At 42.4% G+C, this 132,150-nt stretch overlaps 1 protein-coding gene across 1 annotated transcript; it reads right to left on the reverse strand.

Moving 5' to 3' along the window:
• Positions 1-27,577: 27,577 nt before the first annotated feature.
• Positions 27,578-121,561, reverse strand: RET (ret proto-oncogene). The gene is made up of 20 exons (XM_044300041.1): positions 120,855-121,561; positions 71,631-71,870; positions 70,324-70,608; positions 68,333-68,574; positions 67,199-67,400; positions 65,373-65,572; positions 63,176-63,431; positions 62,398-62,523; positions 61,249-61,359; positions 52,683-52,796; positions 52,196-52,452; positions 51,485-51,632; positions 49,925-50,032; positions 49,469-49,677; positions 47,975-48,097; positions 45,839-45,909; positions 44,372-44,509; positions 43,078-43,177; positions 36,154-36,301; positions 27,578-29,187 (listed from the first exon to the last, which is right to left on the reverse strand). Exons 1-20 carry the CDS (start codon positions 120,898-120,900, stop codon positions 29,030-29,032), a joined length of 3,282 nt encoding a protein of 1,093 aa, XP_044155976.1. The 5' UTR covers positions 120,901-121,561; the 3' UTR covers positions 27,578-29,029.
• Positions 121,562-132,150: the final 10,589 nt, after the last annotated feature.

Here is a 132,150-nt window from a genome sequence, read left to right on the forward strand (position 1 = left end):
CCAGGCGCCAAGCTGCCTAAATCTCGTTTATACAATCTTTCCCAACCTGAGAGGATCGCTATGCGTGCTTATATCTCTGAGAGTCTGAGAAAAGGACACATACGACCCTCGAAGTCACCTGTTGCCGCTGGTTTTTTCTTTGTTAAGAAAAAAGATGGTTCTTTAAGACCTTGTCTGGATTTCAGGGAGCTGAACAGTATCACTATTCGTGACCCTTATCCGCTTCCTCTGATCCCTGACCTGTTTAACCAGGTTGTTGGGGCTAAAGTCTTTTCCAAATTAGATCTAAGAGGGGCATACAACCTGGTCAGGGTCAGAGAAGGAGACGAATGGAAGACTGCCTTCAATACCCCTGAGGGCCATTTTGAGAATTTGGTTATGCCTTTTGGTTTGATGAATGCCCCAGCCGTTTTTCAGCATTTCGTGAACAGCATTTTTTATCATTTGATGGGAAAATTTGTATTAGTGTATTTGGATGACATTTTGATTTTTTCTCCTGATTTCAAGACTCATAAGGAACATTTACGTCAGGTCTTGCTCATCCTGCGGGAGAATAAATTATATGCGAAACTGGAAAAATGTGTGTTTGCGGTTCCAGAAATTCAATTTCTGGGGTTTCTTCTCTCCGCTTCTGGTTTTCGCATGGACCCCGAGAAGGTCCGCGCTGTGCTTGAGTGGGAGCTTCCTGAGAATCAGAAGGCGCTGATGCATTTTTTGGGCTTTGCCAATTATTACAGGAAGTTTATTTTGAATTATTCCTCTATTGTTAAACCATTCACTGATATGACCAGAAAGGGGGTAGATTTTTCTTCTTGGTCAGTAGAGGCGCGTAAGGCTTTTTCTAATATCAAGGAGAGTTTTGCTTCCGCTCCCATCTTGGTGCAACCTGATATTTCTTTACCCTTCATAGTTGAGGGTGATGCTTCTGAGGTGGGTGTGGGGGCGGCCTTGTCCCAGGGTTCCTCTCCTGCCAAATGGCGACCGTGTGCCTTTTTCTCGAAAAAACTCTCCTCCGCAGAGAGAAATTACGATGTGGGAGATAGGGAATTGTTGGCCATCAAGTTGGCTTTTGAGGAATGGCGCCATTGGCTAGAGGGAGCCAGACACCCTATTACCGTTTTTACTGACCATAAAAATCTGGCCTACTTGGAGTCAGCCAAGCGTCTGAACCCGAGACAGGCCAGATGGTCTTTGTCCTTTTCTAGGTTTAATTTTGTTGTCACGTTCCGCCCTGGAGTTAAAAATGTGAAGGCAGATGCCCTGTCACGTTGTTTTCCGGGAGGCGGGAATTTTGAAGACCCGGGTCCCATTTTGGCTGAAGGTGTGGTGGTCTCTGCTCTTTTTTCTGAATTGGAGGCAGAGGTGCAGGCAGCCCAGTCAGAGGCTCCTGATCTTTGTCCTCCTGGGAGGTTGTTTGTCTTGACTGTCACACCTTTGAAGACAGTCAAGTATGTGTTTTGGATAAGGAGGCCGATTGGTACAAACGAGGCGTGAAGGAGGCCATCTACGTAAAAATGGAGAAGCCAAGCTTGAATAGAGGTGGGGGGGGGGGGTTAGACATCTATTGTCTGCCACATACGATGCTGTCTTGACACCTTTTTCTGGGAAGTCTTTATCACCTACTGACTCCAATTAGGATAATGGAATCAACACCTTTGACCCAATGCTGGGTATAATTACCAGATGTGGATTCAGTTACATATTTATTCCCAGAATTTTTGTACAATCACTCAGAATTGAGAAAGCTCGTTGGAAGAACGAGTGAAACGTTTTCAAGAAATCTACAGTACGTCCAGTTGCCTTGATTTATTCTTTACAGATACTTCTATTATAAAGTGAGAGACAGCGCAGACCCTCTGTTATACAGAGACAGCGCAGACCCTCTGTTATACAGAGACAGCCCATACATTATACTGTACAGCTAGAGACAGCCCAGACCCTCTATTACACAGTTAGAGACAGCCCATACATTTTAATGTGTGGCTAGAGACAGCCCAGACCCTCTATTACACAGTCAGAAACAGCTCATACATTCTAATGTGCGGCTAGAGACAGCCCAGACCCTCTATTACACAGTCAGAGACAGCCCATACATACTAATGTGCTGCTAGAGACAGCCGAGACCCTCTATTATAGAGAGACAGCCCATACATACTAATGTGCTGCTAGAGACAGACCTGACCCTCTATTATAGATGGCCCTTACATTCTATTGTGCTGCTAGAGACAGCCCAGACCCTCTATTATACAGTCAGAGACAGCCCATACGTTCTACTGTACGGCTAGAGACAGCCCACACCCTCTATTATACAGTGAGAGACAGCTCAGCCCCTCTATTATAGTCAGAAACAGCCCAGACCCTCTATTATACAGTCAGAGACAGCCCAGACACTCTATTATACAGAGACAGCCCATACATTCTACTGTACGGCTGGAGACAGCCCAGACACTCTATTATACAGAGACAGCCCATACATTCTACTGTAAGGCTAGAGACAGCCCAGACCCTATATTATACAGTCAGAGACAGCCCAGACCCTCTATTATACAGTCAGAGACAGCCAATAAATTCTACTGTACTGCTAGAGACAGCCCAGACCCTCTATTATACAGAGACAGCCCATACATTCTATTATGCTACTAGAGTCAGCCCTGACCGTCTATTACACAGTCAGAGAGAGCCCATACATTCTACTGTACAGTTAGAGACAGCCCAGACCCTCTATTACACAGTCAGAGACAGCCCAGACCCTATATTATACAGTCAGAGACAGCCCAGACCCTCTATTATACAGTCAGAGACAGCCAATAAATTCTACTGTACTGCTAGAGACAGCCCAGACCCTCTATTATACAGAGACAGCCCATACATTCTATTATGCTACTAGAGTCAGCCCTGACTGTCTATTACACAGTCAGAGAGAGCCCATACATTCTACTGTACAGTTAGAGACAGCCCAGATCCTCTATTACACAGTCAGAGACAGCCCAGACCCTCTATTACACAGTCAGAGACCGCCCATACATAGGGTTGAGCGACCCTGAACTGTAAAGTTCAGGTTCGTACTGAACTTTAGGATTTTTGGACCCCAGATCCGCACTTTTCTGTAGAAGTTTGAGTTCGGTGTTTGGCGATTTCTCAGCGCTTTTTGAAAGGCTGTAGTGTAGGGAGAGGATGCTGCTGCTGTGAGGGAGAGAATAGGACAGAATCTGTTATCTTCAGGGCTGGGACAAGGTCCACCACCAACAGAGGCTGAGCTGCCCAAGTGCGCCCCCCCCCCCCAACTTGTGGAGTCTTTACTAAATACTTAAAGGGAACCTGTCACCGGGATTTTGTGTATAGAGCTGAGGACATCGGTTGCTAGATGGCCGCTAGCACATCCACAATATCCAGTCCCCAAAGCTCTGTGTGCTTTTATTGTGTCAAAAAAACGATTTGATACATATGCAAATTAACCTGAGATGAGTCCTGTGCGTGAGATGAGTCAGGGACAGGACTCATCTCGGGTTAATTTGCATATGTATCAAATTGTTTTTTTGACACAATAAAAGCACACAGAGCTATGGGGACTGGGTATTGCGGATGTGCTAGCGGCCATCTAGCAACCCATGTCCTCAGCTCTATACACAAAATCCCGGTGACAGGTTCCCTTTAAATGCACAACCTCTTTAGATCCATATAAAGATAGAAATAAAGTGAAAAAACAAGTCATATAAGACAATAACCACATCATCTTAATATACATGAACATAATCCTGTCAACAAGACAGAATAAAAACTAGCAAGTTTTGCAGGGGTACGGGTAGATGGGGTGGTAGGACAAGGGCTGATGGGGAAGGGGGGCTGGGTTAGATCATCTAACCCCCCCCTGCCCCCATCAGCCCTCGACCCCCCCGTTCTTCCCCACCAGACATTTAGATGTTATCTATTCCTGCAGCTCTAATGCTCTGATGATCACTGATCAGTAGATGACTCAAGGCAAGCCCCCCCCCGCCATTTAGATATGTATGTTTGTTATTAATCATCATCCACCCCAACACTGCGTAGAGCGCGTCAGGTCAAAGTGCGAACCGTACGCAGCCAGTCAGGCAAGCGACTGTAATGACCGGCAACACGTACAGGGAGGAAAAAAGGGAAAGTCCTGCCCAAGGGAGAGGGAAAGGTGGTGACCCCTAACTCTCCTTGCGGCTGGCACCTGACTGCCCTGACGTACCTAGACGGGTTCCTCACCCGTGCGGCGATCACGTGCCTAAACCCTGGCTTTCCCTGAAATGGACCCTAGATAATGAACGGGCCGGTGGGATCGCTAGTCCTCACCACTGCACTAAGAGGGAAAGACCAGGGAGAGGACAGACAAACACAAACACCCAGGTGGACGACAACAATTGTCCACAAAGGTCCAACAGGGATCCGGAGGGTAGCATTCTAAAGCAACAAGAAGAGAACGCAGCAACACAGCTCCAGTGGGTCAGAATAGATATCCAGGCAGGAAGCTCTATATCTGGCAACCAGAGAAGTGTGAGAGGGGAATATAAGAGATTGGGAGTGCTGGACAAGGAACAGCTGAGAGAAGGAGCTACGGATCCTTGAGTGAGCCAAAAGGGTTTGCAAAGCAAACCCAGAAAGCTACAATAAGGAAACATCCCTATCTTACATAGAGCGTGCAGCCAACCGCTGCGACCTCCTGACCCCGGGTACAACGGAGTCAGGCGTGGCTCTTGACACCCTCGTGACAGTACCCCCCTCTCTACGAGGGGCCTCTGGACACTCAGGACCAGGTCTCTCAGGATGAGAGGCATGAAAAATCCGAACTAGCCTGTCAGCGTTTACCTCAGACGCAGGAACCCACATTCTTTCCTCGGGACCGTAACCTCTCCAGCGCACCAGATATTGGAGAGAGCGGCGGACCCGACGAGAATTAATAATTTTGGATATCTGAAATTCTAAATTACCATCCACGACAACAGGAGGGGGTGGCAGCGGTGACGGTTCTAGAGGTGGAACATATTTTTTGAGTAACGACTTATGAAAGACATTATGAATTTTAAAAGTCTGAGGTAACTCCAGGCGAAAAGCCACGGGGTTGATGATGGCTACAATCTTGTAAGGACCAATAAACCTAGGACCCAGTTTCCAAGAGGGAACCTTCAATTTGATATTCCTAGTAGATAACCACACATAGTCATTCACTCCTAGGTCCGGACCTGGCGACCGTCTCTTATCAGCCATGCATTTGTATTTACCTCCCATATTTTTCAAGTTAGCTTGCACCTTCTGCCATACCGATGAAAGAGATGACGAAAACCGTTCCTCTTCGGGAACCCCAGAAGACCCCCCCCTCTTTGAAAGTACAGAATTGGGGATGAAAACCATATGCACCAAGAAATGGTGACTTGCCAGTGGATTCCTGACGGCGATTATTTATGGCAAACTCAGCTAAGGGTAAATATAACGACCACAACTCTTGGTTTTCAGACACAAAACATCTTAGATATGTCTCCAGGTTTTGGTTGGTACGCTCAGTCTGTCCATTCGACTGAGGATGGAAAGCTGAGGAAAAGGACAAGTGAACCCCCAAACGGGAACAAAAAGCTTTCCAAAATTTAGAAATAAACTGGGTTCCCCGATCCGAAACAACATCGGAGGGGACCCCGTGAAGCTTCACGATCTCACTGACGAATACCTGAGCAAGAGTTTTAGCATTAGGTAGTGCGGGTAACGCAATGAAGTGTGCCATTTTGCTAAACCTGTCCACTACTACCAAAATAACTGTTTTACCCGCAGACAAAGGTAAGTCAGTGATAAAATCCATAGACAGATGTGTCCATGGTCTATTGGGAATGACGAGTGGTAATAGAGACCCTGCAGGACGTGTATGTGAAACTTTTGCGCGCGCACAGGTAGAACAAGAAGACACAAAATCCAATACATCCTGACGCAACCTTAGCCACCAAAAACGACGAGACAATAGCTCCAAGGTTGCTTTACCACCCGGGTGCCCAGCAAGTGCCGAATTATGATGTTCCTTTAATAATTCGAGACGTAGGTTCAACGGTACAATTTCTCTGAGGGGCAAGAGACCGGGGCGTCCCCCTGGGCCTCTAACACCTTCCCCTCCAAAGCAGAGTGTACCGCAGAGACAACCACTCCTCTTTGAAGAATGGGCACCGGATCACTCACATTACCTCCTCCAGGGAAACTACGAGATAGTGCATCAGCCTTGGTATTTTTTGCCCCAGGACGATAGGTAATCACAAAGTTAAACCTGGTAAAAAATAGCGACCACCTAGCCTGTCTAGGGGTAAGACGCTTAGCTGATTCGAGGTACAGCAGATTTTTGTGGTCCGTAAACACAGTGACGGGGTGGACTGCCTCCTCTAAGAAGTGACGCCACTCCTCAAACGCAAGTTTAATAGCTAATAGTTCCCTATTGCCAATATCGTAGTTCTGTTCTGCTGCAGATAGTTTTTTAGAAAAGAAAGCACAAGGACGCCATTTGCCAGGAGACGGACCCTGAGACAGTACAGCCCCCACTCCCACCTCTGATGCATCGACTTCAACAATAAAAGGCTGGGAGACATCAGGTTGGACTAGTACAGGTGCTGAGGTAAACCTCTCTTTTAGAGAGGAAAAAGCAACTTTAGCGGCGTCAGACCATTTAGAAAAATCAGTCCCCTTCCTAGTCATGTCAGTAAGGGGTTTTACGATCACCGAATAATTTTTTATGAATTTCCTATAGAAATTCGCGAAGCCCAAGAACCGTTGCAGTGCTTTGAGGTTCTCAGGAAGATCCCAATCCAAAATTGCCTGGACCTTCCTAGGATCCATACGGAAACCTGACGCAGATAAATAATAACCTAGGAATTGTATCTCCTGAACGGCAAAAACACATTTTTCAATTTTAGCATATAATTCATTCGTCCGTAGGACCTGTAGTACTTGTCTGACATGCTCCTCATGTGTTCTCAGATCAGACTAATAAATTAAGATATCATCTAGGTATATTACCACAAACCTGCCGATTAGATGACTAAAAATGTCATTAACGAAATGTTGAAAGATGGCAGGAGCATTGGTCAGGCCGAAAGGCATAACTAGATTTTCATAATGCCCCTCAGGGGTGTTAAAAGCTGTTTTCCACTCATCCCCCTCTTTAATACGAATCAGATTGTAGGCCCCCCTAAGATCGAGTTTGGAGAACCACCTAGCACCCGCAATCTGGTTAAACAGGTCAGGAATGAGAGGAAGAGGGTATGGGTCTCGGATGGTTATCCGATTTAATTCACGAAAATCTAGGCAAGGACGCAGGCCCCCATCTTTCTTTTTAACGAAGAAAAACCCTGCAGCCACGGGTGAAGAAGAGGGTCTGATGTGTCCCTTAGCCAAACTCTCGGAGATTTAATCCTTCATGGCTTGTCTCTCTGGACCTGAAAGATTATATAACCTGGTCTTGGGTAATTTTGCGCCAGGAATAAGGTTAACCGGGCAATCATAAGGACAATGAGGTGGTAACTTCTGACAACCCTTTTCAGAAAAAACGTCCTCAAAGTCCGAAACAAATGTAGGTAGGGTAGCTATGGAGGCGACTAAGCAATTGCTATTTAAGCAATTTTCTCGGCACGGCTCACTCCACTCCAATATCTCCCTGGCCTGCCAATCCACCACTGGATTGTGCGCTACCAACCAGGGAAGACCCAGCACTACCGGAGCGGGAAGCCCCTCCAGAACAAAACATGAGAGCATCTCGTTATGGTGATCCCCTACCCGAAGGTGTAAATTATGAACAATGTGGGTGAGACAGAGGAGCAGAATCAATAGCAAATATGGGAATAGGTCTCTGTAGTGTACAGAGAGACAAACCCATAGTGCGGGCAAAATGGGCATCTATCAAATTTACCCCTGCTCCACTGTCTAGAAAGAAAGAAATAGTCTCTGTCTTATCACCAAAAACAATAACCGCTGGCAACACAAATTGTGATGTACGTATGGAGGAAACGTATACCCCCCGGCTGACATCCTCCACACAGCCTGGGGTTAGTAGTTTTCCGACGTTTTTTTGTTTCTGAGGAAAGAAGGACAGACATTAATGAAATGACCCCTCTCCCCACAAAAAAAACAAACCCCACGTCTACGGCGAACCACAGGAGGACGGACCTGACGAGTAGTTCCTCCTAGCTGCATAGGCTCGTCTAAGTCCGTACAGACTAACTGCTGCTTGGGAGGGGTTACCAATGGCTCCGGTTTTTTCAACCTGTCCCTAAGGCGTCTATCTATACGGATAGAAAGGGACATAACTGCATCAAGGGAAAAGGGGGTCTCATACAATGCAAGCGCATCCTTAACCCTTTCGGATAACCCAGAGCAGAACTGACTCCTGAGAGCCGGGTCGTTCCATTGGGTATCCGTAGCCCACCTACGGAAGTCAGAGCAATACTCCTCTACCGGCCACTCTCCTTGTAGGAGTCTCCGTAATTTTGATTCAGCCAGTGCGACTCGGTCAGGGTCGTCATATATGAGACCCAAGGCCCGAAAAACTCATCCACTGACCGAAGCGCCTGAGAATCAGTAGGTAAAGAGAACGCCCAGGACTGCGGGTCCCCCTGCAGCAGGGAAATAACCACACCCACCCGCTGTCTTTCATTACCAGAGGAGTAAGGGCGCAGTTTAAAGTATAATTTACAGGCCTCACGGAAAGTCAAAAACTTGTCCCTTCCCCCAGAAAATCTGTCAGGGAGAGGGACCTTGGGTTCCACAACAACCTGGTTACCAGTAGCAACCGCTGGGCTTGCGGTCTGTTGTAATTGCTGCTGTTGCTGGAGGACCGACGCCTTCAATCCTGCCACCTCCAAAGACAGGCCATGAAATTGTTCGGACAGAGCAGCAATTTGATCCATACTGGATCCTAAGTAGGTAAAAAAAATTTTTTTTTTTTTTTTTTACCTACACAAAAATAAGGGCCAGATATAATGTAATGACCGGCAACACGTACAGGGAGGAAAAAGGGAAAGTCCTGCCCAAGGGAGAGGGAAAGGTGGTGACCCCTAACTCTCCTTGCGGCTGGCACCTGACTGCCCTGACGTCCCTAGACGGGTTGCTCACCCGTGCGGCGATCACGTGCCTAAACCCTGGCTTTTCCCATTTTGTGCAAGTTTAGTGCACCAGCAATGCATATGTGCCAGGGACAATAATTTAACCTTGTTCTTTTAGTTCAGTGGGCAACATATACCCATTTTCTAAGTGCACAGGGGAAGGGTTTAATAATCTAGGTAATCCGTATGTGAGTTCAGAGACCCAGGAGGTGACATATTCCCCTTTTTTTCTGTAAAGTACAATACAAGTAAATCCATCTGTTAGATCCTGTGGGGACACATTATTTATTTATTTTTTGCTAAAAAGTATATTTGCGCCCTGCACTGCATTTGTGATAGTGAAAGAAAATCTGTTAATCATCTGTTTAATTGTGGGTGAAAAAAATCATATATTTTTTTTTTCCAAAAAGTACCTTTGCGGCCTACACTGCAAATCTTGTAGTGAAATGGAATCAGTAAATCCATCTCTTTCACTGTGGGGGAAAAAATCTTATTTTTTTCCATAAAGTACCTTTGCTGCATTTGTGACAGTCCAATACAAAATACTGCTGTTATATTCTGGTTTAAAAAAAAACACCCATTTTGTGCAAGATAATACATTTTTGCGGCCTTTTCTGCATTTGTGACAGTCCAATACAAGCGTTAGATACTGCTCTTATATTCTAGTTTAAAAAAAAAACACCCATTTTGTGCAAGACACTACATTTGTGGCCTTTGCTGCATTTGTAACAATCCAATGCAAGCTGTCACGATGCAGAGTTTCAGGAGGCGGGGACGGTCGGGGTGCGCTCGTGTCATCAGCACACCCGGCGTCGCCCGTTCCCGTGGCAACCGCAATAGGGCTCAGCCCCAAGCTGATCACTCGGCGCTGGACTGCATCGGAACTCAGGAGTCATGTGATGCTGGCCAAGTCACATGACTCCACCAGCGCCCTATTTAACCAGCTCAGCTCCCCTAGCTTAAACCCCCTTAATGACCAGACCACTTTTTACAATTCTGCACTACACTACTTTCACCGTTTATTGCTCGGTCATACAAATTACCACCCAAATGAATTTTACATCCTTTTCTTCTCACTAATAGAGCTTTCATTTGGTGGTATTTCATTGCTGCTGACATTTTAACTTTTTTTGATATTAATCAAAATTGACCAAAATTTTTGCAAAGAAACAACATTTTTCACTTTTTGTTGCAAAATTTTTCAATTAAAACTACATTTCTATATAATTTTTCCTCTAAATTTATTGTTCTACATGTCTTATGTATATTTATTGGTTTGGGTAAAAGTTATTGCGTTTACAAACTATGGTGCAAAAATGTTGAATTTACGCACTTTGACTTTCTGAGCACCTGTCATGTTTCCTGAGGTTCTACAATGCCCAGACAGTAGAAACACCCCAGAAATGACCCCATTTCAAAAAGTAGACACCCTAAGGTATTCGCTGATGGGCATAGTGAGTTCATAGAAGTTTTTATTTTTTGTCACAAGTTAGCGGAAAATGATATATTTTTTTCTTGCAAAGTCTCATATTCCACTAACTTGTGACCAAAAAAAAATTTGTACATGAATTTGTGGCCAAAAAAACAAAACGTACACAAACTCACCATACCCCTCACGGAATACCTTGGGGTGTCTTTTTTTTCCAAAATGGGGTCACTTGTGGGGTATTTATACTGCCCTGGCATTTTAGGGGACCTAAAGCGTGAGAAGAAAAAATGCCCTGTGAAATCGTAAAGGTACTCATTGGAATTTGGTCCCCTTTGCGCACCTAGGCTGCAAAAAAGTGTCACACATGTGGTATCGCTGTACTCAGAAGAAGTAGGGCAATGTGTTTTGGGGTGTATTTTTACATATACCCATGCTGGGTGAGATAAATATCTCTGTAAAAAACAACTTTTCCCATTTTTTCATACAAAGTTGTCATTTTACAGAGATATTTCTCTCACCCAGCATGGGTATATGTAAAAATACAACCCAAAACACATTGCTCTACTTCTCCTGAGTACGGCGATACCACATATGTGACACTTTTTTGCAGCCTAGGTGCGCAAAGGGGCCCAAATTCCAATGAGTATCTTTTAGGAGTGCATTTTTAGGCATTTGGATTCCAGACTTCTTCTCACGCTTTAGGGCCCCTAAAATGCCAGGGCAGTATAAATACCCCACAAGAAGACACCCCAAGGTATTCCGTGAGAGGCATGGCGAGTTCCTAGAATATTATTTTTTTTGCACAAGTTAGCGGAAAATGATTTTGTAAGAGAAAAAAATATAAAAAAATTCCGCTAACTTGTGCCCAAAAAAATATATTCTAGGAACTCGCCATGCTCCTCACGGAATACCTTGGGGTGTCTTCTTTCCAAAATGGGGTCACTTATGGGGTATTTATACTGCCCTGGCATTTTAGGGGCCCTAAAGCGTGAAAAGTCTGGTATATAAATGTCTAAAAATTTTTACAGTGAGTAAAATGGTGAGTTCATGTGAGATTTTATTTTTTGTCACAAGTTAGTGGAATATGAGACTTTGTAAGAAAAATAAAATAAAAAATTTCCGCTAACTTGTACCAAAAAAAAAAATCTATGAACTCGCCATGCCCCTCAAAAGTGATCTTTATAGCGCCGCAGCGATTTGACAGTGTTTTTGCAGTGATCAGAAAAAAACAAATTCTGTCACTGCGGTGGGGCGGACTGAACGCAAGTGTGCGCACAAGATCAGGCCTGATCGGGCGAACACTGCGTTTTTTGTAGAGCCTATAGAACATGTCCTATTCTTGTCCGCAATTGCGGACAAGAAAAGGCATTTTCTATATAGTTCTGGCAATGTGCGGATCCGCTAAATGCGGAAAGCACATTGCCGGTGTCCGTGTTTTGCAGATCCACAGTGTCCGTGTTTTGCGGATCCACAAAACACATACGGACGTCTGAATGGAGCCTTACAGGGGGGTGATCAATGACAGGGGGGTGATCAGGGGTTAATACGGGGTTAATAAGTGACAGGGGGGGTGTAGTGTAGTGTGGTGCTTGGTGCTACTTATTACAGAGCTGCCTGTGTCCTCTGGTGGTCGATCCAAGCAAAAGGGACCACCAGAGGACCAGGTAGCAGGTATATCAGACGCTGTTAACAAAACAGCGTCTGATATACCTTTCAAGGGTTAAAAAAAAATCGCATCTATAGCCTGCCAGTGAATGATCGCCGCTGGCAGGCTGTAGATCAACTAGTTTACCTTTCAATCCTGTGAACGGGCACGTCAACGAGGAATAACACGGCCGCCCGCAGGACGCAATCCTGCGTTAGGCGGTCGGGTAGCGGTTAAACAGGCAATCTGCTGGCCACAGATTGCCTGTTATTGACGTCCTTCCTGCGATATACTTACCTGGTTGTTGTTCCTGCTTGGCTTCTGTTTTCCCGTCCGTTAATGCTTTGGTCTTGGCGTGTCCCTCCTGGTTTTGACTTTGGCTTCTCCTGACGATCCTCTACTTGCTGCTCCGGTACCTTTCTGCCCTCTTAGTTATTGACGCGTCTTGTTTGACTTCCCTGTTGCATGTGTTGTTTGTCTTCCCTGCACTTTCCTAAATAAGGGTTTGTCGACCAGTTGCCCCCTGTCGCTAGGACTTGCGAGGCAAGTAGGCAGGGACAGGTGTGCGGGTGGAGTTCAGTGGTCACTTCCCCACCCCCTGTGTGTGTGACACAAGCGTTTTAAATACTGCTGTTATATTCTGGTTTTAAAAAAACACCCATTTTGTGCAAGACACTACATTTGCGGCTTTTGCTGCATTTGTGACAGTGCAATACAAGAGTTGGATACTGCTGTTATATTCTGGTTTTAAAAAAACACCCATTTTGTGCTTGATACATTTGCGGCCTTTGCTGCATTTCTGTCAGTCCAATACAGCCAGTCAATACTGCAGTCAATTGTTAGTTGACAAATTAACATTTTTTGTGACCGTGAAGTAATTGTATAAAGTTTGCCTGTCACACATTTGTGTGACCTCAAGAAATGTTACCTCTTTATGGCACCGGCACTGCCTTACTGTCAGTGAACTTAATTGTTGACTATTGGCAGTTACATTGTCCCATGGATCCCTGATTCACCATTACCCGTGATCACCATGGTAGGCGCATAAAAGAACATTGCAAGTTGATAGAGAAGATATTTAATTGGATCAGGATGTCACAGGAGTCTACAAAGCGGCAGCCTCTACTGTCTAACATTTCTAAATCCCAAATACCCCACCGACATTCCTTGTAATTTTTTATTAATCATTCCAATAACAGGGCATCGTAAGAGTCCTATATTGTTATTTATCGTCACTATCTCCCCGAGTCGGGAGTGCGTAATTGCTGCGCGCCCTCTCCTTTATTTGGATGCTTCTTCTTCAATAACTTGTCCCACATTTCCACCCGATCAGATTCCAGCCATTGACCTTCCTTGGATGTGGTATCCTTTTCTCATGCTCCCTCTTTGGCATGGAACCCTGATTCCCCGTTACCCGTGATCACCATTGTAGGCGCATAAAAGAACATCAAAAGTTGATAGGGAAGATATCCAGTTGGATCGTGGACATCACGGGGACATGCGACATGGTGGAGCAGTATGTGTGCACACGCCTACATGTGCTGACTGATGGGTCTGCCCCCTTCAACTTCTGGGTCTCCAAATTGGGCACATGGCCTGAGCTTGCCCTTTACGCCTTTGGGGTGCTGGCTTGCCCTGCAGCCAGTGTATTGTCTGAATGTTTGTTTAGCACGGCAGGAGGGGGTTATCAAAGAGAAGAGCAGTCGCCTGTCCACAGCCAATGTGGACAAGCTCATATTCATTAAAATGAACCAGGCAGGGATCCCACAGGACTTGTCCGTACCTTGTGCAGAATAGACATGTATACCGGCCTCACCCAGCGATTGTTGTACTCCAGCGCACTTTCTCTCTGCTTTATTTTTTATACTTCCAAATGTTTTGGGGTCTACCCAAATTTGAACAAAAAATAAAATAAAAAACAAAACCAGTGTTGGCTACCTCCTCCTCCACCGCCGCTTCCACCTTCACCGCCACATCCACCGCCTCCACAACCTCCTACTCTATATGGACCTCCTCCTCCTAGATCAAGATTATTATTTTTTATTTTTATGTATTTAATGTTATTTGAAGTCATTTCCCTATCCACATTTGTTTCCAGAGCACTTGCCATGCTCGTAACCACATTTTGCTGCCATTTGCAGCCCTCTAGCCCTTTCCATGACTTTTTTAGAGCTATTTTAGTGATCCAAAGTTCAGGTCCCCATTGACTTCAATGGGGTTCGGGGTCAAGTTCGTGTCCCGACCATGACATATTTTGTGAAGTTCGGCCGAACCCGTCGAACCCGAACATCCAGGTGTCCGCTCAACTCTAATTGTAAGCTCTTGCGAGCAGGGCCTTCATTCCTCTTGTAATTATTGACATGTTTGTTGCTATGTTATTTATAACTGTTTGTACATGAACCCCTGAACTGTAAAGCACTGCATAATATGTTGGCTCTATATAAATAAAGATTATTATTATTATTATTATTAACGGTCTGTTCTTCGATGCCTGTCCATAGTTCCTGCGCGCTGTGCAGTTTTTACCCCAAACAGAGGAGTTTCAGTACAGCCTGCTGTTGTTTCCCCTGGCTGTCCTGAAGTTGGTGGTGCAGGTGTTACTCTGACCGGATGAAGAGGTGGTAGAGGAGAAAGCGGAATAGGAGGAGGAGGCAACAGGAGGCACTCAACGTCCAGCAATTCTCAGTGGCGGTAAGACATCCGCCAAACTGCTTTCCACCGCCACTACATTTACCCAGTGGGCTTTTAGGAAGATATAACGTCCCTGCCCATGCTTACTGAGCCACACATTGGTGGTTATATGAACATTGCCACTGATGTTTTTCGTGCAGGGCAGGGATTGCCGCCTTGAAAAGTAGTGGTGGCATGTACCGTGGGACAGCCACCGTCAGTATGTTTTTCAAACTGTCCGTCTACACCAGATGGAATGGCAGCATTTCAAAAGGCATTCAGGGCTAGGGCTTGCAGGTGGTTAGGGGGGTACTTCATCTTTCTCTCTAGTGTTTGGGGGATGGACAGCTAAACGCTTCAATGAGACAGTGTTGAGATTCTCAGTGACACTGGGGGTGGTGGTGGTGTTGCTGTCACATCCTCACTTTGAGGGGTGCCAGGTGGCCCTGTCACTCCAGAGGGGGAGGAAGAGGCCGAGACCGCAGCAGAAGAAGGAGAAGGAGGAGCCTCAGATCTTTCATATTTTTTCACGTGTCTACTCCACTGCAGATCATGCTTTGCAATTAGATGCCTAGCCATGCAGGTGGAGCTCAGGTTTAGAACATTTATGCCTCACTTCAGCACATTGCCATGCCAGGTAACTCCTTTGAGCTGGCTTTGGTTGCTCTCCCCCTCAGCACGTTGAGCAGTAGCAGGCATACTGGCTGGGGGTCGGCCACTCTGATTTTGCACCCTGCTCCCTCTTTTGCTGTGCGGCTGGCGCTGCGTGACCCCCACCTCTTTCTCCGAACTGCACACATCACTTTGATGACCTGGATGCCATATGAGGTCTAGGACCTCATCATCCTCCACATCATCTTCCACCCACTCCTCACCCCTGCCCTCCTTGCCAGTCTGCACAGTGCAGAAAGCCACAGTAGTTGACACCTGTGTTTCATCATCAGCAGCAGCAGAGACATGCTGCGGCGCTCCTAACACATACTCATCCTCAATCATAAGTGGTTGGGCATCAATTCTCTCAATCACTTTCACTTCTGGGGCAGGGCTAGGTGGATGGCCCACAAACCCCCCCCCCAGCAGAGTAATAAAAAAGCATAAGTGACTGCTGAATGACTTGGGGCTCAGAATGCTTGGCTGATGTGCAAGGGGTTGAGGTGGAAGATGGATGCCTGTAGGCCACAGGTGCCACCTCTGCTCTTCTTGTTCTGGCCTCACCATTCTTAGAGCCTGCATGCACCAAAGGAAGGTGTTTCATTTGGGAGTGTAGCTGGTGCAGATCGACAATGTCCTCTCCCTACAGCAGGAGCCCCACCACCACCAACACCAGCAGCACCACGAGCAAGGCCATGCCTCTATTTGATTCTCTCCTCATTTTACTGTCACCCAACAAATTGGCTGAATGATGTCACAGTGCAAATGAAGTGTTTTGCACCCCAAAAAATAGCTATAGGTCATCGAGGTATTAAAAAGAATAAAATCCTAAAACTGTCCCTCAGTGCAGCAGCGTCCTGTCCCTATACTAGTCAGAGCAGAATGTGATTCGGCATTTATGCCATGACAATATTAGGCATGACTGTGATGGCTTCCGAGTGCCCACTGCTTAAAAGCTTGTTGATTGGCTGTGCTGCAGCCATTTAACAAGCTATATATAAAATCCGAACCACGAACACAGACTTTCTTGCCAATGTCCGTGTTCGGGCTCAGGTTCATGGACACTAATGTTTGGTATGAATCTGAATAGTACTGTCCAGGTTTTCTCATCCCTAGCTGTGGTGTGTTCCCAAACTTCAACCTGCAAAATATATTAAATTTCAACTATGTGGAGATGCACCTTAACATGACATAGCAAGCTAAAATTTGTGTGATCTCTCAAAAAAATGTTTGTCCACTACCATGTGTATTGTAAGACACGTATATTCTGTTTCCCAAACTTTAATCCCCCCCAAAAATTAAAATTTAACTGTGTGGAGAGGAAACTACATATTTTTGCCTACTATGACACGTTATCACTCACACACGTTATTATCCACTACCCTTGTGTATTGTAAGACACTCGTATGCTATTTTCTGAAAGCTGAACAAAAAAATACAAATGAACTATGTGGAGATGCCATGACATTGAGTCCAGACTAGTATTTCAGGTCTTTTCAATGAGATTACAAATGCTACAACTATCCTTTGGATGGTAAAACATGTGTTGCACAGTTTTGAGCTGTTTCCTGTCACAGCTCAGGATGGGAAAAACCCTCAGCCGTGCGATGCCAGAAGATGTTGGTCGCTGCAAGGCCAGGACAGGAATCAGGGAGCAGGTCACCTCCTATCACATCCCTAATTCTGACCCTGTCTCCTAGCCGTATGAGCCGGCCCTGATGGTAGGAGGGCTCATACTCCGGAACCTAAGATTCCTACTAGCCCTCAGGGTGGCCCTGGACTAGGAGCAGGGTAAGACTACCTGTTCCTCCTAGATACGGACGAACAGGAGTCTCACTGGCCAAGCTACAAAGAAAGGGGGACATAACTTATGGCAATGGCAGGTAAATGCAACAAGTACAACACCTACCTGCCAGAGACACAAAGCCTGGAACCCATGCAGAAGCGCTGCTGTCCACAAGAACACAAAGGGACACAGCACACATCACACAGGAACCCAGGACCATAAGCTGCAATAAACAAGCAGACCAAAGACACACCTTCATAACATCATGTATAAGATAAACTTATGACCACAAGGGTGGCCCTCACTGGCAGATGATATATAACCAGGAGGATGACTCCAGCTAACCATGGCTGAAGTACCCCTCAGCTTCAGACATTTAGAGGAAGCTAAATAGCCCAAGTGGCCACACCCACACAGACACACACAGGAAAGGGAATTAACCCTTCCAAGACCAGACAGGGTAGTGAAGCCACTTAAAGGAAAAGTGCACACATACAGAAACCCTGTGCAATACAAACAGGGAAAGTGCACACCATACAAACTAAAAGCACACCTACAAAGAGAGGTTGCCAGGTGCAACCGCATGCACTACACAGCAAGCTGCCTCGCAACAGCTCAGGCTGCTATACTGCGAATAACAACATGTTGCCAGCGGCAACCACAAGTGAGGCAACAAACTAGCAGCCCTCGCCTGTGGTAGAACAACCAAACCAGACTGCAGGCAACAGCATGCTGTTCAGGAGTGACGACCATGACCATGGTCGTGACATTTCCTCTCTTCATCCCCTCCCCAGAAAAAAATGAAAGAAATGTATTTGCAGGTAGCTGTTATTAAGGTTCTGCAGCAGCTGCTGCTGTGTTAGGCAGTGAATGCAGCTAGAACGCACTGCCAGGCACACCTAGCCTCAGCATCTCACTCCATGGCTTAAAGCTATTTTACACTATTATTTTCTTTACACAATAATTCTAGCCTTTCCCTTTAATGTCCCTGACAGTAGAATAGATTGTTTTTCTGTCAGACACTGCAGGACCCATCTACCCTCATTCACAGCCCAACACAGAATTGTGTTCTGCTCATTCTGCAAGGGTACCTTCCTGCCTGCTGCAGCATTGATTGGCTCATCCAGGCTGTCTGCCAACCTGGGAGCCAATCGGGGCATGCCACCCCCTACTTCCTCTTAGGGTCATGTGACAACCGTTCTTCTTACTCCCTAGTGCTTTTTCCTGCCGACATCTGCAGTAAAATGTCGATGAGAGCTGTTTTACTGGATTCATCCGAAACTAACCTGAAAAGGTTTTTGTTTGCCAGACCAAATTTTGCCCAGTTCGTTAAGAACTAGTACGCTTATCTCTAGTTTGTATTAGGTGCTTCACTGATGGACAATAAGGCCATGCATACAAGACCATACAGCTTATCTAGCACTTGAAAAAGGATATCCAGGCCTGTTGGCACCATATTCTTTTTTTCTATTAGGTAGTTACAACCTGTGCAAGTCTGTTGAATAATATATGTATATATATTCTATAATACTGGTATCTTCTTACGTGGAACAAAGGTCTTTGGGCCCCCTCAGGCTCCTGGGCCCGGTAGCGACGGCTGCTTCTCCTCCCCAATAGCTACGCCCCTGACTATGTTATCTACCATAATCCTAAACCAATGGCTCACGCTCAAGCTTTCAGAAACCATTGTAAATAAGCAATTTCTTCTAACAAGTTATGATCTTGGTGATCTGCTGTAAGATCATTAACACAGTGTCAGACTAGTATATAGTCAAATTTCATTAATCTACCATCTGAGATAAAGATAGTCCTGATTGGAATGCAGTATTTACCTGATAGTTTGGCATACCAAGTCCAAGCCTTAATTGTCAGCCATGGAGCCACTGGAGACATATTTGAAAATGCATAGTTGGTTAGACTACAGGAATTATATGATATCACCCTATCACTGATATTACTATAGTTTGTAATGTACAGATTTCCAATGTTAAACAGCAGTTATTAAATTATACAGCACATGGAAAAAAAATTGTGTAAGGTAGGAAGGCTCTACAAAAGAATTTCTGGTGGGAATTAGGGAAGTCTTGGTCAAGAAATAGGTTAGTCTCTTCTTTTCACAGAACATTCATTCCTCCTGCTTGCTTCAGGTAGATCATGATACTATTAGCACCTGGGCTAACTGATTTAATCTGGGATATTATACTGCAGGGTGGAGAGCATTCTATATATGGGGGTATTATGTTTCAGGGTTAAGAGTGTTATATATACTACCACTACAGGTGAGCCTTATACTATAGGCGACTATGCAGGAAGGAGCATTATATGTATGGAGCATTATACAACAGGGGGGAGAGCTTTATGTATATAGAGGCATTACACTACAGCGGGACTATGGGGGGGAGAGCATTTTATATATGGAACCAATATAGTACAGGAAGAGAGAATTAGATATATGGGGCATTATACTACAGGGGGGATACAGGGAGGGAGAGAATTATATATATACGGGGGCATTATACTACTAGGAGACTACAGGGGGGAGGGCGTTATATATATTATGGGGGCCAATACAGGGGGGGTATTATACTGTAATATGACGGAAGGCATTATGTATACTACCGCTGCAGAGGGGCATTATACTATGGGGCACTACAGGGGTGAGAACATTACATACTACCAATATAGGGGGCATTATACTACAGAGGTACTAAGGGGGAGAGCATTATACAGTGGGATGCGAAAGTTTGGGCAACCTTGTTAATCGTCATGATTTTCCAGTATAAATCGTTGGTTGTTGCGATAAAGAATGTCAGTTAAATATATCATATAGGAGACACACACAGTGATATTTGAGAAGTGAAATGAAGTTTATTGGATTTACAGAAAGTGTGCTATAATTGTTTAAACAAAATTAGGCAGGTGCATAAATTTGGGCACTGTTGTCATTTTATTGATTCCAAAACCTTTAGAACGAATTATTGGAACTCAAATTGGCTTGGTAAGCTCAGTGATCCCTGACCTACATACACTGGTGAATCCAAATATGAGAAAGAGTATTTAAGGGGGTCAATTGTAAGTTTCCCTCCTCTTAAATTTCTCTGAAGAGTAGCAACATGGGGGTCTCAAAACAACTCTCAAATGACCTGAAGACAAAGATTGTTCACCATCATGGTTTAGGGGAAGGATACAGAAAGCTGTCTCAGAGATTTCAGCTGTCTGTTTCCACAGTTAGGAACATATTGAGGAAATGGAAGACCACAGGCTCAGTTCAAGTTAAGGCTCGAAGTGGCAGACCAAGAAAAATCTCGGATAGACAGAAGCGACGAATGGTGAGAACAGTCAGAGTCAACCCACAGACCAGCACCAAAGACCTACAATATCATCTTGCTGCAGATGGAGTCACTGTGCATCGTTCAACCATTCGGCGCACTTTACACAAGGAGATGCTGTATGCGAGAGTGATGCAGAGGAAGCCTTTTCTCTGCCCACAGCACAAAAAGTGCCGCTTGAGGTGGGCTAAAGCACATTTGGACAAGCCAGCTTCATTTTGGAATAAGGTGCTGTGGACTGATGAAACTAAAATTTAGTTATTTGGCCATAACAAGGGGCGCTATGCATGGAGGAAAAAACACAGCATTCCAAGAAAAACACCCGCTACCTACAGTCAAATATGGTGGTGGTTCCATCACTCTGTGGGGCTGTGTGGCCAGTGCAGGGACTGGGAATTTTATCAAAGTTTAGGGACGCATGGATTCCCCTCAGTATCAGCAGATTCTGGAGACCAATAACCACGAATCAGTGACAAAGCTGAAGCTGCGCGGGGCTGGATCTTTCAACAAGACAACGACCCTAAACACTGCAAAAAATCCAGTAAGGCATTTATGCAGAGGAACAAGTACAACGTTCTGGAATGGCCATCTCAGTCCCTAGACCTGAATATAATTGAAAATCTGTGGTGTGACTTAAAGAGAGCTGTCCATGCTCAGAAGCCATCAAACCTGAATGAACTAAAGATGTTTTGTAAAGAGGAATGGTCCAAATACCTTCAACCAGAATCCAGACTCTCATTGGAACCTACAGGAAGCGTTTAGAGGCTGTAATTTCTACAAAAGGAGGATCTACTAAATATTGATTTCATTAATTTTTTGTGGTGCCCAAATTTATGCACCTGCCTAATTTTGTTTAAACAATTATAGCACACTTTCTGTAAACCCAATAAACTTCATTTCACTTCTCAAATATCACTGTGTGTGTCTCCTATATGATATACAGGTCCTTCCAAAAAAATTAGCATATTGTGATAAAGTTCATTATTTTCTGTAATGTACTGATAAACATTAGACTTTCATATATTTTAGATTCATTACACACAACTGAAGTAGTTCAAGCCTTTTATTGTTTTAATATTGATGATTTTGGCATACAGCTCATGAAAACCCAAAATTCCTATCTAAAAAAATTAGCATATTTCATCCGACCAATAAAAGTCAACCTTCAAATAATTATGTTCAGTTATGCACTCAATACTTGGTCGGGAATCCTTTTGCAGAAATGACTGCTTCAATGCGGCGTGGCATGGAGGCAATCAGCCTGTGGCACTGCTGAGGTGTTATGGAGGCCCAGGATGCTTCGATAGCGGCCTTAAGCTCATCCAGAGTGTTGGGTCTTGCGTCTCTCAACTTTCTCTTCCCAATATCCCACAGATTCTCTATGGGGTTCAGGTCAGGAGAGTTGGCAGGCCAATTGAGCACAGTAATACCATGGTCAGTAAACCATTTACCAGTGGTTTTGGCACTGTGAGCAGGTGCCAGGTCGTGCTGAAAAATGAAATCTTCATCTCCATAAAGCTTTTCAGCAGATGGAAGCATGAAGTGCTCCAAAATTTCCTGATAGCTAGCTGCATTGACCCTGCCCTTGATAAAACACAGTGGACCAACACCAGCAGCTGACATGGCACCACAGACCATCACTGACTGTGGGTACTTGACACTGGACTTCAGGCATTTTGGCATTTCCCTCTCCCCAGTCTTCCTCCAGACTCTGGCACCTTGATTTCCGAATGACATGCAAAATTTGCTTTCATCCGAAAAAAGTACTTTGGACCACTGAGCAACAGTCCAGTGCTGCTTCTCTGTAGCCCAGGTCAGGCGCTTCTGCCGCTGTTTCCTGTTCAAAAGTGGCTTGACCTGGGGAATGCGGCACCTGTAGCCCATTTCCTGCACACGCCTGTACACGGTGGCTCTAGATGTTTCTACTCCAGACTCAGTCCACTGCTTCCGCAGGTCCCCCAAGGTCTGGAATCAGTCCTTCTCCACAATCTTCCTCAGGGTCTGGTCACCTCTTCTCGTTGTGCAGCGTTTTCTGCCACACTTTTTCCTTCCCACAGACTTCCCACTGAGGTGCCTTGATACAGCACTCTGGGAACAGCCTATTCGTTCAGAAATTTCTTTCTGTGTCTTACCCTCTTGCTTGAGGGTGTCAATGATGGCCTTCTGGACAGCAGTCAGGTCGGCAGTCTTACCCATGATTGCGGTTTTGAGTAATGAACCAGGCTGGGAGTTTTTAAAAGCCTCAGGAATCTTTTGCAGGTGTTTAGAGTTAATTAGTTGATTCAGATGATTAGGTTAATAGCTCGTTTAGAGAACCTTTTCATGATATGCTAATTTTTTGAGATAGGAATGAGCTGTATGCCAAAATCATCAATATTAAAACAATAAAAGGGTTGAACTACTTCAGTTGTGTGTAATGAATCTAAAATATATGAAAGTCTAATGTTTATCAGTACATTACAGAAAATAATGAACTTTATCGCAATATGCTAATTTTTTTAGAAGGACCTGTATTTAACTGACATTTTTTTATCGTAATAACCAACGATTAATACAGGAAAATCATGACGATTAAGGCTACTTTCACACTTGCGTTCGTCGGTCCGCTCGTGAGCTCCGTTTGAAGGAGCTCACGAGCGGACCCGAACGCTTCCGTCCAGCCCTGATGCAGTCTGAATGGAGCGGATCCGCTCAGACTGCATCAGTCTGGCGGCGTTCAGCCTCCGCTCCGCTCGCCTCCGCACGGCCAGGCGGACAGCTGAACGCTGCTTGCAGCGTTCAGCTGTCCGCCTGGCCGTGCGGAGGCGAGCGGATCCGTTCAGACTTACCATGTAAGTCAATGGGAACGGATCCGCTTGAAGATGACACCATATGGCTCAATCTTCAAGCGGATCCGTCCCCCATTGACTTTACATTGAAAGTCTGAACGGATCCGCTCAGGCTACTTTCAGACTTAGAAATTTTTCTAAGTTATTAATGCAGACGGATCCGTACTGAACGGAGCCTCCGTCTGCATTAATATGATCGGATCCGTTCAGAACGGATCCGATCAAGCGCAAGTGTGAAAGTAGCCTTACAAGGTTGCCCAAACTTTCGCATCCCACTGTATATACTACCATTACAGACCATTATAGTACAAGGGGGGGGGGGGTGAGATTATACTACAGTGGGACTACGGGAAGTTGAGAGCATTATAAATATAATACAGTGGGACATTATGATACAGTGGCACTATGGGGGAGTCATTATAATACAGGTCAGACCACTACATGAAGCATTATAATACAGGATGAAATATAATACAGGAGGCACTACAGGTGGAGGGCATTATAATACAGGCCAGAGCAGTACAGGGGACATGGGGGCATTATAATGCAGGCCAGAGTACTTCAGGGGGCATTATACATGTGGGGCATTATACATGTGGGCACTACAGTGGCACCCGGAGGAGGAGGATGATGGAAAAGTTAGAAACCTAAAATGTCTGTGAGCCAAACTCTGCAGATGCAACACAGCTGAAAGTTGTCATCTTGGTTGTCTGGTCTGAATGGAGAAGATGAGGAAAGAGACCATCTACGGTACATCAGAGGAGACATGGTGCAGTATTCTCCCGTATGTGTGATAGCACTGTATCTAATGTCCATCCATATATGTCTTTAACAGTAGGGCTGGGGGGGGGGGGGGATGTGGGATTGGATTGAGAATTTAGCATGGAGGAGGGGACATCATTTACATTTTCATCTCAGGTAGCAGAAAGGCTAGAATCAGCCATAAATGGGGCACCTTCTTTTTTTTTTTTCTAAGAACAGTCAACAAAAAAACATATGCTATAGAAGACACCCAAGATAGTCTCCCTGTTGATGAGTTTGGACTGGCATGAAGGTAAGGTTCAGGCAGAGGCACAGGACCCCATACATAGCTGTGTTGGTGGTGGTTGTGGTAGTGATAGTAGTAGCATGCAGCCATGGTGATAGCGACAAGGTCAGTAATAGCTGTGGCTATAGTGGCACTTGGGGCAAATACAGAGGAGAGAATTGTTAGGGGGGCCAAGGAGCCCAAGATGACATATCACAGTCTGATAATAGTGGGGAGGGTGAGGAGTCTGAAGATGATCGTGTGTTGGACAGAACCTGGGAGATGGATGAGGATGATGAGGAGGAGCAGGTAACATCAAAGGAGGAGGGCAGTAGCAGCAGTGGCAAAAAAAGAGCTTCCAGAAACTTCCAGCGTGAGATCTATTTCTATTGTGGTCAGCTTGGGAACTGGTGATCCCACCAATACTGTGGGTGCAGATGCTCACGCTGATACAATAGATGGTGGAAGAAGAACAGCTTCTGCATCTTGCTGGAGGCCTTGTAGCTGTTGGGGACCCAGGAGGATGAGGTTGAGGAGCTGCCACTGAAGGAAGAGTCAGTAGTGGAGGAGCAGGAGGCCGATAATGATGACGACAACAACACCTGTCATAACAACTAATGATGAGCAAAGTTATGAAAAATTAGTTATGAAAGATTCGTCTGCTTTGCCGAATTTCACAAAGAAATCCGATTTGTGATGAATTACTTTGTCATGAAATGCATTTCTTTGTATGTAGTAGATGCAATGACTTGAAAAAGTGGTCATGCTGCCCCCGTCATTGAACTTCTCAGATGCTCTGTTCATCACTGATTGCGGCATCTGATGCTACAATTTCAGGGGTTAATCAGGTTTAAAAAAAATAATACATACTCACCTTATCCATTTGCACCACGTAAAATCTCACACAGTGGGCCCGGCCACCGTGCTGGCATTGTGACGTCACACATCACAAGATTTTGCATGGTATCTTTAATCAAGATGGCCGTGATGGTCTCTCCGCGGGCAAATGGATGAGGTATGTTTTTTTTTGTTTGTATTTTTTACCGCCATTTCAGGAAAAATTGACTAATTAGCACGAAGTGCAAGGAAATTCGGCTTTGTGGCGAATCAAATTTTTCCTGAAATTTGGATCAAAGTCAATTCGTTTGGCTTTGATTTGCTCAACATTAATAACAAACGACCAATCATCACAGTGGTGACAGAGCCAGAAAAAACTTGGTCCTTGGGTATGCTGGCAAATATGGCTAGCTGAAAGCTTGCTTGTTTACGTTCTCACAAGTGTATCGTTTACACCCTTGCTATGAAAGTAAAATGTGGGAATGTTTAATTGTTGCTGAAAGGGAGGCCAAATTGGTTTATTACCATGATACACTGTGTATTCAGCCTTTGGTGAGCTGATGCCTGCCGTCTGCAAGTCTAACACACTGTCTCTGCTACCACATAAAGCATATGCCGAAGCAGCCAGTTAATTACTATCAACATGATAGAGCAGTTTTTCCATGTGCCAATCCAGGTTAGTGCAAATCAGCAAATAGAGATGTACCACCTGAACAACCATGTTCAGTGTTTCTGGACTGTGATATTTTTCAGCCGCATACCGCTTTCCCTGACCATATGTACCAGTGTCCAGAACTGGCCCAGTTTGCTCTCTATGTATTGTCCATCCTCCAGTGTCATGTCAGAGAGGGTTTTCAATGCTGCAGGCGGCATTGGCACACCCAAATGGACAAACTTGTCCTCTGCGAGCATACAAAACATCACATTTGTCAAAATGAATGCAGCGAGGATCCATGAAGATTTTCACACACTTTCGGCTGAGGCCTGAACTACCATTCCTGATGGTAACGATTTATTGCCGACCCCATCACACCACTGCCTCTGTCTACCTGCCTACTATCATGCTCCGTACCATGTAGCTACTGCTGCTGCCACCGCAGATACTATTGGCAGCTGCCAATCCCCCTTTTGTCACTACCATTACCACTACACAGCTGCCACTAGTACTATTCTACTGCCCTAATGCAGCCGCACACACATCTACTGCCTTGTATGTTCCATATGGTGCTGCTACTGCTGCGGGTACTATTGCAGCCACATACCACTATGACTCCAATCTTTCCACATCCACACTGCACCGCTACAGCTGCCATTCAAAAGGGAGAATTTTTCCAGGCTCATTCAGAACACACTACTCTTCCTTCAGTTCTTGAGACACATTTACACATGTGTGTGTATATAAACAGGGGCAGGCATCTGCTCCCATTAAGGCATATTTTTTGGAACAGATGTTTAGAACAAGGCACTGTTTTTTCCAATATCCCTCTGTGCTTCCAGGGCAATTGGAACACTTTTGATTTCGGTACAAATTCGATTCGGACACAAATTAAATTCTCTAAATCTGATACAAATGTATCTCTAATACACTAAACGAATATATATATATATATATATATATATATATATATATACACACACAAAAACACAAACTAACATATCCCCCAACCTTCTGCATTTCTAGTTTCACTTTTGATAACAATTTTACTAGAGAGAGGGAGCCCGAGAAGATTCATTATGCCAGGGGAAACATATATCCTTCCAGATGAAACTCAGTGGCTTCCTGTATACAGTTTGTCCTTAAAGCGGCGGTCCACCACAAGAATTTATCCCTTATCTACAAGATAGCGGATAACTTTTTGATACTGTTATGAGACTGCCATCTCCATAAGTCTCACATAACTGATTGAAAGCCACAATTCCTTTGACCCGGGCACCATTTTCTTGTGATTGGTGGGGGTCCCAGTAGTTGGATCCCCATTGACCACATACTTATTCCCCCTTATGGTGAGACAACACCTTTAAGATGTGTCTGTGTAGGTATATACTAAAAGAAAAAGTCAATATAAGCACTCATGAATTAATATATTGTGCTGTACTGCATTTAGTTTGTTAATTTTGCACTAAATTAGTTGAGAAGGCACAATATGCTTACAAATTGATGATTTTCTCAGGAATCATACAAAACACATCTTTATGATGACAGTAAATTTAAGTTTTAGTGAAGAAAAAAATAAATATTAAATATAAAATCAAACCTAACATCTTTCTGTGGTAAATCTCTAACGACAGAATGATTTATTTCCATTATAATACAATTCGTCAATGGCATGGTTTGTGGTAGAGCAAATACATTGTAATATTTCCATACTGTGCAGCATTTAAAATCACAATTCAGTGTGACAGTCTGACATCCATGGTTAAGTGATGAGACAGAAGCACCCGAACCATTTGTAAAGGCTGTTCACGTACCGTATAAGACACAAAACCACATATATGGAAGGCTCAGACTTGGCAGAACATGTCAACTGTAGCAAAGCGAAACAATCAGTACAGCATGATGAGACTCAGAGTTATAAAATGATGTTGCTTCATCTTTCAACAGGCCATCCTGATAGGCAGTCAATCCTCAAACACGTCATGTAATAAATTGAAATAATATCTAAAATATACCATTTTCTGTACTTAAAAAAATACATATAAAAGGAATATAAAATTGGAAACTGAGAAGAAAACTGCTATTTGGCTTCTCCTAGCAAATTTATTTTTGTGTTTTCTGTCTCTATTATATTTCATTGTTTTGACTTGACGTAATGTGTGAAGACGCTGGAGCCAACATGGTCAGCAACATGGTCTTCTGCTGTAGTATGTCTGCACTTATAAGTGACTGAGATTGGGTTCATGAATCTGTGCTATAGTATGATGTAGAAACACCGAAGAAATCATAAAAAGGACATTTCAGAGAAATATATAAAATATTAGCAAATTTCCAGTAGGCTACATCATTTTACAAACCTTCCAGAAGTCATTCGCAAGCCCCAGTAGTCCCCCAGTCTACATGTCATTTGCATTAAGAGGCCCATAACATTCCACTTGTGGTACCAATAAGAATAAATCCAGTCTATTTCATGTAACACTGTATGAATGTATAATTTGTACCTACATATACAGCAGATGCAATATGTACACATATACATGGGATTTTGCCTCTATATGTAACCACCAGTAAATGAAACTGAAATAGCTCTCTTGCATCAAGATCCACACACATTAAATAAAATTGTCAACTTACACTTCAAAAATAATATTTTTCTTTAAATTAACATATGATTAAAAATAAAAAGTATACTTTCTTTTCACAGCGACACATACATGAGTGTACTGAATACAGACTATTTGTGCAACAGCAGCATACAAAAGTTTCTACTGAGCTTGGTGTACAGATCTGATATGTTGTAGGAAAGAATAACACAGAGCCCACTCCTGCTGCTGGGGAGTACATATATACACATACATTTGAAGTGACTTGTGCAGCCCTCTCCAGCAGCCTTAGAGGTAGGTCAAGCTAAAATTTTGGAGCAACTGACTCAAAACAGCAACATTGGTTTAACCACTTTTCACTGGCACAAAGAACCAGCCAATGGACTTTCCATTTATTCTTTGTGTGGTGTGTTTTTTAACTTTTTTCTTTCCCACTCACAATGTGTTACCTTCTAGGGAAAAAAAAAAAAAAAATGATATTTAGCTATCAAACTTGTCCATAAATTTTGCCGTTGCGGGTGGAATCATCCAATTAGAATAAACACAGTCATTGGCATATCTTGTAAAAACAGACTTATTGGCATCGAATCTCGGGATTGGAACGGGGCTCTCTTCAGGCCAGTTCGGATAAGACATGCCTAAAAATGAAAAGACATCATTTGTTCTGCACTGAAGAATGAAAAATATATAGAATAGCTTCACGTGCAGACAGTAAGGCCCTTGGCAAAACTCCCTTTAATAAGAAAAGAGCATAAGCCATTGATTTTAGACAATAGACAAAGGAGGCCAAAAACTCAGTCAATAACAAACTATTATTGTCACCATCAGTTTGGGAGAAATTAAAGGTACCCATACGCATTAGATTAACATTAGCCAAACCTGCCAATTTGGCAGGATATGCCAATCATCTATTTTGTACGGTGGTGTCCCTACTCTTACGAGATGGTAGAAGTTGGGAGAAGAATTGGCCTTGTTGGATTTCAACATGCCTGATCCTTTTTGTTCTCACGGGAGATAAGCTGCCATCAGAGTGGTCTGACAGCTGCTTATTCCCTTCTCCCCCTTAAGAACATATTCATGGTCTGCTGAGAACACATATGTTTAGGGGGCCTATGTAAGGTACTGTATATGGCCATCTTACAATAAAACACAAATAATACCAACTCTGGCGAGAACTTGAACTTCTGGTTAACATTACTAATATGTGTCTATTTTTGGAGGAATTCCAATTTAGGCTGGATTCATACTTTTATTTTTTGGGTGACAGGAGTGTATACAAAATAAAAGAATAAAGGTGTATTTATACGGGATGATTCTGCAGCCGATTGTCAGGAAGGAAGCGTTTCTTCCAGACAGTCGGCTGCTTGTTCATTGAAGGAAACCACTGCATTTACATTTAGCAATATCCTTCACTGTATGAGGATGAGGGGTCGCTATTGCGATCCCTCGTTCTCATACAGATTCATGATTTCTAACAAGCAGATCGCTGTTTAGACCCCACAATCTGCTGCCTAGAAACTATGATCGGTGGTGCCTGTATGAATGACAGGATCACCCAATGAACGAGCATTTTGCTTGTTGATCGGGTGATCTGCATACATTTACATTGGTAGATTGTCAAGAACGACTGTTTGTAGGAATGGTCGTTCCCAATAATCTGGACCATTATTGGCTTGTGTAAATGCAGCTTTAAGGGAAATACTGATGGGTCAGCTCTCTTCTGTATCCACTCTTTTGTTCGAATAAGCTGCATCGCACGCCTGAATCTTACCTAAGAACTAAACTTATACATGGAATTTCGTTTAGTGCACGGCTGGAGGGGAGCTCCAAATCTTTCTGGGAATCCTTGTTTATGCAGAGGCCTCTTTGGATTTTTATTAGACATAACCCAATGTATATGTTTTCTTCCTGATTGAGACAGTTGTCATCTTCCTTCAACTTTTTAGGTTAAAAGGTTTAATGTCAACTGCATTTTTGCCATTGGTGCAAAGGATTAGTTAAGCAGTTGACCAATGCAACTATTCTGATTATAAATCAAATTTTGCAGAAACCATTTGGAAAGCAAAGGGAGTAAAGACCTGATTTGTGGCCATTAGGAAACTACTCCACTCTCACCAGTTTTGAAAATTCTCCCCTGTTGAGCCACACACACATTGTGTAACTCTATTCCTAGTCAAAAGAAATCATGGGATCACAATAATTAATGGTAGGGAATGGCTTATAGTTATACTAATCAGATACATTGCATTAACCTTTTTGTGAATTCAAGGCAAAAACAATGGCTTATGTCTATGCAACAAGAAGCGGTTGTGAAACACGAGGGTAACCAGAATATACTAAGAGGAAGTCCACCACGTAAGGTTGCAAATTAAGACTGAGTTTTCATGAGGCCAATGTAAGTAGTTTTATAATCCAGGGTCAATCAATATTAATATTCTTACTTGCATTGGTAAGACTCTTCCCCTTATTGTGTATGGCTATCGAACACAGAATAATGGAAAATCCCAAGTCTGATTCTTGCATTATTTGAAATCAGAAGCAGAAAAATTAAGGAGTTTTGGCAAGAACTATGCTTACTGTCTCAGGTCACCAACACAACAAGACACTTATACCAGAGACATCGTAAGAGACAACATAAAAGAAACAATTCTTCACAAAGCATAATGCAATGCAAAATAACTTGTACATGACATTGTCAGAATACAAGGTTTTTTTGGGGTGGGGGTGGGGTGTGTTTAAAGGGATTGTATGAGATCAAGAAACAGTGCCACTGTTACACTGTTTCTTTTAACAAAAGCATCCTTGTTTTTCTAATCTCACACAACCCCTTTAATCATATCCATCATCTCTCGACCAGAAGCCGCTCAAGTAATCAATCTCCAAATAAATATATTTCTATAATAAAACTGGTGGGGAGCAAAGTAGAATTACACTAAGATGTTGGAATTTTGTGGGGATAAATATGGTGTATTTATTTTTTTATTGCATGAGATTATGCCATGCAGATTGTAACTCTAGATTCTTCCTAGAATATTAAAGGAAATCTGTCACCATGATCTTGGAGTATTACTATAGATAAGAAGTCCAGATCTCAATATTTTTCTATTCCTCGTTTCCTCACTGTCAGTGCTCAAAACTGTGCTGACATACACAGCCTGCTGTGCTAACATAATGGAGAGGACACCTGTGCGCATGATTGGCAGTCCCAAGAATGTATTTTAACGCACTTATGAGCAGCAAGGGAACGGGTGACAGTAGAAATAAAAAATAGATCTGGACTCCTTATCTGCAGTACTGCTCAAATAATAGTCCAAGATCATGGTTACAGATTCTCTTTATCTACAGGATGTGAAGTGGAATAGCTAACCACACTAGTCTGTAACATTCAGTCTGAAATGTTCTCTGGTACAATAGAATAACATCTTTTTAGCAGTGTTAAATTGTGGTTATCTTGCCATGTTTGGAATATTGTCTTCTGGCCATAATTAGGATATGGTATTCCGTAATATTCAATGAATAATATTCCAGTCATAATCATATGAAAATCGCAATGGCACCTTATAAATAAATAAAACTACTAGTAATGGAAAACGTCACACCTAATCAATTCTGCCTGAAAACCTCAGAATAGAATGATATTATATGATAGCTGAGTAAATACATCCAAGTTTAGACAAAAACCTTACTAAAGATGGATAAAACAGCCCTACATTAATCAGTTTTGACATATATGTTATTTCATATTATGGACTTTTAATGGGGATGTTCCATCTGGACATTTATGGCCTACCCAAAGGATTTGCCATAAATGTCTGATAGGTGCGGGCCCCACATCTGAAACATGTTCCTATATCAAGAATGAGAACCTGTGGCGTGCTGCCGTGAATGGTGTGTAGATGAGGAAATGGTTGGCACTCTGACGTATAATGTCGTACTGGTGCTCAGTGGTTGGGAAGTTTCCACAAGCAATATTCTGAAGAAGCACGGCACCAGAAACACCACCATCCAGCCTCACTGTGCCTTTTGACTTGTCTTATTGGCCCTGAACAAGGATCTGGGATAGAACCGAAACATTGACATGTCACTTATATGTTACGGGATGGATTAATTAACTACAATTTTCAAATATATACTGTACATAAGTGCCATGGTTCTTCAGAATAGTGAATGGTAAGTAGACTGTGCATGTGTTGCTCTTTCTTTTCACTGCAATTGAACTTTTGAAAATAGCTGAATAAGTGAACTTGGCTATTTTCGGAAGTCTTATAACAGTTAATGAAGGGAGACATGTATGTGCAGCCTGCCCATCATTCGCTGCATCTTGTGAATGGGTTCCATTCTTGACAGAGGAGCAGGTTCCATAGTTAGGATGGGCACCTATCGGCCATTTATCGCCTATCCTGTGGATATGCCCTAAATGTCCAGACAGGAATACCTTTTTAAGCCATGGAAACATACTAGTAGTGTGAAAGTATTGTATCATAGATAATAGCTATTTCTCCTACTACAACATAACATGTCACTTTTTATGCATTAAAAGGCATTTCAATTATCAAACAATTTCAGACTTTAAGGGGGTCATTTATGAAGATGAATTACACCTATATTAACCGTATTTCAGGCGCAGATTAGTTGCGCTGCAATCTGCAAATTTTCCCCGTTCACGCCAGGTCTAAAAAAGTTGGCATGGGTGGGGAGGGGGACGGGCTTGTATATGTTTCAGGCATAGAAAGAGGTGTAAATGTAAGACAGCTAGGAAGCTGTCTTACATTTAGAAGTGGCCGTAGATACACCGAAGTTATGTGGAGGCCGGCGACTCTTCATAACTCTGGTGGATCAACCGCCAGCTATAGGGCTTATTGAGACTGGCATTTTAGGCGCTGGTCTTAATAAATGTGCACCTAAGTCTCCTTTAGATATTTCTACGACTGCCCTTTAACATGATAGAGGGTAACTTCCAATCTATGCATCAAGTACCAGCATAGCATATCTGTGAGATATCCAAAGTCAAGGACATGGGTGTAGCTATGTGGGTGTAGAGGGGGGCCTCTTACACATTTTACAGAGTTTAATGGGGTTTGCCAGTTTGCTGTGTTTTTCTGTTACTTACTGTATTACAGTCATTGCTCCTGACGTGTTCAGTAACTTCCATACATATTCTGTTTCTCCTGCTCTTGTGCTCCTGTAAACAGTGCCTGTGGTCTGTTTTTGCGGCTTCAGCCCCTGTATATGACATCACTGGCAGGAGGCTGTGTTGCCTACCCTGTCCAGCTGGGATTGCGCGCGCCAATCCTTTCTTCTACTGCGCAAACTCCACAAGTGTTCATCATCTGCGCAGTCTAAATAATTCTCCTATGCTTCCATTGTCACTTCCTATGTGCGTAGCTGCCAAATGAAGTGAACGCGTGCACTGTGAAAGCCTTCATTGGTCCACAGGTGCAGAATAAGGGTTGAGACTGCACTAGACAAATTAGGACCACAGCTGCAAAAACCCACAACAGGCAATGCTTACAGGAGCATTAACGAGGCGCAAAAAAGAACAGAATAAACAGAATATGGATGGAAGTTACTGAACACATCAGGAGCAGTAACTATAATACAATGAGCAACAGAAAAACATTGTAAAGCGTTCAATCCCTTTAAGTTACACATGCGGTAAGATAGATAACAATTTTGTAAAATTTTCTTTACTGTAGCAATAAAGTTTTTTTTTTTTTTTTTTTTTTGCTGTCAGAAAGGCTTGGTAAAAACTATTTTTGGGCATCCCTACTAAGTCAAACTGTGACCCTTTAATATAATTATATAGAATTAAGTTGAGCTTTGGAACTCATTTAGAAAAAAATTTGGCCATTTTTTCCTCTGGGATAGATGACAAATGATATGTATTGCTCACATTACTTAAGCCTTAAATTAAAACTTCTTGTTGTTATGTAGACAGTTTTGGGGGGATTTATTAAAGGAGTTGTGTCATAGGTGGCTTAGGTCCCACCTCTGAGTTCTGCACCTATTTCCAGAATAGGCCATCGAAATAGGTGGAGAGTTCACGTGCATGTGCACCGTGCTCTCTAATAATTTCTATTAGAGTTCTGAAGATAGCTGAGTGAGCAGGCTTGGTTATTTTTAGAAGTCCCATAGCAATGAATGGAGAGTGCACTGGGCATGAGCAAGTGTTTGACTATTTTCAGCAGTCCAATAGAAATTAATGGAGCACGGCTGCACATAAATGGCTGTTTTCCCTTACTTTGGGGTTCTCGTTCTGGAGATATGTGCAGGTCCTAGAGGTGGGACCTGCACCTATCTGACATTGGTGGCATATTCTAGTGATACGCCACCAATGTCCAAGATGAGACAACCCCTTTAAGACTGGCATTTCATTCTCTAATCTTATTTTAAACATTTTATTAATAAATTTTTTGCCTCTTTGCCTGCCCATGCATCAAAAAAGCATGTTTACACTAGCTGTGATCTGGTGTAGATTTGTGCTATATTTAATGCCGGTTTCTGGGGTAAATTATAGTAAATCTATCAGGTAGCACTAGGCCACACTCTTCAGGATAAGCCTCACCAAATTGTATAAAACAATAATAATGAATATATTGCCACATATTCATTCCAACAGTTTGACAAAGATACGGATTGTGTCGAAATGCGTCACAGAATGAATATGTGGCAATAAAGAAATACTTCACAAGATGACACATGTGAGTGCCGGTCCTTCTTCGTTATTATTGTTGTTTGGCGGGCCCGACCCTAGGACACGTGCACCGCTAATTTTATCTGCAGTGCCGACTGATTCAAACATACAACTTTTATAAAACGTCACATTTTTGCCTAAATGATGCATGCATAAACTGCATCTTTATGATGTCAGAAAACTGGAACAAATGCCATGATAAGTTTCATCCAGTATGTTTGGAACAATATATATCTTTTTAAAGTTAATATATGAATTAATTTTTCTTATCATTTAAGCTCAGGATAAGTAATTCATTTCTTTTTCGTCTTAATAAAGTTATCTATTATTAGTAACAGGTATTTGATCACTTTTATAGAATATTTATAGTTATTTTGATGTATAAGTTTATGCTCACATTATTCCTAAACCCTTTTTTTCAAAGGATGTATTAGCAGATTGCCCTAAGACTGCACTAAAGGCCAAGGTAAATGGAATGGTACTCAATGGTAGATGATGCTGTTTTGCAATAGCTTTTGACCAGATATATATAACAAGATATGGATGTATTGTATGTAGGTTATCTATTAAGTGCTGTTGGTTCACGCAATACAATGTCAGATATGAGTTAAGATCAGAGCCTTCTATTTATGTACATAATTTCCGTGGCTACCAGTTTAGGCACGTGTTTTATGGAAATTTTCTTATGCTTCTTTTGAACATTGCTGCAAAATTATTTATTCATTGGCATAAAAAATTTAGCAAAATCAAAATCAAGTTAAACAGCTGATAAAGCAGTTTGCTTTCTGAGACACACAGCCCTGGGGTTGTTGAGAAGCTGAGAAGCAGAGTTCTAGAAATGCTCAGATAGAGGCAATTTGTCCTACTGGATAGCGTAGTTAGAATCTAGTAAACGCATGGGAAATTCTACCATAGAGTTTGTTTTCAATCCAAGTTGACGGCAGAGTTCTGGGGAGTGGGGCATTATTACAGTCCACCAGAGGGGTCTCTTCTTCAGAAAGGCCATCATCATAGAGCATGGAGTCTGCAGGAGTAGAGGCAGCAAGGTCCAAATAATCCTAGAATGTTAAATGAAAAATGCAAGTTATAAATACTTTCTAGAAAATCCATACGGTATCATTTAGATAACAATAAAATAACAAATCTACAGGACAAATGCACTGCTGACCAGTGGTGTTATACGGTCCAAGCATCCAGGTATGTTCCACAGATTTTCCTCAGTGGTAAATGGGTGTTCTCTACTTTAAATTCCATTTACTTAGTATTTGGTTACAGTAAAACACTAGTAGGGAAGCAGCTACAATCATTGGGTTGTGGTAAGTTTTCATTTTACTAGCAAGACAAAAATGTGCTCTCCTGGCAGGTAAGCAGGATTATTAAGGGGTCATTGTAGTTGTCATGAGCATTAGTGTTGGTCGAGCACCAAAGTGCTCGGGTCGGGGGCTCGAGCAGAGCACCTCGGGATACTCGGGTGCTCTACCGAGCACCCGATCACAATGGAAATCAATGGGTGAACATGAACATTAAACCAGGCACCCCCTGCTCTGAAGAGGGGAGGGTTTCTGGTTTATAGTAAAAGGTCATAAATTGATGGAAACACCACTGAAATGGTTTGGGAACAGCATGGGGAGGATGTCTGGATGCATCTTGGACTCCCAGGTCCCTGGTGGGAACAATGTTATTGGAGTAGTACACCACTTTTACAGACTGACAATAATACGCACCAAACTGAAGATAATATTGATTTTAGAGGAAAAATTGTTAGGAAACATTCTTTCCTGTATATTTACTTGTATATAAAGTGCAAGTGCCGCCAAAAATTACAAGGAAGAGGCACTCCGATACAACCTGTATATCACATAAAGCAGGGGCCTCATTCACATTATGGTACAATCGTTCAGGTTGTGGGACTCATAAAGCCTATGCACTAAGGGAAAGGGCTGCCAAAAATTACAAGGAACCAGCACTCCAATACACCTTTTATTACACATAAAGGAGGGCATCATACACACCCTTGAAAAATTATGATTGATGGCCTGCTGGTGACCCTCAAAAACATTAGGAGCAAGGGCCTGTTGGTGACCGTCTAAAACATTAGGGGCAAGGGCCTGCTGCTGATCTGACCATCTAAAACATTAGGGGTGAGGGTCTGCTGCTTATCTGACCATCTAAAACATTAGGGGTGAGGGTCTGCTGATGACCTGACCATCTAAAACATTAGGGGCGAGGGCCTGCTGCCGAGCAAACCATCTAAAACATTATGGGCGAGGGCCTGCTACCGAGTTGACCATCTAAAAAAATTTGTGGGTGAGGGCCTGCTGCCGAGCTGACTATCTAAAAATGTTCGTGGGCGAGGGCCTGCTGCCGAGCTGACTATCTAAAAATTCTCGTGGGCGAGGGTCTGTTGCTGAGCTGACCATCTAAAAATTTGGGGGTGAGGGTCTGCTGCTGAGCTGACCCTCTAAAACATTATGGTTGAGGGCCTGCTGGTGACCCTCAAAAACATTATGGGTGGGGGCCCGCTGCTTAGCTGACCCTCTAAAACATTAGGAGCAAGGAAAACCTAATAAGCATGTTGATATGATGGAGGAGGACGACGAGAAAGGGGAAATTGAACCATATACCCTTTTTAGTGGTGGAAGGGGTGCATGGGAATACAGTGTATTCAATAACCCATAAAAGCCACATATAGAGTGCCTTTATGTTCAGCCGCTTTCCTCTGGTGGAGTAGAGAAGTCAGGGGCAATCCAGGCCTTGTTCATTTTTATAAGAGTCAACCTGTCAGCATTTGCAGTTGAAAGGCGGATGCGCTTATCAGTTATTATGCCCCCAGCAGCACTAAATACAAGCTTTGACAAAATGCAGGCGGCAGGGCTGGCCAACACCTCCAAAGCGTAGAGCTCCAGTTCATGCCACGTGTCCAGCTTGGAGACCCAGTAGTTGTAAAACACACAGTGTTCCCTCGTCACTTCTCCTCGGTTGGCCAAGGAACTACGTACTCTGCAGCCAGCGTTGTCAGCTGGACATTTTTGGAGCAATTTTTCCACTAAGACGTTCTGGTTTTGCACCATTTTGCTCGTCCTCTCCACCACAGGAATGAGAGATGAGAAGTTCTCTTTGTAGCGGGGGTTGAGAAGGGTGAACTACCAGCAATCGGTGTTGGCCAAAATGCGTACAACGCGAGGGTCACGGGAAAGGCAGCATAACATAAAGTCAGCCATGTGTGCCAGTATCCCAACAGACAAGACTTCGCTGTCCTCATCAGGAGGATGACTTAATCTCCTCATCCTCTTCCTCCTCTTCTACCCATCCATGCTGAACAGATGAAATAAAACTTCCATGGGTACTACCCTCTGTAGCGGAGGCAACCGTCTCCTGCCTCTCCTCCTCCTCATCATCATCCAATTCGCACTGAGGAGACGAACTGAGGGTGGTCTGGCTATCACCGTATGTACAGTCTTCACCCATTTCTACCTCTTCCACATGCAAAGCGTCTGCCTTAATTGTGAGCAGCAAGCGTTAACACAGAAGTTGGATGGTTACGCTGATAAAAGCGTTATCGCCGCTCATTATCTGTGTTGATTCCTCAAAATTGCGTAAAAACTCACAGAGGTCAGACATCAATGCCCACTCATTGCTTGTGAAGAGCGGAAGCTGACTGGAAAGGGGATGACTATGTTGCAGCTGGTATTCCACTACTGCCCTCTGCTGCTCACAGAGCCTGGCCAACATATGGAACGTCGAGTTCCAGCGCGTGCTCACGTCGCACAACAGTCGGTGAGCTGGCAATTGCAAGTGCTGCTGCAGCGTTGCCAGACTGGTGGAAGCTGTCGAAGACTTGCCGAAAAGGGGGCACACACAGCGCACCTTCACCAGTAGCTCAGGCAAATTGGGGTAGGTTTTGAGAAACCTCTGAACCACTAGGTGGGCTAGGCATGGTATGTGTGTGAGGTCAGTAGCACCTGTGCCATCCCAGGGTAAGACTCGCTCCCAGCCTCCACAATGTTCACCCAGTGTGCCATGAGGAAAATGTAACGTCCCTGGCCAAAAGCACTTCCCAATAACTGCGTTGGTCAAGGCACAGGTGATGTTACGTGACACAGGCTGGTGTAAGGCTGGGACTGCACACCGTGAAAAATATTGGCGACTGGGGACAGGGTACCGTGGGACAGCCGCCGCCATCAGGCTGCGGAAAGCCTCAGTGTCCACAAGCCTAAATGGCAAGCTTTCCAGGTCCATCAACTTGGAAAGGTGCACATTTAGTGCTATGGTCTGTGGGTGGGTGGCTGGGTATTTGCGCTTTCGTTCAAAGGCCTGGGGTATAAACATCTGTAGCTGGGAACAGTTGCAGGCCTATTTGGTACGGACCCACCTTCTCCATTTTGCCACCACACTGCCTCTTCCAGCCTGTTGCTGTGCTGCAGATCTCTTCCCCTCTGTACTAATGTCCTCGCTCGGCTTGACACATTCCCAGGTTGGGTCAGTGACTTTATCATCCAGCACCTCCTCTTCCACTTCCTCACTCTGGTCATCCTCTTGACTTGTTGACCCAACAACAACCTCAGTTATTGACAACTGTGTCTCATCATGAACCTCTTGAGACATTAATTGCAGTTGACTTATTGGCAACTGTGTCTCATCATCATCATCCACCCTGTGAAACACTAATTGCCGTTTCCCATCTTCTTCTGACTGTGGAATCTCCAGAGTTTGGGAATCAGAGCACAAGATCTCCTCATGTCCCTCTTCAAGCAGGCTTGGCGAGAGACCCAAATTAAGGAATGGCGATTAAAACAGCTCCTCGGAATATCCGTGTGTGGGATCATTTGTTTGCCAAGACTCTCCATGGTAGGAGGAATGAGTACCAGCGTGAGGATTCTGTTGACCAGACTCTTAGCTACTGAGACTGGACTTTGTGGAAGACAGGGTGGTGCTTAACTGACTAGAAGCATTATCTGCTGCAATCCAACCGACCTCCTCGTCGCACTGGTCTGACTTCGAGAGTGGTGTCCTGCGCCACCCTGCAAACTGGGACATGAAGCTAGGTATCGTGGATGAGTGTGTTTCTTGTGCTCTGGCAGTAGGCACAGTTTCACAGCGCCCATGGCCACGGCCTCTGCGTGCACCATCAGCAACACAGCCACTTGTCCATCCCTTACTGCTTGCCTTGCGCATACTAAATGGTATATATACTTGCAAGTATGTCACAGGTACAGTAGCGCAGGTTTTGTAACTGTATGTGCAAATAAAGTACACAGAATGTCACAGATATTTTTAGGATGCGCACATATTCCTTGCGCTATACCTCCTGTTTAATTTCGCCGTCACCACCACCTAATAAAAAAATTACACTGAATAAATGTCACCGATATTTAGGATGAGCACACGTTAAACAGGAGGTGTAGCTCAATTAATGTCGCTGTCACAACCGCCTACTAAAATATTACACTGAATTAATGTCACAGATATTTAGGATGGGCAAATGTTATACAGGAGATGTAGCGCAGGTAATGTCGCTGCCACCAGCAGCAAAAAAATTTGAATGGCACTGATATTTCGGATACGCAAACATTATACAGGAGATGTAACGCAGGTAATGTAAATGTCCGCAGCGGACACGGTCTACTAAAATAGTACACTAGATGTCACAAATATTTTTAGGCTGCGCACACGTTACACAGGAGATGTAGCACAGATAATGTCGCTGTCACCAGCGGCAAAAAAAATTACACTGAATGTCACTGATATTTCGGATGCGCTAACATTATACTGGAGATGTAGAGCAGGTAATGTCGCTGCCAACAACAGCTAAAAAAATGAGACTGAATGTCACTGATATTTTGGATACGCAAACATTATACAGGAAATGTAGCGCAAGTAATGCAACTGTCTGCAGTGGACACAGTCTACTAAAATAGTACACTGGATGCTACAGATATTTTTAGGCTGCGCACATGTTACACAGGAGATGTAGTGCAGATAATGTCGCTGTCACCAGCGGCGAAAAAAATTACACTGAATGTCGCTGATATTTCAGATGCCCTAACGTTATACTGGAAATGTAGCGCAGGTAATGCGCTGCCACCAGCAGCAAAAAATTTGACTGAATGTCACTGATATTTCGGATACGCAAACGTTATACAAGAGATGTAGAGCAGGTAATGTAACTGTCCGTACTGTCTATGGAAAAAGTACACTGGATGTCACAGATATTTTTAGGCTGCGCACACGTTAGGAGATGCAGCACAGATAATGTCGCTGTCTGCAGCAGCCAAACAATTGCAAGCTATTTAGTGCAGGTTACACAAATCCTTTTTATTGCTGCCACACACAATAGTCCTTAAAAGGACTTTTGGGTTTCTAACAAGTTTTAGCAATTTAGCACAGGTTACGCAAAAAATATATATTGCTGCCACACACAACAATAGTCCTTAAAAGGACTTTTAAGTCTATAACAAGTGTATAAAAGCTAAAATATTCCTATTTCACTCCCTACACTATCTCTCCCTGACTAAGACTGAGCTGAACACGTGTCATCGGGTGCTACAGTATATAGCACCCGATGATGCGTTCCGGCCAGCCAACCACTGTAATGCCAGTAGCCAACAAGGCTACGGCATTACAGTGAATGGCAGTACTTACCTGCACTCTTATTGGCTGTGTATTCGGCCGAACACCGCAATGTGCCGAGCATCGCGGTGCTTGAGTAAAATTAGTGTTTGTGCCAACACTAATGAGCAGTATTGTCTTAAATGCTAGGAAGGCAAATTCGGGAGTGTCATGTAAAGATAGTGAAAGTGACCACTGTCAATCTGAGAAGATGGCATCTGTCATTGGATTCTGCTGTTGTTTATTTTCCAGCTGTGCCTGATAGATACTGTATTTATCTCCTGGTGTATGATCATGATACATGTAACTGGTTAGGTTTTACTGTTAGGGTTTCTACCTTTCCAAGTTTTTACGGGTTAAAAAGGGGTGTTGTTTTGATGGTGTGGCTTAACGCTATTTCAAAGGGAGTTTATAATTTGAGTTTTGCTACATTTAAAAAAAAAGAAAAGAATAAAGAAACATATATAAAAAGTTGCATTCTGAGGTGAGGGGTCCCATAGCAGAGATCAAAATGCCCCCATTCCACAATTATTATGGTGACAAGTTTTACCCCTGAGTACAGAAGTGCCTGTGTGCTTGTCTGAGGGCTTGCCATTTGTGGGATGAGCTGTGGTTTTCCTTCTTACCATTTTGGGGGTATACACTGTATATCTTTTTGATCACATTTTATTAAGTTTCTTCTAAGACTGGATAAGCAACAAAGGCAAATCTGGCATTGTTTTTTATATATTGTTTTTGTTACAGGATTAATTGTTTGGGTTAAATAGGATAATGTAATATACCGTGTTGTTGCAGGTGTGATAACACCAATTATGTGCTCTTTATGTTTTGACTTTATGGTTCTAAACATTTTAGTATATATATATATATATATATATATATATGTATATATATATATATATTCCTTTTCAACTTCACATATGCATTGTAGTGTATTGGGCCTGTTCAGAAATACAGACAGGTATCTTATTAAGCCCCAACTCTGGCAGGGCCTAATAGAGGTACTAATATGGAACCTAGGGGGGAACCTGTTTGTCATCTGGCTGCCAGAACAACCATCTGTATGCAATCACTATCAACAAAACTATCTAAAAGATTAAACAGTTGGGACCAGATTCATCTCCAATCCTGGCCAAAGCGAGAGCCCACCTCCCAGATTGAAGAACTAAAAAAGTTAGCATGTATATACATGTATATTATGCTGCTGACACCCTTTTTGACTCACCCTGCTTTTGACCATCATTTTCTCCAATTCTTTACTGATCTCACCAAATGTTGGTCTCTTGTCTTGCTCCTGCTTCCAACATTTCAGCATAAGATTATACCTACAAATAGGACAATGAATGCACTTTATATTTTTCCAATAACGAATAAAGCACTTTAACATAACAGCATTTTTCACTGAACCACTATATATATATATATATATATATATATATATAAAATCATGCAAAAGTTTGGGCACCCCCTAGTCAAAATTACTGTTACTGTGAACAGTTAATTAAGTTGAAGATGAAATAATCTCCAAAAGGCATGAAGTTAAAGATGAAACACACTTTTCAACATTTTAAACAATATCAGTATATTATTTTGGCTTCATAAGAGTGGAGTGTTCACAATCATTGCCAGGAAAGGCCAGGTGATAAAAATGTCAAAGCTTTATAAATACCCAGACTCCTCTAACCTTGGCCCAAAAAAAACAACAGTCATGGGTTCTTCTAAGCAGCTGTCTAACACTCTGAAAATGAAAATGGTTGAAGCCCACAAAGCAGGAGAAGGCTATAATCGAAGCAAAGCATTTTCATGTTGCATTTCCTCAGTTTGAAATGTAATTAAGAAATAGGAGTTAACAGTAACAGCGGAGTTCAAGAGAAGGTCTGGAAAGTAAGAAAAATTTCAGAGACAGCTGCTCATAGACTTGCTAGAAGGTAGAACCCCTGCTTGACTGCAAAAGACCTTCAGGTCATTTATCAGACTCTGGAGCTGTGCTACATTCTTCTACTGTTCTGCGAGACCTGAATCAAAATGGCCTTCATGGAAGAGTCATCAGAATAAGGCCTCTCCTGCATCCTCACCACAAAATTTAGCATCAGAAGTTTGCAAAAGAACATACTAACAAGGTTTTACCATGGCCTTCACAGTCCCCTGATCTGAACATAATTGAAAATCTGTGGATAGACCTCAAAAGAGCAGTGCATGCAAGACAGGTCAGGAATATCACAGAACTGGAAGACTTTTGCTAGGAAGAATGGATGAAAATCCCTCAAGCAAAATTGAAAGACTTTTGGCTGGCTACAAAAAGTGTTTACAAGGTATGATACTTTCCAAATGGGTAGTAACTAGGTACTAACCATGCAGAGTACCAAAACTTTTGCTTCGGACCCTTTTTTGTTATTTTGAAAATGTAATATTTTTGCTTAACATAAAAAAGGAAATGTGTCTTCTTTAAGAGAGAGAGAGAGTAACTTTTACAGTTTTATGAATACAAGCTTCTGCATTCTTGAAGTTAACAGACTTACATTTCATCACTGCAGTTCTCTGGCTTTTCCATCCTGTAACCAGTCTTAAGGAGGTTGAAGAGACGCTCTGGAGCAATACCTGGGTATGGATTTCCACCAAGGGTAACAATCTCCCACAGAAGAACACCAAAGGACCACCTATTATCATAAGATACCGCAAAGATAAATGTTATACATACATCACCACCTCCAGTATTTAGTATTTTTAAGTGGGGGTCCTTTCTTTGGACCCCACCATTTGCTAAAAGCTTCTAAAGAGTAGCTAGAAGGAAGCTGTTGTTAAAGAACAAAGCAACTTAGGGTACTTTCAGACTAGCGGCAGGATGGATCCAACAGGCTGTTCACCCTATCGGATTTGTCCTGCCGCTATTTCGCTGTGCTGCCGGACCGCTGCTCCGTCCCCATTGACTATAATGGGAACGGGGTCGGAGATATGGTGCAGCACGGCAGCTCGCGGTGAGAGACTGCCAGACTAAAAAGTCGGACATGCAGTACTTTTAGTCCAGCAGCCTTTCACCGTGCACTGCCATACTGCGCCAGAGCTCCGCCCCTGTCCCCATTATAGTCAATGGGGACGGAGCAGCGGTCTGGCAGCATGTCAAAATAGCAGCTGGACGGATCCAACAGGGTAAACAGCCTGTCGGATCCGTCCTGCCACTAGTGTGAAAGTAGCCTTAAGGCCTTGTTCACGTGTCGTTTTTTTGATCAGTTATTTCCATCAGTTATTGTGAGCCAAAACCAGGTTTGGGTTAAAAGGACAGAACAGTTGCAGATCTTTTCATTATACCTTATCTCTGTGTAGCCTCCACTCCTGGTTTTGGCTTACAAAAACTAATCAAATAACGTGAGACGTGAACTCAGCTTAAGGGCTCATGCACACAACCGTATTTTCTTTCCTTGTCATTTTTTTTTTTGCGGACCGTATGCGAAACCATTCACTTCAATGAATGAGCCCAAAAAACAGAATTTACTCCGTGTGCATTCCGGATAGGACTGTTCTATTAGGGGCCAGCTGTTCCGTTCCGCAAAATACAGAATGCACACGGACATCATCCATTTTTTGGGGGGATCAGTTTTTGCGTACCGCAAATTACATACGGTCGTGTGCATGAGCCCTAAATTTTCCCAACACAGGTGGTAAGTGCCTGATCAGTGGGGGTCCGGTCCACTTCAGTCATCGCAATCGCAATGGGACTGATGAAGACAAGCCTGTTTCATTGCATTGAATGGAACAGAAGTGTGCATGTTGGAGGAAATATGACTCCTATAGATCCCTACTTCGGGTCATTAGACCTGTGGTTGAGCTGGGATTTGTAGGCATAAATTGGATGCTAAAATTGGCAGTCTGAATGAGGCTTCATAGATTTGCACTAAAATCTATGAGCCTTCTTCAGCTCTTGCTTTCTTGTGTAGATTAAATAAAAGAACAATCATAAGACCATTAGAAACATCTAAAAAAAAACTTACACGTCACTTTGAGTGGTGTATATGTGATCAAACAAGGATTCTATTGCCATCCACTTCACTGGTATTCTTCCCTGGAGATTAGAGGGAGAAGTTATTAAACATTTAAGTGCTATATGAAGCAAATGATAAAACATCAAACTTTAGGTATACAGAGTTTGTCCTAAAAATGCATTATATGAGTCAGTGGGTCCAGATTCTGAGCAAATTCTGGAGTTGACCATTCGTAAAAGTAGTGGTCACAAAACTATGATCATGTAGTCTATAACCATGGTCATGTATAGTGATGAGCGGCAGGGGCTATATTCAAATTCACAATATTTCATAAATATTTGGGCGAATATTCGTCATATATTCACAAATTCGAGATTATTTTCTTCATCTCAAAAAAATCAGGTAATATTCATAATATTGTAATATTCGCGTAATGCGTGCCAAATACAGGCGTGGGTCACTTTTGCTACATTTTCAGCGAAGTTTCCTGAGACTGGAGAAAATTGTTGACACGGCAAAACATTAAAAATGGCTTTATATGCAGTTAGAGTGCTCATATATATTCGCGATTGCGCAAATCGCCACCAACGATGTGACTATTTGGCGCAATACGTGAAACTTCACATTTTAGCAGGTCTGCATGTATGTATGGACAGCAGAACCTATCACACTACCTAACACACTGCAATGCAACAGCTAAACTATATAACATAGACTATCTGTATTATATGTATAAGCTATCTATCTATCTAATGTAGTGGGGAAAGCACAAAGCACAGTAATGACACTGCTCTCTCTCTCTCTCTCCCAGCACTCCATAAAACTGTAGAAAATGGTTGCTGGGGAGGTTCTTATATAAGGGGCAGGCAACTTTACTATTGGTTGCTAGGGATGTTGCTAAGCTCAGACAAAGACATTGCAGCCTTCTCATTGGCCCACAAGCAGGAAGGGAGGTTACTGATGGAAATAAATATCTAGAATATTCGAAATTACGAATATTTATCGCTATATTGTAAATATTCGCAAATTCTCAAAGTGACGATATTCACGATTAATATTCGCAATTCGAATATTCATGATCAATACTAGTCATGTAGACCATAACCATGATCCTTTGTGTTTTGGAGAAAAGCCACTATCAGAGGTTGCACTTAGCTAATAAGGGTGTATGGGCACCTTAACTTACTACTGTTCCTCGGATCTACTTTTTTGCTAACAGGTTAACACACTGTGAAAACTGCCTGAATGATCTAGAAGCAAAAGTGACTGCACTTCATGTACAGTTATATGTGTCAAGAAGTTGTAATATCGGTCTACTTTTATTTACATGGTCCCCACTCATATTTGAGCATACACTCGAAGATTAATATCCACTGTAGACAATCTAATATGTAAAATAACCTACGTTTATATTCACACAACAGTAAATAATTGAAGACTTTGGGTGTTTTTACATGTCCATTGTTTTAACAGACGATGAATACAGGCCGTCAAAACATAGGGAATGCCCTATTTTGTACATACTCATGGCCTGACAACCCTCATAAAAGACAATGGGTCTGTTTTTAAAGACCATTTACCGCTTTTAACAGTTGTTTTATGATCACTATCGTGTAATAGCCTCGCTGTACTGAATAATAAGAATAAAACAGCAAAGTCACACACCTTTCTTTTTACGTGGTATAGCTTTATACATTGACAAATCATGAACTCTACTGTGAAGAGACAAAACGTTCAGGTCGGGTATTATTTGCTGCATAGTTTTGAGCCTACTGTTTAAAACGAAATCTTAAAGCCAATTTACATGGCCTCATATTTAGGCCAATTTTCAGGAATGAGCTCTTTCCTGATAATTGGCCCGTCTAAAGGTATCGCAGATAACTTATTCATCGGATGAAATAATCGTTAATGCGTGCAGCTAAATGATCATTTCTGGGCAGCAGATCATGCTGTATAAAAAGCACTCTGCTGCCCAAAAACAATGCAGCTGTATGAGCAAGAGTGTTCATTGCATGTAAATGCAGCCCTTCACCTCCACCAACAAGCAGGCGATTGTCGACAATTGCCTGCTCATCCCTCTTGTGTAAATCCAGCTTTCTTTGTGACCCAAGGACGTGTAATAGTATAGCGTGGTAATGAGATTACCTTGCTTCTCTTTACATATGAATCCTCTTCATAAACATCACGAGAGAGACCAAAATCAGATATTTTCATTTTACGACCTTCTGCCACCAGCACATTTCGCGCAGCTAGATCTCGATGAACAAGCTGGTGAAATAATGGGTATTTATCATACATTACATATGGAATTAAATCAAAGTAGTTATTAAAACTGTGATAACAGAGATATATTTGCTTAGCTTACCATTCAAGACAACACCAAATATTTGATTTAAAAATTAGACCCTTCCTTCCTTTTGTGATGCATGGGATCGGGAGCTGGTCAAAATGATTGACCCCTCCTAATCGACAAAAAGTTTTACTTTTTTTTATTACCACAGAGGCACAAGAACATCTTTTAAAGTGATCTCTCAATGGTATATAGATTGCCTAAGTTGCTTAATCGTCAGTTTTTTGGGGAGGGATAGGACCTTTGGTTGTTGTTCTGATTTTCTCTTGAAAATCCAGTAAAGTTAGAATTTCAGACCACTTATTTTTTTAATTAATGGGGTTGTCACTGCTTTTCCCAAAGCCAGTAAATGCTACAAAATCATCCTACACTCACCTGTTTCTCTCTACTCTTGTTAGGACAGCAGCTTCAGTCCTCATCCCACTACATGGCATGCGATCACACACTGAGTACTTCTATATCACCGCTGCAGCCTTGTATACAAACACCAGGAGGAGGACTAGAGCTGTGGCACGGAGAACGGTCGGGGCGAAACAATGAGTATTGGATGATTTTTGTTTTATTTTATTGCATTTACTGGCATGGAGTAAATTTTGGACAACCCCTTTAATTTACCACAATATAGTAATAGTAATTAACGACAGGTTAAATTGGATTATTAATATTTTAGCAGAATAATACTATTAGTACTGTATATATTAATAGGACACCTGAATGAAACTAAACTAGTGATAGTATTGTGTGTGCAGCATGAACCAGTATTACTTTAGTTACTTAGAGATTTTTTATTCATATTTTGTCTGGTGTGATATGGAGGGAAAACCCTGCATATTTATTATTATATCAAATTTACCTAGAATATTTAAGGGGTTGCCTGGGTGTTTACCACTGATGACCTATCTATCAGTACCTGATTACTGGGGGTCCGACACCCACAGATCAGCTGTGTGAGAAGGCCGCAGCACTCCTCACAGCTTACCAAGCTCAGTGCTGTCTACTGGGTATCAACTGTACTTAGTATTGCAGCCCAGTCCCATTCACTTGAATAGGACTGAGCTGTGCCTAGGCCACGTGACCGATAAATGTGATGTCACTAGCCTAGGAAGAGACTGCATCACTAACCGGGGAGCCATGGCTTCTTCAAACAGCTGATGAGTGGGGGTGCCGGGACTTTGACCACCACCGATAAGATATTGATAGCCTATCACCTATCAGATATTGAAGGCCATCAACATGAAAATCTTGGAAACCCTTTTAATGACAAGAACATGTAGACATAGTAGTTTTACCTTCATTTCTGCTAAATATTGCATTCCTCTGGATATTTGCCATGCAAAGGAAATGAGGTCTCCCATTGTCAGGGCTCTTTCATCGGGGTTATCCAAATAACTGGAATTACGGTTTGAATCACCAGAACTAGGTCCTACTTTGCGACTTTCCCTTAGGAAACTACGTAAAGAACCATACTTTGCATACTCGACTATGAGGTATAGGGGACCTGAATGAAACAAAGGACAGAAAATAGTATAAATATTGGAGAATGTAAAACGTTATGAATAACCTTCCCTAATAATATCGTACTTTAGCAAGGTATCATCTAACTATTTGGTAACACCATAAAATGCATTTTACAATTCAATTAACAACATCATTTTTTAAGTTAGCTAGTACAATGTGAAGAAACATAAAAGAATGGTTTCTGACAGAAGAATGATGTATAGTGATTGATGACTGGACGTACTTACCATCTTGGGTGCAAGCTCCATACAACTTGATGACATGTGGATGATTAACCTGTTTTAAGAGGTTGAATTCAGAGAGAAGATCTCGTAATTCACTCTGGGAGGCACTTTCTGTAAAAGGACATGATACAAAAAAAATCAGTGGTAGGTTTCTCTTGCATCATTTCAGCTCATAGTCAGATCAGTGGGGGTCTGATTATGAGCCCCCCCCCCCACTGATCAGCTGTTTGAAGGGGTAGTGGTGCTTGTGTGAGCGTTGTGTCCACTTCAGTGTGATCCTGCATGCTGTCTACATTGCAGTGGGCCAGGATAAGTTCAGCTTTTCGTCCTTTTAAGGCTACTTTCACACTCGCGTTTGGTGTGGATCCGTCATGGATCTGCAAAAACGGTTCAGTTCAGATAATACAACCGCATGCATCCGTTCAAAACGGATCAGTTTGTATTATTTGTAACACAGCCAAAACAGATCCGTCATGAACACAATTGAAAGTCAATGGGGGACGGATCAGTTTTCTTTTGTGCCACATTGTAAGTCAGGATGGATCCGTTTGCCTCTGCATCGTCAGGCGGATACCAAAACGCTGCAAGTAGTGTTTTGGTGTCCGCCTGCAGAGCGGAATGGAGACGGATCGTCGGCAAACTGATGCATTCTGAACGGATCCTTATCCATTCAGAATGCATTAGGGCAAAACGTATCCGTTTTGGACCGCTTGTGAGAGCCCTGAATGGATGTCACAAACAGAAACCAAAATGCCAGTGTGGAAGTAACCTTACTTGAATGGGAGTTGAAGCTGTAATTGTACTGGCACCACTGCTACAATGTGGACGGCATGCAGGTCAATACTACTGTGAAGAAGACACAACGTTTTCCCAAGTGACACTACTCCTTCAAGCAGATAATTGGCAGATGTGCCCGGTGTCAAACTCTCACCAATCTGATATTGATGACTTATCCTGAGAATAGGTTATCAATATCATTAAAACAGACAACCTCTGTTCAGAACATTTAGAACATACTGTTTAGAAGATCTGAACCACCGAGGTTTCAAATATAGCAGTGTATTTCCAGTGGGGGTCATCAACCAGGAATGTTGAAATCAGACTTGCCCAATCCTTCTTTCCCCAACCTCTGTAGTAATGGGAGATCCCACATACATTTTAGTGGCAAATCCCACTTACATCATCGAATATGGCAAACATTTGTCTTTGGATAACTTTAGTCTTATGAGAATAAAGGTGTGTGTGTGGAGGGGGTCACAGGACTACAGGCATGAGTAGTATAAGAAATGTAATAGAATCCATTTCACTGAGTTTAGTAGCATCAGATTCTGGTCTACAGTGCCGGACAGAAGTTGTTAATACAATGTCATCGAACCATTGTACATTAGAACCACCATCAATACAGATTTGAAGTGATGTATGGCATCAGCAGTACTTTGCTTTACGTGTTGTGGCAAGTCACTTTCATAACTAGCAATTGCATAGCGTAACTGGTTAATAGGTGGGGACTAGTGATCCCATTGCTTTATGTTCAGAAATGTGGCAATGTTTTTTTTTAATTACCTTTTAACATCTTGACGGCCACAGTTGTGTAACCAGCCTTCCCTTTCAGCCTAAATGCTGTTGCCTTAACCACTTTACCAAACTCTCCTTCACCAAGGGTTTTACCCAGAACCAGATTCTTTCTTGGGAATTCCCACTTTGGATCCTCCTTTAGGTTAAAAAAAAAACAAAGAAAAAAGAAGAAATAACATTTCCAATTATTTAGGTCACATAAATACATTAATACTTATTTGCAAAGCATTAGAGGGACATTGAAATAAAATAGAAAAGGTCTACATTGACTAAAATTATGACCTAAATCAGTATATTTCCCAATATAATTTAGTAATACCTGGCTTATAGAGTTATAACCTTTAAGGAAAGTCCTCCAAAGGTCCATACTAGATACTGTAGTCAAGCTTTACATTTGTAAATATGCAAGCATGTTTCCCGTTTTCTGACAGCCAGGTCCTGATAAAATCTCCTATATTTGGAAGACTAACCTAACCCCCAGATTCTGATTCTACTACCTAAGCCAATGCCGCTAAACATTCTACCTGAAAATAAGTATTTTGCAATCCCAGAGAAATCTAAAAAATATGTATGCAGAGCATCAGGCACATTACAGTGGCAATTTTGCCAAAAGGGCATTGGTGAATATGCAAATATAATAATAAACAACATGACAGAAAACTATATAAAGTCTATGCCATATTGGGCTCTGGAACCTACTGGTATTTTAAATGTATCCACTGCAACTTGATTCTCCATAGAATCTAGAGATGGTCTTCTGGCATTAGTTGAGGAATAGCTGATTGGGTAAGACTGGGCGGGTCGGCGGAAAGTCATCTCAGCAGAAGCTATAGGGGGCTTTGGTGAGTTTTTATGGTAGCGGTGAATAAAGTATGAGGACAACAGCACAGAGATGATAAAAGACAGGAATACTCCACATGCGATAACCGTCTTACAAGCTTCATCACACAATTGAACTGTAAATGAAAAAGCATATATTTGCAAAATTATTATCATAAAGTTCTTATTTTTTACATATTCTATTAAAAGTATTAGTCTGCACTTTTATAGGATTATCCATGAACTCAGCTCAAATACAGGATGTAACTCAGGATTGATTTTTTTTACATAAATTGCTCAGTTACTATTTTATCCATATTTAAAATTCCATTTAAAGATGTATGTACAATTTAAGTAAGTTTCTTACCCTCCTCTATATTCTTCTCACAGACACATCTGTCAGGGAAACAGTGACAAGTGTCATGACCTGCTTTTATTCCACTGGGAAATCCTCGCTCAAACCCACCAAGGATATCCATCTCTGAATCCAAAACAATACAAAAAAGACTAAAGTTGGATTCATGCATAATGGACCAGCTGTCATAATGTATATTGTAGATAATGTAGGAAGTCATAACAATTCACAGTAAAAGTAAGTCTTATTATCAGTTACCGTATATTGCATACAAATTACTACCACCAAAATGATAAAACAAAATACTGCCAACTATATAAAAAATAGTACATCAGGGAGTTATTCTGATTGCCTGATTGGAGTCGGGAAGGAATTTTTTATTCCCCTAAAGTGGGGAAAATTGGCTTCTACCTCAGTTTTTTTTTTTGCGTTTCTTTGGATCAACTTGCAGGATAACAGGCCGAACTGGATTGACAGATGTCTTTTTTTGGCCTTATGTACTATGTTACTATGTTTATAAAAGACATTATATTAAAACACATATTAAATGGCAGACACATCGACCACATTATAAATACCATCTTACCAGGTACATAAATAGCAATAAATGTGTGGGAAGGGCTATAAAAAATCCTGCAATGTAATCCCAAAAGATCCTAAACCAGATGTCCAGAAAAAGCACAAATAATGCCAGCACAGATAATAACAAAAAAATATACAGACCAAACTGGATGGCACACAAGAACACCCCAAGACGTGTTTCGGATTTGCTTCCTTCAGGGGCCCAGCGTCTACAAAACATGTTGGGATGTCCATCCAATTTGGTCTGTATTTTTTTTTTTTTACTACATATGGTACGATTATTTGTGCTATTTCCAGATGTCCCCTTGTATACTTTTATCAGGGCACTTGTTATGTTACTTACATTGTAGGATATAATTATAGCCCTTCCCACACATTTATTGTTACAGTGTTCTTTGTCAATTTATGGTTAAGAGTAAGAATGCTTCAAGGGAATGTGTCGTCAGAAAATGACCTATTGTTTGAATCACATTTTTATGTTAAACATTTTTTCTTAGAAGTTTTGATGATTTTTTAATTTTTTTTCCATGTTTTTATTATTGCATTGTACTCATTTTGAGCTAAAATCTTTTTTTTACTTGGTCATTATTACAAATATGGGACTTTTTTTCTGTACAGGGCTGAGATGCTGTAATAGAGGGATCTGAATTTTCCGTCAACCAGCTAAGACTACTTTCACACTAGTTTTTTGGCTTTCCGTTTGTGAGATCCGTTCTAGGCTCTCACAAGCGGTCCAAAACGGATCAGTTTTGCCCTAATGCATTCTGAATGGAAAATAATCTGCTTATAATGCAGTTTGCCTTCATTCAGTCACCATTCCGCTCTGGAGGCAGACACCAAAACGCTGCCTGCCAAACGGATCTATCCCCATTGACTTACATTGTGTGCCAGGACGGATCTATTTTCTCTGACACAATCTGGCACAATAGAAAACGTATCCATCCCCCATTTACTTTCAATGGTGTTCAAGACGGATGCGTCATGGCTATAGAAGACATAATACAACCGGATCCATTCATGACGGATGCATGCGGTTGTATTATTGTAACGGAAGCGTATTTGAAGATCCATGATGGATCCACAAAAAACATTAGTGTAAAAGTAGCCTAAGGCTGGGGTTCACACCTGAGCATATTCGATAAGCGCCTTTTACAGGAGTTTTTATCGGGCGTTTGTATTGGGAGTTTTTAATGGGCAGAAACAAGCAAACGCCCATTTAGGCGCATTCCCGCTAAAGTCTATGGGTGGGAACGCGCGACAATACACCCCAAAGAAGCTCCTGTACTTCTTGGGGCGTAGGGTGTTTTACAGCAAATTCGTACACGCTGTAAAACGCTCAGGTGAGAACCATGCCCATAGGGACAGCATTAAAACCGAAGCGTTTGAACAAATGCAGAGGCCCAAGATCCTACTGTAGCATGAAAGGGTGCACTCCTTTTACACCGTCGTCAGCTGATTCAACATAGATATCTACAGAACCTGTTCTATTAAACGCTTATACAGGTAGAGCCCCCGGACAGAGTGAAGAGGGTGTCAGCAGTAAGTTTGTGTTGACGTCACAGATTTTTTTGCCCTTCCTCTGATCCGTCAGAACAATAACCCAACTAAAAATGTATCCTCTTTGTTGAGCATCCGCCTTCACTAGGTCAGCATTTCGTCAGTAATCCATCAGTATTGCTAAAGCAAAAAAAAACAAAAAACAGGAGTGGATCCAAAACAGAGAAGACACGTGAATGGGATATTTGGATGTCTTCTGTGTTTTGTACCCACTCCTACCAAATCATAAGCCAATTCTGATGGGAACATACAGGCTTTACAGCAACTACACAGACAGGATCCGTTGTGCGTCTCATTTTTCCTTCCTTCTGACAGATCAGAAGAAGGGTCAAATAAATGTCATGGAGTGAGGAGGATGGGAGAACAGCTTGAGAAGTCCACAGAGAGGCCCAATGACATAGTGTTGAGGTAGCAGCAGCATGAGGAGACCACAGAGTGGCCCAGTGACATAGTGGGGAGGTGGCAGCAGCAGCAGCATGAGGAAACCACAGAGTGGCCCATTTACATAGTGTTGAGGTGGCAGCAGCATGAGGAATCCACAGAGTGGCCCAGTGATATAGTGTTGATTGAGCAGCAGCATGAGGAGGCCACAGACTGATAAGGTGACATAGTATGGATTTGGCAGCAGCATGAGAAGACCACAGAGTGGCACAATGACAGTGCGGAGGTGGCAGCAGCAGCATGAGAGGAGACCTGAGTCGTGAGGTGGCAGCAGCATTAGGAGACCACAGAGTGACCCGATGACAGAGTGGGGAGGTGGGTGGCAACAACAGTACCCGCTGACGATGGTGGGTGGCAGGGTGCTGTCAAAGTATGCCAACACCTAATGGTTCAGGTTCTGCTTTAGGTCTAGCTGCTGCTGCTGGTGAGTAGTTTCTTTACTAGGCGGGTTAAGAAAGCTGCTCATCAGCGACTCTAGAATCAAGCTTCTGCTGATGGAGCTGGTACTGCTCCTACCCCCTCCTGTCACAGCAGCCATGGCAGTGAAACGAGAGTGCAGGGGGCCTCCCCGGTCAGACCTGCGAGAGGATGGATGATGGTGCAGATAGTCAGCGGCCAACTGACTACATAGGATATCTCTATAGCAGTTCAGTTTGTCCTCCCTCTCAGCGGGTGTAAAAAAGGCCCCCATTTTTGGCCTGGTAGCGAGGGTCCAACAAGGTGGAGAGCCAGAAGTCATCCCTCTGCCGAATGGTGACAATTCAGCTGTCACTACCCAAGCAAGTGAGCATGCAGCGGGCCATTTGCGCAAGTGACTCGGAGGGACTCTCTGCCTCCATCTCCACTGCATACTGCCACGGTGTGCCTGGGTCATCTGTCTCATCTTCCTCATCTCCCTCTTGCTCCTCCGGCTGCTCCTGCTCCTCCTCTTGTGTCACCTGTGTAGTAAAAACACCCATTTCGCTACACATCACTTGTGCTCTAATGTCCCCCTCCTCCAGTTCAGCCCCCACAGGGCTCATGTGGCCGTGAGATGTAGGCACCATCTCTCCAGTCCCCTGACCAGCCAGATTTTAGTCCTGGAGACTGACTAATAACGTGGCATCCTCAAAGGGTCTGAGCAAACGGCAGGTGTCAGGCATAAGCTGCCACTGGCTGAAATCGAAGTTACCCAGGGAAGTACTCCTGTCCACTTATCATCAAGAAATGGTTTATGGACTTTCTCTGTTCGTATAGTCGGTCCAACATAGGGAGGGTGGAATATCAACGGGTGGAAACATCTCATATCAGCCTATGTTGGTGGATGCCGTTCTGGTGGGTGTGCTTGGCGGTGTACGAGTGGCTGAAGTGCATGCAACGTTTCCTGGCCATTTTTAGGATGTCTTGCAGATGGGTTGAAGACTTCACGAACCGCTTGAGAACCAGTTTGAACACGTGCGCCATGCAGGGCGAATGGCTCAGCCCTCCTTGATGCAGCGCAGACACCATGTTCTTCCCGTTGTCGGTCACCATGGTTACGATTTTGAGTTGTCATGGAGAAAGCGAGGATTTGATTTCTTGCTGAAGGACACGGAGCAGTTCCTCCCCTGTGCGACTCTGTTCTCACAGGCAAACGAGGTGTAGAACAGCAAGACACCGCCGTGCCCTGCACATGTGGTATGCTTTAGGAGCACTGTAAATCGTCCCTACAGTGGAGGCTGATGACACGGTGGTGGATGAGAAGGCAGAGACGGACATTGTCGCAGGACCAATGGCATGAGAACGTGGAGGTGGAAGCAGTGTCAAGTTTGCCAAGTTGCTGGTTTGGCTGGCCAGGAAACACATTTACCCAGTGGGCCGTAAAGGACATATATTGTCCTTGACTGTAGTTACAGCTTCACATGCACTTTGGCAGACATCGACAGGCTCAAGGACTGGCCCACCTTCTGTTCTACATATTTGTGCGGCTGGTACTGCCTTTTTGGCAAAGAAATGAAGGCTTGGGACTCTCCACAAGCGATAAGTTCTCTGAAAGGTATAGAGTCCACCACTTGAAAAGGGAGGGACTGCAGCACCAGCAACTTTGCCAGGAGCATGTTCAGCTTCTGCGCCATTGGATGAGTGCACGCATACTGTTGTCTCTTGGCAATAGATTTGGTGATCGATTGCTGACAGAATGACTGACGAGGAGTAGGAGGGCAAGGAGCAGGAGCATCAGGAATGGTAGATGATGGGAATGACAGACAGCTCCCTTCAGCTGAGGTGGTGGAGCCCTAACTGCCTGAAATCGGGTGAGTGCCACTGGGTGATGCAGCGGTTGCTGAGGCCAGCTGGACCACAACATTGGAACCATGGTTCTCCCAGGCCACTTTATGGTGGTGATGTTGCATATATTGACGCAGGGCCATAGTGCCAACATTGGCACCATGGCCATGCTTCACCTTCTGCCCACAGATTCAGCAAATGGCCGTGTTCACCTCCTCCGGTGGCCTAACAAAAAAGTGCCATACCGCCGACTACGTGATTTTACTCCCAACACTCCACACTGACTCCGCAGCTGCCTCCGTGAACCACTGCTTTCTGAGAAGATAGGCTCCTGCGAAGCGGGAGATCTACCCCGGGCACGTATGGCTCCTGACCTCCCACTGCTGCCACACTGCCATGCTACCGACTTGCTGGCTCACGGGCAAGCCTCCACCTTCTTTTCCCGATTATGATGAAGGCCCTTCGTCACCCGGCCCCCAATTGCATTCGGCTACATCATCATCGAGTACTGTCTGCACGTCACTGATGTCATCCTCGATGGTCTCTGATCCAGGAGCCTGACCGCTCGCAACACCAGCTCCCACGCCACTCTCCTCATCACTACTTGCCCGCCTACCGGAGGAAGCGGCGGATGTCTCCACCAGATTTTGGCTGGGCAGTAGCTGCTGACTTTCCTCTAGTAGCTCGTCCTCGCTGTATAGTGGAGCTGAGCCCACAGCATATAATACTTCTCTGGCTGAGAGAACAGAAAGGGAGAGAGGCAGGTTGAGGACAGGTGAGGGCACAGGGCCTACCTGCCATGCCAACTAACGGTTGTGTCTGACGAACCCACCAACTCTTGGCTGGGGGTGTCTGATGTCACTTGGGATGAAGTGGATGACCGAGTCAACCATTCAAAAAACTGCTGGGTTGTTGGTCAAGACACGACCGCTAGATGACACCAGGAGCTCAGGCCTCTCGAAGTGACCCCTGCTGCTACGCCCCCTTACTCTGCTGCGACCTGTGCCTGCGCCAGAAGCATTTAGGCCTCTGCCCCTCCCATGTGCAGGGCCTGTCACTTCTCTGTCTGACATAAAAAAGAAGTTAATACACCCCAAAAAAGGCAGTAATTTTGTCACTTCCCCACACAACGGCAAATAATACTTTTTTGCCACTAATACATGCCAAAAAAGGCTTTAGAATATATAACTGCACCACTGAACGGCAAATAATATTTTTTTTTTGCCACTAATACACGCCAAAAAGAGCTGTAATTTTCTCACTTTATCACACAATGGCTAATAAGCCCTTTTTTTCCCCACTTATACACGCCAAAAAAGGCTTTAGAACATATAACTGCACAGCTGAACGGCAAAACTTTTTTTCTTGCCACTAATACACGACTAAAAAGGCTGTAATTTTCTCACTTCACCACACAACGGCTAATAAGCCCTTTTCCCCCCACTTATACACGCCAAAAAAGGCTTTAGAACATATAACTGCACCGCTGAATGGCAAATCCTTTTTTTTTGCCACTAATACACGCCAAAAAGGGCTGTAATTTTTTTCCCACTAATACAAGTCTAACACCCCAGAGTGGTGTTACCACTACTGCACCCTGCTACTATCTCTAATGGGCTGATATAATGTAATCTTATGTATGTCTTTCCAGGTCCTCCACAATGTGCATTCCTAATCTTGATATGCAATTGTTCATATGTAATGTGCCTGGAACAAACACGGCAGAGCTGTACTTAGGTAGAATGGAGCTTTCTAATACATTCTAAACCCCCCTCTGAAGGGGAGTGGGCTAGTACCACTTCCTGCAGGAAGGGTGGGGACCAGTTTCTAGTTAGTCTAGCTTACCCCTTGCTAGGGGAAAGGTGTGCAGGGGCATGTCTCTGCTGGAAGTGCCCACACCAGCCAGAGCACCTTAAGCTCTGCTGGTCATGTTGGCCAAAGCTCGAAGCCCCAGGAGCCAGGAGTAAAATTCCAAAGAGAGAAGAGCAGCATCCAGAAGTAACAATATTAAGCAAGCCTGTCAGTACAGCAGAGGGAGAGAAAGCAAGCAGAGTTATTGAAGAAGCCTGCCAGTTAATGCTAAAGTCTGCTGGGACCAAGACAAAGCTTGAACATTGTTTCTGATGAACATTTATTCAAGTAACGCTGCTGTTCAACTACATACAAGGTCTGGACTCAATCTTTCTTTCAAATCCCTCAATTATTTCCCCTATTTATTGCTTCGGAGCCAAAGCCTGGGGTCCAGCCGTATCCAGGTAGGAGCACCATGACACACTCCAAGAGACATTTTAGGCCGCACTATACCATTCGGCATTCCTACATCTGGGACGCGTTTTATATATAAAGGTCCCTAGGGGGAGGCGCCCGTTGCACAAGCCATTAAAAGGCTTTAGAACATAACTGCACCGCACAAGGGCTAATAAGGTGTAGAAATATTTCCCAGTAATACACCCTATTAATGGCTGTATCACACAGCACTTGCACCCCAATAAAGAGAATGGTTTGCTGGAATTGCAGAGGTTCTTGAATTATTCTTCGTCAACTTCGATTCGCTCATCTCTAGTTAATATTAATGGACTATGATCGGCATTAATACTTGATCTTCAGAGGTCCAACACCCCCCACTGTTTCAGAGTATCTCTGACGCTGGAAGTTTGCACCAGAAGTACACAGTTATGTCCATTGTGTAGTGGACGGAGCTGGTGACTGCAGCACTGCTCCAACTGAAGTAAACTGCAGCAGCACTGCACTTACCAGCTCCATCTACTACACAGTGGACATAGCTGTGTCGCACTGGTGCTACTCTGAAATAGCTGACCAGTGGGGGTACGGTGTAGTCGACCCCTGCTGATTTGATATTGGTGGCCATCAATATCAAAATCCTGCAATACCCCTTTAAAAAGTGAATATTATTCAAAAACTCAGTAATTGCTGACATTACAATTAGAACCAATTTAGCAGTCCACCAAAGGTTTGTATTATGGTTGCGAAAACCTGAACCTCCAAAGGCTCTATGGTGATCATTGGCACTGAGGGAGGTATGGGTATAATAACCATGTGAATGCAGCCTTTATCATTCACACACAATGGACAGCATGGACATTGGGCTGTCCTTGCTGTTCTGAGATGGCACAGATGTTATAATGAAGATTATTACAATTATGCAGCCCATGGCTACACATGATAACTCCATATGCTACATTCCTTTTGAAGATTATGTCTGATCCCCTCTGTACTGACAAGGGGCAATCGCCCCAAAACAGCTGTCTATGGTTGGATATCTGGCATGGCATTTTCCCTGTTCATAATCCCATGGCTTGTTAAAGAAATCGGATTTTGACTCATAGAGAGCCGCTTCCGCAAGATGGCGCTAGATAGTTCTCTTCCTTGAGAGATACCTCTTTGCGTACTCTATAGGAGCTCACATGTTGCTGTGACTTTCAAACTACTGCTTCCCTCCAGAGGTAATATGGGAGAAGTGGTATACTAAGAGCCGATACGCACAGTAAATATCAACACAGTCTATATGAATGGATTGGGTAGGCACAGTTGATGATGTCATTAACCAGCATTTGCCCTCCTGCCCCATTCTACCGCCAGAAAAGGAGATACAATGGCGATGGGACTATTTTGATATCTTTTGCCTCCACTTTGTACATCAAACTGGAGGCTCATAATGGCTGTTCAATCAGACAAAGGGTACATTTGATTTTTCGCTTGATTTGAGTAAGTATTTAAAGTAGAGAATACACACTTGTGCAGTCTTGGGGACAGATTGCAGGATCTTTTCCCTCCACAGCATCACAAATCCCATCAGGACAGGTAAAGATACTTGGTGTACAAGTAGAATAGTTTCTAGTGATTCCTTTAAAAAAGAAGGAGAAAAACTGAGTGGAGCACAGACAATCCCCTTTATGGTGTTCCTTATCCAATAGTCTACACATTGTAAATATGCTAATATGAACAGAGGAACTTCATTGGCATTCTTTTTTGTCATTTCTTACTAGGAAATATTAGATCAGCTGAACATCCTTATGGTGTATGTCTTGTTAATGACTTATAACAGAATGTTTGGAGAGAGAGAGAGAGAGTAGGCACAAGAGACAGTGCCTGTGGGCAGCCTTGCTGTAAAGGACTGGCTGGGTATGCAATTGGCAGCAATCTCGACTGACTACTTACACGCACACACTAGACCTACTTCAAAATTATTTTTGGTTTCCAGTCCTTCGGGCAGATTTACTATGTCTAATATATAGACAGTGTTAAAATCACAGTGACTGATGTTGGATGTTCAGACTGTGTAATCTAAGGGGGTCGTTTACTAACCAGAAATACATCTATATGAGGCGTATTTCTGGTGCAGATTGCTGTGCAAAGGTCCTTTGCTCTGAAATCTGCAACTTTCCCCGCTTGCACCAGGTCTAAAAATGTGGGCATGGCGTGGGCGGGGAAGCAGATGGGCCAGCAGGCCCATCTCATTCATCATTTTCATTGCCTGGTTTAGGCACAGAAAATGGTCTAAATGTAAGACAGCTAGAAAGCTGTCTTACATTTAGAAGCGGCGGTGGATCCGCCGAAGTTATGTAGAGGCCGGGGCTTGTACATAACTCCGGCAGATCCAACGCCAACTATGGGGGATATTAAGACCAGCATTTTAGACTCCAGTCTTAATATCCCCTATAGCTGGCGGTGGATCTGTTGGAGTTATGTAGAGGCACCTAAGTTTATACCATCACACCAGAATTGTGCTCCCCCAGTATTATGAGAGGTCTACCAACTATATCTGAAAATATTCCAATACCTCAACTTTTTAGATGCCTTTTGAATGCCATTTTCATGTAAACATTTACATTTGTACAAAGCTGATGATATGTATGGGCTATGAGTTGGAGATGTGTGTTACCTTGACCATCTCCCTGTCTCCATTGACATTTTCCAGTGAGGGACCCTAATCCATCAGACTCTTCACACTCCTGTCTGTTTTTGTTCTCTGCACATGAGAACAAACTATTCACTCCATTCTTTATAGCTGGAAGGAAACAAGTACAGAGGAACCTGGTCAATAATGTATACAGTTGGCTTAAACTCAAAATGTCTCAGATTAGCCAATAAAGAAAATAGCTTTTATTGGGAACATCAAGTGCTTGCATTTTTTGGTTTCTGCAAGATCAGTTGTCCCAGGATGTTTTCAAGCATACAGTATGAGTCTGCTGAATCTGCTATCTTTCTACACTCAAGACTTATTATTAGACATGACATGGGCGCAATGCTGCAGTAACCAAGCATGGCCACTACACAGAGATATGTACGTCTAGCGCTTGGTTCCAGCACAGAAGATAGTGAGAACAGCAGATGGTGGGGCTATCAGGAGTATGACCCCAGTGAACTGACACTGGTGATCTATTCTCAGGGTAGGTCATCAATAAGTAGAGCCTTGGAGAAACCCCTTTTATCGTTCTTAAAGAGTAAATATTTGTGGCTATACATGAAGAAAGGAAACTTTGGTTACTTGAATGCCTCTTGCCTGTACAAGCAGTTTCAAGAAAAAGGCCATTCCAATGCACAAACACCCTTCTTGTATTTTATTGCCCATCTTGATTCCAGAGATTGTGTTACACAGTGCATATTATCAGCGCAATTATTGTCCAATATGTCACATTTAAAGGAATATGGGTACTTACAGGTTCCTTCTATGATGATAGTTACTTGTGTCTTGGAAGGCTCCTTAACTTGTGCATTGAAGGCTTTAATAGTAAGAAGGATCTCCATGCTTTCATGGCTGTCCAAAGCCACAGTATCATTAACATAAAGGATGGCAAACATATCCCTCGGTCCCTTCTGAATGGCAATGGGATGTGTGGTATTTGAAGCCTGAATCACGTAATTCACGTTGACGCCTTTAAACAGTGAGCAATTTTCAATGCATACTCTTCCTATCTGGAGCACAAAGATGACATCAGGATACATTATCTCAGGTAAGTAGGAGCACACATGAATTCTTCTGTAACCATTTCAACAGCGCAGTATAACAGAGGTATATATCAGGAGAAATCGCTGACATAAGGCTACAATGTATGCTATTGTATAGCTAGACAGTGGCAGACATCACCCATTGGCCACATTTTTGTATTTCTTTAAAACCTTTAGGAGTTACAGAATGAAACAAAAATATGCCGCCACAAACTAACCCTGCAGAGTTAAAAGGACCGTCAGGTGAGGGGCAACTCATGACTACATTTGCTTTATGTGCCAGCCCGGGAGCTTTTCCAGTGCATGCGCCAACATACTGTATTAACATAACGCATAGCACAGGGACTAAAACCTGTACTAGAAAGGCAGCTCAGCAAGCGATTGTCAGGAGGGAAGCGCTTGCTACATAGTGGAAAAAAATGCTGCTATTACATGCAGTGATTTCCTCCGCAGCATGGGGGGGAACGATACCTATGCCTTCGTTCATCCCCATACTGTCTTGCCGGCAGCAGATCACTAATAGATACCACGATATGCCGCCGGCAAGAGCTGATTTTTAAGCACGCTTAAAAGCTGTATTACATTGGCCGATATTTCGGCCGATAATTGCTAAAGAGCATTCGTATGAAGAATCATCTTGAAGTGTAATACTGCTGCAGATTGTCAGATGAATGACCAAATGCTTGTTCATCGGGCAATTCTGATTTTTAGGAAAGCTCAAAAATCAGTGCTTGCTGGTGGAAGACTGTGCTGTCTAATAGCGATCTGCCGCCAGCAAACCGCTAGACAGTATGGGGACTGGCAATGCCATAGTGATCACTCCCCCCTATGCTACATAGGAAATCGCTGCATGTAGTAGCAGCAGTCTCCTGTGATTGCCAGGACAATCGCTTGCTGATCTGCCTGTCTAATACAGGTTTTAAAAATCAGAATTGCCAGATGAACAAGCAAAGGCTTGTTCATCGGGCAATCAGTGGCAGTAATGTCAGACGAAATATCGGCCAGTGTAATGCAGCCTTAAAGGGTTTGTCTCACTTCAACAAATGGCATTTATCATATAGAGAAAGTTAATACAAGACACTTACTAATGTATTGTGATTGTCCATATTGCTTCCTTTGCTGGCTTGATTCATTTTTCCATCACATTATACACTGCTCGTTTCCATGGTTACGACCACCCTTTAATCTAGCTGTGGTGGCAATGCTTGTACACTATAGAAAACGGCACCAGCCTATGTGAGCTCCTATGGTCTTGGCCACCAAAGTCGCCGGCAACTTTACCTATTACAGCGTGGAAACACAGCTAATGGATTAAAGGCTGGTCGTAACCATGGAAACGAGCAGTGTATAATGAGAAGGAAAAATGAGTCCAGCCAGCAAAGGAGGCAATATGGAAAATCACAATACATTAGTGAGACAACCCCTTTAAATAACAGGTTTACAAAATTAACTGACAGATAAGGGGAGACATTTCAATGTTCTCAATGCATTTTCCTGTAGCATGATACCTTCAGAGCATTTTACATTTAGGAATTCTGCATATACTAGTTTTATACATAGTGTGTACTTAAGTCATTCCTCAACTATCACAGACAGTCCTACTGGGTTGGAATATTTGTGACAGTCTGAAGGCTCCCCGCGACTCTCTCCCATAGGGACAGTGTTGTGTTATGTTAATGCCAGGATACAGCGACTCATGGGCAACCAGAAGTCAGGCAGCATGTTCCTCAAAACCAGTCTCTAATTATAGCTAATGACTGAGAAAGGGGAAGTAAAGGCTTAGGCAATATTGGGGAATGTAATACCTCAGCTTCTAATTGAACATTTCATGTATATATAATAATGCAGACTGCTCACTAATGTATTTAAAAAGACAGAAGTTTGGGAAAAAAATGTTAACCACGTTACCTGGGCATAACGGTTGGCATTACAGTTGACAGTAAACTGGTATGTTATATTAGGGAATGGAATTTTGACAGACTTGATTGTGACATTGAAGTACAGCCTCAGTTCTCTGCCAGGATGAGGATATTCGGTGTCATTGACCAAAACTATGACTTGATATGATGCATTTCTATTTATGGAAATATTCTGTTTCAGAAGAAGCTCTGCCATGAAGAAACAATGACATATTATACTGTATGCTGAGATATGCGGCTACACAAACTATCCGTTATCACAGCATTTCTATGGTGCAAGAATAAGGCCCATGAGCGAGTTTTCTGCAATGTGTGACGTGAACGCATAGCACTCGCACTAAATCCTGACCCATTCATTTCAATGGATCTGTGTACATGAGCGTTTTTTTTTCACGCATCAGTTCTGCGTTGTGTGAAAAATGCAGAATGTTCTATATTCTGCGTTTTTCACGCAGCCCTGGCCCCATAGAAGTGAATGGGGCTTCAGTGAAGAACACATTGCATCCGGAAGCAAGTGCGGATGCAATACGTTTTTCACTGATGGTTGCTAAGAGATGTTGTATGTAAACCTTCTGTTTTTTATCCCGTGCGTGAAAAACGCATCAAAACGCATTGCACTCGCGTGGAAAAAAAATGAACGCAATTGCAGACAAAACTGACTGAACTTGCTTGCAAAATGGTGCGAGTTTCACTGAACGCAACCTGAACGCATCCGGACCTAATCCGCTCGTGTGAAAGAGGCCTAAGGCAGTTATAGGGATATGACCCAGAATTTCCTAAAATAAACAGAGCATATCCAGTCACCGCAGCGGTGATTTACCCACAGGCATTATCCATATAAAAGGATGCATACGTAGATCCCTAGGAACATATGCTGGGTATCTGTTGAGAGAATGAAACTAAAAAACTGACAATATGGTTTCTGCATGTATCATTTCATAACTGGGCAGCATACTCCAATACCTCTAATAATAGCCATATGTTCCCTCTGATTTGCTGTGGAATATGGTAGTGCTATATAAATAAGATTATATTTACTATTGTTTGGATGTGATTATACATACTGATAGCTGGTTCTATGAATATGCAATGCCCATCTATACAGTCAGAGACTTTGTGAAATCAACACACAGGGGTCATAGTGGGCTGGCATCTGAGATCCTTGGGGACTATTTTTCATTTTAATGCAATGAATACTGAAGCTAAAGAAAACCCTTAGGCCACATGCACCAGAAAATCTGTAGCATAATCCAGTATCAGCTAAGCAGATGTGATAAATATCGAAACAATGTGAACATTTTCACAGCGTTAGGCCTCATGCACACGACTGTGCAGTTTTTTTGCGGTCCGCAAAAACTGAAGCCGCCCGTGTGTCTTCTGCAATTTGCGGAATGGAACGGGCAGCCCATTGTAGACATGCCTATTCTTGTCCGCAAAACGGACAAGAATAAGACATGCTATATTTTTTTTGCGTGGCCTCGGAACGGAGCGGAATAGGTCTGCATCCGAGCCGCAAAAACTGCAGCTTGGATGCGGACCATAACTACGGTCGTGTGCATGAGGCCTAAATTGTTTGCAAAGTGTAGGGAGAAGTCTGCAACAGATGTGTCACCTGCGGATCCTGACATGGATTCATTGTGGAAACACGATAGAAACCACACAGAAAATCTGCATTGAGTACATTCCCATGTGCATGTAGACTTAGATCACTAGTAGATCACTAATTGTTGAATTGCTTTCGAAAGCAAGTAAATATATTTTTCTTAGGTTGAAGTTTGCAGTAAAAAGTACGACATGGTATAATCATATCCTTACTAAATTCATGGATTGTTCCTCGAATCATGCTGTCATTTCGCCTTTCTGTAATCTCTTTGATGTCGCGCTTGATTTGAAATTTTTCTAGAACAAATGTTTCTTTGTTGAGGATGGTATTGGTGTATCTGTTGTGACTACTGTCTACGGGATAGACAGGTGTCAAGTCAAGATCTTTAACCATCAGCGACCCAAGGACTGTACCCTGTGTGGGAAGTAAACAGTAAGGTAGATGTCTTTGATGTTTCCAGTATACAAAGTATTCTATTTCCTGGCACTAGACAGATAAAATCCAAATATCACCTGGAAATCAAATTTCTCTGTAACAAATGTTCAAGCACTTCATGGATACAAATAGAGTAATCTGCTCACCTAGGGTGTAGAAGCACGTTTTCTATAACATAGGCATTACTGCACTCACCGTTTTCCTAACATGCATACAATAAGTAAGACAAAGCACAAACAGTATAATAAACTGAGCCAATTCCTGCTCAGAGAGTGGGTTTTGGCATCAAACTATAGATGGCCTATCCTCAAGTTAGACCACCAATATCAGATCAGTGGGCTTCTTGTGAGTGTTGGCTCCTCTTCATGGTTTACATTGGTCAGTCTACCTGCACGTCATCTACTTAGTGCCGTCTATAGACAGTGTATTGCTGCTTCATCCCATTCAAGTAAACAGGACTAAGCTGCAATAACTACTACTACTACTAAGTTGCGCAATTGCTCTGTTCCCTGCAAACATCTGATTGATGGGGACCGATGGAGTCAGCAGCCCAGCAATCTGATACTAATACTGGATGAAGGATATGCCATCAATATTCTAATCCTGAAAAACCTCAGGAAGAGCTTTTTAATTATGTGACAAGCTCTTTTAAGGTATGTTCAGATGTGGTGAAACAGTTATGTGTGGATTTTGGTGCAAAAGGTGAAATCCACAGCAGGAAACAAGAAGAAACATACGAAAAGGTACAGAAACAGAAAGAGACTTACTTTACAGGTACAGTCCCGGTACATTTACTACACTGTTATGCCTTGGGCAGGGCCAAGGATGAGAGGCTACAGCACTGATTCCCTGTGCCCCATCAGTCTATTAATGTTACCTGGAGTGTTCCTTTAAGAGAGCTTTTTACTTACTTCCTTTCTATCGTATTCTACCACTACATCTGCAGTATCGGTTCCATCTGGAAGGAAAGGAGGGCAGTCATCTTCATCATCCACCTTGATCCGGAATGACTGCTCCACCGCCACCTCTTTGGTGCTGTTTCTTACTAAACATTTAGCTACTAGATCATAGTCCTCCCTCTCTTCTCGGTCCAGGGAGCGGGACAAGACTATTTCAAATGTAGCAGGTTTATACTGGAAAGGGAGTTGTTGGTCTGTATAGAAAGAAGAGAGAGTAGTTATGTGTTGGGATCTTCCCAAAATAACAGGGATCTGTGAATGCTAATCTTATAAAGGTTAATCAGTAAGAGGCCAAAAGAACATAAAACAGGACAGACTTTAGGATATGTTCTCATATCTGTAATGAATTTCAATTGATTGTTCCGGTATAATTGACACCAACGCTCAGCATATCTCACTCACTATAATGGGGGCCATCAGGTTTCCTGTATGGATTCTAGCATTTTGTCCGAAAATACACCAGACCATTTCATCCTGGAATCTCTGATGGAACTCTGCTGCAGATGAGAACCTAGCTCTACACAGTTTAGCAATCTGGAAAGTCTAAACCTTATCTGGTCCTATATATGAGCTCCACAGTTTATAATCCACATCCTAGTGTTGATTTAGTGTACACACCAGGCCTACCCAGTTCTTAAAAGGTACTTTCATCTTTTAGGGATGCAAACAATGAATATACTATGTCTCTGGTACATCTGCGTTTCTAGCATTGCCAAATAATAATATAAGATTATATTACAGTTGTCACGATAACAGAATTTTTATTTTGATATCAAGAAAAGTATTGCAACATGGGGTTAATGCTTGTATCGATTGCCCATTACGTTAGGAGGTCTTGATGGGGTCACTTACTAATAATGTGAGGCGCGTGGAAATCTAAATTGATAAAACCATATGCCTCACATTAATTACAACCTCAGCAAGTACCTCCTCACGTAATGGACAACATGGGGTTAATGTGTGAGTTACATGATGAAGTTGCTTACTATTAATGTGAGGCACATGGTTTTATCAATTTGGACCTCCATGTGCCTCACATTAATAATAAATAACCCCATCATGTACCTCACATTAACCTCATGTTGTCCATTATTAGGAAGTACATGATGAAGTTACTATAAATGTGAGGCACATGGTGTTATAAATTTTGGACCTCAATGTGCCTGACTCTAATACTAAGTAACACTAAGTAATACTAAGTAACCTCATCATGTATCTCACATATTGTTGCCCATTTCATGTGGAGGTACTATACATGATAGGGTCACTTTTATTAATGTGAGGCACTCGGCGGGTACTAAAGTAAGAACACCATGTGACTTAAATGAATACAGGCTTACAGCAGTGTCTGCACTCCATGAAGCACTTACCTGTCACTTGCTAGTGCGATGTCTCCATATAAAAACAGTATGAAACTTCTCCTGCAGCAAGACCTCCTGGATGCTCATAGGATAAAGGACCTGTGATGACGTTGTCATGTGACCAGTAACATATGGATGTTATCCCAGGTCCTTTAGCCTCCAGTACCGTGAGGAGTATGGCCCCTCCTGTAGATAGCAGTCAGTACGTATGTCCTCTACCTTCCTATTCTTCACCCTCTATCCCTGACACTCCCACCCTTAGGCCATTCAGCTTTGTCATAGGTGGCAGTGGCCCACGCATCACAGTAGGAAGGGAGGGACCCCCTTACTCCTTTTCCACTGTACACACGCCATGTTCTTTGATAGGAACTGATGCTAAGCTGTGCAATAGCGCAGTTTAGTATCAAAACACGGGTAATCCCAGTATTGAACTGAACCAGGTATCAAAGTATCAAAAATGCATTGAGACTTTGATACCTGATGCAAACCTAGATTATATAGGGTCTATCCTAATGTATGACCTACCCCATATCTATCTGCAAATGTGCAAGGTCAACAGAGGAATGAATAGTATGTTTTTACCTAATATCATTGTGTAGCTAACACTGATATTTGGGCACGGATCAGCTCGGAAGTGGGGATAGAATTCGAAGAATCTGCCCGGTGGTCTGTTTTCTTTGATGTGGAAAGAAAGTTCTGTTTCCCCGAAGCACAGGTCATTTGGTTGTAGCAAGGAACAGCTGGGAATTCGGTAGTCTTTGAGTGTCAAGCCAATATCAGCAAAGAGGGATCTGTCGCACACTTGGTCTTGAGATGGAGAAGCGGACACCTTTATTCTAAATCGCAATATGTATATTGATAAGCTTCCTTGAACAAATGAGAAAAAAAGGTCAATAACTTTCAACAAAGCACAATAGTGAATAGTGAAGTATTTTAAAAGCCACAATTAAACTACCAAGACATGGGCCTCCATTAATCTTACTGGTTTCAAACACTCAATAAAATGCTTAAAAGAGAACTGATGACTGGTTTGACCCCATCATCTGCTATCACAACTATATAAGGTCTAGTAAGACCTTTCTGAACATATTCTTGTGTGCCATCAGTAACAGAGCATACCTTTATAAAAAACACTTTGAACAACTCATGTGTGAACCTGCAAATCAAGCTCCAAATATCTGATACTCATCTCTTTAGCAAACAAGAGTCCTGTAGGAAGGTCAGCAGCAGAAGCCGCCCAGCAAAGTGAATATTGATGAGCTGGGCGGCGCTTCAAAACGGTGGTTGGGGGGCGGCTGGCTGGGCGCAAGTGGAGCTGAAACGCCGCCCCTTGGGCAGTAGGAAAAGCGATTACTTCAGGTTATAAAACATGAGTTTACTGTATTCATAAGGTGGACAGGGGTTAGACATATATGTTTTTAATGCACATTAGAAGCCCTGTGCATGCATATATATATATAGCTAATTATGGTTATTGGGCCTGTCAGGGTCCCTTTAAAGTGAAGGCCCTGTCATGGATATAGAACCTAGAATAAGGTAAAAACTGTAGTAAAAAATGTTTATTTGCATCTAGAAATCCTGAACACGTTTCCCAAAGCTTCACAACTGGAAGTCCTAGGTGAGAACCAGTTGGAAGATTCTGAAATGACTTCTGAAGGTTCTCTACCCCTGTAAATTTTGCATATATTTTATGGTTTCCTGATAATCCAGGACTCACTGTCTAGTTTAAAGGAATCTTAAAGCCGTAAGAAGTTGTTATAAGAAGTTCTGATTTGCTAGACATATTCGTGGTGAGGCAATGCTTAGATAGAATGCTTGTTTTCTTCAAGACAAATGCACATTGATAAGAAAGGACCAGACCACCTTGCAATGTTATAGTTTACACTTACTTAATTTATTGAAAACTTCACTTGTCAAGGTCTCATTAAGATAGAGGATTCCTTTTCGTTCATCGACATGGAAAATGTGTAAGTATTTCTGATTTAGCATGTTCCTGCATAGGCTGTAGTATGGAACCTCTCCCGGGTAGTCACTCAGTGCATGGACTTGTAATAGCATTGAACCAGCAGGCTGGTCAATGTATAAACTTTCAGAGAAGTCTTTTTTGGGAAGATACAGTCCTAAAGTAGCTGCCAAGACAAATCATATTTATTATTGTTGTTTCAGAAGATTAGTCATTCCATTTCCACCCACTCCCTGCATAACTTCATTACCTATTAGAATAGATTAAGTACTAATATTATATGCCATTCTATCATGAAATTTAAAGATTTAGCTATGTCCAAAAAATAAAAATGCTTTCATACAGAAAGGTTTTGAATCTTATTAAAAAAAAAAAATGGGGCACATGCAGTTTTCAAAATGACCACTAGAGGTCAGTCTTTACATATATTTGCATCTACCACAGTCATTACAGGGCGATAGGAACCAGATACAACAGACCTCAACATAAGCAAGCAATGCCTGCACTCCTGGTACACCACTCATGTTCTTTGACACATTTGCTTCATATGTTATGTTCTCTGGGAAATTTCCCTTACATTGTTTATAATCGTATTTTATTTTATTCTATTTTACTACAGCCTTTTCTCCAATTTGGTCATTGACATGATTCAAACATAAAATGATTCAGTGTCTACCTATAGAAGGTTTACAGGGGTTGTGCAGTGCAGAGGTACTGATGACCTACCTTCATGATGGGATGGGCAGTTGTAATAACACTGCGCCCCCTCTACAAGAGAAACAACACACAGTGCAATTTGGAAGCGGAAGCAAAGTTATCACGAGCAACGCTACCTCTTGAAACATCTGATCACCAGGGGTATCCTGAACATAGGTCCACATCTGTGAGCTGCAGAACCTCTTTAGAGGTCTTTCCCAGAAATTACTTCTATTACCATATTCAATCACATTAGTGTAGAAGCTGATACTCCAATAACGTGATAAAAAAAAAAGATAAAGATAAAGTCATTTTCCTACGTTACGTTGAAATGTGACCTATGATAAGCTACAGGAACATATGAGAGCAATGGTTTGAACAGTGGAGAGGTAAACATCAAATGCACAGTCATCCAAGTTTTAATTTAGAAATTCTCTTTCCAAGGTTTTTTTGTCACATTTATGCTGTATACCCACCTATGTCTGTTTTTCCGTAACAGGATGTGTTATATGCAGTACATACAAAAGCTACAATAAAAGACAAAAGTATCACTAAAGCCAAGAACCCAAACCTCCAAGAATGTACTGCATATGGAGAAGAAATGGACTATACTACATAATGTAGGACCTGCAGAGAAGGAATCCCTGCACACGTTCTCACTATACATTAAATAAGAAATATAGACACCTGGGCTGACCACCAATCTCCCAGGCCTCTATAGAAGCCACAAGATCTTCCTTTATGATATGTATGCCCTTCAAGGCAATTTGAGAAAGGCCTTATGCACACGACCGTTGTTTCATTCTGTGTCCGTTGTTCCGTTTTTCGTGATTTTCTGCGAACCCATTGACTCGGCTAATGCACCGTTTGTCATCTGCGTCCATGATCCGTGGTTCCAGTCCTTCAAAAAAATATAACGGAAAACAGTTTGCGGACCCATTCAAGTCAATGGGTCCGTGAAAAATGCGGAGGCACACAAGATTGTCATCCGCGTCCGTTTTTTTCCTATCATTTGCATGGCAAACTTGACAGACTTTGTTTTACTTTCCTTCATGTCTGGTGATCCTCCAAAAATAAAGGAAGACACATGGAAACAAAAATGGAAACGGATCACGGAACAACGGAACCTCTTTTTGCGGACCACAAAAAAATACTGTCGTGTGCATGAGGCCAAACCATGAGACGCTATGTACAAACGTTGGCCCACATTTAAAAAAGTAAGTGTCACACGTTGTGCCTGCGTCTTCAGCCATGGAACATCTATATTTGACAACAGGCCTCTCACACCAATGGCACAGATTAGTAGTTACTTAGATTTCAGATGTTTAACCCAATAGATTTCTTGGCCAAAAGTGACTGCATCATCTAAGTAACATAAACAAAGGATGGGGGTACCTTCAGGGGCGGATTGGCCATCAACTCTACGGGGCCTCCTCATGGGCGCCAGCTAGGTACCGTAAATAGTGATCTGTTCATCAACACAAGGGGCATCAAATAGTTATGTACCTGGCGACGAACCACTGGTGCCCTCCTGATCTAACTGTATTGCCATCCTGTGGCAACCGAAGTAGGAGAACAGAACGTGGCAGCTGGTGCAAGTCACCACAGAGGGGCAACTTTTGAGGAGGTATATATTGGTTTTGGGATATTATGTTGTGCTGCACTGTGGTTTTCAATGTTGTTGGGCCAGTTTATTGTGGTATACTGAGGTATTTTGCTGTGTTGGGGTGGTATTTTGTGCTGTACTATGGTATTGCTTGTCCCTCCTACTTGTGTTAGCCCTACTTTCTGTCAATTTGGACCCACCTACAACATGGGGCCACTTTTATGGGCTTTTTTCCAGGGCCACTTTAAGTTTCCAGTCCACCCCTAGGTACCTAGGTAATATAGGTAGCTTCCCTATATTAATATATATATATATATATATATATATATATATATATAAAGTGGATATAAAAAGTTTACACACTCCTGTTAAAATGTCAGATTTCTGTGATGTAGAAAAATGAGACAAAGATAAATAATTTTAGAACTTTTTCCACCTTTAATGTGGCCTATAAACTGTACCACTCAATTGAAAAAGAAACTGAAATCTTTTAGGTAGAGGGAAGAAAAAATATAAAAATAAAATAATATGGTTGCATAAGTGTGCACACCCTTAAACTAATACTTTGTTGAAGCCCTTTTTGATTTTTTTTACAGCACTCAGTCTTTTTGTGTATGAGTCTATCAGCATGGCACATTTTGACTTGGCAAAATTTGCCCACTCTTCTTTGCAAAAACACCCCAGATCTGTCAGATTGCGAGGGCATCTCCTGGGCACAGCCCTCTTCAGATTACCCCACAGATTTTCCATCGGATTCAGGTCTGGGCTTTGGCTGGGCCATTCCAAAACTTTAATCATTTTCTGGTGAAGACATTCCTTTGTTGATTTGGATGTATGCTTTGGGTCGTTGGCATGCTGAAAGATGACGTTCCTCTTCCTGTTCAGCTTTCTAGCAGAAGCCTGAAGGTTTTGTACCAATATTGACTGGTATTTGGAACTGTTCATAATTCCCTCTAGCTTAACTAAAGCCCCAGTTCCAGCTGAAGAAAAACAGCCCCAAAGCATGATGCTGCCACCACTAAGCTTCACTGTGGGTATGGTGTTCTTTTGGTGATGTGCAGTGTTGTTTTTGCGCCAAACATATCTTTTGTAATTATGGCCAAAAAGTTCAACCTTCGTTTCATCAGACCATAACACCTTTTCCCACATGCTTTTGGGAGACTTCAGATGTGTTTTTGCAAAATGTAGCCTGGCTTGGTGTTTTCTTCGTAAGAAAAGGCTTTCATTTTGCCATTCTACCCTATAGCCCAGACATATGAAGAATACGGGAGATTGTTGTCGCATGTACCACACAGCCAGTACTTGCCAGATATTCCTGCAGCTCCTTTAATGTTGCTGTAAGCCTCTTGGTAGCCTCCTAGACCAGTTTTCTTCTCGTCTATTCATCAATTTTGGAGGGACATCCAGTTCTTGGTAATGTCACTGTTGCGACATTTTTTCTCCACTTGATGATGACTGTCTTTACTGTGTTCCATGGTATATCTAATGCCTTGGAAATTATTTTGTACCCTTCTCCTGACTGATACCTTTTAACAATGAGATCCCTCTGATGCTTTGGAAGCTCTCTGTGGACCATGGCTTTTGCTGTGGGATGCGACTAAGAAAATTTGAGGAAAGACCAACTAGAGCAGCTGAACTTTATTTGGGGTTAATCAGAGGCACTTTAAATGATGGCAGGTGTATGCTGACTCCTATTTAACATGATTTTGAATGTGATTGCTTAATTCTGAACACAGCTACATGCACAGTTATAAGAGGGTGTGCACACTTATGTTTTCTTCCCTCCACAATTTCAGTTTGTTTTTCAGTTGAGTCGTACAGTTTATAGGTGACATTAAAGGTGGAAAAAGTTCTGAAATGATTTATCTTTGTCTCATTTTTTTACATCACAAAAACCTAACATTTTAACAGGGGTGTGTAAACTTTTTATATCCACTGTATACATACATATATATATATATATTGGAGTGTGCAGGCTTTTCAATGCAAAATTTATACTATTTATACTGAATGGTGACAGGCAGTGCAGTGTGTTTTTAGACAGGTCGTTTATTACCACCGGCTACCATGCGCTTACCCACAGTCATATATGTCACTGTCCCATTGACATTACTAATGCTGTCTTGGCATTAAAGGCTGATACATATAGGGCCACCCTTGCCCTCCTCACTGCCGCTGGCCGGGTACATACTACTGGGGGAACTATAGGGGTCATTATTAGACTAAGTCCAGGCAGCATGCTGAAGGTAGGACTGCCCTGGTGTTGTGGCCCACATCTCACCTGCCAAATAAGAGAGACAATTGGAGGACGAGGACAGAATGTCGCTTATATTGATGACCACCACAGAGGGACAGCTTCTGGAGAGTTATTTTGTACTGCAATGGGATCTTTGGTTCTGTGGGATGGTATTCTGAGCACCACCTTCTGTCGATTTGGACCCACCTACAATGTTGGGGCCTCTTTGTTTGGAGGGTATGAAGAGAGGACAACTGCTGTACATGGAAGTGTCTGGCTGGTTTCATTTTGCATTTTGAGTTTTGATCAACTGAAATTATACAAATTAGTGGATAGTTCTGAAAATGCTCAATGCACTCCACTGTAAATCTACCAGTGACATATTTTGATATTTCATATATGACATACTCAGCTCTGCAACGTAGGTGGTCTGACAAAGGTGATCTATTACTTATGTGGGCTTTAAATGCAGCATAGATATTGTATCTCAGAAAAAAATAAGTCTAACTACAGCGCAACCTGAGATCTGTCTGTCCATCTTGTATTATGTAACAATCAATACATACACTTCCACTTATTAATTGTCAGCTGCTAGGTTTGTATTTATGACAGCCCCTTCTATTAGTTTGAGAAAAGAGAGGGAGTGATGAAAACCGCCGCAGGGTCATGGTCGGCTCGGACTTCTCTGCAATTGCCTCTCGTCAGCAGATATGGATGAGATCTGGCATAATATCAATAAGAAACATCCCCTCTGGGAGTAGATTGATTGAGAATAGAATTATCTGGCTAGGGATGGAAACTTATACTGTGACATAGGAGAGGCCAGAGGACTAATGAATCCACACTTTAGGACAAAGCTGTGCACTTTTCTCAGGGAAGCAGCGAAGAGCTGAGAACTTGGCATTATTTACAGAGAACCGTAAGAAGTCCATATGGTTAATTATTATTTATTCTGCTTTCTAAACTATTATAAGCTTGTGTCAGAGATGTCCCCTTCCAGGGCTACTGTTCTGGTCGAGGGATGAAAAAAATAAGGTCATGCTGTTGATTGTCCTATGTTGATAAGATTAATGTGTATTTTAAAGGCAGGTTTACACCGATGGAGGAGCAGCCGATTGTCAGGAAGGAAGCATTCCCTCACGACAGTAGGCTGCCGCAATCTCTTTCACATGCCGCAATCTCTTTCGCAGTAATGTAAATGTGGCATTGCTACTGTGATCGCTCGTCCTCGTACAGCTGCATTGTTTCTGGGTGGCATATCGCTGTTTAGACCGCGGGTTCGCAGGAACATTTGTTCCCGATAATCTGCTTGAATATCGGGCCATGTAAATCCACCTTAAGTTTAGGTTATGTTCATGGAGGTCATAGATATAATGATCATTCTGCCAACTGTTGTATTAAATAGTATACACCTTCAGCCAATAGAATTGCGGGGTGTTTCACCAACCAAACCCATAATGATCAGATTATTGCCATGCTGACTTGTCAATATAAGACGACCCCTTTAAATTACATTTAGTAGATTTAAAGGGGTTGGCCACTTTCTGGCTACTTGTGACTAATGTGGATGATCACATGACCCTCAATCAGCAGTCATTTTATGGTGTAGAGCAGGAGTGGGGAACCTTTTTGCTGCCGAGGGCAATTTGGATATTTGTAACATCATTCACGAGTCATACAAAATTCTCAACTTAAAAATTCAGATCAGAGCCTCCCCACCCTCCATTAGCCTCAGATCAGCCCCAATCAGACCTCTGATCAGATATTTAAAATGAATTAAAAAAATTACCTTTCCAGCTCCAGACGAAGCTGCCTCTTTGCAGATTCACTTACCCTACCTGGTCTTCTACCCACCACACTGTACTGTGACCTGACAGCGCACAGCGTCCTGACGCTGTATGTGCCGGTTGGAAGAAGGCAATGGAAGGTGAGTAGAGACAGTGCAGTTCTCACCTTCCTGTGCCCACCGCATGCTAATGACCTCTTCCATAATGGATGCGGTCATTAGCATTTTCAATTGATCCTGGAGGTTCCCCAGCCCTGGTGTGGAAAGTGACTTAAACCTACGCCAGCAAGGGAGCTGGCTTAGATTTAAGCAAAATGCACGGCCTCCAGTAAAGCGCCTAAGTTATGTAGAGGCCGAAGCCTCTACATAACTTAGGCGCATCAAGCGGCAATGGAAATGGATTAAGACCGATGTCTAAATCGCCAGGCTTAGTAAATGTCCCCCTTATTTTTGATCCACAGGACATTGGCCCTACACAAGTTCTCAGCGTAGCCCTAATGTGAAGTATTACAAACCTTTTTGTATTTTCTTCTGCATGGAAATACTTGAACAATAAGGAAATACGTTTAAAAACAATAATGCTTGGAAAGAATGATGATATACGGTACTCTAAGGGCGCAGTACAGTGAAAGTCTGCAGCACTTGTTATGATTCATTAACTTCTAAAGTTAAACTCTATTATTTTTGACATCCAAGTGATGTCATAACCAAAAATGAGGAGCAGATACCACAAACCCCTAAGAGGACTGAAAGTCAACAGACTGCACTGTAGGACAACAGATGTGTATCCTAGATGAGATATTTTCTCAAAAATGTCCCATGACCTAGGTCAAATATTTCCGACTCTAGTCCTCAAGTACCCTTAACTGGAGGTCCACTGAGAATCGGTTTCAACAGTGCAGGTGTTTCTAAGTGGATTCTGTCCCTACAAGCCTTCCAACGAAACCTTCTCCCTGTACAGACGTGCACTTCTCTGCTGATTCCAGTACACTTTGTACCCTCTTGATCCATGACCTCTAGTTAGCGAAATGACCCTTTTTAGTTTAAGCTAATGAGCCCCTTGGTGCAACTAGGGAGTTGCCATTGCATCCAGAGACTCCACTTCTTTTTCCTGTCAGATGCATACCCACCACTTTGACATGGCTAGGCAGCAGTGCATTCGGAGCACACGCAGGACAGGACTGGAGATCAGACTCCTGCAGTACAGGGTGGAGCCCTGTACTTTGTGTGCGCCAAACACACTGCCTGACTCAGCAGGGAAAAGGAGCAGTGCCTCTAGGTTCAAAGTCAGCGCCTTTGTTGTACAAAGTGGTTCATTAGCATAAACTAACTTCTCTGAATAAGGGCTACAGATCAAGATGGCACCAAACGGTATCAAAGGTACACTTTTTGCTTGAATCAGCAGAGAGGTGCACATCTATAAAGGGAGAGGGTTTCATTGGAAGGTACATATGTGGTGACAGACTCCCTTTAGGTAAGGCTACTTTGACACTCTTGACACGTTTGGTGCGGAACCGTCATGGACGGATCCATTCAGATAATACAATCGTCTGCATCCGTTCAGAACGGATCCGTTTGTATTATCTTTAACATAGCCAAGACGGATCAGTCTTGAACACCATTGAAAGTCAATGGAGGACGGATTCGTTTTCTATTGTACCAGATTGTGTCATAGAAAACGGATCTGTCCCCATTGTCTTACATTGTGTGTCAGAATGGATCAGTTTGGCTCAGTTTCGTCAGACGGACACCAAGCAGCGTTTTGGCGTCCGCCTCCAAAGCAGAATGGAGACGAAACGGAGGCAAACTGATGCATTCTGAACAGATCCTTTTCCATTCAGAATGTATTAGGGCAAAACTGATCCATTTTGGACCGCTTGTCAGAGCCCTGAACGGATCTCACAAACGGAAAGCCAAAACGCCAGTGTGAAAGTGACTTTCTGTCATGGCTCATAGATTCCACCATCTATAATGTCTATATTCTATATAAAAAGTGAATATTTAATTTTTGAATAAATGAACCATTCCCCATGGTAATGGGGTGTGTCCCTACACAGTACGGCACTGGCGGCACTGACTGGTCAGTGTTAGAGTGTGTAGGAAACCCCCCTAAGTGGCAGAATCCAGTTATCCATTTATTTATTCTAGGAGGAATAACTGAAGATGGCACAAGTTATAAGAAAAGATGCTCCAGATTTGTCACTTAATGGGGAATTTTTACAAAATCAGACATGGAGAGCTGATGTCCTCTTTAATCACAAGACCGCGGTCACGTCAGGTTCATTAGCTAAAACCGCATCCAATAAAAATGTTCAATTAGACCGTGGTATACGTTGTACGTTAGAATTTTAGCGAGAATATTCTAATGTCCACCAAAGAATGAAAAGCAGTCCGTCTTATTCTACATATTACATTTCAGCCCCTTAATCTCCAGTATAGTGAACTCTCTAACTTATCTCTATGTCTAAAGTTTTGTTTCACATCTGTACATGAGTTTTTCCCGGCAGCAGGTAAGTGATCCTCTGCACGCCCTATTGTGACAAAGAGGAGAGTTACAAATGTTGGTAACAAATCTACTCCCTTTGAATATAACCGTAGAGCCTTTTACACTGCCCCCAAAGTAAAGGACCTTCCTGATGAGAAATGTGCTCCACATTGAAAACTGCAAGCTCAGTTACATTTTAATTGCTGCCGTGTTTTAGTAGATGCTCCTTTAAAACAATGCCCTCCAATTATAATCCTATTAGCGCAATTCATTACCCACGCTGAAGGAAAAACTGGGTAAATTTACTAGCTCTAGATCTTCACAACTGTGAGGAGCATTTATAGTGTTACAGATCCTGACAGCTGGGTGATGCGAGGTTCCTTCCCCGTGGAGGCCACATGTGAGAGATTTATGACATTAAGGTCTAACTGTGCACGTGGTTTGCTTCTCTGTGAGATTTCATTTCTTGTTGGTGAGATGATTGTTCAGTAAAATAAAAACAAGACTATAAGGCTCATCATCATCCAGCAAGGATATTTCTGTTATTTTTTACAAATTAGAAAGCCTAGTACAACTAACGCAGTTCATGTAGTGCTTCATCTGCTGGCTGACAGGCTAAAAGTGACCATAGACACAGTCTTGGCGGCATTTTAGCAGACAAATGAGCAAGCACTTATTTGTTGGCTGAGCCTCCACTCTGAAAACAGAATGGGCGCTCATTTGTCCCTATTCTGCTTGCATCCGGCCATGTAAAAATGAGCCTTGATAGATTTGTATATGGTCGATCAATGCTTGAGGCTGAAACTGCCCTGTGTGGAAGAACCCTGGCAGGGATTAACTTATTCCAGACCAGTAAAAATAGTTTATTGGAAGTGCCTACATACATAGTCTCTTGTGCCTCAATGACTGTATATACAGTGCTATGAGAACAGCATGTGTGAGGTTAAAGGATAAACATTTCAACTCAGAATAAGTTGCTAAACAATATAAGTATTAAAGGGGTTATCCCATGACTGATGTAAAAAATGAAAACCAGACATCATATAGTACATGACAATCCCAGCCCTGTACCTCACTTGGACCCAGAGATCTCCACATTCTCGGCTCCAATTGGTCTGATGGCAGTTTTCATTCTGGTAGCTTAGGGGGTGTCCATTCTCAGGGGGCATGTCCTTTCTGCTGTAGCTTTTTCCATGTTACTGTCACAGCTTCTAACAGACAATGACCGTTGAAGATTTAAACAGAGTGTGTGCGACCAGCTCAATGAAGTGGACATAAATATGGAAAAAAATAAACTGCTGGTGGCGCTCTGCAGATAGGTTTTATTGAATAGCTCAATGTCTATAACAAAAGTATTCAGATTTAGGTGCTGGTTTGAAAAATGTAGGATATTTTTTTGTGGCAAAACCTCTTTTAAATAAAAATATGTTGCTTGTATACACTTTAAGCAATACTCATGAAAGAACTGATGCATTTTGTGAGACATAGTTACATAGTTATATAGTTACACAGTTACATAGTTAATACGGTTGAAAAAAGACATAAGTCCATCAAGTTCAACCAATAGATAGGTAGGGATGCGAATCCCAGAAGGAATTAAGACTCAGATTTCTACACGTTTTCATAAGCATTAATGTTTTTTACTTTTAAGAATTAATCTAAACCCTTTTTGAAACTGTCCCCACGTCCTGAGGAAGTCTATTCCACAGATTCACTTTTTCCTCTCCAATCAGAGGCAGCGCCCCCTTGATTTTTATGCGCATTTTACATGGAACAGCTTTTCACTCTATTTTTTGTATGGCCCATTTATATATTTTTATAGGTTAATCATGTCCCCCTTAGACGTCTCTTCTCAAGACTAAATAAATTCAATTCTTTTAATCTTTCTTCATAACTAAGACCCTCCATGCCCCTTATCAGTTTAGTCGCTCTTCTCTGTACTTATTCAAGCTGTAGTGCGTCCTTTCTATGTACTGGTGCCCAGAACTGGACTGCGTATTCCAGATGAGGCCACACCAAAGCTTTTGCAACACCCCAGAGTTGTGTTACTACGCGCCTCTACCCCGCTACTATCTCCTAAGAGCCTTTATAGTGTCATCTGATGCGATTTTGCTCATGTCTTCCACAAATGTGCATACAAAACTATGTTAAATGTAATTGTTCATGTAATTTGCCTGGTTACCAGTAGGTGGCAGCAACACATTGGCAGGTACAAGTACAGTTTAGTGTTTAGTGCATCTGAGCTGGAATGGATTATTCCAATTTAGCTCCCCCTGTGTGTGAAGTGGGCTGGTACCACATCCTACAGCCTGGGTGAAGAAGGAAGTTAGAGTCAGTGAGTACCAGCCACCCCTGTTGTCGAAGGCTGTGTGATAGTGTCCAGGAGACCCCCTGCATAGGGAAGACAGCAAGGACCTAGTCTCGGCTGAGACTTGGCCATATACCTAGTTTGAGCACCTTCAGCTCTGCTTGATGAGAAAAGCAGAAACTACAGACAACCTCCAGAGTTCCAGGAAGAAAGCATCCCCTGAGAACCCATCTGTGAGATAATTCCAGTACCTAGGAGAAGCCAATTCCCCCTCAGCTAGTCTGTCCCCACAAAGCAGAAGGTACCAGATAAGTGCAGAAGCTAATCTTGCCACAATTACAGAGTTACCAAGCAGATGTTTTATCCCGCAAGCTCCACATTTAAAGCAGAAGTACTCATTCCTGCCAATTATTGCCAAAACCTGCTGGGACCAAAAGACCAAAGCTGTATACCGCTTGGATGCAAGTTATTTCAAGTAAAGCAACGTTTGAACTTCATCTAAAGGTCTGGACATCATTTCTTCAGCAAAATCCCTCTATTACTCCTACTATAACTACTCTCAAATTTATTGCAAGTGAGCCAGGAGTCCGGCCGTACCCAGGTAGGAGACACGGTGACACAACTACCATCAAGCTATAGAGACATTATAGGGCATTACACTACTCTGGCATTCCTTATCTGGGACATGTGTTATAACACCTTGGAAGGGCCCTGGGATAGTACCCTGCGTACTCTGCAATTGGCATCACAAACAAATACAGGATATACTAGCGACCTGACCCGGCAATTCCCCAAAAGTGGCGTCAGTGAACCCGTTCCTGGTCACTGCACTTTTTAAAGTGGTAATATTACATCCCTGCCCCACGAGTCCATGCCTTGTTTCATGCATGACAATATCCTGGTGGCCTTAGAAGCAGCTGATTGACATTGTATACTATAATTTAATCTACCATCCACAAGGACACCCAAATCCTTCTCTATAAGTGACTCTCCCAGTGTTACATCACCTAGGACATATGAAGCACAGAGATTATTACTACCAAAATGCAGAACTTTACATTTGAACCTCATTTGCCATGTTGATGCCCAATCACTCAGAGTGGTGCAGGGCTTAAGGAGTCAAAGATAACACTAGACAAAGAATGATTGTATCATGTACCGCCCCCTCCGACCATGCATAAAAAGTATCAGTTCTGCCAGGATTGTTTCTTCAATAGACATAAGCAGACATTTTATATGAAGTATTTAAAAACCATAATGAAGTTACGGTTATAACCTTGTCATGGTGACATACACCATTATAAAACAATTTAGAAAATTATAAGAATATTAACATTCTATATAAAAAACAGATACATTCACTTGAAGGGGATGTACCATGAAAAATATACAATTTTCTACAATTTTCAAACCAGCACCTGGATCAGAATTCTTTTGTAATTTTGCTAAATAAATTTTTTTGTATAGCCACTGAGTTATTCAATAAAATGTATCTGCATAGCGCCACCTGCTGTTTGTTCTTTTTTTATTTCTTCGTCCTGCTCACTGAGATGGCCGCACATGCTCAGTTTCATCTTTTGAATGCCTCCTGAGCTGTGATAGGGAGAGCATGGACACGCCTCCTTAGCTCTCAGCTTGATATAAATCTAGCAGAGCAATGACTGAGAAGATCCATGTAAGGTACCGGGCTGGTTCTAGCTTTGTTAGAAAGAGTGCGTCGTATACTGTGTGATGTCTGATTTACATTTTTTCCATTATTCATAGGATAACCCTTTTAATTTTTGGAGTGCTAGAGTAGAATTCCCAAGCTACAGCACAAACTGACACATAGTGCATTAGAAGAGTGAGAGTAGAGGGGCAAAAACATTGCACTGGGCGCTCCATATACAATATCATTGACCAAAGTTTTTTCCCCTGACACAGCTAGAAACCATGCTTTTTAATCACTGGAGAAACGTGCATCATCCTCCTAATATATCTGATGGATGAGAATGGTTTGAATGGAAACTGACAGGTCACGTTTCTCCTTGGTGATCATGCTCTTTAACCTATGATATTTTATATAGTGTCCTTGATTGACTGAAAAGAGTTTCACCACAGGCAGACCACCATTGTACCTCATGGCAACGGGGGACTTATGCTGGTGGGGTAAGGGTACTTTCACACTAGCGTTAAAGTTTTCCGGTGTTGAGTTCCGTCATAGGGGCTCAATATCAGAAAAAACGCTTCCGTTTTGTCCCCATTCATTGTCAATGTAGACAAAACTGAACTGAACAGAACGGAATGCTCCAAAATGCATTCTGTCCATTTAGTTTTGTCCCCAGACTGGAGAGCAAACCGCAACATGTTGTATTTTGCTTTCCATCCTGGGAACAACGTAAAAACAGATCCGGCATTACCCCCAGTGCAAGTCAATAAGGACGAATCCGTTTTCTCTGCCACAATCTGCCACAATAGAAAATAGATCCGTCCTCCATTTACTTTCAATGGAGTTAATGACGGATTCGTTTTGGCAATGTAAAAGTTAGTACAACCGGATCCGTCCATAACGGATGCAGATAGTTGTATTATCAGTAATGAAAGCGTTTTTGCTGGACCCTGCCAGATCCATTAAAACGCTAGTGTGAAAGTAGCCTAACTGAACAGTAGTAGCATGGTGGCTCAGTGGTTAGCAGTGGGGATTTTTAGCTCTGGGGTCTGGAGTATAAATCCAATTAAGGGCGAGATCTTGCAGAGTTTTTGCATTCTTTCCATTTTTGAGTTCCTCCACACTCCCACTGGCTTTCTATGAAACTAGCCCTAGTGTATTCATAAATGAAGAAGCGAGGCGAAACGCACGTCGGGTTGGTGCCATTATCCCCTCTCCATTGCGGGTCAGTATTTGCTTGGTTCATTCCTACCATCGTCCATTATCCACTCTTGCATCTAGGTCTGCACATTTATGGTTGCACTTGGAGTATGCCTTTGGAGACTCCATGTCTAGTTAACATGCAATGATATTTAAAAGGGTATGGTAAGATGTTATGGCATGAGGTCAAGGTATGAGACATGTGAGCTATTTATACTCTTATATGTGGTTGGTACACAATATTTGTATGGATTTTGGCTTGTAATCTCCTATTTGACTGTGCAAAACAAACCATAGGCGTTATTGGTGTTGGAGGAATGGTGGACTTAAACTTGTCGCAGTAATCTCCCGCACTGCTACCACCGAGTGGAAGCCATGTAAAATGTGTTTTTGGATTTGGATGGGGGTGCTCTACCAGCTCCACACTTTTAGCCCTTCTATAAATGGGATCACATTGTTTTCCAAACAATAACGTCCTTCAGTAATCCCAGCAATTAGAGCCCAGGGATAGTGTTACCGGGATGTGGAAGAAAAGCCATTGCACATAATTAGCAGTGTGCATTACTGGAAGAAGGAGGAAATGAGCGAAAAAACAAAAATATGACCTGCATGTTATTAATGTAATTATATACCTCTCACTTTCTTCTGGAGACCGGGGCATTCGTTAGCAGCAGGAATTAATGACATGCAGGCAATATTACCGAAAGATATTTCTATTACACCATTTGCAACCAAGCCTCATATTTCAGTAATCAATTGTGTCTTTTTTCAAATAATGATGGCAATAAGTGCATATTAATTATTAGTAAGAAGATTAACCTTTTCAGGGCAGATTAACCTTTTCAAGGCAAATATAACATAGGATGATGAGAGGACTCAAATCAAAGTAAAAGACGTTACTAACATACTATTACATCAGTCATGCACTAATAAAATATATTGTTTTAGTATGTATTAGGAGTCATTGGCCTTTAAGTAATCCTTCAGTTGTTGTCCATTGCTAAGATTCTGCTAAGCCTTTCACACAACAATAAAAAAACGGACTGCCTGTTCATTTTTCATGGCCATTCTGCATCCATGTGTGCATCCATTTTGTCCATTTATAATGACCGTTTTGCATACTTTTTTCGTGGCCATTAAAAACAGGCCCATTGAGTTCCAAAATGGCCAAAAATAGGACATGTCCTATTTTTTGACCGCCACCATTCACTGGCTATTAAAGAAATGGCCATGTGAATAGCCCCATAGAATTTCATTGGTTCTAAAAACTGCCATGTGACAGTCATTACTAAAACCTTTGTGACAGCCAATATAGCGGTCATTCCAGTGCAGGCAGGGGTCAGCATTTAGTCCTCAATGGAAAATCTGCGTAGTAATACAGTTACACAGATTACATACTGTCATACAGTGTTCCCTTTAAAGACGTGTTTCTTTCCAGGAAACAGCATAGACTGTGCCTGGTATTGCAGGTCTGCCTCATTTAGGCTATTTTCACACTTGCGTTCGGAGCGGATCCATCTGGCATTTGTACAGACGGATCCGCTCCTATAATGCAAACGATGGTATCCATTCAGACGGAACCATTTGCATTATATTTCACTAAAAAAGTCTAAGTACAATTTGTATTCAGACGGATCCGTCCAGACTTTACATTGAAAGTCAATGGGGGGCGGATCCGTTTGTCACCTTCGAACGGATCCGCCCCCATTGACTTCCATTGTAACTCTGGACGGATCCGTTTGCCTCCACACGGCCAGGCGGACACCCGAACGGTGTCCGCCTGCTGAGCGAAGTGGAGGACAGACGGTGCCAGACTGATGCATTCTGAGCGGATCCGCATCCACTCAGACTGCATTGGGGCAGTACGGATACGTTCGGGGCCGCTTGTGAGAGCCTTCAAACGGAACTCACAAGCGGAGCCCCAAACACTAATGTGAAAGTAGCCTTAGCTGAATGGCGGCAGTGTGCAATGTCAGACACAACCAATTAACAGTGAGATTCTCTTTTTTGCTAATCATTGACAACTCCTTTAACAGAAGAAGACAACGCAAGGATGTTTAAGTTGGAATAAATAGTGTTTGCTGGACAGAGGTAATGATCATATCTATGGTAGGAAACTAATTCTATAGGCTCAGTTGAATCTTCTAAAACCTGAATTTTTTGGTAGGCAGGTTATACCGATGCACAATCCAATGGTTTCACAATAACTGATGGTCTCATGAACACAATGGCTAATACAGACAATATGAACAGCAATTAGGATACTTTGTGTACTGACCATTATGTTCCATGAGCCTCAGACTGATATATTGTGAAGGTTCCTATTACTTGTTTACACTGGAAATTTTGAAGAACATTATCTGTTGGTGGTTCCATCAAAGAGATTGTTTCTATTCCACTAATTATTGGCTTCTTTGCTCTGTTGTATACTCTCTTTAGTTCGACAAAATTAAAAGTAGGATTTTTGGTAGTAACTGTTGGTATTTCTGTGATTACATTTTTAAATAGTAGGAGAAAATGTAGGTACTTTTCTCAGGGGCGTACACAGATCTCATATGAACCCATAGCAGAACTTAGGGCTCACACGAATGTATTTTTTTTTATACGGAAAAATTAATTTCAATGGGGCCGCCAAAAAAACTGAAATTACACCTTGTGTGTTCCTTATCCATATGTCCGCAAGTCCGTTTCGCCACAAAATAGAACATGCCCTATTCTTGTCAGTTTTGCAGATAAGGATAGGCATTGTTACAATTAATCCACAAATAAAAATAGATGCAACACGTCACACGGATGTCATCCATTTTTTTGCGGATTCGTGTTTTGTGGACCACCAAATGCATACGCTTGTGTGCATGAGCCCTTAAACTGGATTTACACTTGCCGTCCGAGAGGCTGATTGTCGGGAAGGAATTTACATGCAGTGATCTCCTTCACTGTATGAGGATGAGTGGTCACAATTTATGGCTGCGACCATGCCAAGAAAGGACGTGTCATTGTCATAAATCATGGCTTTCCATTGAAAACAATAGGATGCGGATTCTGTGCGGTCCATGTGTTTCAGTTCATCAATATTTCTGGGATGCCTTGCGCCTTCACGGCCTGTTCAGTTCATGCCACAGTATTTTGATCGTACTCTGACTTGGCCATTCCAAAACACAAATCTTTTTAAACCAGTCTTGAAGGAAATGTGTTAACAATTTTTTGTTTCCTACCAGTTAGCAAAACATGTCCCTTTTTTCTAATCCATTTTTATTTTCTGATTACAGAATTTTTTTATTCGATTTCCTGAACATGATTATGGAGGTGGCCATATTGTCTGAGCTGTTCTTAATAGCATTTAGAAAGCATTAAGAAAATTGCTTTACAGCAGCCTTATGGTCCATAGACACAATGGACAGGAGGGGACCCTATTGACTTCTATGGGAGAGTCATTGTACAAGGAAAGAATCGATAAGCTTTGTGAATAGGGGACCATATGTTAACTATTTACAGAGGTGATATCATTACAGGCAGGATTAGAATGACAGATAAGCAGGTAACTGCAGTAAAGTGATCTGTATAGAACAGGAAGTGGCGTCTATTATTAGGCTTAGTGGGGAGTACAAAAACTGCTGGATTTTAGAGTATATATATATATATATATATCCATGGAAAAAGCCTGGCAGCACTCCCTTGTAGCTTTAAAGGTATAGATATAGGGTGCCCGCGGTGATCCCTCGAATCGGGATGGAAAACAGACAATGAAGATCCGCAGCACTCCTTTAAAAGATAAAATGTGCAAAATGTGCTCTTTATTCACACATATCAAGTGACAACGTTACTTGATATGTGTGAATAAAGAGAGCATTTTATCTTTTAAAGGAGTGCTGCGGATCTTCATTGTCTATATATATATATATTGACCAAAAATATAAAAGGAACACTTTCGGTTTTGCTCCCATTTTGTATGAGCTGAACTAAAAAATCTGAAACATTTTCTACATATACAAAAGACCCACTACTCAAATATTGTTCACAAATCTGTCTAAATCTGTATTAGTGAGCACTTCTCCTTTGCCGAGATAATCCATCCCACCTCACAGGTGTGGAATATCAAGGTGCTGATTAGACAACATGAATATTGCACAGGTGTGCCTTAGATTGCACACAATAAAGACCACTCTGAAATGTGCAGTTTGATCACATAGCACAATGCCACAGATGTCGCAACGTTTGAGGGAGCGTGCAATTGGCATGCTTACTGCAGGAATGTCTACCAGAGCTTTTGCCCATTCAATGAATGTTCATTTCTCTACCATAAGCAGTCTCCAAAAGTGTTTCAGAGAATTTGGCAGTACATCCAACCGGCCTCACAGCCGCAGACCACGTGTAACCACACCAGCCCAGGACCACATCCAGCATGTTCACCTCCATGATCATCTGAGATCAGCCACCCGGACAGCTGCAGCAACAATCGGTTTGCATAACCAAAGAATTTCTGCACAAACTGTCAGAAACCGTCTCAGGGAAGCTCATCTGCATGCTCGTCATCCTCATCGGGGTCTGGACCTGACTGGAGTTCGTCGTCGTACCGACTTGAGTGGGCAAATGCTCACATTCGATGGCGTCTGGTTGGAGAGGCGTTCTGTTCACGGATGAGTCCCGGTTTTCACTGTTCAGGGCAGATGGCAGACAGCGCGTGTGGCGTTGTGTGGGTTAGCAGTTTACTGACATCAACGTTGTGGATCGAGTGGCCCATGGTGGCGGTGGGGTCATGGTATGGGCAGGCGTATGTTATGGACAACAAACACAGGTGTATATTATTGATTGCATTTTTAATGCACAGAGATACCGTGACAGGTTCCTAAGGCCCATTATTGTGCCATTCATCCATGACCATCACCTCATGTTGCAGCATGATAATGCACGGCCCCATATTGCAAGGATCTGTACACAATTCCTGGAAGCTGAAAACATCCCAGTTCTTAGATGGCCAGCATACTCACCGGACATGTCACCCATTGAGCATGTTTGGGATGCTCTGGATCGGCGTATATGACAGCGTGTTCCAGTCCCTGACAATTTTCTGAAACTTCGCACAGCTATTGAAGAGGAGTGGACCAACATTCCACAGGCCACCTGATCAACTCTATTCATGAGGCAAATGGTGGCCACACCAGATACTGACTGGTTTTCGGACCCCCACCCCCCCCCATTGAGGCAAAACTGCACATTTCAGAGTAGCCTTTTATTGTGGGTAGTCTAAAGTACACCTGTGCAATATTCATGCTGTCTAATCAGCACCTTGATATTCCACACCTGTGAGGTGGGATGGATTATCTCGGCAAAGAAGAAGTGCTCACTAACACAGATTTAGATAGATTTGTGAACAATATTTGAGAGTAATAGGTATTTTGTGTATGTAGTGTGTTTCAGATCTTTGAGTTCAGCTCATGCAAAATGGGAGCAAAACCAAAAGTGTTGCGTTTATATTTTTGCTCAGTGTATATATATATATATATATATATATATATATATATATTAAATGTTTTAGGATGTCCCAGGAATGGGTCATCAGAAAATGGTCTATTGTTTAAAGGGAGTCTTTCACCTAAAATGACCATTATACACCACAAACATGATGATATCCATTACATTCCCCATATTATAATCTTACCTTTCATATTGCTGTCCGTCGCCTATTCGCTCTTAAAAACACTTTTATTCCATATGCTAATCAGGTTCTGAAGGTGCCCAGGGGCGGCGTTTATGCGGCCGGTGCCCAGGCTCCACGGCGCTGTTCAAATCAAACCCCTCCCCTTTCACCCCTCTGGCCCGCCCTCGGTTCTTCAGATACCATCCTCCAGTCAATGACAAATCCGGCGCCCGTACATCCCGATCTAGCCGGCGGAAGTAAACTGCCAAAATATCGGGATGTACGGGCCGGCGCATGCGCATTAAACGCTCTGCTGCCTCTGCCCTAGTGAGTAATGGAGTGCGCAGGCGCCGGATTTGTCATTGACTGGAGGATGGTATCTGAAGAACCGAGGGCGGGCCAGAGGGGTGAAAGGGGAGGGGTTTAATTTGAACAGCGCCGTGGAGCCTGGGCACCGGCCGCATAAACGCCGCCCCTGGGCACCTTCAGAACCTGATTAGCATATGGAATAAAAGTGTTTTTAAGAGCGAATAGGCGACGGACAGCAATATGAAAGGTAAGATTATAATATGGGGAATGTAATGGATATCATCATGTTTGTGGTGTATAATGGTCATTTTAGGTGAAAGACTCCCTTTAAATCACATTTTTATGTTTAACATATTTTGAAAGAGTTTTTGATGAGCTTAATGTGGCTTAACGTACATAAAACAACTTAGATGTTAACCAATTTCCCCCAAACTTCACATAATATAAGACTCTTATCTATTTAAATAAATCCTGAAAAAAATCAGTGCTTTTAGTAAAAACATACAACATTTTATGCATTATTTTTTTAAATATGACATTGGGGACATGACTTCATATTCCTTGTTTTCGGCCAACGTTACCTTCATATTGCAATAACTCAGTTTGCAAGAAGACAATTATTTATTAAACTATATAAACCAAAACATAATAATAATCTTGGAGGAAAACTTCAGCCTGTATCCATAACCTTTCGGTATGTCCCTATAGATGATAAAAAACACAATCTGGAATGAAAAATACATAAGAAATCCATTACAGAGGAGGTAGTGAAGGTTATAAGTATGCACATTCTTATCTATGGCATCAAATAGTTTAATATGAATAACTTTTGGTATGTTTTATCAAATGACCCAAAATCTTCAGAATATGTTGGCATAGAGAGAGTCTTGTAGTATAAGAAGTTTGGGGGGAATCGGTTAACCTCTAAGTTGATTTATGTACGTTAAGCCACATTAAGCTCCCCAAAAAACAAGCTTAATATCACTAATTTTCCTTGTTGGTAGCCAAAATCCACAAAACTTCCAGGATAGGTTTGGGAAGCTGTGAACTTAGGTTGTGCAAAGTTTCAATGCAATTGATTGAGGTTTAGGCACATTATGGTACATTAAGCTACAGTAAGCCATTTTCACATTAACTGTTTTAGGATGCCCCCATTCCCTTTAAGTTGATTTACTTGCATGCATTGGTTAACTGTCTTGTTGCATCACCCAATATCTCTTCAATTTGATGTAATCGGCTGTTAGATTCTCCTGTAAAATGTTTGGATACACCATAGAATACATTAGAATACATTGTTCCCTCATCGATCACAAACCATCCAGACCCTGAGGCAGCAAAGTACTGTAGTCTAAAACCATGATGCTCCCTCCACCATGCTTTACAGTTGCAATGAGGTTTTGCCGGTCTTGAGCAAACCTGTGATGGGTCACAATGGGTTTTCTTTTGGACAGCAGTGTTGTCCTTTATGGTGTGCTTCCATAAACACAATTCTTGTTTAGTGTTTTTCTAAAAGTAGACACACAAACAGAGGTTTTTGGAGTTTGTAGAGATTTCTGTAGGTCTTTTGCTGCTAAGGCCCTTTTACAGGGGCCAAGGATCGGGGGAGAGCAGTTGTATGCTCATTCCCGATAATTGGCCTGAGTAAATGTGCTGCCATTCACATGATGAACAAACAAACTATCATTCATTGAGTAATTGCATCTTTTATGTGCCACATAAAATTGTTGTTTGCTATCAGCACATTGCCCTGTGTAAACACAGAGATGTGCTTCGGGCAGACAGTAGATCTGTATGGGATTGAGCAATCACAATAGCAGTAGCTTGTCACCAAAGGCAGCTATTATCTCTGCTCAAGTTCAGTCAGTTATCTGGAATAGTAGAAAAAATATATCAAGCTCACCCGTAGCTATCCTGTGAAGGTGCGCGGAAATTTTATTATGACTAAAAACAGGAGTGTTCAAAACGCGTAAATTGTGTGCGAGTGGGAGAAGGTGCCACTGGATGCGTTCATTTTATTTTGGTGAAATAAAAACCGGACCTAAAAGATCTACATTGGTGCTGGATTTCAGTTTTTTCGAGTTATTTGGAATGTTCAGTTCCTTCCCGATAATTGCCTTGGCATCAACTTTTGTAACAGGACCCTCACCATTGTTTTTTTCTCACTTCTTTCAAGATTGACGGTTGTGCTCATGAAGTGATCTTAATGGGACACCCTTTCCTAGTGAAAGTATTGACAGTTCTGAATTCTTTTCATTTCTACATAATCTAATTTGTCTAAGCAAGGATCGATGTACACCCTAACCTTTTCGCAAAAACCAATCTATCTTGAGAAGAACAAATTAGTCAGTAACCAGGCTTTGTATGTCTTTATTTAATTGGCACAGCACCTGTAAAATGCACACTTCCAATCTCATCTCCTTAATTGAAACACCTTTTTGCCAATAAAGTCTTAGAGAAGTCATTAGCAAAGAGGTTCACTTACCTAGTCTACTGTCCCTGTGGACATTTATTCAAAGTGATTAATAAAAGACATGAACAGTACATTATGTTAGTTAACTAGATTTTTTTTGTCTATAATTGTGACTTAAAAAACAATCAGATCCACATTTTTACTAATCAATACAGAAACCAAAGTAATTCCAAAAGGGTTCACATATTTTTTTTTTTTTAAAGAGGTTTGCCACTCTGTTAATACTTATTAAAACTATAAGGAAAGTAGGGAGATATTACACTTACTAATATATCTTCTTAAGCAGATCTGCCTGGTTTTCCTGCTATTGGAAGCCACGCCCCCTCCTGTCCTGCTCTCACCACACCCCCTCCTGTCCTGCTCTCACCACGCCCCTCCTGTCCTGCTCTCACCACGCTCCCTCCTGTCCTGCTCTCACCACGCCCCCTGCTGTCCTGCTCTCACCACGCCCCCTGCTGTCCTGCTCTCACCACGCCCCCTCCTGTCCTGCTCTCACCATGCCCCCTCCTGTCCTGCTCTCACCACGCCCCCTCCTGTCCTGCTCTCACCACGCCCCCTCCTGTCCTGGTCTCCCACGCCCCCTCCTGTCCTGCTCTCACTACGCCCCCTCCTGTCCTGCTCTCACCACGCCCCTCCTGTCCTGGTCTCTCCTCATCCCCTCCTGTCCTGCTCTCACCACGCCCCCTCCTGTCCTGCTCTCACCAGGCCTCCTCCTGTCCTGCTCTCACCACGCCCCCTCCTGTCCTGCTCTCACCCCGCCCCCTCCTGTCCTGCTCTCACCACGCCCCCTCCTGTCCTGCTCTCACCACTCCCCCTCCTGTCCTGCTCTCACAGCTGTCAGTCTCCTTCATCCCTGCACATGCCATGTAGGAGCTACCTCACCCATGCCTGAAGCCTGTGCTGCTGTCTGGGTCCTAAAGCACCCTGCTTGTATCAGAGGTGCTTTCCTTCTGTGACTGGCACTCCTGGCTGTGCAGGGCTGGAGGGGCTTAGCAGGAAGATTGTTAAAAGCTGAACTAAAGAAACTTTTGGAGGAGGAAGGGAGACTGAGAAGTTGTGATGGCTGATCTGACTGCAGGCTCTGCCCCCTCTGTATCTCCTGTACTGAGAGGATCCTGCCAACATGTAGCAGAGCCAGGGAGGATGTAGCAAAGCCAGGGAAGCGCTGTGGACCACAAACTGTGAGCAATACCAGTGTGTGTCCTATTTATGGCCCCTCTGCTCTGTGATCTTATCACAGACATGATATTACAGCCAGACCAACAGTTCAGGAGCTTTAACCCCTTCTGAGCTGTCAGTATGGCTGAGGTCAGTGATATCAGCAGCAGTTACTGGTATCACCATCCATAAATGTGTGCCCTCTCGTTCCTGCACTCTGTATATGGTGAAATGTGACCCCCACCACTGCATATAGAAATCAGCAACCCCTGTACACTGTATACAGTGATCCATTCTAACAGTAGCCCACGAGTGTCGCCCGAAGTCTGCTCTGGCCCCATTCACTTTAATGGGGACAGGTCGGAGATGCGGCCACAGCACAGCAAACATGTCGAGAGGCGGCCGGACAAAAAACGCAGCGTGCTGGGCATCAGTGAATATGAATGGGGCTGGAGCAGACTTCCGGCGGCACTCGTGGGCTAGCGTTAGCACGGATCCGGCAGAGGAACAGGTTTTGGCTATTGTCTAGGGCACTTTGGATTTTTGATACTTAGTTCAAAGTCAATCTGAAATCAAAATCGGAATGCTTGCCCCGCATACATCGAAAGTGTATGGCCAGCTTGTTTCTTCCTTACTTGTGATTTCTTGTTTCTGGAATCAGGTAGAGAGTCATTTAGTAAAGTCTCTGCTGATAAAGCAGCAACCCAAGGAAAATGTGGAAATATATGATAATTCTTCTGCCTAGTGTTGAACGAAACGATGCATTTGAAGCGGAAATTAGTCCGAAGTGTAGGAAAACTTTGATTTGCCACAAAGTTGAAATTCCTCTTGCTTCGTGGTAACGAATCAGGTTTTCTTAAAATTGCCGTTGCACGCGTTAAAAAGTGAAAGTAAGACGCCTGGGAGTGCAAGATCACCCATAATGCTGTTTTCACAGATAGCCATCCCCTGTGATGTCGCAGCTCTATTAAAGCCTCACCCCGCTCAGTTCTGCCATTGTACTGTGAACTGAGCATAGGGAGAGACGGGGCAAGCGCTCATGCGCTAGGGACAGTGTTGTCCATTCACCATGTTCTGCCATCTTGTCTTAACCCCCCTAATAATTTTAAAAGCAAAATACTACTAGGTTCATAGTAGGGAGGGATCCCAGACCTTATGGAGGGATCCACATGGGATTATGGTCATCCCTGTTGTGGATCCCTCCATTTTATTGCTTTGAGGAAGGTTTTCTCGCCTCAATGCTGTGTACCATCTCTGGTACCATCACACTAGTAATGAGAAATCTAGTTCATTTTGATCTAGTTCACCTGAAAGATTAGTTCAAAGGATTAGCTCCTTTAGTTCGCTATGTCTCTGGCTCAGTGAGGCTACTGACAAGTGATTTGAAGCACATATCTGTCTGCTACATGGGATTTACAGCTTCTTGGTTGAGTTATAGTAGGTGTTAAAATGATATTTATTATTGTCCAGCAGCATGAATAAGAACAGGCATATGATACTTGGTGCAGTGAATAGAACTCCAGTATAGCCTACTGCCTTCCCTACAGCACCAGATCCTGAGGAGGCTGATAGGGATCCTGTGACAAACCTGCTCCTAGAATGAATCCTGACAGCCTAGTTCAATGAGATGCAAAAGACTGAGCGCAGCAGCGCCCCCTATAGCTGTTCAGATCCACCGACTCATGGTGAATGTATGGGAGCTGAAAAGCAGTGCAGCAGCGCCTACAGCATCTTCAGCACAAAGTGGGGGAGGGGCAGGAGCCAGCAGCAAGACTGGACCTCTGGACCATCAGGATGGGGATTTTATCACAAAGGTGCGTTTTATGAGCCTAGACACACACTGTACACTCATTCTCTCTTACTCGTACACGGGCTAAGTATGAGCAGTGTCATTTCAGAGATATTTCGTTGTATTTCATTTGTATTTGCTGGTCTATATTGTGTTTTCCTACTTTTCTAGCAGTAGGAACTATAAAGAAAGTGGTAGTGACAGTGACTGTGTCATCTACTCCTCCCAGTTTCTTTAGTTCCTGGTGAAGTAATCTTTGTCAGGAATGTGAATTAAAAGGGTTAGTTCACTCAGAAGATCAGTTCATTTTGAACTGATCGTTCATGAACTATCCATCACTAATCTCTGGTGCCATCACACAGAAGGACAATGGCTGCTGCGTACATGCTCCGACTCCCCCGATCCCCACCGGGGCAGACTTGGATGATCACTGCATCTGAAGGGTTAAAAATTTGTGTCTGCTTATTAAAACAACACTCAACGGCCATGGTGTCTGCTGCAAGCACCAGCGGGCGCCATTTTTAAAAACATAAATTTACTGGTAGCGGTTGCGAAATAGTTAACTTTCAAGCCTTCACACTGAGATTGGGCCACCAAATGGGAAGGATATGGGTAGGCAGAGTGGCCTGGGTATAACTGACAAATTCGGAACAAATCGAATTTCTTGCCAAAATCCAATTTTTCTAAACTTCCCTCATCTCTAATTATAGTCAATAGGGTCTATTCAGCTCCATTTGGTTCAGTTATGTGCTGAATCCCAAATGTCCATTGTTTCCATTGTTCTGCATGGAAGTGACTAGCGCTGGTGTGAACACGCCCTTAGCTCGCTTTTCTCTCTCGGTAAGAAGCAGGATTTCAGCAGAAAACTGTCTAAAATAAAAATCCATCATTCTCCAGCTACTGACACCAATTAAAGCCGATGCTCCAAGAGATCACTTAAAGTTCTAGAGGTCAAAAGTCAACAAATTGAGTTAACTAATTTTCTCCTATTTGGCCATTTCTAAATAGGATTGATCACATCCACCTCACTCAAATAATGACTGCTACACTGCTCAGCTGGACCTCTGAAACAGGCAGAAGGAAGTAGCTATAAACCATAAATCACACAGACACAGACTAGGACATCCAAGGCAACCCTGGTCAACCACACAATGTTAAAAGTAGGCAAGATAGAAATGCATTCCAAAATCTACGCTGGAAAATAGGGGGTTACAAGTAAATCTTCTTACAAAAGTCTAACAAGAAGTATAATGGACTATAAATAAGGCAATAAGGGCACAACATGGCGACAAAGTCTGCTTTACTTTTACTCCAGAACCGTGCCACTCTTGTCTCTCTTGTTACTGCAGCTCATCCCTATTCATTTCAATATATTAAACATACAAATTAGAGTTTTCATTAAAAAGAGGCTCCTTAGAAATTCTAGAACAATGGTATTCATCTGAAATGCACCTTTTAGCTCAGAGAGAATTTAAAAATCTATTTGGGGGAGTGGACTTTTCTGGTTGCTTTTACTTGTAAACCCATTAGTAAAACAGAAGCTACAATTTACATCCACACACATTTTAGGTATAGGCTGCAGGTAAATGTAGATCTCCACTTCTAAATGCAGAGCACTTGGGCACATTTATTAAAGAGGACCTTTTATAGTTTTTTATTCTAGATAAATACCTTTACTTACGGGGTACCCCCGCTGATGCTGCCACGCTACCTGTTTTTTTTTTATATGGCTCTTATGCCCTGCTGTGCCCCTTCCCTGTAGTTTTCCTGCTCAGTATGTTAATACTAAGCATCGGCACAGGGAGGAGGAGACACCAGGGATTCTCAATGGGCGTCTCCTCCCTGTTCTGTCCACACGGAGAGTGACACAGCCACGGAGAAAAAACTGCTCACCTTCTCCCTGGCTGTGACGCTCTCCTCTGGGATTGGATCGCGCTACAGCCAGGGAGAAGGAGACGTCCATTGAGAAACTCTGGTGTCTCCTCCTCCTTGTATCGATGATCAGTATTTACATACTGAGCACAAAAACTTCAGGGGGACACAGTGGGGCATAGGAGCGATATAAAAAAAAACAGGCAGGGTGGCAGCATCAGAGGGGGGTATCCCGTAATTAAAGGTATTTACCTAGAATAAATAAAAACCATGAAAGGTCCTCTTTAAAACGAGCGTTTTAGAACCCATTCTTAATAAGCCCCTGTGCTGGATTGCCGTAGTTATGTAGAGGTGCGCATCCAGCGCCGATTCTTAAAGGGGTTGTCCGGGTTCAGAGCTGAACCTGGACATACCCTTATTTTCACCCAGTCAGCCCCCCTGAGGCTAGCATCGCAGCATCTCCCTTACCCTAAATCGCGCAGGGCACGGGCTCTTTTGTTTACAATACCACACGGCAGGGCACAAACTTCCACCTGGCAGTGTGTTCGGTGATGTCATCGGCTCTGATAGGTGGGCTTTAGCGCTGCCCTAGCCATTTTACTGGCTAGGGTAGCGCCAAATCCTGCCCATCAGTGCCGGTGACATCACCGGGCTTCCTGGCAGCCCCATGGAGAGCACGGTACATCACCGGATCCTTTGCCCTGCGTTATTTAGCGCAGGGCAAAGGAGAGCATCGGGGCATGAACTGCTCTGATGCTCATGTCAGGGAGCTGCCTGGGTGAAAATGGAGGTATGTCTGGGTTCAGCTCTGAACCTGGACAACCCCTTTAATTTAAGACAGCTTCCTTGCTGTCTTACATTTAGACCATTTTGTATGCCTAAAACAGGCATACAAAATAATGAATGAGACGGGCTGCCCCGTCCTTTCCCGCCCATGCCATGCCCCCTTTTTTAGACCTGGTGTGAGTGGGGAAGAAGTCGCAGATTCTGCCACAACATGACATGCGACAGAATCTGCAACAGATATACCCCATGAAAGTGGTGTACATCTGTTTGTAAATGACCCCTAATCTTTTCATAACACTGAGATCTTACTAACTATATCAATATTATATAAGTGGAGCGATGGTAACATAAAATCATGCTTTACAGGATCTGACCACAAAACAAAGGAGGGATCTACTTCCACTAATTGGCTCAACACGACTTCCACCAGCTGGTTTCCCTCTGTCACCATTTCATCCTCTCCTTTGGGAACTTAAAACAGGTTTAGTGAAATTAGCCATGCCAATTACAAGAACTGAAATGGTTTTATGTTATCTGTGTCATCAACACCAACCTACAAAAACAGAAAGCAAACAGTCAAATACCAAAGTCCTAGCCACTGCGACTCCAGACCCTGACCTGCCTTCGTAGACCACTGATGTCTTGGAATAATCTTACTCATTCACACATCAAAACAAAATGATTTGTTTGCCATGGTAAATTCATCATTATACTATTTTATTTTATATTCTATTATTTTCCTGAGCATGATGGCTCAGTGGACTTGTGCATTTTAGCGCTGGGGTCCTGGGTCCAAATCCGACCAAGGACAACATCTGCATGGAATTTGTATGTTCTCCCCATGTTTGTGTGGGTTTCCTCCGGGTACTCTGGTTTCCTACCACACACCAAAGACATACTGATAGGGAACTTAGATTGTGAGCAGGGGCGTAACTAGAGGTAAGTGGGCCCCACAGCAAATTTTTGTATGGGCCCCCCCCCCCCGTGTAAACCCCGCTCCTTTGGCTAGTCACGATCTAAACCAGACTAGGCTGCCATGCCATCCTTTTCCTATTATATATATTATATACATACACACACACCCTATCTGTCATGTAGTGTCATTCTATCATACTGTTGTGGGGGCCGTGTCAAAGTCTTAGGCCCCTTTCACACGGGCGAGTTTTCCGCGCGGGTGCAATGTGTGATGTGAACGCATTGCACCCACACTGAATCCGGACCCATTCACTTCAATGGGGCTGTGTACATGATCAGTGATTTTCACGCATGACTTGTGCGTTGCGTAAAAATCGCAGCATGTTCTATATTCTGCGTTTTTCACGTAGCGCAGGCACCACAGAAGTGAATGGGGCTGCTTGAAAATTGCATTGCATCCGCAAGCATTGCGGATGCAATGCGATTTTCACGGATGGTTGCTAGGAGATGATAGGGACCCGAACTTTATTATTTTCCCTTATAACATGGTTATAAGGGAAAATAATAGCATTCTTAATACAGAATGCTAAGTAACATGTGGCTTGAGGGGTTAAAAAATAATAAAATAATTAATTATTCACCTCATCCACTTGATCGCGCAGCCCGGCTCGTCTTCTTTCAGGACCTGGCAGGAAAAGTACCTTTAGTGACGTCACCGCGCTCACAACGTGGTGAGCGTGGTGACGTCGGAGCAGGTCCTGCTGAATGAAGATAGAAATCTTCTATCTTCATTCAGCAGGACCTGCGCCGATGTCACCACGCTCACCACCAGGTTGCAAGGAGATATTGTTTGTAAACTTTTAGTTTTTTATCATGTGCATGAAAAACGCATCAAAACGCATTGCACCTGCGCAGAAAAAACTGAAAGCAATCTTAGACAAAACTGACTGAACTTTCTTGAAAAATGGTGCGAGTTTCACTGAATGCACCCTGAACGCATCTGGAGCCAACCCGTATCGTTTGTGTGAAAGGGGCCAGCCATTCCCGTATTGATGACCGCATATGCGGATCAGCAATAAATGGGCACCCTTCCGTGTGCATTCCGCATCACGGATGCGGACCTATTCACTTTAATGGGTCCGCAAATCCAGAGATGCAGAAGGGTGCGAAACGGAATCACGGAACGGAACACTATGTAAGCACTACGCAGGGCTTCCGTGGAGTTCCATTCCGCACTTCCGTTCCACCAAAAGATAGAACATGTCCTTTTTGCAGAATTGTGCTTTCCTGGGTAATATACCCAGAGAGGTGAACATGACATCACACTACACTTTATGTACAGTATGACCCCTGCTGTAGCATAGGCACCCATTCTATGTATTGCTGCAGGGCTGACATCGACTGTAGTCTGTCCCCATGGTCTGAGCCCCTGGTAACCAGTCGAGTAGCTAGAAATGACTGGGCCCCACAGCAAATTTTTAAACGGGCAGGCAGGCGTCATACAGTGGCATTTGATTCTTTAACATACATGTGTTTTTACTGGACTATGACGTACACAATACAAAAATGCAGTACTCCACGTTCTTGTATTCTGCACAATCCGGTAAAAAAATTTTTTTATATATATATATTTTTTTTTTTACAATGAAACTCTATGGTGAACGGATGTCACTGTCATGGCATCAGTATGAGGCATCCGAATATGTTTTTTTGTATACGTTAAACGGATGGGAAAAACGTGATGTGAACCCAGCCTTAAAGGGGTTGTCTGGGTTCAGAGCTGAACCCGGACATACCTCCATTTTCACCCCGGCAGCCCCCCCTGACATGAGCATCGCAGCAGTTCATGCTCTGATGCTCTCCTTTGCCCTGCGCTAAATTGTGCAGGGCAAAGGCATTTTTTGGAGATCTGGTGACGTACCGGGGCTCTCCATGGGGCTGCCAGGAACCCCGGTGACGTCACTGGCACTGATGGGCTGGACTTAGCTCTGCCCTAGCCAGTAAAATGGCTAGGGCAGAGCTAAAGCCGGCCCCTCAGAGACGGTGACGTCACCGAACACACTGCCGGGCGGAAACAAAAGAGCCCGTGCCCTGCGCGATTTAGCACAGAGCAAAGGAGTGCATCGGAGCATAAGATGCTCCGATGCTAGCCTCAGGGGGGCTGCCGGGGTGAAAATAAGGATATGTCGGACAACCCCTTTAAATGTTGGACAAAAATGTGATGTGAACTAGTGGTGCATTGTACAGTTGTGGAAAAAACCATACTCGCCTGCTCCACGCCGCTCCGTGATCTTCCAGTCCCCATTCTGGCCTCATACTGGTGTCCCCAAGCTGCACATGGGCGCCCAGAGGAGTGTGGCATCAGATGGATAGGGGGCCTAGAGGTCAGGGCATCAGATAAGTAGGGGGCCCACAGGACAGAACTGGGGGGGGGGGGGGGGGGGCTTCTGAAAGGACAGCAGATGAATGCAGCTGGGGAGGCTACATGAGATGCAGGACAGCTAGGGTTGGCAGGCATAAGCCTGGAATGTATGGGCTCCTGATAGTGACACAGCATCTTCATTCTGCAGCACTTCCTGTCACTATTCAGTCTCCCCTCTCCCTCCTGTTACTGCCGACTACAGAGCAGTCTCTGTAGCAGAAGCTGGGCTGTACTAATAGTCAGGAGAGGGAGGGGAGACAGGATCTCCCTGTAGCACACTGTCCTGAGCCCTGGCTGCACTATTAAGCAGCCAGGCTCCTCTATTAATGGTCTGTGCTGATGGGCGGGGCTTAGCTCCCTGCTCTGCTCCGAGGATATTCCAAGCAGCAGTGAAGTGAGTGTAGAGGGGGTGTGGCCAGTCTGACTGTTTACTACTGCTCCGGGCCCCTTGTCAGCCCGGGCCCCGAAGCAGCTGCTTCCCCTGCTTCCCTGGTAGGTACGCCACTGATTGTGAGCCCCGTTGGGGACAGGTTGATGCTAATGTCTGTAAAGCGCTGCAGAAATAAGTGCATAACATAAAATAAAATAAATAATCTCCCTTTCTTTAGACCATAGGTTGAGTATGTAGCTTGGAGCTATGTTTCATTCCCAGATTAATGCAGATGGTTCCTGTGGTACAGAAACATTTTGGAAGCTATTCAGTATATTATTAATGGTGGATGATACATGCTATTGGTGAGTGTAAACACTTTGGCTGGCTGCACATGGCAGACAGCCCCCACTGCGGCAGCCACTTGGGCCCATACTATAAGCCAGAGGCTTACGCTGTAGTGGACTGGTAGCTGCTGCAGGAAAAAGGGCAGCAAACTTTAATAAACCCAAGCAGATTAATCTATTACCGGTTACAATTTTCTTGTTAAAGGGAATCTGCCACCAGCGACCTCCCTATCACATGTTTGCATAGACACATAGCTGCGGTTCACCTGATTAAAACGCAGCTTTTTTTGTTGTTGTTCCAAGGCTCCATTCCCAATTTATGATACTTTTTCTTAATATGCAAACTAGTTATTTGGTGCAATGAGGGTGTTTCCATTGCTCTTGTTGCACAAAAGCTCCACTAATTTCTGTGGCCAATAGCTCCCTGGCTGCTCTGATTGGCAGGGACAGGCAGAGGCAAGGCAGCAATGAATGGCTGGCCATAGAAAGGAGTGGAGATTGGATGCAACAAGAGCAATGGTGACGTCCTCATTGCGCCAAAGGCCTAATTTGCATATTAATAAAAAGTCCTACTCAGGAACGGAGCTTCCGATAAACAAAAGAAAAACTGCGTTGTAATCAGGTGAACTACAGTTATGTGTCTATGCAAACAGATGGATAGGTCGGTCTCTGGTAACAGACTCGTTTTAAGTTTTAACAATTCTCTTGTCTGCCATTGCCCTGCCTAAAAATGATTGGGCAGATTTACTAATATGTAAAGTTTTACCCAATTTGGTATATTATTGGTGCATAATGTTGCATTGATTTTTAGACCTATTTTTGAAGCAAATGCACCAAAAGAATAATTAGTCTAGTTTTGAATTCAGCTCAATAACGAAATCGGAAAATCCTCTGGAAAATGTCACTTTTATTATTCTAAATTTGAATTGGTGTCTCAAATACATATAGTTAAAAACAGAAATTGCACAAGGTGCACAAGTGTGTGAGGAGTGTAAAGGATAAGGACCCTGAGCCCAATGAAAGGCTGGTCACCAGAAGGAAGCCTTGGGTACAAACATGTCCCTGGGATTATCCACGGAATAGTCTGGATGTCCTCTGCAGTAGCTGTTCATTCCCTCTGGACCCTTGTACCGAAGACCAGAAGAAAAGTTAAATTAAAATAATAAAAAGGGTAACTGGGGCGCTCACTGGACAGACTAAAGTTTAATTAAACAACAATAGAATATAAGCATATAAAACCTTTGAAATTCAATACCCTGTTCCTTGTACTTTATTGTTGTTTTAATTGAAGGGGTTGTCTGGGTTCAGGGCTGAACCTGAACATGTCCCCATTTTCACCCAGGAAGTTCCCCTGATATGAGCATCAGAGCACTTCAGGTTTTTCTTTTAGATGCGGTGACGTACCGAGCTCTCCATGGGTAAACTAGGCTAAGGCTTCTGCTTAACAGTCAGCCCGGTGACGTCAACGGCACTAATGGGAGGGCTTTAGCACTGTCCTAGCTTGTAAAACAGCTAGGGGAGCACTAAAGCCCGCCCATCAGTCCCGGTGATGTCACTGGCAACACTGAAAAATTTAAACAAACAGTCCTTGCCCTGCGAGATACAGCTTGGTGAAAATGGGAATATATATCGGGTTTAGCTTTGAACCCAGACAACCCCTTTAAACTTTAATCTGTCCAGTGAGTACCCCGGATTTACTTTTTTATTATTTTACTTCAAATAAATGAGTACACAACTCAGGTGCCTTAAGTGCATTTAACCCCTTAATGACTCACCTAATTTTAACCTTAAGGACCAGTAACATATTTTCCCTTCAAGAGGATCGTTTATTTTTTGTTCAATTTAGCTGTATGAAACCTTACATTTTGCAGTGTAAGTTTATAGGAGCCATTTTGGTGTGCATATAATATACTGATTAACTTTTTGGTGGGGGTATATTTTTTCAGTGTTCATTGTATAAATAACATTATAACTTTAATCTGTGGGTCCGTACAATTTTTTTATAATACCAAATTTATATAGTTCAACTTGTAATTATGCCATACTGTTTGCCCAATAGAAACACTTTCCCAAAATATATATATGTATATATCTTTTGCATAAAATAGAGGCTAAATTAGATTTATATACACTGAACTCCGCAATGTGCTGAGCATAGCGATGCTCGAGCCAAACTGGTGTTCGGCCGAGCATGCTTGCTCAACACTAATATTAAGTTTATAGTTTTTGTTGTTACATGTTTTTTCAATAATAAAACATTGTATGAAAGAATTTTTATTTATTTCTGCAAACCAACTTAAAGGGAACCTGTCACCAGTTTTATGGTGTCCTAACTAAGGGCGACATAAATAAGTGACTGATTCTCTTAGAAAAATGCTGGGTCACTTTCTTTAATTGACCCAGTCAATCTGCCAACATCTTGTATTGAAAAGCTCCAGCTGATAATGATGAGTCATGAATATTCATGAGCGCCTGACTCTCCCCGCCCACCTGCTGCTGAATGACAGTTTGTTTCCATAGGAATCAGCAGCAGGAGGGCAGGGGAGTGGCTATAGCTCTGAATTAAATATACGCTGGACTCAATGACATCACGCCAGACTCGAATCAGCTCATTAGCATGCGGCATCTTTGTGTGTATATTATGAGGTAACCATCTGTCACACCAGTAAGTGAATACATCTAAGGTACTTTTTAGTAGTTAATGATTGTATATAATTAGTTAGATTATAATCAAATATCCACATGATAGGTTCCCTTTAAGTGCCACAGTCAGCATTCATAGCAGCGTTTAAGGAATTAATCAGCTTTTTTTTTCTCAATCATATTTGACCGTCAGAGAGCAATTATGCTTTCTGATTGATATGGAAAAAGATAACATGAAAGGTTAATGTCTGGATCTTAGAGGGATAGGAGTAAGGTCTGACATCTTTCTTTTCTACCTCCACACTGCCCGTGTGTCCTCCTCCACACAGGCTGAGGAGAGAGCAGTAATACAGTATACGCGGCTCTCACTTCAGCCTACTTTAATTCAGGCTAGATCACAACTAGGGCATTGTTATTGTTCTTGTTTTTAACCCCTTCAACCTCCATCATGGCTGTATAATATAGCAGGCACATGGCTGCACTAAAAAGGACCGGCATACGCACTGAACTCAGTCATTTAAAGGGATTTTCCGAGATTTCTATACTGATGACCTATCCTCGGGATAGGTCATCAGTATCTGCTTGAAGGGGCTGAGCCACGATCAATGGGGCTGAGCTGTGATACCAAGCACAGCAGCTATGCAATGTATGGAGCTGCGAGAATGCTGCGAGGCAAACAGGAGCGCTACTACCTTTTCAAACAGCTGATTGGTGGGGGTCCCGGGTGTCAGACCCCCACCATTCAAATACTGATGACCTATCCTGAGGATAGGTCATCAGTATCAAAACCTTGGAAAACCCCTTTAACCCATCAGATCCTGTGATCAACATCGATCACGGCATCTGTGGAGTTAGGCCTCATGCACACGACCGTTGTTTTATTCTGTGTCCGTTGTTCCATTTTTTGCGATTTTCTGCGGACCCATATCAGGTATTGCCACATCCAAAAATGTCAGAACTATTAAAATATTAAAAAAAAAATCTGTGTGGTGAACACCGTAGCTGAAAAAATAATATGAAAACCACACGCTTCAACATTTTTAAGTCACCTCCCCCCACCAATTATTTTTTTATAACAGTGATAAAAAAGTCATGCATATCACAAAAACAATACCAATAAAAACTAAAGTTTGTCCTGCAAAAAACAAGCCCTCATACAGCTATGTGGATGGAAATATAAAAAAGTTATGGCTGTCAAAAAGTAGCGATATATAGAAAATTTAGATTTTTTTTAAAGGTTTTTATTTCTTTTAAGTAGTAAAAAAACTATACAAGTTTGGTATCACTGCAGAATAAGGACATCATGTCATTTTTAGCGTGCGGTAAATGGCTTAATGTGAAAACCTCAAAAACCTTGGCGGGATTGTGTTTTTTTTTTTTTCATTTAACCCCACAAGAATTTTCCCGTTTTCCAATAACAGCCATGGTAAGTTAAATGGTGCCCTTTAAAAAGTGCAACTTATCCCTCAATCAATAAGCCCTTATATGGCTATACTAATGGAAAATAAAAAAAGTTATGACTATTGTAACGTGGGGAGGAGAAAACGAAAATGCAAAACCAGAAATGGACATGCACTTAAGGGGTTAATGCCAAGATCACACACTGCTCTAGCTGCCTTCCAGCCTGAAAAGGAGCTCTTAAGGCTGTATTAGACAGTCAGAACAGGCAGGCCATTGTCGGGGAGGGAAGTGTTACTTCCCGGCAATCACCTGCTCGTTAGCGGAGGAGACCACTCCTATTACATGCAGTGATCTCCTCCAGAGTATGGGAAGGACTGATAGCTAATGCCATCGCCCTTCCTTATACTGAATCATTATTTGCCGGTAGCAGATTTTTAACTCTGTGGAAAGATTTGGATTGCCCGGATGAATAGTCATTGTATTTCTGGAGTGTAGAAATATTACAGGCTATAGCTACTAGAGAGGGGTTGTTGATCCAGGGAGTTATTCTGATTGCCTGATTGGAGTCGGGAAGTAATTTTTTATTCCCCTAAAGTGAGGAAAATTGGCTTCTACCTCACATTTTTTTTTTTTGCCTTCCTCTGGATCAACTTGCAGGATAACAGGCCAAACTGGATGGACAGATGTCTTTTTTCGGCCTTACGTACTATGTTACTATGTTACTATATAATATTACACTGCCAGATCATCGATAACAAGTGTTACTACTCATTAGCGATCATCTGGCATACAATCTGCCAGTCTAATACAGCCTTTAGAAGTGGTCTGCAACAACACAGCCTGTCTGGAAGTGTGCAAAACAGTACTGTCCAGTTCTGAGTGTACGAACCCAGCTAGTACGAAGTCTAGCTAGCAAAATGGGGGAGCTGGAGGCTATGGTACTAGAAGAACACATAGATGTAGTTGATGTGGCGGAGACATGGTTGGATTCTTTGCATGACTGGGCTGTAAAAATTAAGGGTTTTTGGGTACTTTCACACTAACGGCAGAGTATTTCGGCAAGATCCACTGGTGGCATTTGTCAGACGGATCAGGATCCTGATCCGCATAACAAATGTATTGAACTGACGGATCCGTCTCTCTGGTGTCATCCGGTAAAATGGATCTGGCATTAATTTTTTTCAATTTTTTTTCAGTCTGAGCATGCGCAGACAGCAATGCCGGATCCGTTTTTCCGGAACACTCGGGGCCGCATTAATGCATGTCAATGGCAAAAAATGGATCAGGCAATCCGGCAAGTGTTCCGGAATCTTGGATGGAGATAAAACCGCAGCATACTGCGGTATTATCTCCGTCCTGAAAAGTCAAAAAGACTGAACTGAAGACATCCTGATGCATCCTGAACGGATTGCTCTCCATTCAGAATGCATTAGGGTAAAACTGAATAACGCTAGAAAGTACCCTTACACAATTTAGGAAAGATAGGGTCAATAGAAAAGATGGTGGCGTGTGCCTGTAGGTGAGGAGTCATCTGAAGACAAGTGTGAAAGAGGATTGTGAGGATGTGGAAACCTTTTGGGTGGAATTTCTAAGAGATATAAACACTGAAAAAATAATGGTGTCATCTATAGACCCCCACAGAGGAGATAGAAACGCAACTGTATAACCAATTAGAGCGGGCTGCACTTGCTGGCACAGTGGTCATAATGGGAAATTCTATCTTCCCAGACATTGACTGGGGACATGATTCTGCCTCAACCGCAAAGGGGAGAAGATTCCTCAACTTGCTGCAGGACCACTTTATGGGCCGGTTTGTAGAAGCTCCCACTAGGGGCAATGGTCTGTCGGTTCTAATGATACAGAGCGTGTTGGAAATGTTACTGTTCGGGAAACATTAGGTAATGGTGACCACAATATAATTATATTCCCTCTAAACTATAAGAAGCAAACTCTGTCAGGCAGAGCAAAGACACTACATTTCAAAAAGGCTAATTCCCCCTGGTTGAGGGCAACATTTCAGGGCATAGACTGGGAGCAGCTACTGTCACATAATAATATTGAGGATAAATGGGAGAGCTTTAAATCCACATTGAAAAATTGCACAAAATAATTGATTGCTTTAGATAAGTATAAACGGCTAAAATTAAACCCCCCGTGGCTTATAGATACTGTAAAAAGGGCAATATAAAGACAAAAAAGGGCATTTAAAAAATACAAATCTGATGGGTCTGCTGTAGCGTTTGAAGATTGATTACAAAGGGCTTAATAAAATCTGTAATAAGGAGTTAAAATGAGCAAAAATACAAAACGAACAGCAGGTAGCAAAAGAGAGCAAAGAAAATCCCCCAAAATTATTTAAATACATAAATGCTAAAAAACCTAGGTTTGACCAGGTAGGTCCACTAAATAATAGTAAGGTGGGGGGGAAGGTAGTCGCTGAAGATAAGGAAAAGGCAGAGTTACTAAATGTTTTTTTTAGCTCTGTATATACAAAAGAAGAGAAAGGATCTGATATCTGTGGTGATGGGGCTGTTAGTACATCCAGTAATATACTCAATTGGCTAACTGTAGATATGGTCCGAGATAAGTTAAATAGGGTAAATGTGAACAAGGCTCTGGTTCCAGATGGATTACACCCAAGAGAACTTGAAGAGATCAGTTCAGTCATTGCTGTTCCCCCATTTTAGGTACTAGTACAGTGCCAAGTGATTGGCGCAAGGCAAACGTGGTGCCCATATTCAAAAAAAGCATCAAGGTCCTTCACAGGTAATTATACACCAGTTAGTTTAACTTCTGCTGTGGGAAAAATGTTGGAAGGACTCTTAAGGGACTATATACAGGAGTATGTGACTGTAAATAATATTATAAGTGATAACCAACATGGGTTTACCAAGTACAGAAGTTGTCAGACTAACCTGATTTGTTTTTATGAGGAGGTGAGTAGTAGCCTGGACAGAGGGGCGGCTGTGGATGTAGTGTTTCTGGATTTTGCAAAGGCTTTTGATACTGTCCCTCATAGACGTTTAATAGGCAAAGTAAGGTCTATAGGCTTGGAAAGTAAAGTTTGTAATTGGATTGAAAACTGTCTGAAGGACCGTGTCCAGAGAGTTGTGGTTAATGATTCCTATCCAGAATGGTGCCGGGTTATAAGTGGTGTACCCCAAGGTTCAGTGCTGGGCCCTTTATTATTTAATTTATTTATTAATGATATCGAGGATGAGATTAATAGCCCCATTTCTATTTTTGCAGATGACGCTAAGCTGTGCAGAAGAGTACAGTCTATGGAAGATTTCCATATACTACAAGCTGACTTGAACACTCTGAGTGATTGGGCATCAACTTGGCAAATGAGGTTCAATGTGGATAAATGTAAAGTTATGCATCTTGGTAGTAATAATCTCTGTGCTTCATATGTCCTAGGTGATGTAACACTGAGAGAGTCACTTATAGAGAAAGATTTGGGTGTCCTTGTGGATGGTAGATTAAATTTTAGCATGCAATGTCAATCAGCTGCTTCTAAAGCCACCAGGATATTGCCATGCATTAAACAAGGCATGGACTCACAGGGCAGGGATGTAATACTACCACTTTACAAAGCATTGGTGCAACCTGATCTGGAATATGCAGTTCAGTTCTGGGCACCAGTCCATAGAAAGGACGCACTGCAGCTGGAAAAAGTACAGAGGAGAGTGACTAACATGATAAGGGGCATGGAGGGAGTTATGAAGAAAGATTAAAATAATTTAATTTATTTAGTCTTGAGAAGAGACGTCTAAGGGGGACATGATTAACCTATACAAATATATAAATGGGCCATACAAAAAATACTGTGAAAAACTGTCCCATGTAAAATACCCCTCAAAAGACAAGGCCACCGATTGGAGAATAAAAAGTTCAGTCTCTGGAAGCGTCACAGCTTCTTTACTGTAAGAACTGTGAATATGTGGAATAGACTTCCTCAGGACGTGGTCACAGCAGGAACAGTGGACAGTTTTAAAAAGGGTATAGATTAATTCTTAAAAGTAAACAACATTAATGCTTATGAAAACGTATAGAAATCTGAGTCTGAATCCTTCTGGTATTCGCATGCCCACCTATCCCTTGGTTGAACTTGATGGACTTTTTTTCAACCGTATTAACTATGTAACTATGTGAAAACACTGTGCGGCAACATTTTGCGGCAAAGTAAGCCAACCAATAGATGGTGTAACAAAAATGTGTAGCTGGACACCAAACTGATCATACAACATGCGCCACTGTGATAAATTTGACTTTAAGATTGCTTGGTCTCGGTATACACTGTTTACAACTTAAAAAGAATGAGTAAATCTGCCCTAATAAGTTGTGTAGTTTTAGGCTTTTCTGCTGATATTCCTATAATCTTCATCCCAGGATCCCTACCGATACTTGCCAATAGTGGATGTCTACTGCATTCTAGAATATATCAGCAAAATGAAAAAAGTTACTAATCCATTTTAAGGAATGAAAGTGAAATATCCATTTACTATAAATCACTCATTGCCAATCAAAGGCCACCAATCATTCATGTTTTGTCAACCAGAATTAAATATTTTTTATTCCCTAGTGCAAATTTAAATGTTCATAAGTATTTTACGCAAAGAGAAGCCTCCAGGTTAATGTCTAAGTTCACAGATGTTCGTAGAATACCATTTTTTTGTATAATAACCTGTGTATGCCAAACCATTACTAGCACTGTATATCCCATTTGTTTAATCGGATCCAAAATGTGAAAGCTATATGATGAAGCCAGATTCTTTGTAACAGTGACAACAGGCCATGTGCACGATATCTATCCCTCCCTCCTTTACCTGCAGGCTTTATAGAGTGTTTATTTAAGACAAGCTGCACCTGCTTCCCACCTGCCTGCTTCGTGCCTGGCCTGCAGCTCACACAAAGCTTGTTTTTCCTGGAAATTTGCCTATTAAAAAGAGGTTTTCTGAGTCCCAAACCTGCAAATGACCCAATAAAAGAAGAATCAAGGTCTTATCACTCTATTCATTTACTGACCACCTCCACCACTCCTGTATGGTTTCACTAGTGCAAAATTTACATAGTTACATCGTTTTTTTTCAGCTAAAATAAAAAAAATGTCCATTATTAACTTATATTAACTTGCAAAACTTAACTATTAAATCCTGAAGAAGGATTGGGGAAATACAATTTTTTTTCCTGGTAAAAGTAAAAAATAAAATTATATATATATATATATATATATATATATATTTGATAAACTAAATAAACATGATTCATCACTCATATTGGTGTACCAGGTGTACTTACCCACATCCAGGGGTAGATTGACCATAGACCCTACAGGGAAACTTCACAGTGGGCCAATGCCCAGGGGGCCACCTGAGCCCTCCTCACAGTCACCAGCCAAGTAAGTAATGATCTAACCCTTCTCTCCTGACTCCTGAATTCAACAATCTTACCATCCTAAGGCAACTGGAGTAGGAGGACAGAACGTGGCAGCGTGTGCTGACCGCCACAGAGGGGTAGTTTGCTCTGCTGGGGTGGTATTATGTGCCGTAATATGATATTCATGGCCCAATTACTTATGTTGTCCCTGCCTTCTGTTAGTTTGTGCTTCACTATAAAATAGGGCCACTTTTATTTTTCTCCAGGGCCACTTTAAGTTCTCAGTCTACCCCTGCCAACATTCGTGTCTATCCACACTAAGTGTCTTGTAACTGAATATTTCATGTTCCCAAAATTGTATAGGCTGTTGCAACTGCTTATCGATTACCAATGTTGTTTCTTGATTACTGTTTAAGAGGTTATCCCACAAAAACACAGTTATTGAATGTGTATGGCCATTGAGTTACTTTTTGTTTCTTACCTGCCCTATATTTATAGATGAAAAAAGATTAGTTGATGCATAAGAACTGGAACAAGTCATGAATGGTTATGTATGTAGTACAAAGGAGAAGTCTCCTGGGCACACACACATTTCTGTTCCAAACTAGAAAACAGAGTTTATTATAGACCTGGAAATTGGGTCATAAATCAACAGGTTTATCTATCATGAGAAGGCCTGGGTCCAGAGATGTTTTTTTTATAGAACTGACTCCTTTTGGTCAAATCGAAACGCTTTCATACAATCTTTCAGAATTTGTAGTTGTCTTTGTGATATTAGAGAAGCAATAATCAATAATGATATTTGGTAGAAGAAACTGGCATCGGAGACAAAGATCCATTGTCTTGCAAATAGACTTGTACTTTTAAAAAAATAGTTTTTCTTTGCACAGAACACCTTAAAACCCTCATTTGGATTTCTGTGGGTAGAAGGGGGTTTTCCTGCTTCCTCCATATCATAACACTTGAAGCTTCAGTGGCTTACTGTAAAATATGTAACAGGGCCCCTCAACTATCAGGTACCGGTTATGCTGATAACCAAACATAAAGAGAAAAGAGTGCTGCTCAGAATAGGTATAAGTTCACATTAGAAGTAAAAAAGGAGTATCTTTGAGATGTTATTTCTCAGTATCCTGCGTGGATTATCACAAAAGTCGATGATTTAATCTCCTAGAGAACAGAAGAAATAGCCTGACATAGTAAAGTACTGCCACCTGAGTTTAAATGTAAGGATTTATTCTACTCACAAGATCCATAAGACAACAATTATATAACATGTGCACATCCTCTCAAACGCCCGACCCGGGTTTCGCCTCCGCTTTCGTTAGGGGCGCCATGCTAGTGCCGATACGGCTGCACAAACCATGTGCGGCGTTCACCATTTAGGCAACTAACTACGTTCTTAGCAATTATTGCCCATATGCTTCTGAAGAGGTGCCTGATACAGGGTCACCAGAAACGCGTCAAGCAGGGCTGGGCAACGATTAGTTAGCCTTTCTATTTTTTACTGGTGACAAACGGCCAATCGTGTGATCATTTTGACTGCCCTGTACAAGGACAGCAGGGTGGTTTTTTCCTGCTTTCTTGAGATATTTAACATTGGATAGCGACCAGTTTTTTTTTAGCTTACCTGGGTCACTATTGACGTTTAATGGCGACATTGCTGGGACTATAGATAAAATATTTTTTTAAAACATAATAGCCCAGCACATTACACTGCCACTTTCACTGCGGTTATGTTTCCCCTAACTGTGGATATCTATAAACAGTGTCAAGAGAAATCCACAGTTTGGTACAGGGGACAGTCAAACACATATGTATCCCCAACTAATACTTAAACATACAAAGTGGCAAGACCTTCCCTATTCATCCACCCATTCACCAGTCTGTGACAGTCATTGTACAATGCATATGGAATGTCTTCAGATCTTTAACTTTTTTCACATTTTGTTATGTTGCAGCCTTTTGGTAAAATAAAAAAGTTCTAATTTTTCTCCAACATTCTGTTCTTGGTACCCCATGAGAAAGTGAAAACAATGTTAGAAATCTTTGCTAATTTATTGAAAAAGAAAAACTAAAATTTTGCATTGACATAAGTATTCAGACCCTTTATTCACGACCAGGGGTAGATCCTCTCTTGCTCTGTCAGGTTGCATGTGGACTGTCAGAGAGCTATTTTCAGGTCTTTTCAGATATATTTGATTGGGTTCAAGTCAGGGCCACTCAAGATTATTCACAGAGTTCTCCATAATTGTCTTTGCTGTGTGCTAGGGGTCATTGTTGTGGGGTAACCAGCTGTAGGAAAAGTCTTAGTTGTTCCAAACTTCTTCCATTTAAGAATTATGGAGGCCACTGTGCTCCTGGGAGCTTTCAGTTGAGCAGAATTTCTTTTGAACCCTTCTCAACATCTGTGCCTCCATACAACCCTGTCTCTGAGTTCTACAGGTAGTTGTTTCCTCCTCATGGCTCGAATTTTGTTCTTGTATGCATTGTCAGCTGTGATACCTTATGTAGGCAGAGGTGTGTCTTTTCAAATCAGTCAACTGAATTTACCACAGGTGACTCCAATAAAGATGTAGAAACATCTCAAAGATAATCAAGAGAAATGGGAGGCCCCGGAGCTAAATTTAAAGTGTGACAGCAAAGCTTCTGAATACTTGTGTCAATGCAAAGCTTTAATTTTTTTATTTTTTATAATTTTTGTTGAAACCACAAAAAATTTGTTAAAAAGTACTGATGCTAAAATACTAAACTACAGAATATGGCCACTAAAAACAACATGTTAAAGTACTCTTAAAAATCTCTTTCCAAAGAACTATCAACCTGCTCTTCTAAGGCCCCATTCACACGTCCTCAATTTTGTTCCGCATTTTGCGCAGCGGAATTGCGGTCCCATTCATTTCTATGGGTCAGCACGATGTGCTGCCCGGATACGGAATTGCGGACCCGCACTTGTGGGTCCGCAATTCCGTTCCCGAAAAAAATAGAACATGTCCTATTCATATGCTCAATTGCGGACAAGAATAGGCATATTCTATTAGTGCCGGCAAAGTGTGGTCAGCAATGTGCGGTCAGCAAAATGCGGAACGCACATTGCCGCTGTCTGTGTTTTGCGGATCTGCAAAACACGTTAAGGACGTCTGAATGGAGCCTAATTCTGCTTTATCACCTACTGCTGACAAATCAGACTGCATGTTTAACAGGGCCAGTGTGCTTTAATTAATGGGCCACTTCTTCACTTAGTTAATCCCTAAACACCCTTTTATGGATCTTATACACACAGGCGATTTTGTTGCAACTGATTTTCAGGCCCTGAACTTTTCTGCAACAAAATATGCCATGTGTGAAGACACCCTTAACTTTGCAGACAATTATCAGAAACAAACCCTTCATTACTGATGCTGCCTGCTTGTCAGATGAGATGAGAGCTGCATTTCCATGCTGCAATCATCTCTTCTGTATCACTACTGTGATTGTTCATCCCCATAAAGATTCATTGTTTTTATTTACACAGCAGATCTGCAGCCCAGAAACAATAATGTGCCACATCTGCCATGCTTTTACCCAATGAATAAGTGTTTGCTCATTCATCAGGTGATTGCAGCACCTTGACACAGGGCAATTATTGGGAGTGGGCATTCCTAGGAATTCTCCTGAATATTCCCCTGATCCTTGGCCTGTGTAAAGGGGACATTTAACCCTTTCTTGACACAGCAATTTTCCATTTTTTTTTTTTTACTCCCGGCCTTCTGGGAGCCATGACTTTTTTATTTTTCTGTTCTCATAGTAGCAGTATGTTGGCTTGTGTTTTGTGGGACAAGTTGTATTTTGTAGTGATGCCATTTAATATTGCATACAATGCAGTGGGAAGTTAGAAAAAAATTCCAAATGGGGTGAATTTGGGAAAAAAAATGCAATTCTGCCACAGTTTTATGGGTTTTGTTTTTACGGCGTTCCCTGTAGGGTAAAACTGACAGCCTGTCAGCTCCATTCTCCAAGTCAGCATAATTACAGCAATACAACATTTTTTTCTTGTGTTTTAATACAGATTTTTTTAATGCTTTTTTTCTTACCATTGCTATATTCTGACACCCTTAACTTTTAAGAGTTATATTTACAAAACTTTGTGAGGGCTCATTTTTTGCAGGACAAAAATTTCAAAATGGCCAATTCGCCATTTTTGGTCCCTTCTCCACCCACAATTTTTTAAATAAAAAGTGATCAAAAAGATGTTCACACTCCAAAATGTTATCAATGAAAAGAACAGATCACCCCAAAATAGGGAGCCCTAATACAGCTTCATACGCATAACTACAAAAATGTTATAGGGGTCAGATTATGGTGACAAATCAGTATAAAAACTAAAGAAAAACTATACATACTATATATGTGGTATCGCTGTAATCATACTGACCTGGAGAATGAAATGAACTGGTCAGTTTTACAGTATAGGGAACGCCATAAAAACAAAACTGAATTGCATTTTTCTTTCCAATTTCACCCAATTTAAAAAAAAATCCAGCTCCCTACTCCCAACTTGTCCCGCAAAAAACAAGCCCTCATATAGCAATGTGAACAGAAAAATAAAAAAGTTATGGTCGCAGAAAGGCAGAGAGTAAAAAACATAAACACAAAAAAAAAGGGTTAAGACAAGACCCCTTATGAGACTTTAACATGCAATCGTCTGCTCACTTCTCCCATAGACTGAAATAAATTACCACTGCAGCCTATGGGGGATTCAGTGCTTTCTATTGGAGCCATGTTCCATAGGCACATCGCTACGGCGGGCATCTGAGCTTCTAGTAGGCTCAAGACTACCACAGTGAATGACCGGCTCCCATGATCTCAGCATGAGAGAGCTGTTTCGGACTCGAGAGCGTAGCGCTCCCAAGGAAAAGCAGCTCAGATGAGGGATTAGTCTATGATTGGTATTATTGCCAATCACAGACTTTAACTCTGGTTTTCTGCTGTGTAAAAGAGCAGACACCTGGTGGCTATGGTGCCCAACCCACTCTAGAGCAGGCACCATCTTTAAAGACCTGACTTGCATCATATGTGCGAAGAAAGTCACAAACACAGAAACTAATTAAAAAAATAGATTAGATAGATTCATCACAGATGCTGGAAAAGAAATAGGGGCACATAAGCACAAAGTCCTTCTCCTGTCTTAGGTGGTTAGGAGTGTGGTAGTGTTAACCAGCACCAGAAAGGCGTCCGTTTTTTAATCTTTGCTGGATAGAACTAACATGCAACTATGATTCTGCTATATTACCATATGATGTCTAGCATGAATTTGGTTTCTCACATGACATTTTAATTGTGCCACCTGTATTACATGTCCCCAACTGCTGATCATCCACAGTGTGTGGGCGTTTACTGTAAAACAATCACTTTATCTCCTTGTCCTGGAAGTCCTGCATGTGTCATCTACAGGAATAAGGGGACATTTGCTGTACATCACTACACACAGATCCCCCCTCCCTATCACCCTGCATACTGATACTTCAGGGTAATGTGTCCAGTCCACGCCAGCAATATCTGGATATCCGGATATCATTGTCACATTTACATCATCTGTAATGTCCCAGCAGACCCTTCCCCTCTAGCATGTAACTACATGTTATTCTTCATTACCCAATTGTTACATCTTATAGACTTTTCTGTATGTGATAATCTGGAATATTTGATAATCTGGTGCATTTGTGCTACAAAAGTTCTCAGTTCCTATAACAAAGCCAGATTAGCCCTTTATAATGAAACGAACTGTAGTGCGTTTTGTATGGTAAATCCCATTGATAATTAACAAAATAGCAGCAGTTGGCTGTTGAACTGTAAAATCGGTCATTTTTCTGCGATTTTAGTGGCTGACGGCAGACCGCTGTGCATTTTCTGTTACTACTCCAATGCCAGTGGTCACTAAATTGGCTGCAGAACAATGAAGAGCCTCTGTAATGAAATCACTGGTGTAATGAACATTTGCAGCAGGAAGGGGACACAAGTCTCTTTCCAGGGAACATAAAATTAATTTCAAACCATAAAATTACTCATGACGCAGGGTACAATGAAAGTCAAAGACTGAGATTGGAATGATTTTCACAAGTGCCCATATCTACTAAATAGTTCTTAATGGCAAATTGCAGCCATGTATAAAGGGTAAGTAATCTTTAAAAACTGCATGTGTTTCCGCCATAGGCAGAAGCATAACTGAAAGCTCCTAGACCCCAATTCAAAAGCAGATGAAAACATCTACCATGTGTTATCTCTAATACGGGTGTCTTCTTATGTGGCACAGTGGCCAATGGGTGGTACTGCTAGTTCTGCCCCCTGGCCATAGGCATAAGGACCGTCTGAGACATTACATTGTTTTGACAGAATTTTTAAAGGGGCGTCGGGCATTGTTAGATATGAGAACTGATACCATGTTTTTTTTTAGACCAAAGATTAAAAATACAAAAAACTTTTCTATCCTTTTCATTTTTTCTTAAATACCTTCATAAGAATTACAAGACATGATGTGTATTTGGTTTCACTAGTCATAACTGATTCAAAGTTTATTGCAGTGATTTTTAATCAGTCTTTCCCATCCATCACAGCTTCTAATTATCTTTAACTGCTCTTCTTAATAAATCTGTCATACTGCTTCAAGTGAGTATGTAATGGATCCAAAAACAACAATTTTGTATCTTCTATGAAATCAGTGTTTTCATTTATTAAAAATGCATAGCTACAGAAACTCTATCTTGTTCTAATATAAAAACAGTACTTCCAACATAATGTTTGATCCCTGCTACAGATATAGCAGTGCCGAGTTTGTCACCTGGCACAATTGTTCTGTGATCAAATGAAAAGCTATATGATCATTTTAATTTGGATAATTAGGGTTTACACCATACACTAGATTAGCAAATTGAGCTCTGCTACATCTGCAGGACCTGTAACTTTGTATGAAAGAGCTCTGATTTCCATCCCATGAGCCTAGACTTTATGAGCAAACACTGACATATGGTGATAAGAATATAGGACAAGACTGTGTTTACACTGCACAAAGCAGCAGCTGCTTGGATCCTTATCAAACTTCCAGACCCCAAGCTCACCTGCACCAGGATTTCTGGAGGTGGCCGGCCATAACACAACAATTATTGGGAGGTTTTATTGTGAATAATAAAAAAAAATATTGATGATATTGATTGTTGCTAACAAAATTCAGAGACGATGAAGAATAGAAAAAAATGATAGTGCAGAACAGGTTGGCACCATAAAATCAATGACAAATCTATAAATCTATAGTTAAACCTATGTAACATGAGACAATAATTGGCGGATTTCCAACATTTCATGTTTCCCCAGCTCAGGTCACTGCTGCTCAAGCATAGAGCTGGTACACCATACATGGTAACTGGTTTATAGGTCACATATCAACTTTCTAACACCAGGAGAACTTCACAAACTACAAGGTAGTGATTGCTATTAAAATATCCGTCTCATGACTTAGAAGATGGTCACAGGAAGGGGTTAACATCCCCCCTATGGATGTGTAGATATGATTTATTACAGATATACGCACTGCAGCTTTTTGTATGCAGCCTTTGGTAATAAGGGAATTATTAGTATCAATAATATTGATTTCTGATAAAGTGAAATTATGGTTTATTGCACTCCGGCAAGGTCACCAGAGGCAGCTTAACTTACCTTGAGAGAGGCAAAGGATGCATAGTGCCCACCTGACTGATGCCATGCTGTGCTGGCAATGGCTTCACTGCTGGAGGTAGAAAGTTGACCCTCTGCGATAATCCACTTCTTGTGTCTCCAGGGTGTGTCTGGCAGGAGACTACTGCAAATAAGCTGATTTTTAGGGGCTTGTCATTCCTCAGCCAGACTGCCCCATGCTGTCCTGCTCCTGTCACTGTAGGTATATGTGCCCAGCTCAATCCTGGTGCTGGCTATTTCATCTCAGCCTGCAATCTGGAGTGTGTTCAGCATGCAGCATGGATCTGCACTGTGGATCGTCATTGATCATGCTGCATGCTCCTGCCTGTCTGCTTTTGGGAGATGGATCTGGAAGAGATGCAACCCCTCCTTGAGGTCCAGGACTGATCACAAGACAATGAAATCCGCAGAAGGAAAAGTTGATGCAGATGAGGGGCAAGGTCCACTCCCAAGATCAGTTATATTCTCCGAAACAATCTAAGAATCACAATGTCACCTTAACCCTTAGGCAGCTCTGGAACTCTTCTTGGCAACCTCCCTGGTACAGGAGATATTAGGACATTGAATCTCCAACTGTCCTGCTTAGAGTTACAGCTCTGAAAGAATGTGCCTATGTACAAATGTGAGGGAGGATGCTGCTGGAGTGTGACTAGCACCCTGGGTCCAGGGATTCTGTCTCCCGTCTAATAAGTGATGCCTCTGGGTGGATCCTGTTCTCCCAGACAAGCAGAGCACTAATGAAGGCAGGAGCAAATGGGCACTCAGCTACACCCAGCTTAATTAATAAACTGCAGCCAGGAGCAGGCAGGGGAGGGGCAGGCGCTGGGGGAAACACTCGCATATGTACTGGGATGAAGTTAAAAGGGCAAAAGGAAGGAACAGACAAAGATATCATCAAAACCAATCAGCCAGAAAATGCATTACCAAACCTGCAGGCTGCCTGAATGCTGTGGTGTTAACCCCTGCATGCTGGGAGCACCTGCTTAGAAGTAGTGGTGCAGGCAGACCTCTAGTACATCATTGTGTATCAGCTTGTTTAATTCTACTTTGTCCCTGAAAAGGTATGGCTTCTTAATGTGCAGATCCGGCAAAAGCTAGAATGTCTTTAAAGGGGTTGCCCTACCATATAAAGTATATTGAAAACCTCTGCAAAACCACAGATAACATGTGGGCATGCAACAGTTGGTTTTGCCAAAGGAATAAGCTTACCTATACATAGCCCAAAGAAAAACTACTTCTCAAGAGCCTTATTGTTGTTTTTCTAAAATTCCAAGCAGGGACTAGGTTATAATGAAGATAAGTAATTAGCGGTAACAGTTTTTCACCAATAAGGTAATAAAGGGGTTGTCTAGCCGTTAATATTGATGACCTTTCATCAGGATAGGTCATCAATAGGCTGGAGCGAATTGAGCTTCGGATTATAGATCCTAAGTCGATTTGTTCAAAAACTTTGTTTAAAATGCTGTTTCTGTACACCATTAAAATGTAGTTTAGCCGCCCGAAGTTGCGTGAGACTTTGGTAAATAACATTCCAAAATAGGAATACGAAGTAGGCTTTGGTACAGAGGTACCAGCCAGTACCACAGTCCGCTTTGGATTCCTATTTTAAAATGTTTTTAAACAAGTAGATAGGTGAATGACTTTGGTATTCCTAAGTTTCGCGCAACTACAGAAACAGCATTTCCCAAAAAGTTTTTGAACAAATTGACTTTGGATCTATGATCTGTAGCTTGATTCGCTCAAGCCTAGTCATCAATATCTGATCAGTTGTGGTCCGACACCCAGCGCTCCCACCGATCAGCTGTGACACAAGGAGCCAGCACTAAATGCCAGTGCCTTTTCCTTGTCTTCACAGTACACCTCATGCCCTGCAATTACATGCACTCGCTCCATTCACTTAAATGGAGCGAGTACTTTTATTACAGTGCGGTTCCAAGATGAAGTGCAGGGTAAATAACAGGAAGACGCGCTTGCATGGAACACTGCCTTCTCTTCAAACAGCTGATCAGCAGGGGTGCAGGCAGACGTACCCCCACCGATCAGATATTGATGGCCTATCATGACAATAGGTCATCACTAATAATGGCTGGACGCCCCATTTAAGGGCTGTGGTTTCTGGATCATACAGTGCTTGTGTTTGAGTTCTTTTTGTGAGCCTTGGAGTTTAGAAAAGCAACATTTAACTTAAAGGGGTTTTCTGAGTGTTTTATATTGAAAACCAATCCTCAGCATATATATCAATATGTGATCGGTAGACTTCTGATACCCGGTAACCTGATCTATCAGCTGTTCCAAGAGTCTGTGGTACTCCTGTGAGCACTGCAGCCTCCTAACAGCTTACCAAGCACAGCACTTTCTATCTGTGCTTCATATCGCATCTCTGCAGCTTTCACTTGAACAGGACTGAGCTGTCCCTAGGCCATGTGACCAATGAACGGGATGTCACTGGCCTAGGAAGAGGCTGTAGCGCTCATCAAACAGTTGATGGGCGGGGTTCAGACCGCCACTGATCAGATACTGATGGCCTATTCTGCCATCAGTATAAAACACTCAGAAAGCCCCTTTAAGGTGCCAGTAAGGAGCATTATTTTCCTTTTCACATTTGCCTAATGGGCCCCCATGTTACACATACCCCTTATAAAGGTAACTATTGAGATACTGATTGCTTAAATGGTTAAAATATAGCCTTATTGTACACTACTTCTCCAAGCAGAAGGAACCTACATTTGTAAGATATGAAGAAAAATGCTTGATGAGAGAAAAAGAAAATTAAGAAAGTGGTAAACCACAAGAGGAAATGAGCTCTCAGTGATAAGAGAGGATGCAAGAAATTGGCTTCAGTGAAGATGAATGAAAGAACAAATGACTAAAGGGGGTCATTGATAGATGAAAGATAACATAAAGAGGCACATATGGAATCAGGTAACCAAGCATGGAGAAAACTGACCCTTACACTGGATTTAGTTGTATTTTCTGTTCTAGAATTAACAACAGTAATAAACCTGCATTGATCAGTAGCTTCTTGGGTTTGACATCATTGTTGAATATTTTAGCCAATGAAACTTCATAGTTAAATACACTATATTTACAAAAGTATGATGACACTTTCACATTACACCCACAGCAGTTTTATGAACACTCCTTCTAAATGCATACATGTAGCCCCTTTAGGTAAACCACCTTCAACAGTTTTGAAGTGTGTCTGTGGGAATTTTTGCCATTCATCTAAAACATTTGTGAGGTCAGACACTGATGTTGGACAGGAAGACCTAGCTCGAAATCTCTACTCTAGTTCATCAATTTGATGAGGTTGAGGTAGGGGCTTTGTATGGGCCAGTCAAGTTATTTTGTAGTGCCCAGGAGCAGGGGGTACATTGACATTTGGACATGTGTGGACATTTGCCTATATCCCCTTTGCAAAGTTAAAACTTCTTACTTTATTTCTCTTGAAAGGGTTAAATATATATAAGACGAAAATCGGACAGCACTCCAAGTAAAAAAGCAATTGATGTTTATTCATCCATGTGGAAGGCAATGTTTCAGCTCATACAAGAGCCTTTCTCAAGCTTGAGAAAGGCTCTTGTATGAGCTGAAACGTTGCCTTCCACATGGGTGAATAAACATCAATAGCTTTATTACATGGAGTGCTGTCCGATTTTCGTCTTTATACATATGGGGTAAGCAGCTATATCCCTGGACTTAGCACCCGCCAGCATTTGTTTTTTCCAGTGCCGCCATCATTTCCCTTTTATATATATATATATATATATATGTTGTGATATATATCCTGTTCATTATCACGGTGTTTAAATGTCTCTATGGAAAGGGTTAATGAATACTGAGAGACTGTTAGGACTTTGATTGAGACGCTGGTCATTTTCCACAGCTGCCATAGGGTTTAAAAAAGACCATATTTTGGAGGGAAAAACCCAGACTTGTTTAGCATTATGTTTTGGAGGGAAAAAACGTGACTTGTTTACAACCATGTTTTGGAGGGAAAAACCCAGACTTGTTTACCACCAAAAACAGACAGCCTAACCTTTTAAATGTCTGGTTTTAGCAATATTGTTATGTCTGGAAACTTGTTTTTGTCTGAAAAATCTGCTTTGTCATTGAGTATTATTGAAGCTCTAAGTCTATACCGGACGGGAGCTGAAACAATGTATTTGTTTGTGTTGAATTTCTCCACTCCACCCCTCCCACTAGAAGGTTCTAGTCTAGCTAGAAACCGTATATAAGCAGAGCAGTCAGAGCCCCTAGTGTGCTGCAGTTAGGGACCAGTGCTTGGAGGTAAGACTAATGCCAGCCTGCATGAGTGACCAGAAGACGCCGAGATAGGGACGCTGAGCCACAGACCATAGGCCGTTAACCAGGATGGCATCTTTTTTAGAGCGAAAGGGACAGCTAGCTCAGGCCTTTCCTCAGCATCAAACCCTTCTTCTGCCCAGGAGGAGACTGGAGAAGCCAGCCCAATGCCTCACCTATATTGTTTTGCACCTGAATTCCTCCAATAAAGAAGCATCCTGCAGACCCTGACTCTCTGAACTTATTTCTCATTGGGGTGCACCACGTCTTACCATCTCTTCCAGAAAGCAGAAATACGTGGTGACACCTCAAAGGTGTCCAGGGGACCCAGCGTAGCATTGGAGCCACCCCAAACCTGGCCACTGTACTTTCACAACAAAACCAACTCAACCATGCCTTAATGGATCTTGCTTTGTACAACGAGGCACCGTCATGCTGGAAAGAGCATTCCCCAAACTGTTCTAACAAAGTTGTAAGCATATAATTGTCTAAAATGTCTTAGTATGCTAAGTGTTAAAATGTAACTGCTATTTCACTACCAAAAATGACATTCCTAACATATGTGATTCTGAAGGGAAAATATTCATAAAGCTTTATTTTTCAGGTAATTTTACCTTTCTTAAGTCTGTATTCAGCATTTAGCAACCCTTTTTCTCTGTGCCTCTATTTCAGCATCTTCCAAAGATGGCCTCTGCTACACTTCCTGTGATGATTTTTTTCCCTTTCCTTGAGGCCATCCTGTATTTCCCTCACTTTCCATAAGCCCTTGCTCTCCTCAAATGAACTAGCAGGACCAATCAGAATGCAGATAACTCTCCCCACTACCCCAGACCAATGTGTATCTTCTCATATACAGCTAACCAGAGACAGGCAAGACCAATCAGAATGCAGATAACCTCCCCCACTACCCCAGAGCAATGTGTATCCTCTCACATACAGCTAACCAGAGACAGACAAGGCCAATCAGAATGCAGATAACCTTTCACACTACCCCAGAGCAGTGTGTATCCTCTCACATACAGCTAACCAGAGACAGACAAGACCAATCAGAATGCAGATAACCTCCCCCACTACCCCAGAGCAGTGTGTATCCTCTCACATACAGCTAAACAGAGACAAGCCCTGCATTACATGAAATCTGTAAGCATTTGTTTTAGCCTCTTAATAGTCACCTGTCAGCTCTGCAGCTACTCCCTCATTCTCCTCCAGACTGACAGGGAGGGGGGGGGGGGCCAAGGAACTGCTGTTTGGTTCCAGCTAGAGATATGCGCTTTGTATTGTCCAATCCCAAGCTTTCAGAGAATACCAGAATGACAGCAATATGTTCAATACAGGGGAAGATATCACTGATAGAAATCGGGATGATGTAAATAAAGCTGAAAGTGAAAATAAAAGCAGATTTAACCAGCGATTATTCTCAACTCGATTTCTAACAGTGATTTCTCCTCTGTTGCTTGGAGTTTAACTGTCATCCCGGTATTGTATATGAAAACCTGGAATGTCAGCTTTTAAACAAGACCAATTGCATGTTTCTAGCTGCTACCATTCAGGAGAAAGCTGCATCTAAAGCAGCCCTCCACCTTCTGCCCGAGCCCAGGCACTCAGGGCTGTGCTTCTCCTCCCAGTGCTCTGCCCATCTCTTGTTTCTAATACAGAGGAGACGGCCTGCACATGACAATACTGTGAGAAGACGGCCTGCACATGACAACTCTGTGAGAAGACGGTCTGCACGTGACAACGCTGTGAGAAGAGACTGCAGAATAGGAAAGTAGCACACATTTGTGGGAGTTATTATCAGGTAAAACTGAAAATGATAAAATTTTAAAGCACAAAAGCATTCATACAGCAGGGTGTACATTAGGGTATAAAACATGAAACGGCAGTTATACTTTAAGATTTCCCTTCACTGAAACTACAGGGTCTAGGCCAACCGCTAGAACACAACCCCATGGAATTATTTCTACTGCACCAAACTTTGCAGTGGGCACAATGCAGTCAAGCAAGAAGTGTTCTCCTGGCATTCACCTAACCCACACTCATCCATCAGACTGCCAGATAGAGAAGCGTGATCCATTACACCACAGAACATGTTTCTTGCAGCACTGCAGGGGTTAATACCCTTTCTCATTCTGTGCTCAGCTGCTTGATTAATGAGCTTATCAACCTTCCTATGCAGCTATTCTACTGACCTCACTTCCTTGCCCATGCAATACAGTCTCTTGCTAGGTCTCTCTTGCTTGCTGAAGCTTGTAAAGCTATATCCATTTGTTAAATCCATTTGTCTGCCTTTGTACCAACCTTTGGTATATTCTGACCATCTGCCACCTTCCCTAACCTTTGGATTGTTCCATTGATTCGAACGAACTTTGCCCAACCTGACCTTGGTCTGTTATTGACTATATGTTTACCTTTCCTTAGTGCCATGCATTGGTGTCTGATCCCCGTGGGTAAGTAGCCAACCATGCCAGGATTATTCCAAGAGGTAGTGGCTTGGTGGCTCCCCTGCAGTAAAGTCCAGATCCCTGTATAGGGGTCAAAGAGTTAATACCAGGAGACCTTCAGGATAGCACCTTTAGGTCTAGAAAGTCAAACCTGTTGGTTGGCTCAGTGATTCCACAACCATTGTTTTTATCACATGGCTGGGTGATGGATTTTATACACCTGTGGCAATGGGACTGAACAAAAAATCTGAATTCATTAAGAGTTATGTCCCAATACTTTTGCCCATACAGTGTATCACCTACTGTATTACAGTGATTTAAAAGGGTATTCCCGTTCTTGAGATGGGAGCTGGTCCCAGAGTTGAGACTCGCACCTATCCGACATTTATGACATATCCTATTGATTCTTATTGATATGCTATATATATATATAGAGAGAGAGAGAGAGAGAGAGAGAGAGAGAGAGATGGGACAATCTCTTTAACAAAGGCATACAAGATAATCAAATTACATGAATTATTTGGACACCACAGTTTAGTTAACTGTAAAGATAAAAAAAGAAAAACTAGGTGATGAGGGTGTTCCTAGCAGTAAACAGATTTCATGCATTTAAAGAAAGTACATTTATGTTCAAAAGAATGTGAAAGGGTTACAAAATCCCTTTACTACACAGGAACCTACTCCATCCATTGTGCATCAATGGGTTGATCATCCTTAGTAGGTGCAGACAACATAGGGTCAACAAGTTCTCATAGAGATTGCCATCACTCACATCACTCCAGGTCCCCAATGGGGCTCACAATCTAAGTTCTCCTATCTCAGACACACACTAGGGACAAATAATCTACTGTATGAAGAAACCTACACAAACATGGGGAGAACATACAGTCTTCATGCAGATGTTGTCCTCGGTGGTCCCAATGCTATTAGGGAACAATACGGAACGCTGCTGAGGCCTTATACTGTTCTGTGCTCTCTATTTGATGCTTGTACAGTACATCTGTAATATTTTGTAGAAAGTAGGTACTCAATGACCCCATTTATTGGATTTTCATTGTATGAGTTACTCTATGCTTTTACTATATGGCAGATTGTCTTTTTTTTTCATGTTATACTATAAGCCTAAGGGCCCTGCCAGATATGAAAAGGTTACTGTTGGTGAGTCAGTGAGTAAGTAAACAGTGACTTCATGATGTGTCATCAGGAATAGGAGAAACCCCATTTAATAAAGGTGATCTACCAGATTGTCCTTGTTTACTAAACTGGATTTAAAATTGGCACTCAGTTTACTGAATAATTTATTAATTCAAGGAAGAATATAAATCCATATCTTCATCACACCCCGGCTTGCCAGGACATTTTTTTTACCTAGATAAATTCCTTTCTACAGTTTGCTAACAGCTACTTCCTAACCACAGAACAATATATTACTATACACACTATAGATAATGGTTCAATGCTGCAGCGGATGATTTCAAATTAAAATGAATAATACTTCTGTGTTTTAATGTATTTTAGTGGTTATGGTCATGTCCAAATGGCACTTACTGTATTTCCTCTAACTTCTGCATTCTGCCTGTAGGGGACACCCACATGGAATTATTTTTAAAGAGGTATTCCAGTTTTAACAATTACATTTTATTTATTTAGAGAATAGGCAGTAATACAATTTTTACTATGTATCTATTAAAAATTTTGCTTTCATTATATCCATACAGTAGCCTATCCCTAAAGAAAAAGGGGTATAGGCCATTTTGTCCTGTAAAATGAATCCATAGGAGAGCTGGATAGGACTAAACATGGCATCAGTTATATGAGCCATCATGTGACCTGTCTTTCAGTTAACTGTCCAGGTATCTAACAAGTGAATAGTAGTGTATTACAGTGTAATATATACAGTATTACTCCCTGACAAACTCATGTTTGTCTTTGTGTTGTGTTTTTTTTTTAACAATAAACTTAATTAATAAAATGACATCACTTAGAGACAGGCTGCCATGTAAATATTTCACATTTTATCAGGTCTGACTACATATTACTGATTGGTGCACTAAGTATTGTTGTGAGAGCACAGCACTATGTCTGTAGCATGTATGTATGTATGTATGTATGGACAGCAGAACCTATCACACTACCTAACACCCTGCGCTGCAACAGCTACACTATATCACGATCTATCCTACACTAAATATTTGTATTATATATATATATATATATATATACATTGTAGGAGAGTCCCCGGAATAATAATGGACGGACGATACGTGCCACCAGAGGTCCTGGCCTCGGTGGAGTAAGAACCGGATCATTGCGGTTACAGCGGCGAATGCTGCTGGCGCAGCGTGTCCGGGCCGGTTCTTACTGGGAACAGGTAAAGAGTGGGGGGGGGTGCCTGTTCCCCACGGCCAGCCCAGGTTTTTGGTGGAGCTGGGCCTTTAAGAACCCAGCCTGCTGATGATGGGGGTGGGGTGTGTCTTGCTGAGCTGGAGATTTCCACAGACAGAGTGAGTGCTGATGAAGGAGAGTCTGAGCGCAGCACACATTGAAGGATAGCCCTGGGACCTGTGGTGCTACAAGCCAAAGGGGCTCTGGCCTGAGGGAGACAAAGGCAGATAGCCTAGAAGCCTGCAGAACCGCTGTGGTCTGTCCAAAACAAGGTGACTCAAACCTGCTGTTTATTTTCTATGGAAGGACTTTTGTTCTATGCACTATGTGGATATGCACCTGTCTGGTCTGCACATTGCCTGTTATGACGTTGGTGTGAATAAAGTCACAGTGTATCACAAAGACTGTCTATGATTGCCTCAATACTGCCGCCGCTACCGTAGCCTACCACGAGCACATCCCCACAATATATATATATGTATAAAAGCTATCTAACTTTCCATCTAATGTAATTAAACAGCAAAGCACAGAGCACAGCAATGTCACTGCTCTCTCTCTCTCTCTCTCTCTCAGAACTCCATCAAACTGTAGAAAATGGCTGCTGGGGAGGTTCTTATATAGTAAGGGGTAGGCAACTTTCCTATTGGTTGCTAGGGATGTTGCTAAGCTCAGACAAAGACATTGCAGCCTTCTCATTGGCCCACAAGCAAGAATGGAGGTTACTGATGAAAAAAAATCTTGAATATTCGAGAATGCAAATATATAGCACTATATTTTGCATCTTTGTGAATTCTCGAAGTGGCAATATTTACAATTAAAATTTGCGATTTGAAACACTACTGCCTAATATAAGTAAAGTATATATGCAGAATTTTAAATATGTGTATATTAGAAAACTGTATGGATTTAGGCCAGGATGTAATTATATTACTCCTTCCCTCTATCTCACCAAAGTCTCTCTCTGCAGAATCCAAGGCTGTCAATAATATTCTTTCCTTGGTGGCTGTTATTCCCAACTGAGGGGTACAGGATTAAGATACGGTGGGCCAGACCATGTCCAAGAGAGAAAGGTGTTTTAGCAATGTCCCTCTCACTGCAGTAAAATCTCTGTCTGACTTAAACAGCAAATACCTTACTGACTGACTGCAGTGCTTGGCCATGCAGATTCTGGACCTTTCAGATCTTTCCTTTCTCTATCTGGAGTACTGTGAAGTAGAGATGGTTTTCTCTTTGTGCATCTCTCAACTATAGTGATTCTCTGGAGTTCAGGCCTAGTACTCTGAGGAGTGAGCACACCTAACTTCCTGCAGGATTATTAACCCCAACTGAGTCATACAGAGATATGCTGGTACATTACAAGGCATTAACATATTAAATAACATCAAATCAATAACATTTTGCAAGTGCCCTATTCTGGTGTACTGCATATGCAATGGGCAGAGAGAAGAATGCCGCTGCCACATAATTTAATGTACCCAATCCTTCTGTTCCCCAAGAGCTACCAATGCACATCACATTGTTTGCTGGTCCCACCAACTAGGGGTCGGCTGACAATAATTTGCTGACCCTTTAACCAACTATTACTGAAAATCTGTGTTGATTAAAAGTTACCATCTTACTGGTACAAATTTTTGCATTGAAATGTATTACATTTAGCAGCAGAATCATCACTCACACTATGATATAAAAGGCATAAAGACAGCTTTAAGTTCATAAAGAAAAGATAACATTTCAAAGAATAAAAAATTAATTTCCAAGGTAAAGGTATTAATGGGAAATGTAAGGAATTACTAAGAACTTCACCCTTTTACTCCCCTCCCTGTCTCAGCTTTAAATGTTCTGTTGAGTCTGATTTACTCTTTTCCCTCCCAAGTCATGCTAAGAATCAATACAGATTATGGCACGGTAAAACCTACATTTATTTTACAGAGAGTGTGCACTCCGAGCAGCTCTTACTAGACGCCTCCTGGGTGACTGCTCCTGAGATTTCAGAAGAACCACAGTTCTGGCTTCATTTTAAAGGGTAATGAAGAATATACATATGCATATTTAGAGAGAATAGCAATTCTCTAATCTAGTTTTTGTGTAAATGGCAAAACGGTAAGAACAGTTGAACAGTAGTATAAAAGACCTGTTATTCTCTGCAG

This window comes from Bufo gargarizans, chromosome 6 (genome assembly GCF_014858855.1).
Source record: "Bufo gargarizans isolate SCDJY-AF-19 chromosome 6, ASM1485885v1, whole genome shotgun sequence".
Classification (NCBI taxonomy): Eukaryota; Metazoa; Chordata; class Amphibia; order Anura; family Bufonidae; genus Bufo; species Bufo gargarizans.

What these genes read in the sequence shown, in the direction of transcription:
- RET (XM_044300041.1), bottom strand. Translation starts at nt 120,900, where the DNA reads ATGGCATCAGTCAGGTGGGCACTATGCATCCTTTGCCTCTCTCAAG. An exon ending in CATCCTTTGCCTCTCTCAAG is followed by an intron (nt 71,871 to 120,854) that starts GTAAGTTAAGCT and finishes TTGTCTTGGCAG; the next exon opens with CTACTTTAGGACTGTATCTT. An exon ending in GGCCGTCAAGATGTTAAAAG is followed by an intron (nt 50,033 to 51,484) that starts GTAATTAAAAAA and finishes GTCCTTTTACAG; the next exon opens with AAAGTGCCTCCCAGAGTGAA.